Raw genomic sequence first — 110,846 nt, 5'->3', positions numbered from 1 at the left:
GAGGGGGGAGAGAGGAGGGAGAGAGAGAGAGGGGGGAGGAAGGGGAGGGAGGGAGGAGAGAGAGAGGGAGCGAGAGAGCGAGAGGGGGGGGGGGGAGAGAGCGCGGGAGAGAGAGGAGAGAGAGAGAGGGAGGGGGGGCGAGAGAGGAGGAGAGGGGAGCGAGAGAGTGAGGAGAGGAGAGAGAGAGGGCGAGAGAGCGAGAGAGAAGAGAGGGAGGGAGGGGGAGAGAGAGAGAAAGAGAGAGAGAGAGGGAGGGAGGGGAGAGAGAGAGAGAGAGAGAGAGAGAGAAGCCCGTGCACACACAGCAGCGAGCTGGCCCCGAAAGGCTGCAGAGAAGTTTTTGTACTAAAGGAGCCAACCACTGTTAGGAAGCAGGACACACCTCTGAAACACACAGCGTCGTGAAAGCAATGTGCTTGCCAGTGCGGACACAGCGCCAGCGGGCTGTCCCCCAGGGCCCGGGCTGAGAATTGCCAAGCAGCACAGACATGCCTTCCTTGCTCTGGGGGCCTGGCTTCTGAGGACTGCCATGTTGCCAATCCCCTGGCGCCTCCCTCTCCAGCACAGCGGGCCGTGCTGGTGGGGAGAGGGGAAGAGGCACCCACAGGGGGTCACAAAAGCCAGAAAGGAGGAAGAAGAGACGAGCTTGTTCTTCCAGTGCTCTCTTTCCCTTCACCCAGTGACGGATTTCCCCAAGTGAATGCAAGATTTAGTTGGCCAGCCTTTGAAACACTTAACTTGCTGAACTTGCTGGGGTGTGTGAGATCACACAACATAAGAAACAGCCGGGCACTGGTGCAGACGCAGACGCAGACCAGAGCTGAGGGCCCTGGGTCTGCGCTGAGTGTGCTTGGGGAGTCTCCACAGCCTTCTGGGAGTCTCCTCTGTGTCTGTCAAAGGAGGGAGTTGAATCAGGAAATTTCAAGGCCTGGACGTCCTTCCTGTGCTTGAGCCACTAGGGGGCGCTGCCAGTGAAGAAACAAGTAAGAGCAAGTACCGAGACGCCTGCTGCGCTGGTGGCGCCACCTCCTCACAGGTCACAGCCTCACAACCCATAAGACGGTTGCAAAATGTGTTTTTAATACTGAAAACTGGGACTCACTTGAAGCCCATCCATAGTGGATAGTGAATCACGTACCATGGCACACTCTGTAGCTATTAATACAACTGAAGTGGATCTTTAGCTCTCGCATGGAAGGATGTCCAGAATACATTAAGTGAAAAAGGCATAGCCTGCTACAATGGTGACTTTATTTATGTGAACATCCAAAGAGTGAAGAAAAAACACACACAAAAGCAACCCAAGAGTTCTCTGATATTAATAGTATGGAGGGAAAAGGACTTCATAGCGAAGATTGAAAAGCCATAGAAGAATGACAAATTCGACTACATTAAAATAAACACTTACCCTAGCCAGTTTGGATGAGTGAATAGAGCATCTGCCTGCGGACTGAAGGGTCCCAGGTTCAATTCCGTTTAAGGGCACATGCCCAGGTTGCGGGCTCGATCCCCAATAGGGGGCTTGCAGGAGGCGGCCAATCAATGATAGTCTCATCATTTGTTTCTATCTCTTCCTCTCCCTTCCTTCTGAAATCAATAAAAATATATTTAAAATCACTTAAAAAAGCATGCATGGTAGAGACAACACAGCTTAGTAAAACCAAAAGATAAATGAACGGGAAATTTAAAAAATGTTTTCCGATCCTATCATAGACCAAGGGCTGATCTCTCCCTAATTAGCATAGAGACGGAAATCAGTAAGAAGAGTAATAATGGGAAAATGGGCAAAGGATATGACAAGTCACAGAAAAGAAACTATTAGCAGATCTAAGATACATTAAAAGATATTCACCCTAAAAATAAGATAAAAGCAAATTAAAATCATATTAATACTATTTTTCACTTCTCAGATTGCAAAAACCTGGGAATGGTGAGGGACACGGAGAAAGAGACCTTCTCAGAAGGCACTGGTGGGAGTATATTGGTACAGCCGTCTACAGAAAGCAATTTGGAAATGTTTATAAAAGTTACGAATGGGGGTCCCGGAGGGAGGAAGACAGGTTGCGGAATGGTGTCTCCTTCTCTTTGCCCTGCAGCCCACCCCCTGGCCCCCAGCCAGCCTCCAGGGAGAAGCCCTGAGCACCGCCCATCCCCTCCCACAGCTGCGCCGTGGCCGCCAGCAGGCAGAGCTGCACGTGCTGTGAGCAGTCCTCCGTCATATTGGTATGTTGACCTGGGCAAAGTTGCTAGAAATCTTTCCAAAAGCGAATTTGGTTTTGGGCTGATCAAACTGGATGTAAAAACAAGTAATACAGTGATATGGAATTCTCAGCATCTGTTCATCTAACAGAGTTTCCCAAACTTTTGACATATGTGTACCCCTTCTATAATTTTCGTAACGCTGAGTACCCCTCGTACTCATGAGAACGTAGAATTAGGCGCAGCTAAGCACGGTGCAGTGCATATCCCCACCAGACTCCGGTGCAACACGTACCCCCACCAAACTCTTCCCGTACCCCTGGGGGCCCATGTACCTCACTTTGGGAAACACTGGTCTAACACAGACACAGGTAAAGTCACTGGACCTGGGAGACCAAACAGAAATGGGTGAATATGTCCTCCTTTCACAGGGGAGCGGGACAATGGTAATGGGAACAGAGACCACAATTCAAGACTAGATTTGTCCAGGTTTGAAACTGGCATTTAATACCACCTCTTCACCAAGCACGGAAAGAAAAGTGGTGAAGCCAGGGCTTCCCACAGAGGGAATGCCTAAACCCACGTTGTGCCTTGACTTTCTGGTGCTGGACCTGCGATCACGGTGCGTCAGCCTTTGGTTGCGAGGGCTGGCTGTGGGTTCCAGATGACCCTTGCCAGGGCCAAGGCAGAGCTGACAGGACTGGGGACTCCCGCCACACCCTGGTGTCAAGGAGGGGACAGAATTTGGAGTATCAGTTTATTAGAAAGTGTGTGAGGTCTCAGCACTTCAGTAAACCCTGTTTGGACATCATGCACCAATGGCGCTAGCTTTGGCATTGCAGTGAAGTATCCGTTGGATCCCACTGCTGCCATTTCTGCAGAAGTGAACAACTCTAGTCTGATTGGAGTGGGCTCACTCAGACCTGAGCCTGGCGCCCGTCCCCTGCCTGCCCGGCAGGTGGGAAGAGCATCGTGTGGAGGCTTAGTCTAGCTGAAAGAAGCCCCTGGGGATGAATATGAGAAGGTTTGGCCTTCATATACTTCCAGGGTGACCAGCAGGTCCCCCCCCCCCCCCCCCCCCCTGCCGCCCGCTCCAGAAGGCGGTCAGAACAAAGTGATCGGAATAAGAGCTGCACTTCAAACATCTAGGCAGTTGCTTGTTCTCTGGTTTCTGGTGGAATTGGTGATGTACCCAGTTACAATGCGACATTCTGCAGCCACTATGCATCACCTAATGTATTTAACTGCTGAATGCACTACCCACCAATAGACCTTTATGAAAACTAAAAAAAATTACAAATGTATACGCCTTTTGGCCCACAATTTCACTTCAGAAAATGTATTCTACCAATATCCTTCACCATGCACAAATGATGTATCTATAAAATTATTAATTGCAGCACTAGTTCCAAAACATTGGAAATAACCTAAGTGTCCAAACAGGAATGATCACAAAATTATGATACATCTGTATAATGCAATGTTATGTAGCTATAACAACAACAACAAAAACACAATAAACTTTTTTTTCTAATGTGCTGATATAAAAGATTCTTGAACTGGAAAAGTGCAGAATAATATTATAGTATGCCTTCTTTTGTGAAAAGGGAAGGATAAAAATGTTTCTTGTCGCCTATGTTACTTTATTATATACTTAAAAAATTGAAAATTGTGTAAGAAAGCAAGCATTGGTTGTCTGTTGTGGGAAAGAGGTGGAAATGCTGTTTTAAGTTTTTAATTACATATAGTACTTACTCTCGCTCCACATGCTAACTTCTTCTCGACTTTAACTGTCATGCACACAAAATCAACTGACAGGCCACCGACAGGCCATAGCCCACAATTTGAAACCGGAAATGCTCTTCTCCAGTCGCCAGGTTGGAGGTGCCTAGGCTGAGTCGCGGTGAGTGCCTGCCTCAGGCTGGGAGCCTGGCAGGATTCTTCCTGAGCTCTGGCTCTCCTTGTGTGGAACCTAGGTGTGTGCTGCCTGAGCAGATCCCCGTCAATGCACAGTTTATGTGTCCGAATCCTTCCATTCGCAAAGCGATGCTTTGTTTTGGTGGTTCTTGTTCTGTGGTGAGCTCCACATCCATGGAAGTGTGCAGACAGAGGCTGCTGGTGTGGAATAAAGGGAGTCAGCTTTGGAACCATGGTTAGACCAAGTGATCTGCACAATCTTTATTTTTTAAGGTGTTTTTACTATGGTAAAATATATATAGCACAAAACTTGCCAACTTAACCACTGGCCAGTGTACAATTCAGAGGTTTTAATCAAATTCACAATGGCATGCGGCCGCCACTACTATTTCCCAAAGTTTTGATCACCCCAAATAGAAATTCAGTAATCATTAAGCAATAACTCCTCATGACTCCTTCACCACAGCCCCTGGTAACTTCTATTCTATTTTCCTTCTCCACAAATTTGCCTATTCTAGACATTCCATGTAAGTGGAATAATAAAATATCTGTCCTCTTTTAACTGGCTTGTTTCACTTGGCATATTTTCAAGGTTTGTCCATATGTCAAGATGTCATTTTTAATAGATAAATTATTTTCAATTGTATGTTTATCTGTTCTCCTATTGAAGGACACTTGAATAGTTTTCACCTTTTGGTTATTGACAATAAAACTGTTATGAACAGCAAAGTTTTTTTTAAATAAATCTTTATTGTTCATATTATTACAAATGTTCCTTCCCCCCCCCCCCACCATTGCTCTCCTCCACCAGGTTCCCACCCCACCCTCTGCCATTTCCCCACTCCCCATTGTCCTCATCCATAGGTGCACAGTTTATGTTCAGTCTCTTCCCACATCCCCCTCTCCCCTTTTCCCCAAGAATCTTCAGTTCACTCCCCTTCCATACCTCTGATTCTATTATATTCAACAGTTAATGTTGTTCATCAGATTTTTTTTTAATTTCCTTGGTTTTTAGATTCACTTGTTGACAGTTACGTATTTGGTCTTCATAATTTTTATCTTTACTTTCTCTTCTTGAAGAACCCCCTTCAGCAATTCATATAATTCTGGTTTGGTGCTGATGAACTCCTTTAGCTTTTTTTTATTAGTGAAGCTCTTCATCTGGCCTTCAATTCTGAGTGATAGCTTTTCTGGGTAGAGTATTTTTGGCTGTAAGTTCTTGCTATTCATCACCTTGAATATTTCTTGCCATTCCTGTCTGGCCTGCATGGTTTCTGTTGACAAATCAGCTGACAATCATATAGGTGCTCCATTATAGGTAACTACCTTCTTTGCTCTTGCTGCTTTTAATATTCTCTCTTTGTCTTTTGCTCTTGGAATTTTAATTATTATTTGTCTTGGTGTGGTCCTCTTTGGATTCCTTTTGTTTGGAGTTCTGTGCGCTTCCTGGACTTGTAAGTCTAATTCTTTCCCCAGGTGGGGGAAGTTTTCTGTCACTATTTCTTTCAGTATGTTTTCCATATCTTGCTCTCTCTCATCTCCTGGGACCCCCATAATTCTGATGTTGGTTCGCTTGAAGTTGTCCCAGAGGTTTCTTACATTATCTTCAACTTTCTGGATTCTCTTGCCTTCTAGCTTCTGTGGAGGAGTGTCTTCTGGCTCTTTATGTTCCAAATCTTTGACTTGATTCTTGCGATCTTCCATTCTGTTTTTAGGACTCTGTATAATATTTTTTATTTCAGACAATGTATTCTTTATTTCTTGTTGATCCCTTAACATTTCTTGTTGATCCTTTATCATTTCTTGTTGATTCCTTATTAATTCTAGTTGATCTCTCTTCATATCCTCATAGATCTTATCGATCTTTTCTAGGAAATTCTTGAAAAACCCAATAAGTGCAGATTTGAACTCTATATCCAGTCGCTTTTTGTCCTCCATTTCTTTCGTTTGTGATCTATTTCATTGTTGCATTTCGCAGCTACAGATGGAGTGGGGTTTCAGAGTGGAGCCTACAGCTTTGGCTTCCATCAGCCCCGCCCTATGCGGCTCCTGAGTCTCAGGGTCCTTCAGTACTTGCTGCAAGCGCCTCTGAGAGAAAGGTGCCCTCAATTTTCGCCTGCTGCCAAACAGTCTAGGCTCTCCCGCAATGAGCCCGGAACTGGGGTTCAGTTCAGTTGGTAGTGGGATTGGAGGTGGCGTTCAGAGCAGTCTGGAGCCCCTATCTCCTTCCCGCCAGGGCAATTTTGCAGCACAGCCAACCATCCCTTCTCTGTGTGCAATGTGTGCGCCTCCGGGACCTCCTTTTGCTGCTCCCCCAGGGTTCCGCCTTACAGCCCAGCTCCCTCTGTTTGAGCCTGGGTCCCCAGGGTCTGGCCTAGAACTGGGGTTCAGAGCAGTCGGAAGTGTGGCCCAGCACAGTCGGAGCTTTTATCTCCTTCCTGCTAGGGAACGCCAGCCAGGCACTCAGCCTCCCTCCTCTCTGGCTCCGTCCTCTCCGCGCGCCACGTGTCCCCGTACCTTAGGCTTTTCCAGCTCCTCCTCGCTTCCTTCTGGTTTTCTCCTTGCTTCTTGTTGTAGAATTTCCAGTCAGTTGACTTTCCTGAAGTTCTGGGTAATGTCCATTTTATATTTTAGTTGTATTTTATTGAAATTGTTGTTGTGGGGTCGAAACCTGGGTTCAAAATAAGACCACCGGAGGCTGATTAATTAATTTAAAAAAGCAGGCAAGGATTTATTGACTGGCCAGGACAGCCACAAGAGCACCACACGCAGGTGGACTCCAAATGACTGCACCGTTTCGGGGTAGGCAATTCCTTTTAAAGGTTTAAACCGCAAGAATTTTCCTTTTGTTCCTAAATCCTAAAGACTAAATTCTAAAGACTTGGGACAGCCGACAGGGTTGGTTCCCAGTCACATCCTGCTGGACATTGGAATGTGGCCCTATCTTGTGATAGCGATAACACAGAAGCAGAGTTCAGGGGTTAGTCTCTAAAGGTTATCTACAGTTTCTATCCCCGAAGCTACTGAGTCAGTGGGAATCAATCTCCTGTGGTTCTGGTCCCAGGCAAGGGAAAATTGCCTTAGCCTCCAGGTCTTCACCTGGAAGCTGAGGTAAGTACCCAGTGTTTTAATCAGATGCAGGGGCCAGACTTAGCAGGGTTAAAATTCAGACAGAGTTTTTACCAAAGGATGGTTGCCTCTATATTTCATTGTTGTGTGTGGCTGCGGCTAGGTGTTTACCTGGGCAACCATCTTGGATTCTGAACAGCAAAGTTTTAAGATAGCAAAATTAACACAATTCAGGACAAACACATGGTTAGAGTAGTGTCTTCTAGGTTTTTCTAATGTAAAGTTGCTATTTTTCTTTTTCTGTACTTTAATCTATGGAAGTGAGTCACTAAGTCCAGCCTATGAGGGGAGATTGTGGAATTCTTTAATTAATTAAAAACAAACAAGCAAGCTGAGTGTTCCTTGGCCCATCCTTCCCGTTTGTCCTGTGTGTGGCAGCACTGAGGTGTGGGCTGTGAGCCCTCCCTGCACCCCAGCCCTGAGTGGTTTGCTGTAGAGCAGAGGTGCAGTCAACACCCACCAAGCAATGACTGAGGGCACCTCATGGAAGGGCTTTCACAACGGACCCCCCAAGGCCCTGGGCCCCCTTTGGCTCCCACATCCTATGTGAAGACAGCTTGTATTCTTGGGTCTAGGTTTAACTGGGGTACAAGCTGGAAAGATAGTTCTATTAAGAGCAGATTTAGGGAAAGGGGCTAGGGCTTGTATATCTAGTTTAGGGACTATGCAGAAAAAAAGTTGCCAGGCCAGTGTCGCTCAGTGGTGAGCGTCGATGGTTCGATTCCCATTCAGGTCACATGCCAGGATTGTGGGCTTGATCCCCAGTGTGGGATGTGCAGGAGGCAGCCTGTCAATGCTTCTCTCTCATCATTGATGTTTCTATCTCTCTCATTATTAAGCATAACAAACTAGGGAGCAGGGGCTTGCTTGATTCTCCAGGAAGTGAAGTACAGCTTCACCACACTCCCCACGGAACACCTGTCTGTCCTAGCAGATCTCTGGGGAAGGAGTGGAATCATAAAAGAGGAGGTAAACACATGTGCACTAAGAGCCAACATAGCCACCATAGAGGCCTGTCAGACTAGCCTGGGAAAGTGATCTAACTGGATAGGACACAGGACCCCGGAAGATCTAGGAAATGGGTAGGTTAGGGGCCCATCAGAAGCTCCCAAGGCTTAGAAATGTTAACATAAAAACATTCAAACCTGTAAAGAATCTTTGTGAGTTTATGTGAGCCAAACTGTCAACAATTGACAGGAAGTAAAATCACAACGGATTGGGATAGTGCTCTGGAGAATGGCGGGTTACATCTATGTTTATACGTTGAAATCAGAGGAGGGACATAGGGGGGTTATATGAAATCCACTGATGATAGACTAGAGAAATGGGGGAAATAAAAGTGAAGAGACCCCTGAGATTGGATAAAAAGCAAAATGATGGACACATACTTAGGTGGGTACAGGAACAATCTCTCTCTCTAAAAGCCTAAGTGACCATAATGTCCAGTCAACCAAATGACTGGTCAGCTGGTCGCTATGACATGCACCTCCTCAGCCAACCCCCCTCAATCTCTTCCACTAGCTGGCCAACCTCCTGTGGTCCCACCCCAGCCAGCTGCTGGCCCTAATTAGCCCCAATAGCCAGTCAGGCCAAGGGCCCTCACCTGTGCATTAATTCATGCACTGGGCCTCTAGTTAACATGATAATAGTGAAGGAATTTGTGGTATCTGTCCTGGCACCCAGTACATTAGGTTGTGCCCCAAGGGGTCCAGAAAAAGGGAAGTTGTAAGTTACCCAGATATTTCAAGGGTATCCTATATAGTAAAAGCCTAATATGCCAAATGTCTGATCATCTAGTCAGCCATTCAACCAATCAAAGTGTAATATGCTAATGATATGCTACCCTGTTTCCCTGAAAATAAGACAGTGTCTTATATTAATTTTTTTCTCCCAAAGTTGCGCTAGGTCTTATTTTCAGGGGACGTCTTATCTTTCCATGCGCTAGGTCTTATTTTCGGAGGATGTCTTATTTTCGGGGAAACACAGTAAGTTACTCAACTGCTCGATATGACGTGCACTGACCACCAGGGGAAAGACGCTCCAACAGGTAGGTTACCTTGCTGCTGAGGTCTGGCCGATCGGGACTGAGTGAGATGGGCCAGACATGCCTTGGAGCCCTCCTGTGGTCCCTTCCTGGCTGGCCAACCTTCCATGTCCCTCCCCGGCCCCAATTGTGCACGAGTGGGGTCCCTCAGCCTAGCGTGCACTCTCTCACAATCTGGGCTGAGGGACACCACCCCTCCCCACAGAGTGCACACTTTTAGTCACCTGGCCCCTGGTGTTATTATAGACGCAAAAAGACACGTAGGCTCAGTTAAGGTAAAGGTTGACCTTGTCAGTGAAAATACCAGCCTATTCGATGGTTACCTACCTTTGTGGTTACTTCAGGTCTGAGTTAGCAAGACCACCATGCAGGCCTCCCCTGGGTTTGTCAGGTTAGCTGTGGTCCCTTGCATCCACAGGAAGTTGATACATTAGTTTGAAAATGTGCCTGGTCTGTCCCACGCCTGAGATAATATAACTGATTGATCCTCCCTTCCCCCAACTGGTGGGTGGAGTATGAAATACCTGAGTACCTAACAGGTCCCTGAATGGACATATACACTTACTAACCAATCAGCACCTGCTAAATACCATAAACCCTAAGCCCTTGTCCCTAAGTACCTGAATGACTAACTATGTACCTTATATGGACCATACATTAAGCCACCAATCAGCGTGCACTGAGTACCCTAAGCACCAATTCCTTTCAATTCCTCCCCTCAATTCCTTTCCGTTGCTTGCCTCTGCACAGTTGCTGTTCTCCCCTTGTGAGACAGCCCGGCAGGTTTCCCCCTAATAAAGCCTGTAATCCTGGTCTTTCACTAACCTAAGCCTAATAAAGACAGAGCCCCTTTCCTCTCTCTCCCAGTTATTTGCACTCACTATTGGCACATTCTCTTTCCTTAGCAACCATGTGGCCTTAGCAAGCATGCCAATTCTGCAGACTCCAAATGCAAGGTCCAAGCAGGAGCCTGGGTATAGCAGTACAGCAAAGAACAGCACTGTGCTACCTGGACAGGGTCTAAGACTGCTGATGCCAAACCAATGGCACAGGATCTTGGGCACTGGCCTTTGTTTTGGACTGGATGCAGATGAGGCTGGACCTTTCCCAGGGTGGGATAGATGGAGATGAGACATTGGGCACCCAGGGGCAGCCTTCGAATCTTACCACGCCACAATCCCCCCACATCTTATTCCTTGGGACTCTGTGAGAGATCATGATTTCCACTGCCAGCAACCTGTTCCTTGCTGTCATTCAGGAACCTAGGCTCTTTCCATATTGTGGCTCCATCATTTCCTAGGGCCTTAGAATCCACTGCTGGATGCTCTGCATGCCACCAGCTGAGGGAGAAGAAAGACAGTGCAGGATGGCACAGGAGATTTTGATGAGCCTAGCTTGCAAGTGGAACTTATTACTTGCTCTCATGCCATGGCTACCCTTAAATGTGATTGAGGCTGGAATGAAGGTCCCAGCTATGGGTCCAGGAAGAAAAGGAAACTTATGGTGGTGACAAAGAGCATTACAGCCAGTAGTTAAGAAATCCACCTAACGCTTCCCAGAAATGAAACTTTTATCAATGAGCTCCTCACCCTCAACCTCCTCCAAGAGCTACAAAAAATATCATTATCACCATGACAACCAGACCTATCAACATCATTTACTTGGTTTATTGAGTCTGGCACATAATCAAGTTTTGCTTTACCCTCCCGCTAATTCAGCATCCCAGGGCAATAGAATTAGTCACCAGGATATCATTGACCCTGGTCCTGGGGCACAGGTCCCTGTCTATAATTAGTTGCCTAGGTTTAAATGCCAGGGTCCAAAACTGAGATTTATTCACTTGATTGCCCACAGCTCTCCAAAGGGGAGAAAGTAGACCCCTCCTGCTGCCATGGACAAACCTCTGGGGAAGGGGGGTCCTCAGAGGGTTATGATGATAAAGCACAATCATAAATGAGGGGTGGACTGAGATGGCCTCTGTGACCCATCAGGACTTGGGATCCGAGCTCTGCCCAGTCTAACAATGTCTAACCCACAGCTGCTGGTGCAGAGAGGAGGAAGTACTCTGGTGGCCTGATGACACTGTCATGTGGCATGTCAGAATCAAGATCCTCTAGGGAGCACTAGTCCAATAGTCCCTTTCCTGCACCCTCCACACCTTCTGAGCCATGTCTTCCTGTCATCTGAGAAGACCAACTGTGTGGGCATCTCTTCCAGGACAACAGCCCCTTCTGGCCCTTGCTGGCTCCTCTTGCCCTCAGCCTCGACTGCACCCGGACCTGTGAACCCTAGCTGGGTTCTCAGCTGGGGTAATCTTGTCCCGGAGACATTTGGCAGTCTTCAGAGACATTTTGATCGCATTAGTGGCGGAGTGCATCTAGTGGGTGGAGGCCATCCTACACTGCACAGGCAGCTCCTCCCAGCCCCCCAGCAAACAATCATCTAGCTCAAAATTTCAACAGTGCCACGGTTGAGAAGCTTTACGCCACCAGATGGATCATGCCCCGTGATTCTCTGAAGTGTGTACTGTGCACAGCTGTTCCCGGGGATATCCCTCTGCCCTCACACTGGAGACCATGGCAATGAAAGGGAAAGGCCCTCCATACCCTGGGCTGGAGCAAGCAAGATGGAAAAGCACCTTCCTTGCAAATCTTTAAAAATAGGATGTCTCACCGAAACCGGTTTGGCTCAGTGGATAGAGTGTCGGTTTGTGGACTGAAAGGTCCCAGGTTCGATTCTGGTCAAGGGTATGTACCTTGGTTGCGGGCACATCCCCAGTGGGGGATGTGCAGGAGGCAGCTGGTCAATGTTTCTCTTTCATTGATGTTTCTAGCTCTCTATCCCTCTCCTTTCCTCTGTGTGGAAAATCAATAAAAATATATTTTAAAAAAATAGGATGTCTCGTTCATCCTTGGGCAGAGGAAGCAGGGAGGCTGGTTGGTATGAAGGCTGGTGCGGTATATTGAAGCGCAATCAGTACTGGCCTTGGAATCCAATGGACCTTGGTCCAAATATTGCCTCACCACTTTTAGCTGTGTGGCCTAAGCAAGTTCCTTAAACTCTTTGGTTTTAACTTTCCTGCTATGAAGTGAGGATGACACTTTAATTTGTAGGGTTTTGATGAAGGATGAGTGAGATGGCGCATACAAAGAGCCCAGCACATTGAAGGTTCTCATGAAATGCTAGCTCTCTTTGAAACCAAATTTTAAAATCCTCTGAAGAGTAGCTCAGTGACAGAGCTCGATGCTGGCCACTCTGCTATTTTATAGCGTTAATGGATAACTTGTCTGCTGTAGGCTAGAGGGGAAGATAAGAGCCATCAGGAAGCAGGGAAGTTCGATGATGCATTGGTAGAGCTGAAATGAAATGCTCACTGTGCTCTGTTTTAGTTACTATGCCAACACAACACTGGGTTCCATCCTTGGACAGAAATGGAATGAAACATAGAAGTATTTTAGCTCAACTGAGAAATATATATATATATATATTTAATATGCTAATTGTCTGACTGTCCTGGTAATGATGTCACATAACAACACTCAGCTTCCTCTCCCTAGCGACTAGCCTCCTTGCAGTTTCTTCAGCCCAGGAACATGACTTGCTTTATAGCCAGGTGGAAACATTTCACGCTGTAACCAAATGTCTGTGAAGCGTTTTCTGTGCCTCATCTCATTTGATACTCACAGAAGTCCTGGGGTAGGTAGATAGGAGACTCGGTGGAATCCTATTTTCTTTTCATTAGCCAGAAAGCAGATACTTAGAAAGCTTAGAAACTTCACTGAAAAGAAGTAAGAAATGGTGGACCTTGAAAATGACTCAGGTTTTCTCACTGCACAGAATACAGTCGAACACCGCTGCAGTTAATATTTCACCCTTTGTTCTCCCTGCGTGATCTACAATAATAATCTGCTTCCTGTTGATATTTACAGCTGTGTTGCTGACAATTACATGAAAGAGAAGTTGGGGTGCTTCAGTGGGCTGGAAAAAGTTTAGCTATATCAGAAAGCAGGTCTAATAAATCTAGTTTATTCTATATCTATAAAAGTCTGCATGAGTGATACATATAAAGCTCTTGCTGGTGCCAATTGCATACCCGTGTTTCTATTTGTCATTGTTGATCATGAATTTGGTTGACACTTCTATTATAGAAAAAGGGTGAATAGCAATATTAAAATAATTTCCTTTCAATGTGCACGAATCTGTGCACCAGGCCTCCAGTATTTTAAACGTTAGCATAATATTTGCATCTTGTGAGAGAACCATGATTGGTCAATAGGTGTGACAAGGAAGAGCCTGTCCTGACTGCCCTGAGCCCCTCTTTTTATTTTCAGGGTGTGGGGCCCCTCAGAAGTGGACAACCTGAGGCCCCAGGAGAGCTTCCCCCTCTGAGCCCCTCCAGTCCCATGGCAGTCAGGCCAGGCAACTGCAAGAGTTGAGAAAGGCCAGCCACGCAATGCTCAGGCCCTCGTTTCAATGATGGGCCATGCCAGCCACGCTGTGCACACACACTGTCACTGCCATGATGGGCCATACCAGCCACACTGTGCACACACACTGTCACTGCCATGATGGGCAATGCCAGCCACGCTGTGCACACACACTGTCACTGCCATGATGGGCCATGCCAGCCACGCTGTGCACACACTGTCACTGCCATGATGGGCCATGCCAGCCACGCTGTGCGCACACCCTGTCACTGCCATGTTGCGGATGACGGCCATCCAGGGAGGATGTCTCACAAAAGACGGAGTGCCTTCAGGCGGAGGACGGCACTGTCTGCCAGGCCTGGTGGTTAAGGTCAGTGTCTGGTAAGAAAGGTTATGAGATAATGTTGCACATGTCAAGAAGCAGGAGATAAGTCTGTAGGTATTTAAACGTATTTCTATTAGATTTGCTTAAGACAGGCTCTGGATAAAGACATGTATTACATTGTTCTCCTCTATTCAAATATTCTGTCCCACCATTACTTTTTTTTCCCCTCAGCCTGGGCTGTGTGGGTCAGTGGTTGAGCATCAACCTATGAACCAAGAAGTCAGTTTGATACCCCGTCAAGGCACATGCCTGCATGGGTTGGATCCCCAGTAGGAGGCGTGCAGGAGGCAGCTGATCAATGATTCTCATCATTGTTTCTCTCTATCCCTCTCCCTTCCTCTCTCTCTGAAAGTCAACAAAAATATAATTTAAATTAAAAACGTTAACATTTTTCTTTTGCACAAGGGCAATGGCAGATCCGAGAGCACCCAGCCGGTGCTGACCCCCAGGGAGGGCCCTCCGCACACCTGGCTCTCGGCTCTCCTGCCAGCACTTGGCTTCTGTGGCCAGAGGCCTGACATCCGGGCCGCCGCCCACCAAGGCCTCAACTCTGAAGATGATAGCTAGTCCCCACCTCTGCCTGCAGCCCTGTGCCCCACACCCCGTGAAGGGAAGGAACCTGACTGGCCAGCTCAGGACCCCTGCAGGGAGCCGGCGTCTTTAACCCCCACCCCAGCCTCACTTCCAGGGCCTCCCGCCCGCCAGCCCGGCCTCCAGAGACGCACCACTCCGTGCCCCTCCATCAGAGGAGAAACCCCCAGCCCTGCTCCCAGGGACTCCGGGCGGGCGGGGTAGTTGCCGCTGCATTTGGTCTGTGATAGGCTTTCTGGCTCCCAGCTCTCCCGTGTGAGTCAGGACCCCGTCCTGCTGAGAGCTTCCTGGTCCCCGTGAGCCGGGAAGATCTGAGCGCCCTGCAGAAGCAGGAGCCGGGCCTGAGACGGCTGAGGCCGGGGTAAAGAGCAGAGTGCCTGCTGGGCTGCAGGGCTGGGCGTGGGCGTGCCGGGCACGGAGAACAAGGTCCAGCCATCAGTGACGTGGGCCAGAGTGCCGGGCTACTTCCTCCTGGCCCTGCTCTTCCCGCTGTCCCTGCCCATTCTCAGAAGCCCAGCGCAGGGAGCGGAGTCCTGACCAGGTAAGGGAGAGCCGGGGCCTCTGCCTGTGGGATGCCCTGGGCCTGGGCCTCTGCCTGTGGGAGGCCCTGGGCCTGGGCCTCTGCCTGTGGGAGGCCCTGGGCCTGGGCCTCTGCCTGTGGGAGGCCCTGGGCCTCAGCCTCTGCCTGTGGGAGGCCCTGGGCCTCAGCCTCTGCCTGTGGGAGCCCTGGGCCTCTGCCTGTGGGAGGCCCTGGGCCTGGGCCTCTGCCTGTGGGAGCCCTGAGCCTCGGCCTGTGGGATGCCCTGGCCCTGGGCCTCTGCCTGTGGGATGCCCTGGGCTGCACCTCGGCCTGCGGGCTGGGCGGCTGGAAGGAAGAGGTGGCCGGACAGGGCAGTGGGGCCAGGTGTGGGGCAGTACGGGCTCACTGGAGGCAGGTGGGAAGGCCTGTGGAGCAGGGAGCTGACTGGCACCATAAAGGGCAGCCAGAGCCTGGCCCGTGGGCTGAGGGCCAGCTCTCCTGGCCTAGGGGATGGTGGGTGTCGCGGCTGCTCCACCCAGTAGCCTCCGGTGCCGGGCAGGAGCACGCATCTCAGTGCCCCCCCCCCCCCCACACACACACCAATCCATACAATGGTGTCACGGGCGGAGACGGCGACTGTGGAAGCCGAGGGCCCGCAGCAAGCGCAGAGGGTGCCTCTGAGCCCCGGGGTGCCACCTGGACAGTGTGAAGGACCAGGTCAGTCTCCTGGGGGTGGCCTGGGCCGGCGGGAGGCAGGACCCTGCGGCCTGGTCTCCAAGCCTCCTCTGGGAGAGGGGTGACTGAGGGGCCACCACGTGGGCTCCGTGCTGCCTCCCCCGAGTGCCACACAGTCCCCGTGCACAGAGGGGGAACCGAGACACGGCACAGGCTCCGGGCAGGGGGCCCACCCCCAATCTAAAGCGGGTGTTTGTCCCTACAAGCAGCCCCCCACCCCCACCCCCCAGGCTGTGCTCTCTAGCTCTGGGCTTGAATTTGAATTTTATTCTAACCCATCAACCCCTGAACAAAGTTGAGGGTTTTAGTGTGAAGAAACCCAAAGCCCTGTGTGGGCTCTCTCTGCCTGGAGCACCCCTTAACCACCACCCCCCCACACACACACACACACCATGGACCGCTCAGCTGTGCGCACTTCCCCGGGGAGAGTGCCTCCGTGGCCCCAGCACCTGCTGGCTGGCCCAGGCCTCTTTCAGGAGGACACCCCCTCCCCCCGTCTGCCGTGGCCCTGCTGCGTCCTCAGCGCCAGGCCTGTGCGGGAGGACAAACACGTCCGCTGCCCGCTGCCTCCTCGTACCCCCGCTTCTCATGGCTTGCACATCCTCATGCCGTCTCATGCCAGGAGCGGGCGGTGGGGTGCCTGTCGCCGGAAAGCGCTGAGGGGATGTGCTGGAGCTCTGCTCAGTCACATGGACAGGAAGCACCTCCAGGGAGGGGCTGGGCCTCCTCAGGGGTCCCGCCTGCTTCTCCCGCCCCCAGGCTCAGGGAACGGGCACCTGGCAAATGTATGTGGAATGAAGGCCTGGGCCGGTTTGTAGCAGAGGAAACATGGGAATGACATGAGTTTCTAGCCCAGCGCCCTCTCGTCCTCAGCTGGTCACCCAGCAGCAGTGGTTCCTTCGCTGCAGGTGGCCCCGCCCGGGCACAGGCCTTTTGGCATCAGGAAGTCAGAGGAGGAGAGCAAAGGGCCACGCAGCCAGGTGGGGGCAGCCCGGGAAGGAGGCTGTGGGGAAGGTGCAGAGCCAGGGCTGGGGTGGGGGGCGCAGAACCAGGACTGGGGTGGCGGGTGCAGAGCAGGGATGGGGTGGGGGGGTGCAGTCCAGAAGCTCTCAGGGGCAGGATGTGACCCGGCGATCAGGGGAAGGTGATGCCCCATCACACCTCTGCCGCTGCCACTGCCGGCAGCGCAAGTCTCAGCCAGCCCTGGTTACCTGAGCCTCGGGCAGCAGGTGGGGGGCTGATGGGACTGGGGGACTCCAGAGGCAGGCGCGGCAAAGCTGGGCCTGCTTGGGGAAATGCCTGGCCTTGCCACATGCCTGCTGCCCTGGCAGGGCTGAGGGGACTGGGCACCACCATCTTGAAGCTGTGGGTGCCACCATCTCTGAGGGTGTGGCAGCAATTAGCATATTCCCTCCTTATTGGCTGTGGGCGCTGCCATCTTTTGCAATAGTGTGAGGGTCAATTAGCATAATCCCTCTTAATTATAAATGATTATTGACTATACAGGAGGCCAGTGCATGAAATTTGTGCACTAACAGGACTTCCTTCGGCAGGTCTCTGGCACCTGTTGAGTTTGTCTCTTGAATGTGTGGCTTATGGAGGTGGTGTGGTCTGAAGCTGTCCATTGGCTGCGCTGGCTCTGGGGTCTTTTTGGAGGTGAAAGCCAAGGTCAGCCACTGCATGTGTTCTTCCCAGCATGAGTTGCAAAGTAATCTACAGGTGGCGTTACTAGTGCTGGGCTTGGAGGTGCCCAGGAGAGGCGAAGCTATGAACCAAGCCCAGTTGCTGTTGTTGTTAGGCCTGGGACCACATAGCAAGAGGTACAGGGTACTCTGAAGCCAGATGCTGCTTGTTTGAGAGATTTTAGGAAAGTTCAAAGCATGAGCCAAAACAGGCCATTCGAATGGAAAAGCTACTTACTGGAAACAGCATGTGTGGGCCTAAAAGTTGGGTGTGATTGGGTTTTAATGAATTACAGGGCAGGGGTAACAGTGTGAGCTAGGTTAATGGAGACTCTGTGAGGCAAGGGCTCAGCAGAGGAGAACGGCCCCTGCCAGCACTACGGTCTAGGAGAAAGCTGCCCCTACAACTCCTGCCCTGTTGCTAGACAATTCCGTTTCTCTCCCATGTCCTTGTGCCTTTTGAGCTGCTGCTGCAGCACTGGAGCCAGTGAGTTTGAGTAAGTCCATGCCTGGGACTTGAGCAGATTTACAGCCAGCAGGCCGGGCCTTCTCTCCCTGGCACTGGAACCATGCACTGGAGGGCGCGGTGTGGGCTTGGGACCCCTTACTTCTCAGGAGGAATCTCTGCAGCTGAGATATTCCTCCTGATTTTTAATCACCACACTGGTGTGGGCCCAACATGTTCCCTGTCTTATCCCTCCTACCATTCTCACTGTGGTTGTTCTTCATAGTCTCGTTCATAGGACTTGTGTCCAGCTAGATTCAGGTGGTTCTGGATGATGGTTGTTCTGTAGTTAGGTTGTGATTTTGATGTTGTTGTGGGAGGATTTGAGTAACTCATTTAGGTAGCCCACCATCTTGATTAAAAACCTCCCTTTGTGTGAGTTTTGATAGATTGTATCTTTCAGAGAATTCGTTCATTTAATCTCCTATTTGGAGGTATAGAGATGTTCATAATATTCCTTTATTATTCTTTCAGTGGCCAAGTATTCAATAATTCCCCTCTTTATTTCTCATAATTTTCCTTGCTCTGAAAATTTGTAGAACTACTCCAGCTTACTTTGGTTAATATTAGATGGTATATCTTTCTCTGTCTCTACTTTAAAAAAATTTATATATATATAATTGATTTTTTATTTTTTTTTACAGAGAGGAAGAGAGAGAGGGATAGAGAATTAGAAACATCAATGAGAGAGAAACATCGATTAGCTGCCTCTTGCACACCCCATACTGGGGATGTACCCGCAACTAAGGTACATGCCCTTAACTGGAATTGAACCCGGGACCCTTCAGTCCATAGGCCGACGCTCTATCCACCGAGCAACACCAGTTTTGGCTCTGTCTCTACTTTTCATCTATCTGTGTCTTTGTGTCTACAGCTAGGAGGTCAGATCAGTTGTCCAAGGGTTATCCCTTTTTCATTTCTTTCTTTCTTTCTTTCTTTTTTTTTCAAGAATCTAGTGATTTACCATTTACAAATCTTTCCTACATTCCATTTGACCCTCACAACAACCCTGTGAGGTAGACAGCACAGATATTATTCTAACTAACAGATGTGGAAGTAAATTTCAGAGCAGTTAACTGATGTGCCCAAGGTTCAGCAGTCAGTAAGTAATTTGTATTAATATCAGTCTTTGGCCTAAAAACTCAACACCCAGTACTTGCCCTGCCTACTTCACAGGGATAATGAAGATGAAATGAATTCAAGGCTAGAAAAATATTACAAGAGAAAAGTATTATATAATTATACCAGCAAACTATAATTTCCCTCTATATATGGCTTATTCTCCTTCTCATCCCAGCTTGTGAATGAACCCAGAATTTTATATTCCCTCTGTTCTGTGCTCAACTGAGCAACTAAGTAAGGCAGAGGAACAGTGTGGTCCTGCTTAATGTTATATAAGTTACAACAGGGTAACTGCTATTACAGCAAATTGAAAATCAACAAGGAAAGCCAATGTGCAAGTAGCAAGCAAGGCAGCATTATCAAATAGGGCATGAATGCATAGAAGAAAAACGTGGTGTCAGAGTTCAAACTGGCACACACAGTTATCTAAGGCAAAGTTGTGGCAAAGAAGAGTTATTTATTCCATGTTATATAAATGAGCAAAAGATTCATTAGAACCCATGCAAAGCATCTCATGGCACACAGATCTCTCCAGCTGCCTACAGAGAATATAAACAATGTCATCTTCGTTTTAAAGAATGACTGTACCTGTGCTCATATCCCTAACTAACCAAGGAACAGCTCCATGCTAACCTTCCTCAGCTAAAATACAACCAGTACCAGCATTCTTAGTCAGACTAGTAAACAGAATATCTTTTAAGGTAATAAATTAGATAAACTGTGTTTAGATTTTTTTTCAGGATTCACTTTGGATACTCCTGCTTTTAAGACCCAAAGAAGGTTATATTGAGTTTTTATTGGTGATTATAAGAATATGTGTTTATAACAGTTAAAGTGTGATAGGTGAATTTAACACACACACACACACACACACATATATGTTCTATAGCATCTGTTCAGAAAAGATTATATACTATACAAACTATTTCAAGTCTTACAAAACATTTTTCAGTGTCTTTTCAACTGAGAAGAATCCTATTCAGCATGCTTCTCCTCCTGAGGTGGTTCATACTGAGCAAACTTTGCTTTCAGTTTTTTATTTTCTTCTTCAATAGCTTCATATTTCTCTTTCATTTCTGCCAATTCCAGACGAAGCAGCTCTATTTCTGGATTTTCTGGGGTAGCAGCTCCTAAGTGATGCTTTAAAAATCCAAAGCACCATTAGGTTTCTCTGGTTCTTCACATAAGGTACCAATACCCTGATCAGCGTGTCCAGCACCCCTGACTTCCGCAGGTACCTCCGGAGCTGCTCGCCCTTCCAGTGGCAGCTTTATAATAGTCCATAGTCCCTTTTTCATTTCTTACAATAGAGATTTGCAGTCTTATCTTTTTTCTTGGTTAGCCTGACATTATCAGTTTTGACAATGTTTTAAAAGAACCAGATTTTTGTTTCATTGATTTTCTCTATTGATTTTTGTTTTTAATTTCATATGATTTCTGCTCTAATTTTTATTACCTATTATCTTATTCTTGCTTTTAGATTATATTGTTCTTCTTTCTACAGTTTCCTAAGGTTAAAGCTTATTAATTTTAGATTTTTTTATTTTTTAATATATGTATTCAATATTATAAATTTCCCTCTGAACACTGCTTTCACTGCATTGCACAATTTTTGATAGTTTCTATATTTGGTTCTATTTAGTGGAAAATATTTTTAAATGTTTCTTGATATTTATTTGATTCATGTTATTTAGGAACTAGAGGGTAGGTGCATGAATTCATGCATGTCCCAGCTTGCACCCTCTCCAATCCAGGACTGCCAGTTTGGACCCGATCCCAGGACTGCTGGCTCCTAACTGCTTACCTGCGTGCCTGATCGCCCCTAACTGCCTCCCCCCTCCCACCCTCTAGCCTGGCCACCCCCAACTGCCCCCCTCTGCTAGCCTGGTCAGCCCCAACTGCCTGCCCCCTGCAGGCCTGGTTGCCCCCAACTCCCCCCCCCCCCCCCATCACCAGCCTGGTCGCCTCTTATTGCCCAACTCTGCCAGCCTGGTCACCCCAACTGCCCCTCTTGCCAGTCTGGTCACCCTCAACTGCCCCCCTGCTGGCCTAGTCACCCCTCACTGCTCCCCTCTGCCAGCCTGGTCATCCCTCACTGCCCCCCCCATCCCTCCCCCCTGCCAGCCTGGTCACCCCACGCAGCCTGCTGTTTGATCATTTGATTGTTCATCACTAACACCACCACCACCACCACCACCACCCCCCACCCACCCCACCCCCCCACCCCCGGCCGGCCTGGTTGCCCCTTGCAGCCTGCTGTTTGGTTGTTACTGTGAGAACATCCAATTTGCATATTACCCTTTTATTAGACCCTCAGCCCAGCATGCACCTTCTCCAATCTGGGGCCCCTTGAGGGCTGTCCAACTACCTAAATGGGCAGTCAGACATCTTTCTCACAGTCCAGGACTGTTTGCTTCCAACCGCTCAGCTGCCTGCCTGCCTGATTGCCCCTACCCATTCTGCTGCCAGCCTGACCAACACCTAACTGCTCCCCTGCTGGCCTGATTGCCAATAATTTACTTCCCCTGCTGGCCTGTTTGTCCTTAACTGTCCTCCCCTGCAGGCCTGGTTCCCCCTACTGTCCTCCCCTGCAGAGCTGGTCCCCCCCAGTGACCTCCCCTGCAGGCCTGGGTTCCCCCAACTGCCCTCCTCTGTTGACCTTATTGCTCACAATTGCCCTCTCTTGCCAGCCATCTTGTGGTGGCCATCTTGTGTCCACATGGGGGCAGCCATCTTTTGTGTTGGAGTGATGCCAATTTGCATATTACATCTTTATTATATAGGATATTTTTAAAAAATATATTTTTATTGATTTTTAGAGAGGGTGGAAGGGAGAGGAAGAGAAAGATAGAAACATCAATGATGAGAGAGAATCATTGATTGGCTGCCTTCTGCATGCCCCCTTTTGGGGATCAAGCCCCAAATCCAGGCATGTTCCCTGACTGGGAATTGAACCAGTGATCTCTAGGTGCATGGGACGACACTCAACCAAGTGAGTCACACCTGCCAGGCTAGAAATATGTTTATTAATATCCAAATATTTTTCTGTTAGTTTAATACGATTGTGATCTGAGTGCACTCATTGTATGATTTATATTTCTTTAAACTTGTTCAGGTGTATTTATGGCCCAGAATGTGGTTTATATTAGTGAAAACTCACTGTGAATTTGTGAAGATGTATGTTCTGTTGTTTTTGAATAAAGTATTTTACAAACGGCAATTAGTTTCAATTGATTGATGGCACTGTTAAGCTCAGTTGTATCCTTACTGGTTTTTCCTGCTGAATCTGAAGGATTTGCATTAAAGTCTCCAACTAGAATAGTAGATAATCTTTTTCTTCTTGTCATTCTATGAGTTTTGCTTTTATATTTTAAAGCTCTGTTGTTAGGCACATGCATATGAAGTATTGTTATGTGTTCTTTGAGAATTGGTATTATGTAATTCCGCTGTTTATTTCTCACTGGAGGCCTGGTGCACAAATTCATGCACGTGTAGGGTCCCTCGCAGCTGCTGGCCGGGGCCTCCCTTCATTCCATGCCACGCCTGGGTGGTCAGTGCATATTATAGTGAGCCATCAAACTCCAAAAGGAACACTTTCCATATTAGGATTTTATATAAATACCAGGGGCCTGGTGCACAAAGATTCGTGCATGGGGCGGGGTGGGGAAGGGTGTTCCTCAGCCTGACCTGCACCCTCTCCAATCTGGGAGCCCTCAGGGGAGCCCTCTTCAATCCCGAGTTCCTGTCTGACTTTGCAATCTTTTGAGCAAATTGTCCGAGACCCCAACCTAATTTGGATTGTTGCTCACAGAATAATAGAGGCATTTTTTTTCTTTTTCTTTATTGGTGGAGGTTTCCTGAAAGTTTTAGAATATCTTCCCTTGGCTTTTTCCTAAACACTTTGATTTTACTTATGTTTCTCACCTTTGCTTACCTTCCATCCCCCACCCACAACAGTAACTTGCTCTGGGCTCACTTTGCTTTAGTGTCTAGGACAGTGGTTCTCAACCTTTCTAATGCCACAACCTTTAATACAGTTCCTCATGTTGTAGTGACCCCCAACCATAAAATTCTTTTTATTTATTTATTTTTTTCTACATTTTATTTATTTATTTATTTTTATTATTTTTATTTATTTATTTATTTTTACATATTTTATTAATTTTTTTTGCCCCCCTCCCTCCCACACATCCCCTCCCTCCCTAGGGTTTTGTGACCATTGGTTGTACTTATATGCATGTATACAAGTCCTTCGGTTGATCTATTATCTCCTCCAGATCTTCCTCCCCTCCCCACTGTTATTTGACAGTCTGCCTGTTGCTTTACTTTCTCTATATCTGTCTCTTGGTTCATCAGTTTATAATTTTCTTTATTATCCATAAATGAGTGAGGTCATGTGGTGTTTCTCTTTCATTGACTGGCTTATTTCACTCAGCATGATGTTCTCCAATTCCATCCAGGTTGCTGCAAATGATGAGAATTCCTTCTTTTTTTATGGCAGCATAGTATTCCATTGTGTAGATGTACCATTGTTTTTGGATCCAATCATCTGCTGACGGGCACCTAGGCTGTTTCCAAATTCTGGCTATTGTAGATTGTGCTGCTATGAACATAGGGGTGCATATATCCTTTCTGATTGGTGTTTCTATCAATAGTTTCTTGGGATATAATCATAGGAGTGGGATTACTGGGTCAAATGGGAGTTTCATTTTCAGTTTTTTGAGGAAACTCCACACTGTTCTCCACAGTGGTTGTATCAGTCTGCATTCCCACCAGCAGTGCATGAGGGTTCCTTTTTCTCCACAACCTCGCCAACACTTGTTGTTTGTTGATTTGTTGATGTTGGCCATTCTGACAGGTGTGAGATGGTACCGCATTGTTGTTTTGATTTGCACCTCTCGGACAATTAGTGACTTTGAGCATGTTTTCATGTGCCTTTTGGCCTTCCTTCTGTCTTCTTTTGAAAATATTCTATTTAGGTCCATTGCCCATTTTTTTAATTGGATCATTCATCTTCCTTTTATTTATTTGTATAAGCAGTCTGTAAATGTTGGAGATTAAACCTTTATCAGTGGTATTATTTGCAAATATGTTCTCCCACACCATGGGCTTTCTTGTTGTTTTGTTGATGGTTGCTTTTGCTGTAAAAAAGCTTTTTATTTTGAAGTAGTCCCATTTGTTTATTTTCTCTTTAGCTTCCATTGTCCTAGGGGCAGTATCGGTGAAGAAGTTCTTTTGGCATACGTCTGAGATTTTGCTGCCTGTGGATGCTTCTAGTATTTTTATGGTTTCCCGTCTGATGTTTAAGTCCTGTATCCATTTTGAGTTTATTTTTGTGAATGGTGTAAGTTGGTGATCTAGTTTCATTCTTTTGCATGTGTCTGTCCAATTTTCCCAACACCATTTATTGAAGAAACTGTCTTGACTCCATTGTATATTCGTGCCTCCTTTGTCGAATATTAATTGAGCATAGTGATTTGGGTTGATATCTGGGTTCTCGATTCTATTCCATTGATCTATATGTCTGTTCTTGTGCCAGTACCAGGCTGTTTTGAGAACAGTGGCTTTGTAATATAGTTTGAAGTCTGGTATTGAGATCCCTCCTACTTTACCCTTCTTTCTCAGGATTGCTGTGGCTATTTGGGGTGTTTTATTGTTCCAAATGAACTTTTGGAGAGTTCTTTCTAGGTCAGTGAAATATGTCGTTGGTATTTTAATGGGGAGTGCATTGAACCTATAGATTGCTTTAGGAAGTATGGACATTTTGATGATGTTGATTCTACCAATCCATGAACATGGTACGTTTTTCCATCTCCTTACATCTTCCTCTATCTCTTTTTTCAGTGTCGTGTAGTTTTCCGCAAATAGATCCTTTATTTCCTTTGTTAAATTTATTCCTAGGTATCTTAATTTTTTTGGTGCAATGGTAAATGGAATTGCTTTTTTAGCCTCTGTTTCTGTAGTTTCACTGTTGGTGTATAGAAATGCCATGGATTTCTTGGCATTAATTTTGTATCCTGCTACATTGCCAAATTCATTTATTAAGTCAATTAGTTTTTTAATGGAGTCTTTTGGGTTTTTTATGTACAATATCATGTCATCTGCAAATAAAGATAACTTTACTTCTTCTTTTCCAATTTGGATGCCTTTTATTTCCTCCTCTTGTCTAATTGCAATGGCTAGTACTTCCAGTACTATGTCAAACAGGAGTGGCGAGAGTGGGCATCCCTGCCTTGTTCCTGTTCTTAGAGGGAATGGTTTTAGTTTTTGTCCATTGAGTATAATGTTGGCTGTGGGTTTATCATATATTGCTTTTATTATGTTGAGGTATGATCCTTGTACTCCCACCTTGTTAAGAGTTTTTATCAGGAAAGGGTGTTGGATTTTATCAAATGCTTTTTCTGCATCAATTGATATGACTATATGATTTTTATCTTTCAGTTTGTTTATGTGATGTATCACATTTATTGATTTGCAGATATTCTACCATCCTTGCATTCCTGGAATAAATCCTACTTGGTCATGGTGTATGATCTTTGTGATGCTCTGCTGGAGCCAATTTGCTAGAATTTTGTTGAGGATTTTGGCATCTATGTTCACGAGGGATATTGGCCTGTAATTCTCTTTCATTGAGTTGTCTTTATCTGGTTTTGGTATTAGGGTGATGCTGGCTTCATAGAAGGAGTTTGGAAGTGTTCCTTCCTCTTGGATTTTTTGGAATAGTCTGAGGAGGATAGGTTTTAGTTCTTCCTTGAATGTTTGGTAAAACTCTCCTGTGAAGCCATCTAGCCCTGGGCTTTTGTTTGCTGGAAGCTTTTGGATGACTGTTTCAATTTTCTTCCCACGTCACTGGTCTATTGAGATTTTTAGATTCTTCCTGATTGAGTTTTGGCAGTTTGTATTTTTCTAGGAATATGTCCATTTCCTCCAGGTTGTTCAGTTTGTTGGAATAGAGTTGTTCGTAGTATTTTGTAACAATCCGTTGTATTTCAGTGGGGTCTGTTGTTATTTCACCTCTTTCGTTTCTGATTTTGTTTATTTGGGTCCTCTCTCTTTGTTTCTTGGTTAGCCTGGCTAGAGGTCCATCTATCTTTTTTATCCTTTCAAAGAACCAGCTCTTGGTTTTGTTGATCTTATGTATTGTTTCTTTGGTCTCTATGTCGTTTATCTGTGCTCTGATTTTTGTTATTTCCTTCCTTCTGCTTACACTGGGCTTTTTTTGTTGCTCTTTTTCTAACTCTTTAAGTTGTAGAGTTAGATCATCTGTTACCATTTTTTCTAGTTTTTTTGCAATAGGCTTGTAAGGATATGAACTTCCCTCTCAAAACTGCTTTTGCTGTGTCCAATAGATTTTGGATTGTTGTGTTTTCATTGTCATTTGTTTCCAGGATGTTTTTAATTTCTTCCTTGATTTCTCTGGTAACCCAGTCCTTGTTTAATAGCATGTTGTTTAGTCTCCATGTGTTTGATTTCTTTGGATTATTTTTATTGTAGTTAATTTCCAGTTTTATGCCACTATGATCTGAGAAGATGCTTGATATGATTTCAATCTTCTTGAATTTGAAAAGACTTTGCCTATGTCCCAAAATGTGGTCTATCTTTGAGAATGTCCCATGTGCACTTAGAAGAATGTATATTCTGTGGCTTTGGGGTAGAATGTTCTGAAGATGTCAATTAATTCCATCTGTTCTAGTGAGTCGTTTAGGATTGATATTTCTTTGCTGATTTTTTGTTTAGATGATTTGTCGAAGGGTGACAGTGGAGTAGTAAAATCTCCTACTATGATTGTATTGCTATTAATCACTCCCTTAATGTCCTCCATCAGTTTTTTGGGTGTTTTTTTTTTTTTAATGTATTTGGGTGCTCCTGTATTGGGTGCATATATATTTACCAGGGTTATTTCTTCTTGTTGGATTGTTCCCTTTAGTATTATGAAGTGGCCTTCATTATCTCTTGTTATGTCCTTCACTCTGAGATCTAATTTGTCAGATATAAGTATTGCTACCCCAGCTTTTTTTTTCATTTCCATTTGCCTGGAAAACTTTTTTCCATCCCTTCACCCTCATTCTGTGTGCATCTTTTTTTCTGAGGTGGGTTTCTTGTAGACAACAGATGTATGGGTCTTGTTTTCTTATCCAGTCTGACCCCTTATGTCTTTTGATTGGAGCATTTAATCCATTTACATTTAAGGTTATTATTGATAGGTACTCATTTGACGCCATTTTTATTCTATACCGGTGTTCCTTCTTCACTTCCTATTTCTTTATTTTTACAGTAGACCCTTTAGCATTTCTTGCATTGCTGGTTTGGTGGAGATAAATTCCTTCAGTCTTTTTTTGTCTGTGAAGCTCCTGATTTCCCCTTCAATTTTGATTGATAGCCTTGCTGGGTACAGTATTCTTGGATTCAGACCCTTCCTTTGCATGACTTTGTATATTTCATCCCATTCCCTTCTGGCCTAATATGTTTCTGTTGAGAAATCAGTTGCTAGTCTGATGGGGGTTCCTTTGTATGTAACTTTCTGTCTCTCTCTGGCTGCTTTTAAGATTCTTACTTTGCCATTGTTGTTTGCCACTTTAATTATAATGTGCCTTGGCGTCTGTCTTCTGGGATTCATTTTGCTTGAGACTCTGTGAGCATCTTGGATTTGTGTGGGTTTTTTCTTCTCTATCTCAGGAAAGTTTTCTGTCATTATTTCTTGAAATACTTTTCCATATCTACCTCAGTTTCCTTTCCTTCTGGAACTCCTATTATTCGAATATTATTTTGTTTTGTATTGTCCCAAAGCTCCCGTAGGCTCTCCTCCTGCTTTTTAATCTTTTTTTCTAAAAGCTGCTCTAATTGGGTATTTTTTTCCATCTTGTCTTCTAGCTCACTGATGCGGTCCTCCACTTCATCTAGTCTACTCTTGATGCTTTCTATTGAGTTTTTCATGGTAGCGATGTAATTTTTCATTTCTTCTTGGTTCTTCTTCAATTCCTCATGGCTCTTCTTAACTTCCTCATGGTTCTTCCTCATTTCTTCTTGGTTATTGTCAAATTTCTCTTCCATTCTTTTTAGCCAACCTATGATCATTATTCTGAACTCTTGCTCTGGTAGGCTGCTTGCCTCTGACTTGTTTACTTTCTTTTCTGGTGATGCCTGCTTTTCTTTCGTGTGCGGGCTATTTTTTTGTCTTCCCATGGTATCTCTTTTCAGGATGTCTGGTTATGTGGTGTTCCTTCTCTTGCGTTGATTTAAAGGTGCAAAATACAACACTGTTTTCTTTGAATTTCCTACAAACACCTTGGCTGCTGACAGACAAGATCCCAGGATACCCCGAGCTCCCAGGAATGCGGGACCCCGGCTCCCTCGAGCTCCCTCGCCGCCGCCACCACAGCCACCGCCAGCGGAAACAGGGGGCGGGGCCTTCCTTTTTTTTTTTTTTTTTTAAACATTAAGAATAAAGCTCTAATATTAAAACAATTGCAAATGATGCCAATGCAGAACTAAACTACATACATGTTATCATTTTCAAAACTTGAATGTCAAGAGCAAAACTCTGGCTATTAAATAATAACAAAACAATGCCAATGCAAAAACAACAAAATCAAAACTATGGACATGTTAACATTTGTAGCTACTGAATGAAAGAAGTCTCTTTTGCTGCTGGTGTATATTTACTCAGAGTCCTTGGACTTGACTGCCCAAGACTTTGCAGAAGACTGGCAGCTTATAGATGCCAGCATGAGCAGGAGCAAGGTTGAAGAAGTGGCTTCCACTTCTTGCTTTTCCACAACCTGCTGCACTTCAGTCATTAACTTCTTCAGATGACTCCATATTGGCACCTAAGGCCCTTGTGTAGCTTTCAGTTTTCTTCTTCTTCCCCTTTGCTGTCATCGGGCAACTCTCAGTTCTTTTGAGTGAAGGGACACAGGAGCTTCTCTGGGTCCATTGTGGTGACAAACGTAATGCTCTGGCACCTGAATTGGTTGCATTGATCTTTCTCTTATTGCCTCTTTTACCCCACAGTGGTCACCAGAATGTGGGGGCCTGATGCAGTGGGGGCCAAACATGGCGGGGATCTCCCTTTTCCATGTCCAGTGCCGAAAGAGAGATGGACAAACCAGTTCTAAGTGGAGATGGCCAGGGATTGAGAAATAATATAAATAAAGAAAGAAGATGCAGAAATAAATTTAAAGCTGGAAGCTGAGTGGGACACCATCCTGGCTGCAATGATGACGACCCATAAAATTATTTTTGTTGCTACTTCAAAACTGTAATTTTGCTACTGTCAATGAATTGTAATGTAAATATCTGTGTTTTCCAATGGTCTTAGGCTCCACACGTAGAGAACTACTAGCAGGGTCCCTAAGACCATTGGAAAACACAGATATTTACATTACAATTCATTAACAGTAGCAAAATTACAGTTATGAAGTAGCAATGAAAATAATTTTATGGTTGGGGGGTCACCACAAATGAGGAACTGTATTAAAGGGTTGTGGCATTAGGAAGGTTGAGAACCACTGGTCTAGGAGATCCATATGCCACCAGAACTACGATTCCCAGCATTCCTGGTGCTCCCTGTGCTCTGGGCTTCTGCTTCCAGTCCTGGGGATGCCACCAGAAGTACTATTCCCAGAATTCCTGGTGCTCCTCAAGCTCTTGGTTTTCCCTTTTTGCTCTGTCTCCATCCCATGACCTCTTACTCTGCCAAGTCCTCCAAGCCACCAGCTCTCCCTCTCTTCTCTCTGTCTGGCAGCTTGAGAAGCCAAGTTCCCTCAAGCCACTCCACTCTCCACCAGGTCTCCCACTCTGCTCTCTACCAGGCAGCTTGGTGGGGGGGAGGGGGAGCATGGCTTCCTCGGCAACCAAAGGAGCCACGCTCCCTCCACCCGCCCCCCCCCCCCCCAAGCCACCAGCTCTCCTGCTCTGCTCTCGGCCCAGCATCTGTGTATACAAATTAACCCACCATATTTGTTGGGTTAATTTACATACTCACTCCTGATTGGTTGGTGGTCACAGAGGTACAGTCAATTTACATGTTTCTCTTTTATTATATATGATAATTTCCCTTGCTCTGAAAATTTGTGGAGCTACTCCAGCTTTCTTTTGGTTAGTATTAAATAGTTTATATGGTATATCTTTCTCTGTCTCTACTTTTAATCTGTGTTTTTATATCTAAAGTGGGTTCCTTATAGATAATGTATAGTTGGGACCTTCAAGTTTGTTTTTTAAAACATATTTTAAAAATTGATTTTGGAGAACAAGAGAGGGAGAGAGAGATAGAAAGATCAATGATGAGAGAGAATCACTGATTGGATGCCTTCTGCATGACCCCCAACTGGGGATCGAGCCCAAAACCCAGGCATATGCCCTGACCAGGAATAGAATTATGACTTCCAGGTTCATAGGTTAATGCTCAAGCACTGAGGCATGCTGGGCAAGCAACCTTCAAGTTTTTAAGAGAAAATATTCAGTTCCTAGCAATCATTTAATATGAGGATAATAGGAAGACCCAAGTGTTTTCTTCAACAATTGATAGTTTCATTTGTTGACATTAAGAATGCAGGGAAGCCCTAGCAGGTTTGACTCAGTGGATAGAGTATTGGCCTGCGGACCAAAGGGTCCTGGGCTCGATTCCAGGCAAGGGCACCCACCTTGGTTGCAGGATCCTCAAGCCTTGGCCCTTGTCGGAGCTCATGTAGGAAGCAACCGATCGATGTGTTTCTCTCACATTGATGTTTCTGTCTTTCCCTCTTTCTTCCACTATCTCTAAAATCAATGGAAAGATATCCTTGGGTGAGGATTAACAACAACAACAAAAAGAATGCAGGGAAGGAGCATGTTCGGGGTGGAGGAGATGAGTTGCTGTGTCCTGTTGGGTTTGATAGCCTGTGGCACATCTGCTGGAGCTGGTGCTTTGACGCTGGCAATGGGCCTGGCAAAAGGTGGGGATGCAAAATGGGACTGGCAGGATGACAGAGAATAGAATGTGAACCACCAGATTAGTGAGAACTTCTCAGTTTGATGACAGAATCCAAATAGCATAGTTCAAATAATCGAAGTCCAAAAAGCAGACACAGGGTTTCTGTCTTTTGTCTCCTTCTCTCGCTTCCGGCCAACTTTATTCTCTCAAACCAGCTATTTTCAGAAAGATGGGACCATAGCCCCTGGCATGACATTTTATGACTTTCAGACTTAGGAAAACCAACCCCCAATTCAGAACATGACAGGGAAAACCTATGATTGGTCCTTGTTTGGGTCTTATGCCCTCTCTGGGGTACCATAATCATGGTCACCATTAGGAAAACAGTGTAGAAAAGGGAAGGAGAATATTCCCAAAAGGAAACAGAGGAAAGCATGCCAGACAAAAAAGAAAAAAAACAAAAACAATTTAGCATATCCCTCCTTCACCAAGAGATCAAGGGGAGGAAAAGGCCTTAGGACAGGATTGAAGGGTCCCCACAGGCAAAAGGAAGGCAGGGAAATGAAGTCATGTAGAAGCCAAGGGGATGTGGTGAGGAAAGAGTGCATGGCGAGCAAAAGCAAGTGAAGCTATTGGACGTGGACAACATTGGCCCGGGAGGGTCAGTGTCATGTTTATGGGTACAGGCATGTGACCCAGGGCTGGGAAGACAAGAGGGGTGAGATAGCGGAGGCAGCTTGATGGGGCAATGTTTTCTTTTTCCCCCTCTCCTTTTTATTGAGTCTATTGGGGTGACACTGGTTAACAAATTTACATGGGTTTCAGATACACAATTTCACAATATATCATCTGTACACTGTGTGTGTCCATCACCATTTATCCGCCAGTACCCTCATCCATCTCCCCCTACCCATTTCCAGCAGTCACCACACTGTTGTCTGTGTCCATGAGTTCTTTCTCTTTTATTCTTCTTTTTGTTCAATCCCCCCCAAAACAGCCACTCCATACATTCCCACAGCTGTCAGCCTGCACTCTATCTGAGTCTGTCTCTATTTTGCTTGCTAGTTCATACTGTTCATTAGATTCCACATATGAGTGAAATCATATGGTACTTGGCTTATTTCACTTTGCATAATGTTCTCCTGGTCCATCCATGCTGTCACAAAGGGTAAAATTCCCACCTTTTTAATGGTCGCCTAGTAATCCATTGTGTAAATGTACCTTAGCTGTTTTATTCACTCATCTACTGATAGACATGGGCTGCTTCCAAATATTAGCTATTGTAAATATCAGTGCAATGAACACAGGGGTGCACACATTCTTTTAAATTAGAGTTTTGGGGTGTTTTTTTAAAAAATAAATTCCCATAAATGGAATCATTGGGTCATAAGATGTTTCATTTTAATTTTTTTGAGGATGTTGCTTTCCACAGTGGCTACATTCCCACCAACAGCACGTGAAGGTTCCCCTTTCTCCACATCCTCATCAACACTTGTTTATTGATTTATTGATGGTAGCCATTCTGACAGGTGTGGTTTTAATTTGCATCTCTTTAATGGTTAGTGATGTTGAGCATCTTTCATATGTCTACCGACCATCAGTTTGTCTTCTTTGGAGAAGTATCTATTCAGGTCCTTTGCCCATTTTTTAAGTTGGGTTTTTTTTTCTTTTTTTTTTCTTGGTGTTGAGCTGTATAAGTCTTTATAAGTTTTGGATATTAACCTCTATTAGATGTATCTTTGGTAAATATGTTATCCCATCATTTTGTTGATGGTTTCCTTTTTAGTTTGATGTAGTCCCATAGTTTATTTGTTTGTTTGTTTTTCTATTTTTTTTCCCTTGATAAGTCTGGCTAAATGCTTGTAAATCTTGCTTATCTTTATAAAGAACCAACTGTTAATCTTTAGTATTTTTTTAGGCTCTATTTTGTTTATTTATGTTCTATCTTTATTATTTCCTCCTTTCGGGTCATTTTGGATTCTGTTGTAAAGTCATATTTTATTTATTTATTTATTTAGATTTTTCTTGTTTCTTGAAGTAGGCTTGTAATGCTGTAAATTTTCCTATCAGAATTGCTTTCCTTATGTCCCATAGATTTGGGGTTGTTATGTTCTCATTTTCATTTATTTCAAAATATCTTTAGATTTATTCTCTGATCTCATGGTTCAGTAAAATGATATTTAGTCTTTGTGTGTTTTTTTCTTTTCTTTGTGATTTCTAGTTTCACAGCATTAGGGACAGAGAAGATGCTTGGTATGATTTAAACCTTCTTGAATTAATTGAGACTTGTTTTGTGTCCTAATATGTGGTCTATCCTAGAAAATGTTCCATGTGCACCTGAGAAGAATGTATATTCTGCTGCTTTAGAGTGAAATGCTCTGAAGATATCAATGGAGCATCTGATCTAATGTGTCATTTAAGGCTGCCATCTCCTTGTGGTTTTATCTGGAAGATCTATCCATTAATGTCAATTGGGTGTTAAAATTCTCTTGTTTGATTGCTCCCTTTATCATTATGTAGTATCCTTCTTTGTCTCTTACTATAGTCTTTGATTTTAAGTATGCTTTGTCTGATATAACTATTACTACCCCAGCTTTTTTCCCTTTTCCATTTGCATGAAATGTCTTTTTCCATCTCTTTACTTTCAGTCTATGTGTATCTTTAGTTCTGAAGTGGGTCTTTTGTAGACAGCATATATATGGGTCTTGTTTTCTTAACCATTCAGCTACCATATGATTTTTTATTGGAACATTTAAGCCATGTACATTTAAAGTGATTAACAATGGAACGTATTTATTGCCATTTATTCATCTTCTTCTAGCAGGCTCTTTAACATTTCTTACAATACTGGTTTGGTGGTAACAAACTCCTTTAACTTTTTTTTGGTCTGGGAAGCTCTTTATTTCTCCTTTTTTAAATGATAGCCTTACTGAGTAAAGTAGTTTAGGTCCTTGCTTTTTATCACTTTGATTGTTTCGTGTCAATCCCTTCTGGCATGAAATGTTTCTGTGGAAAAATCAGCTGACAGTCTTATGGGCACTCCCTTGTTGGTAACTAACTGCCCTTTTCTTGCAGCTTTTAAGATTCTCTCTTAGTCTTTAATCTTTGCCATTTTCATTATGATGTGTCTTGGTGTGGGCTTCTTTGGGTTGATCTTGTTTGGGACTATCCACGCTTCCTGGACTTGTGTGTCTTTTTTCTTCACCAAGTTAGGAACGTTTTCAGTCATTATTTCTTCAAATAGGTTCTTAATTTCTTGCTCTCCCTTTTCTCCTTCTGGTACCCCTATGATGTGGATATTGTTATGTTTCATGTTGTCCCAAAGGTTCCTTGAACTATTCATATAATTTTTTTCTCTTTTTACTACTCTCATTGAGGGTTTTCCCCCTACCTTGTCTTTCAAATTACCAATTTGATCTTCTGCTTCATCAAACCTACTGTTTATTTCTTCTAGTGTATTCTTCAGATATTGTATTAATTTCTGACAGGTCCTTTTTTATAATATCTCTGTCCATTTTAAGCTTTTAAGCATCCTTTTAACCATTAATTTGAACTTTATATCTGATAAATTGCTTTCCTTCATTTCATTTAGCTCTTTTTCTGGAGAATTCTATTGATCTTTAGTTTGGGGCCTGTTTCTTTGTCTCCCCATTTTGGCTGTCTCTTTGTGTTTGTCCTGTGTATTAGGGAGATCTGCTATGACTCCCAGTTATGGTAGAGTGGCCTTGTGTAAGAGGTGTCCTGTGGGACCCAGTGGCATAGTCTCCTTAATCTCCTGAGCTGGGTGCTCTCAGAATGTCCTTTTTGTGGGTCATGTGAGCCCTCCCGTTAAAATTGAGTCTTGATTGCTATTGCCCATTAGTGCATGGGACTGACCCTCAAGTGGCTGATTGTGAGGTTTAACCCCCCAGCATGGCAGGCAAGGTGCCGTGCAAGTGCTGACCACGCGGTGCAGAACCTGTCTCTGCAGGGCTGTGCTTGCTGAGATCTCCCTGTGGATGTGCTGCTCGGAAAGTTTGTTGGGTCCTGCTCTGTTAGTGTCCGAAGCTGGCCACGGGGTGTGTTGGTTTGGGGCTCATGGGAGGGACTCTGATGCAGGCCAATGTCAGATGCCGCCATGGCTGACCCTGGGCACCTGTGTGGAGGTTTCAGTGATCCACAGTGTGTGGTGCCTCTTCTGGTTCTAGGCGCACACAAGAAGGACCCAGCTATGCACCAAGGCTGACTTTTACCAGAACCGGGCCCAGGGTTGTTCGGCAAAAGACGCAAAGCACCCAGAGATCTGGCTCTACATGCCTCCACCTGCTGGCTGCCTGTTAGGCTATAATTGAAAGAGGCCCTGGCTGAGCTTCTCAGCAGGGTGTAAGGTCTGCAGGGTGAGATGAGAGAAACTCCAAAGGGTGTGGCTATTGCTTCCCCTACTGATGCCCTATCAGGGGTCCTCAAACTTTTTAAAGTGGGGGCCAGATCACGGTCCCTCAGAGAGCTGGAGGGCCGGACTATATGAACTACTAATTCCTACTGTAACACCTCGGCTGCGCTCACTGCCCAAAAAACCTGGCGGGCCGGATCAGACTCCTCTGCGGGCCGCATGGGGCCCGCGAGATGGAGTGCTCTGTCCGAGAAGGATGGTGTCTCTGGTGGAGGGGATGACTCATCACATGGATATTAGTGGCTGACACTTCAGCTGTCCCCCCAGAGCCACAACCCCAGACCCTTCTTCTGGAATTCTCTTCCACTCTGCCCTGCCGTTGCCAAAGCCCAGGGTGAGTGGCTATGAATGGAATTTTGTGCGTTGGCCCTTTAAGGGAAGGCCTGTGTCTCTGTCCATCTCCACCTGGCAGACAGGAACCTGCTTCTTTTCCCAGCTGGAGGTCCTGTGGCTGCTTCCTCCTGGCTCACACACAAGTGGCTGGGGGCCACTGTGGGTCTCGGCCTCACCTTCTCAGGGGGACGCCCCTCAGCTGAGCTACTCCTCCAAAACCTCAGCCACTGCCTGTGGGAGCCTGGCCAGCCCCGGTCATGTCTCTGCCCTTCCTACCTGTGCGCCCAGAACCAGAAAAGGCAGCACAAACTGTGGATCACTGAAACCTCCACACAGGTGCCCAGGGGCATGTCTCTGCCCTTCCTTCCTGATGTGACTTCTGTAAAGTCTTGGTTATAAGGCTCCTCTTCAGCTAGTCTTCAGTTGGTTATTGAGGTTGATTTTTACATAATTTAGTTGTAATTCCAGTTTGATCCTGGGAGGGGGTTAGTGTAGCTTCTACTTATGCTGCCTTAGGTCTTGGGCAACTTTTTTAAGCAGCTCAGCTATGGGGCAAAAACATGAGGAGGGCAGTACCTGGAAGGTGTCAATGAGGCAAGAAAACTCATTGTAGTTTACCTCTCTGCAGGGAGAAATGTCTAGAAGAGTGAGGGTGAATGAAGGCGTGAGACCTGGATTAGCTTTTTATTGCTGCATCACAAATCACTCCAAAGTGCTGCAGCTTAAAGTACAAGTATTTACTATCTCACGCAGCTTCTGTGGGCCACACAGCTAAGGGCAGCTTAGCTGTCATTCTGGGCGGGGCCCCTCCTGAGGTTTGTGGTAGTTTGTGTGGGTGGCCATCACCAAGGTCATAGGCGAGGGCACTCAGACCCCCACCCTCCCAACCAGGCCCCCGACACCCCAACCAGGCCCCTGACCCCCCCAACCAGGCACCCAACCAGGCCCCGGCCCCAAGACCCCCCATCCAGGCCCCTGGCTAGGCCCCAGGACCCCAACCAGGCTCCGGGCCCCTAGCCCTCCCAACCAGGCCCCCAACCAGGCCCCCAAGCCCCTCAACCAGGCCCCAGGCCCCCGACCAGGCATCCTGTGGCCAAAGAGCACTGGGCGCTACAGGCAGTTGGGGCCGAGCACTGACCCTGCCTTCTGTCTACAGGCCCCGAGCTGCTGTCCAGGATGTCGGCCTTCAGGCTGGTAAGCATGCCGCCCGCTCCCTCTGCGGCGGGGGTGGAGCCAATCCCTGCGGGACAGAAGAGAGGCTGCTGGCCCGGGGACACCAGGGAGGCTGAGTCTGAGAAACAGGCCAGCTGGCCTCAGCAGACCTGGGCTCAGTAATCCTCTCTGACGTGGGACCCGGGCTCAGTAATCCTCACTGACGTGGGACCCGGGCTCAGTAATCCTCTCTGACGTGGGGCCCGGGCTCAGTAATTCTCTCTGATGTGGGACCCGGGCTCAGTAATTCTCTCTGACGTGGGACCCGGGCTCAGTAATCCTCACTGACGTGGGACCCGGGCTCAGTAATTCTCTCTGACGTGGGGCCCGGGCTCAGTAATCCTCTCTGACTTGGGGACCCGGGCTCAGTAATCAGATTATTTTCCTTTGTCTTTGTTTCCTGGTGTGTTTTCAATCTGTAGGTTCAAGGCTTTGATTTCTGGAAAGTTGTCTTAAATTATATCTTTAAATAATCTTTTTCTTTTTCTAGTTTTCTTCTTGAGGAACTCCAATTACTTGTATTTTTGCTGTCTCCCATAGCTATTCTTTTCTTCCTGATCCTAATCTTTTAAAACTTCTATGTCATTTTGCTCGCTTTTCTTCTTCCTGTTGTTAACCTAAAAGTAGAAGACCACAGCGAGAGGTCAATAGGAATGGCTCCTCAGGAAGCACTGACGCGGACAGAAGCCAAACAGTGCTCTGACGCAGAGACCAAGGCCAGGGTGCTTATGAGAGGGGAACAATTACATCCACAGAAGGAAGTTCTGTTGGTGCGGATTAATTGGTATATTTAATTACACTTATGCTTATTTCCATCTGATTCCATCATTCCCGTTGACTCTTCTTGCTTCATTTTAGTTCTGTGCTTAGTCCACATGGAGTGTAGGTGTGAGGCGTGGGTCCAGGAGGGGTGTGGTGGGGGGGCTCCGCTGTGTAGGAAGCTCTCCCTCCATCCAGCTGCCTTGGCGCCTGTGGCACAGCAGTGCCATGTGGGGGCGCTACTTTTGGATCCTGTTTTGAGTCTCTCCCTCCACTAACACTACAACGGCCTTGATTGCCGATCTAGATTATAAGCCATGACACCAGAGAGTGAGCCTTCCTAATGTATTCTCATGTTCTAAAGCATTTGGGTATTCAGGGTCCTTTCTGTGTCTACCCAGATACCTGCTGGGTCAGGAATGTGGGCACCTTCTCTGTGTTGAGTCTCCCAATATGGCTCCTCACGTATGTAGGTCTTCCATCATTTCCTTTATCAGCATTTTCTCTCTCATCACACATTTCTGGTACAAGGTCTCCATAATTTATAGCGAAGTATTCATTTTCTTTTGACTTTGTTAACCCAAAAACAAAAGGCCAAAGTGAGACCAACAACAGTTACTTGAGATTTAAAAATAGCTATTTGGAGTACTGGAAGTACTAGCCATTGCAATTAGACAAGAGGAGGAAATAAAAGGCATCCAAATTGGAAAAGAAGAAGTAAAGTTATCCTTATTTGCAGATGACATGATATTTGTACATAAAAAAACCAAAAGACTCCATTTAAAAAACTAATTGACTTAACAAATGAATTTGGCAATGTAGCAGGATACAAAATTAACGCCAAGAAATTCATGTCATTTCTATACACCAACAGTGAAACTACAGACACAGAGACTAAAAAAGCAATTCCATTTACCATCGCACCAAAAAAATTAAGATACCTAGGAATAAATTTAACTAAGAAAGTAAAGGACCTATATGCGGAAAACTACACGACACTGAAAAAAGAGATAGAGGAAGATGTAAAGAGATGGAAAAACATACCATGTTCATGGATTGGTAGAATCAACATCATCAAAATGTCCATACTTCCTAAAGCAATCTATAGGTTCAATGCACTCTCCATTAAAATACCAACGGCATATTTCACTGACCTAGAAAGAACTCTCCAAAAGTTCATTTGGAACAATAAAACACCCTGAATAGCCACAGCAATCCTGAGAAAGAAGAGTAAAGTAGGAGGGATCTCAATACCAGACTTAAAACTGTATTTCAAAGCCACTGATCTTAGAACAGCCTGGCACTGGCACAAGAACAGACATATAGATCAATGGAATAGAATTGAGAACCCAGATATCAACCCAAATCGCTATGCTCAATTAATATTTGACAAAGGAGGCACGAATATACAATGGAGTCAAGACAGTTTCTTCAATAAATGGTGTTGGGAAAATTGGACAGACACATGCAAAAGAATGAAACTAGATCACCAACTTACACCATTCACAAAAATAAACTCAAAATGGATACAGGACTTGAACAGAAGACTGGAAACCATAAAAATACTAGAGGCATCCACAGGCAGCAAAATCTCAGACGTATGCCAAAAGAACTTCTTCACTGATACTGCCCCTAGGGCAATGGAAGCTAAAGAGAAAATAAACAAATGGGACTACTTCAAAATAAAAAGCTTTTTTACAGCAAAACAAACCATCAACAAAACAACAAGAAAGCCCACGGTGTGGGAGAACGTATTTGCAAATAATACCACTGATAAACGTTTAATCTCCAACATCTACAGACAGTTTATACAACTAAATAAAAGGAAGATGAATGATCCAATTAAGAAATGGGCAATGGACCTAAATAGAATATTTTCAAAAGAAGACAGAAGGAAGGCCAAAAGGCACATGAAAACATGCTCAAAGTCACTAATTATACGAGAGATGCAAATCAAAACAACAATGCGGTACCATCTCACACCTGTCAGAATGGCCAACATCAACAAATCAACAAACGACAAGTGTTGGCGAGGTTGTGGAGAAAAAGGAACCCTCGTGCACTGCTGATGGGAATGCAGACTGGTGCAACCACTGTGGAGAACAGTGTGGAGTTTCCTCAAAACTCTGAAAATGGAACTCCCATTTGACCCAGTAATCCCACTCCTAGGAATATATCCCAAGAAACTAGAAACACCAATCAGAAAGGATATTTGCACCCCTATGTTCATAGCAGCACAATCTACAATAGCCAGAATTTGGAAACAGCCTAGGTGCCCGTCAGCAGATGATTGGATCCAAAAACAATGGTACATCTACACAATGGAATACTATGCTGCCATAAAAAAGAAGGAATTCTCATCATTTGCAGCAACCTGGATAGAATTGGAGAACATCATGCTGAGTGAAATAAGCCAGTCAATGAAAGAGAAACACCACATGACCTCACTCATTTATGGATAATAAAGATCATTATAAACTGATGAACCAAAAGATAAATATAGAGACAGTAAAGCAACAAGCAGACTGTCAAATTACAGCAGGTATGGTAGGGAGATCTGGGGGAGATAATAGATCAACCGAAGGACTTGTATGCATGCATATAAGTACAACCAATGGACATAAAACTCTGGGGAGGGAGGGTATGGATGGGAGGGCGGGAGGGGGGCAAAAAAAATCAATAATATATATATATATATTTTTTTTAATAATAAAAAATAAAAATAGCTATTTGGTAAGCACATATGCAGGCAGGAGCTTAAGCAGCGTCTGATGGGAGCCCGAGGCCAGGGCTCGGGAGGAGGGACGGCTCCTGCCCAGGCGCAGCTTCCTCTGGTGCAGACGCGCTGACACAGGGCCGGTCAGACAGCGTGCTGGGTGTCTGGCCTGGTGCTCAGGACACTGCTCTCTGGGAATCCCTGCACACAGTGCTTCCCGAGGCCAGGCCGCTGGGCCCGCCTGCAGGTTTCTGTGCCTGCTTCCACACCCCGAGGCTGGAAGTCAGATGTGTAAGGCTGCTCCCGGGGACGGCAGCTCCCGGGATGGCAGCTCCCCCAGGATGACTGCTCCCTCAGGATGGCAGCTCCCGGGATGGCAGCTCCTGGGATGGCAGCTCCCCAGGATGGCAGCTCCCCAGGATGGCAGCTCCCCAGGATGGCAGCTCCCAGGATGGCAGCTCCCCCAGGATGGCAGCTCCCCGGGATGGCAGCTCCCCCAGGATGACTGCTCCCCAGGATGGCAGCTCCCGGGATGGCAGCTCCCCCAGGATGGCAGCTCCCCGGGATGGCAGCTCCCCCAGGATGACTGCTCCCTCAGGATGGCAGCTCCCGGGATGGCAGCTCCCGGGATGGCAGCTCCCGGGACGGCAGCTCCCCAGGATGGCAGCTCCCCAGGATGGCAGCTCCCAGGATGGCAGCTCCCCCAGGATGGCAGCTCCCCGGGATGGCAGCTCCCCCAGGATGACTGCTCCCCAGGATGGCAGCTCCCGGGATGGCAGCTCCCGGGATGGCAGCTCCCAGGATGGCAGCTCCCGGGATGGCAGCTCCCGGGATGGCAGCTCCCCAGGATGGCAGCTCCCCTGGGGTGGCAGCTCCCGGGACGGCAGCTCCCCAGGATGACTGCTCCCTCAGGATGACTGCTCCCTCAGGATGACTGCTCCCCCAGGATGACTGCTCCCCCAGGATGACTGCTCCCCGGGATGGCAGCTCCCGGGATGGCAGCTCCCGGGATGGCAGCTCCCGGGACGGCAGCTCCCCCAGGATGGCAGCTCCCTAGGGTGCTGGTCTGTCCCCCTGTGTTGTTTCCAGCTTTGCTGTCCTTTCTGACGCGTATTTACTTCTTTTCCTCCACTTCTGTCTGAGCTCTGCCAGCCAGAGCTTCATCCTTTATGTTGTCTCACCAGCTCATTGTCTGCTTCTGGTCTGTACCTCAGTATGGTTTTGGAAATCAAAATGAAATACTTGGTCACAGCTCCCACGGCTGTCTGTCGGTCTGTCTGTTTTCCCGGTGTGGTCCCCTGCTCTGTCCCTCCTTGTAGATCTCAGCCACCAGCCAGCACGCCTCTGCTGGTCCCTCCGCATTACTCTTCTCTGGCTGGGGTAAGCTTGGGGGCCCGGAGGTTTGTGCCCGCCAGCAGAGACCTAGTGAGGTGCTAGTGGTCACTTCTCCCAGCCAATGGGCTTGGCACTTCCGGCTGTTCCCAGGCCAAGGCTGCGTCCTGCCAATCCCGCTTGTCCTTCTCTTAGCACCAGGCTGGCCAGGGACACTTCTGCAGCACTTCCTGTCACCATCCTGGCAAGAGTGACCAGGAAGGGAGGGGGGCGGAGGAGGGGAGGATGGAAGAGGGAGGAGGGGAAAGGAGGAGGGAGAAGGGAGAAGGGAGGAGGAGAGGAGAGGAGGGAAGAGGGAGGAAAAGGGGAAGAGAAGGAGGGAGGAGGGGAGGTGGGAGGAGGAGGATGGAAGAAGAGAAGAGGGGAAGAGAAGGAGGGAGGAGAATGGAAGAAGAGGAGAGGGGAAGAGAAGGAAGGAGGAGGGAGGAGGGAGGAGGAGGATGGAAGAAGAGGAGAGGGGAAGAGAAGGAAGGAGGAGGGAGGAGGAAAGGAGGGAGGAGGGAAGAGGAGGATGGAGAAAGGGGAGAGGAGAAGAGAAGGAAGGAGGAGGGAGGAGGAAAGGAGGGAGGAGGGAAGAGGAGGATGGAGGAAGAGAAGAGGGGAAGAGAAGGAGGGAGGAGGGAGGAGGGAGGAGGCGCCAGGGAAGTCCTGAGCACAAGGGAAGGTGGAGCAGGGGTCCAGCGCAGTGCTCTCTCCTCTAGGGAGACCATGTGTGGCTGCTCCCCAGCTCTGCCGACAAAACCAGCGTTGCCATCGGGGGCATCGTCAAAGAGCTCAAGCCTGGCCGGACCCTGGTGGAAGACGACGAGGGCAAGGTCAGTGTGCCGCGCCTCCTCTCCTGGGCGCTTCCCCAGGAGGCAGTTTGTCCCAGCGAGGCCTGGCGGCCTGCGGGAGCCCCGCCTCGCACGGAGAGTGGGCGGTAGGGGTGCTGAGCTGGAAAGATGGGGAGCCGAATCCGCAGCCTCCGTGGGGCGGGGGCGGGAGCCTGGCTCCGGGTAGCAGGTCCTAGACGCTAGTCTGTGGCCCTGCTACGGGAGCCCGTCTGGTGTTAACAGCCATCTCTGTTTGCAAATGAGGTTATGAAGTGGAAAACACTTTTACTTGCATACTGTTATTCCAGCCATCTGTGAGGCTCCCGCTGAGCCTGCCCGCCCCAATCACAGCTTCCCTGGCCCTGGTCTGAGACTCAGCCCTAGCCAGCTGCCCGCTGCCTGCTGCCCCTGCCACTGCCCCTGTCCCCCTGCCCCCTCCCCCTGCCCGCTGCCTGCTGCCCTCTGCCCCTGCCCCGCTGCCCCCTGCCACTGCCCCTGTCCCCCTGCCCCCTGCCCGCTGCCCCCTGCCCGCTGCCCCCTGCCCCCTGCCCCTGCCTCCCTGCCCCCTGCCCTCTGCCCCCTGCCCCTTGTCCCAGCCCCGGACTCCAACCAGCCTGACCTGGTGTGGTGCCAGGTGTTTCGTGGCCTGAACCGCAGGCCGCGGGCGGGAGCGGGTCCCTGAGCACAGGCCGCGGGCGGAGCGGGGCGCCGTGACCTGCTGGGACGGTGGACGGCCGTGGCGGAGGGACCTCAGGTAGTCTGCCCTCCTTCCAGGAACACTGGGTCCAAGCAGAGGACCTCGGCTCCCTCAGTCCCATGCACCCCAACTCGGCGCAGGGCGTGGACGACATGATCCACCTGGGGGACCTGAACGAGGCGGGCATGGTGCACAACCTCCTGACCCGCTACCGGCAGCACCAGATCTACGTGAGTCCGGGCGCCCGGGGCCGGCAGCCCTGCGCACAGCCGGCCACCCGGCCCTCCCCATGCGCACGGCCGCTCTGCGGGCGCAGGCAGGCAGCCCTGCCAGGCCCTCCTGCTGTGCAGACAGGCCAGCGGTCAGCGTGGCTTCCGCCCGGCGTCTGTCACACCGGGAGGGTGTGCACGATGCGCCCTTTCCCGGTCTGGCTTGGACAGAGGTCGGCGGCGGGCAGGGACGGTCCTGATCCTGGCCTGGCCCGGGAGACGCGGCTCAGTCCGCTCTCTGGGGCGCCCGAAGGGGTGGGTGAGCAAAGACCAGAGGGGGTCCTGGGAGGGGCTCTTGAGGCCTCCCCGCTCCGCCCTCCCAATCTGCATGGGAGCTCCTGTCTGGGAGGGGGTGGGGGTGGGGAGACTACCCTCTCTCTGGCTGTCAGGCCTCACAGGCGGCCAGCAGGGCCTCTGAGACGGGACGGTCCTGTGACTTGTGCAGGAGGCTGCCCTGTCCACCGCGGGGGCAGGTGGGGCTATGGGGTTGCACATGAGCCCGCGGTCCCTCCCGGGTCCCAGGGGGATCAGAGGCCGGCACTGTGACCCGCCTCCCGAGGCCCAGCCCAGCTTCCTCCAGCTTCTCAGGCCACAGCGGCCGCCTCGCTCAGCCCCGGCCAGCGCCCTCGGAGCTCACACTGCGGACCCGCCTCCTCGGAGGACGGCCAGTGCTGAGGGTCCTGTGGCCTGGCCAGAATCAGCGCCCCCCAGCGGCGGCGCCGAGCACAGAGACAGCTCCTGCTCTGCCCCCAGACCTACATAGGCTCCATCCTGGTGGCCGTGAACCCCTTCCAGGAGCTGCCCCTCTACACCCGGGAGCAGGTGCAGCTGTACCACGGCCGCCAGGCGGCCGAGCTGCCCCCGCACGTCTTCGCCGTGGCCAGCGGCTGCTACTTGGACATGCAGAGGAACCGGAGGGACCAGTGCTGCGTCATCAGGTGGGCGGCCTTCCGTCCCACAGGCAGGCCAGCCGCCTCTGCCCGGAGGGAGCCTCCTCTCTGAGCTCCCACACAGCCCGGCTCCGGCTCCGGGCTCCGGCTCCGGCTCCGGCTCCGGGCTCCGGCTCCGGCTCCGGCTCCGGGCTCCGGCTCCGGCTCCGGCTCCGGGCTCCGGGCTCCGGGCCAGCTGCAAACACTCCCCACAGCCCAGGACCCCCAGCACCCAGCCCCGCCGGCCCTCTGCCCTGAAAGGTGCCCCCTCCCCCTCCCCCACCCCTTTCTCCTTCCCTCCCCCCTCCCTCCCTTTCTCCCTTTCTCCCTCCCTCCTCCCTTCCTCCCTCCCTTCCTCTTTCTCTCCCTCCCCCCTCCTCCCTCCCTCCCTCCCTCCTTCCCTTTCTCCCTTTCTCCCTCCCTCCTCCCTTCCTTCCTCCTGAACCTGCTCTTCCAGAGCATCTGCTTGCCTGGACTGTCCCCACCGCAGTGACTAGTTCCGAGATGGGAGGGGGGTGCCGAGAGGGGGGAGGGGGAGGGCTCATGGAGAAATGGAGCGTTGGGCTGTGGTCAAACAGGTGAGTCTCACTAAAAACAACACAACCTACGGGAGGACAGACAGCAGCCCCAGGGGCAGCCCTCTGGCACTGGGCCCAGCGGGAGGTGTCCCCTCCTGCCAGGACCTGACCTCATTGCCCCCTGGTGCCAGGTGAGGGGACAGCAAGGGGGGGGAGCTTGGATCCAAGAGTACTAGTGCCTGGGGCCGCAAGTCCGCAGACCCTCACTCACGCAGGCCCGCATCTCAGGCGGGGCAGCTAGGCACGGCAGGCCCGCACGCGGGAGGCCCGCACGCAATCCGCCCCGCACCCAAACGCAGGGCCCGCACGCACGCACCGCCCCGCACGCACGGCAGGCCCGCACGCCACGCCCGCACGCACGCAGTCCCTCACGCAGGCCTCCACGCACGCAGGCCCCGCACGCACTCAATAGCCCGCACGCAACATCGCCCTCACGCACGCAGGCCCGCACGCAGGCCCGCACGCACGCAGCCCGCACGCAGGCGCCAGCAGGCACGCAGCACCCGTCGCTCAGCATGCCCGCACGCACGCACGTCCCGCACGCACGGCCGGCCCGCACGGAGGCCCGCAGCACCGCAAGCCCGCACGCACTGAGGCCCGCACGCACGCAGTCCCGCACGCCCGCAATCCCGCACGGCACGCCCTGCACGCACGCACGCCGCACGCACGCAGGCCCGCACGCACGCAGGCAGGCCCGCAAACGCACGCAGTGCCTGGCACGCACCAGCCCGCTACTGCACGCAGGCCCGCACGCACGAAGGCCGCACTCACGCAGGCCCGCACGCAGCCAAGCCCGCACGCACGCAGGCCGCACGGCACGCCGGCCCGCACGTCACTGCAGGCCGGCACGCCGGCCCGCACGCAGCAAGCCCCGTCACGCACTCAAGGCCCGCACGCACGCAAGCCCGCACGCACTGCCGGCCGCTCACGCAGGCAGGCCCGCCACGCACGCAGGCCCGCACGCACGCAGGCAGGCCCGCACGCACTCAGGCCTCGCACGCACGCAAGCCCGCACCACGCAAGCCCGCACGCAGCCAGCCGCACGCACGCCCGCACGCAGCGGCCCTCACGCACGCAGGGCCCGCCCCGACTCAGGCCTGCACGCACGCAGGCCCGCACGCACGCAAGCCCGCACGCACGCAGGCCCGCACGCACGCAGGCCCGCACGCATGCAAGGCCCGCACTCACGCCAGGCCCGCACGCACTGCAGGCCCGCCACGCACGCAGGCCCGCACGCACGCAGTCACGCACTCACGCATGCAGGCCCGCACGCACGCAGGCCCGCACGCACGCAAGCCCGCACTGCACGCAATGCCCGCACGCACGCACGCCCGCACCGCACGCAGTCCCCTACGCAGGCAGGCCCGTCACGCACGCAGTGCCCGGCACTGACGCAGTCAGGCCCGCACGCACGCAGGCCGGCACGCACGCCATAGCCCGCACGCCACGCATGCCCGCACGCACTCATTGCCCTCACGCACGCAGTCCCGCACTCACTGCAAGCGCGCACGCACGCAGTCCCGCACGCACGCATGCCCTCACGCAGGCATTAGCCCTCACGCACGCAGGCACGCACGCACTGCAGGCCCGCACTCACGCATGGCCTGCACGCACTGAGGCCCGCACTCACGCATGCCTGCACGCACTGCAGGCCCCGCACGCACTGCATTCCCGCACTCACGCTCAGTCCCGCACTCACGCAGTCCCGCACTGCACGCAGGCCCTGCACGCGCAGGCCCGCACGCAGGCCCTCACGCACGCAGGCCCGCACGCCCGCCCGCACGCATGCCCGCCCGCACGCAGGCCTGGTCCCGCCCGCACGCACGCAGGCCCGCAGCACGCACGGCCCGCACCGCACGCATGCCCGCACGGTCCCGCACTCACGCAAGCCCTCACTCACGGAGCCCGCACGCACTCATTCCCGCACGCACTCAATCCCTCACGCACGCTCACGTCACTCATGTCCGCGCAGCACGCAGGCCCGCACGCACGCATGCCCGCACGCACTGCATGCCCGCACGCACGCAATCCCTCACTGCACGCAATCCCTCACGCACTCAGGCCCTCACTCACGCTTGGCCCTCACTCACGCATAGCTCGCACTCTACTCATGTCCCTCACTCACTGCATCCCGCACTCACTCCATTCCCTCACTCACGCATTCCCCACTCCCACTCCATTCCCTCACTGATTCCCTCACTCACTCAATTCCTCACTCACTGATTCCCTCACTCACTCATTCCCTCACTCACTCAATCCCTCACTCACTCAATCCCTCACTCACTCATTCCCTCACTCACTCATTCCCTCACTCACTCATTCCCTCACTCACTCATTCCCTCACTCACTCATTCCCTCACTCACTCCCTCACTCACTCACTCCCTCACTCACTCATTCCCTCACTCACTCATTCCCTCACTCACTCATTCCCTCACTCACTCCCTCACTCACTCATTCCCTCACTGATTCCCTCACTCACTCATTCCCTCACTCACTCATTCCCTCACTCACTCATTCCCTCACTCACTCATTCCCTCACTCACTCATTCCCTCACTCACTCATTCCCTCACTCATTCATTCCCTCACTACTCATTCACTCACTCATCAGAGGTGCTGCTGTGCTCCACCTATGCCTCCCATCCTAAGGTGGAGAGCCCACAGTCCTGTCTCGAGGAGCATCCATGTTGGAGAAGGGAGACATTCAGGGGACAATAAGTAGCAGTGTTCCCAGCCGGTCCTGGGAGCCTTGAGGTGAAGCATGCAGGGAAGAGAGAGTCGGCCGTGCCTGGTGGAGGGCTGGCCATCCAGCCCCCAGTGGAGGAGAGGCCGTGGCAGCACAGGCCCCGAGCTTCATGCAGCAGCAGCTCTGTCAGGCGGTCATGCCCCTGCCCCTGCCCCTGTCCTACAGCCAGAGAGGGCTAGAGGCCCTCCCAGGGACAGACAGCGACAGGCAGGGACTGAGACCCAGGCCTCGGAAGAGAAGAGGGCGGGTGATGCCCCTTCTCCCAGGGAGAGGGCTCTGTTCCGGGAGCTGGTGCCCTGTGCCCAGCAAGGCCTGGCCCTGAGCAGCTGCCGGGGCCAGCCAGGAGCGGGTGGGTCGTAGGCTTCCCGGGAAAGGTTTCCCAGCGGAGTCAGGTGACGCGAGGAGCGGGGACAAGGAGGGCTTCGCAGAGAGGAAGCAGCAGGAGCGCCAGCTGGGCCCTCGCTCTCAGACGGGGCCTTTGGGGAAGGCTGGGGATCAGCCTGTCCTGCGCTGCCTGGTGGCCCGCCCACCCCTGAGGCCCCTGGAGTGAGGAGATGCACACTGTGGGGGAGAGGGAAGGGAAGATGGTGCTGTCTGGGAGAGCTGGGTCCTGTGTCCTGAGGCTTTTATCTCTCTTGCAGGCGGGAATCTTGGGGGGGGGGGGGGAACACAGGGGAGGTCTTAATAGAAACCCATCAATTTCCAGGTGGGCGCCAGGGCAGGGGCTCCTCAGGCATCACAGCTGGCCTCTGCCACTCACCTGGCTTTGCTGCTTTCCTGCATCTGGAGCTGAGCTGCCACCGAGGGGCTTCTGTCTGCTGTGCATGGGCCTGCGGGTTGTTCAGCTCTGCCTCAGTGTCCTTGTCCCACTCACTGCCCTGGCTCCCTGCCCAGCTCCCTCTGACCCTCTCAGGCTTTGCCGCCCTGCCCCTAGCCTGGTGACCGGCGTGGCTGCCTGCAGGCTACAGCCTCGCTTTCACAACAGGGCCCGTGCCTGCGGAGAGGGTGGAACACTGGACCCGTGCCTGCGGAGAGGGTGGAACACTGGACCTCCCACCCTCTGCGTGACACTGAGCCAGCCAGTCCGACTGCTGCTGCCCCTGCCCTGCCCTGCCCTGCCCTGCCTGCCCTGCCCTGCCCTGCCCTGCCGGGCCTGTCCTGCCCTGCCCTGCCCTGTCCCTGCCCTGCCCTGTCCCTGCCCTGCCCTGCCCTGCCCTGCCCTGTCCCTGCCCTGCCCTGCCCTGCCCTGTCCCTGCCCTGCCCTGCCCTGCCCTATCCTGCCCCTACCCCTGCCCCTGACCTGTCCCTGCCCTGCCCTGCCCTGCCCTGCCCTGCCCTGTCCCTGCCCCTGCCCTGCCCTGCCCTGCCCTGCCCTGCCCCTGCCCTGCCCTTCCCTGCCCTGTCCTGCCCTGCCCTGCCCTGCCCCTCCCCCTCCCCCTGCCCCTGCCCTGTCTCTGCCCCTGCCCTGCTCTGTCCCTGTCCCTGTCCCTGCCCTGCCCCTACCCCTCCCCCTGTCCTGCCCTGTCCTGCCCCTGCCCTGCCCCTGCCCTGCCCTGTCCCTGCCCCTGCCCTGCCCTGTCCCTGCCCCTGCCCCTGCCCTGCCCTGTCCCTGCCCCTGCCCTGCCCTGTCCTGCCCCTGCCCTGCTCTGTCCCTGTCCCTGTCCCTGCCCTGCCCTGCCCTGCCCCTGCCCTGCTCTGTCCCTGTCCCTGCCCCTGCCCTGCCCCTGCCCTGCCCTGTCCTGCCCTGTCCCTGCCCTGCCCTGTCCCTGTCCTGCCCCTGTCCTGTCCCTGCCCCCGCCCTGCCCTGCCCTGCCCCTCCCCCTCCCCCTGCCCCTGCCCTGTCTCTGCCCCTGCCCTGCTCTGTCCCTGTCCCTGTCCCTGCCCTGCCCCTACCCCTCCCCCTGTCCTGCCCTGTCCTGCCCCTGCCCTGCCCCTGCCCCTGCCCTGTCCTGCCCCTGCCCTGCCCCTGCCCTGCCCTGTCCCTGTCCCTGCCCTGCCCTGTCCCTGCCCCTGCCCTGCCCTGTCCCTGCCCCTGCCCCTGCCCTGCCCTGCCCTGCCCTGTCCCTGCCCCTGCCCTGCTCTGTCCCTGTCCCTGTCCCTGCCCTGCCCTGCCCTGCCCCTGCCCTGCTCTGTCCCTGTCCCTGTCCCTGCCCTGTCCCTGCCCTGCCCCTGCCCTGCCCCTGCCCTGCCCCTGCCCTGTCCCTGCCCCTGCCCCTGCCCTGCCCCTGCCCTGCCCTGCCCCTGCCCCTCCCCCTGCCCTGCTCCTGCATCAGAGGCAGGGGCTCCGTCTGATTTGGCTGGGGCTCTGGGAGCTGGCTGACTTCACTGGCATAGCAAAACTTTTTAAAAATTAACATTTTCAGATTAAACAGTATTTGTCTGGGATTCACTTCAAAATAGTGCAAGAGGGGAAACAAAATGGGCCAAGAGTTGAAGCCGGAAACGGGATCGTGGGAGTTCATCGTGCAAACTGTCCCGTCCAGGCCCTGGGCCGCTGACAGGGCAGGCCTGCCTGAGCCCGGGGCAGCACTGCGCCAGGGCCCGCTGTGTTAGCAGACACTGCGCTCTGCTGCCTCCGTCTGTAGTGCCCGACAGTGTCCGTGCAGAGTAATCACACAGCAGTAACGTCTAAGCCTCAGCAATAGCAGTAATATTCATCATTACAAATGTGAGTGTTTGCCATGTGCCAGACACTGCATATTTTCTTTCTTTTTTTTTCTTTTTTAAATACTTTATTATTTTTTTTTACAGAGAGGAAGGGAGAGGGATAGAGAGTTAGAAACATCGGTGAGAGAGAAACATAGATCAGCCGCCTCCTGCACGCCCCCTTCTGGGGATGTGCCTGCAACCAAGGACACAATATATTTTCTAACTTAATTACATGTCCTAAGTAATTTTAAAAACTTTTTCATTTCTCACCACCATGAAACTAATATATATTCTCTATGAAAAGTTTAGAAAAATTCAGGAAAATATTCTCAGGGGGAAAATTGCTGTGCCTGTGACCCTGGACCACATGGGGCGCATGTGGGCCTCGCCTGGGGAGAGGTGTCTGCTCAGACCGGCCCAGGAAGCAGGCCTGTGTGTGTGTGTGGGGGGGGGGGGGGGGGCCTGCAGAGAGTTGAGGGGCGGAAAATCTCCTTTTCTATCTACTAAGCCCCTCTCCGTCTGCAGTGGCGAGTCCGGGGCTGGGAAGACGGAGACCACCAAGCTCATCCTGCAGTTTCTGGCCACAGTCAGCGGCCAGCATTCCTGGATCGAGCAGCAGGTGCTGGAGGCCAACCCCATCCTGGAGGGTGAGCAGGTGCCCCCGCCCCCCCCCGCCTCCCTGTAGGAAGAGCTTCGGCCAGGGGCCTGGGAAGGACAGAGGGGCACCCACTTTCAGCGACTTCTGAGGACTCCCCAGGACACGAAAGGTTGGGGTGGGAGTGTGGGGCCTCGAGGAAGCACGAAGCAGAGCTGATGTCCATGAAGCTTCGACTCAGCGTGCTCTCCACAGATCAAACACGTCCTCTTTCAAAAGGGGTCCAAGATGAAATGAGCTTGGGCCATGCTGGGGATTGGGTTCCGGCCCTCGGAAGCGGTCGCCAGTGGGGCTAGGCCTGCAGAGGCTCCGGGAGGGCAGGAGCAGGGCCGGGACCCGCCTCCCGACCGGTGCTGCAGGACCCTTGGGCCAGCAAAGGGCAGGACTGGGCAGGATGGACTCTGCAGTGCAGGCCTGAGGGCTGGCCCACCCCATGGAGCTCTGCATCAATGCCAGAGTCCTGCCGGGCCCTCCCTCCGCCTCTGGTGGGATAGCTGTGAGCGGGCGACCTCAGCCAAGGCTGTCAGCCACGGGCCAAGAGGTGCCCTTTTTCTTTGTCATTGAGGTGTGGTTTGCATACAGTAGAGATTCACCTTTTTGACGTACAGTTTTGAGTTTTGACAAACTCATACAAGTCATACAACCCTCATCAGCCCCACACTTCCCTTTGTAGTTAGCTCTCTTCCCAGCCCCGGCCCCTGGCAACCACTGATCTGTGCTTTTCCCCTGCAGTTTTATCTTTTCCACAGGTCATGCGATTAAAATCATACAGCTTGCAGCCTTTGGGTCTGGTTGCTTTCGTTGGCATAATTATTGGCTTTCTCGTGTTGTTGCATTACGGGTTATGCCTCTTGCTCCTTTGCATGGCGCTGCCACAGCTTGCTCAAGCCAAGGGCCTCTGGGCTGTGCGTAGTTGTTAGTGATTACTAATAAAGCCCCCGCCAGTAGCTGCACACAGGCTTTTGTGTAAGCACGTGTTTTTCGCTCCAATAAGCAGGTGTAAAATTGTGGGTGGTAAATGAGCACTCTGGCTTTGTCAGGAACTGCCCACGGCCGGTCGGCATGGGGGCCAGCGCCTCCCGCGCTCTCACGCACGCCAGTGTGCCAGCTGCCGCCGCTTTCCTCCTGCTCTCCTGCTCACTTCCCATCCGCGGCTCTCTGGTGACGTGTCTGTTCAGAGTTTGGCCTATTTTGTGACTTAGTTAACTCCTTGTTTATGATTTTGTAAGAGTTAGTTACGTTTCTGGATACCAGTTTATTATAAGATAGGTGTTCTGCAAATAAGCCACTCCCTCCTCTTCCCCCACCCCCTCCCCATCTGTGGTTTGTCCTTTCATTCTCTTAACCCTGTTTTTGTAGGGTAGACGTTTTAGATTTTGATAAGGTGTAACTTACCATTTTTTTCTTTTATTGATTATGCTTTTGGTGTTATATCTAGGAAATCTGTGCCTAGCTGAGATTTTCTTTTATGTTTTTTTTAATATGTGTAATTCTGAGTTTTACACTCAGGTATATGATCCATTTTATGTTAATTTTTTCTGGGGTGAAAGGTACAAGTTGAATCTTTCTTTCTTTCTTTTTTAATAAATCTTTATTATTCATATTATTACAAATGTTCCTCATTTTTTATCCCCCCTCCATTGCTGCCATCCACCAGGTTCCCACCCCACCCTCTGCCCTTTCCCCAGCCCCCATTGTCCTCATCCATAGGTGCACAGTTTAATGTTCAGTCTCTTCCCGCACCCCCACTCCCCTTTGCCCCGAGAATCGTCAGTCCACTCCCCTTCCATACCTCTGATTCTATTATATTCACCAGTTAATATTGTTCATCAGGTTTTTTAATTTCCTTGGTTTTTAGATTCACTTGTTAATAGTTACATATTTGTTGATCATAATTTTTATCTATATCTTCTTCCTCTTCCTAAAGAACCCCCTTCAGCAATTCATATAATTCTGGTTTGGTGCTGATGAACTCCTTTAGCTTTTTTTTTATTTGTGAAGCTCTTTATCTGGCCTTTGATTCTGAGTGATAGCTTTGCTGGGTAGAGTATTTTTGGCTGTAGGTTCTTGCTATTCATCACCTTGAATATTTCTTGCCATTCCTGTCTGGCCTGCATGGTTTCTATTGAGAAATCAGCTGACAATCCTATGGGTGCTCCTTTATAGGTAACTACCTTCTTTACTCTTGCTGCTTTTAATATTCTCTCTTTGTCTTTTGCTCTTGGAATTTTAATTATTATTTGTCTTGGTGTGGTCCTCTTTGGATTCCTTTTGTTTGGGGTTCTGTGTGCTTCCTGAACTTGTAAGTCTACTTCTTTCCCCAGGTGGGGGAAGTTTTCTGTCACTATTTCTTCCATTATTCTTTCAGTATCTTGCTCTCTCTCATCTCCTGGGACCCCCATAATTCTGATGTTGGTTCACTTGAAGTTGTCCCAGAGGTTTCTTACATTATCTTCAACTTTCTGGATTCTCTTATCTTCTTGCTTCTGTGAAGGAGTGTCCTCTGGCTCTTTGTGTTCCAAATCTTTGACTTGATTCTTGTGATCTTCCATTCTGTTTTTAGGACTCTGTATAATATTTTTTTTATTTCAGAAAATGTATTCTTTATTTTAGTTGCTCCCTTTTCATATCCTCATAGGTCTTATTTATTTTATTGGCCTTTTCTAGGAATTTCTTGAAAAACCGTATAAGCATGGTTTTGAACTCTATATCTAGTCACTTCTTTTCTTCCATTTCTTTTGTTTGTGATCTGTTTCCTTGTCTCGGCATTTTCATAGCTTCCCTGAGTTGGTAGGGTGGCTTTGTGTGCTAAGATGTCCTATATGGTTCAGTGAGTCAGCCTCCCAGTTACCTGAGGTGGACAGTCTTGGTGTCGCCCTTTGTGGGCTGTGTGCGCAGTCTTGTTGTTAAGCCTTGCTTGTTGTTGGTATCACTGGGAAGCGTTGACATCCAAGCCAATTGGCTATGAGGATCAGAAGTGTCTCAGTTAGGAGGGTTTCTGTATTCTGCTTGGATGGGGCAGAGTCTTGGGGTGGTGCAACCAAGCTTTGGTGAATCCCACAAGATTGGTTGCAGGCACACACACCTCTTTGGTACAGGCTCAGAGAAGCTTTGGATTCCTGTCTGTTTCTCCCTAAGAGAGTCCTATTCACGGCAAACGAGAAAGCTAGACACTGAAAAGGCTTCTGTGCTCCGCTTGGATGAGGCAGAGTCTATGGTGGTGCAGACAAGCTTTATTCAGCCCCTCCCTATGAGGGTCTGTTTCTGAGTCCCGAAGTAATGGCCACTGGCTTCACACACCTCTGAGAGATCCCTGCCCACTGCCTGACAGTCTGGCCTCTCCCTGTCTGGGGCCGTCTGTCAGCGCAATAGGGTGGTTCTGTTTTCCTGCCAAAAACAAGAAAGCTAGCCACGCATTAGCTGTCCTCCCTCTCCGTGCGCAGTGACTAAGCCAGCAGCGTACTCGGCCCGCCCTCTCTGCAAGCAAGCCAGCAGCAAACTGTGGCTGCCTTTTCGTGCACAGTTCTCCGCACCTTCACAGTTCCTGAGGTTCAGCGCGCCTTCTCTCTCCTTCCCAGATGGTAGAGCCTCCTCTCAGCCAGCCGTCTGGCGCTTCAGGGTGATGTTTCCCCTGTTTTCCAGTTCTAAATTCAAATTTGTTGTGGTAGGCTGCATTCAGGTGTCTACCCTATGCCACCATCTTGGTTTCTCCCTCTTTCTCTTTAAAAAAAATATATTTTATTGATTATTTACAGAGAGGAAGGGAGAGGGATAGAGAGTTAGAAAAGTCGATGAGAGAGAAACATCAATCATCTGCTTCCTACACACCCCCTACTGGGGATGTGCCCGCAACCAAGGTACATGCCCTTGACTGGAATCAAACCTGGGACCCTTCAATCCGCAGGCCGATGCTCTATCCACTGAGCCAAACCGGTTAGGACTCTTTCTCTTTTCTTTCCTTTCTCTCCCTCCCTTAGTTCTTTCCTTCTTTCCCTATGGCTAGCCAATCATTTCAGCTCCATTTGTTGACAAGACCATTCTTTCTCCATTGAATTGCTTTTGCACTTTTATCTAAAATCAATTGATCATTCACTGGGTCTATTTCTGGATTCTTTTTTTTTTTTTAATCTTTTTTTAAAAAAATTCTTTATTGTTGAGAGTATTACAAATGTCCCTCAGTTTTTTTTCTCCATTGCCCCCCTCCACCTGCCCTGCCCCAGGCCTTCACCACCCTATCGCCTGTGTCCATAGGTAATGCCTATATGCATATAAATCTTTGGTTAATCACTTCCCAAAACTGCCCCCCCTTCCTTCTGACATTTGTCAGTCTGTTCCATATTCCCATGCCTCTGATTCTATTTTATCCACCAGTTTATTCTGTTAATTAGACTCTTTGTTCATTTATTTTTTTTAGATTCAATTGTTGATAGATATGTATTTATTGGCATTTTATTGTTCATATTTGTTTATCTTTTCTTCTCCTTCTCTTTCTCTTTCTCCTTCTCCTTCTCCTTCTCCTTCTCCTTCCTCTTCTTAAAGAATAACCTTCGACATTTCATATAATACTGGTTTGGTGGTGATGAACTCCTTCAGCTTTTTCTGATCTGTGAAGCTCTTTATCTGCCCTTCAATTCTGAATGATAGCTTTGCTAGGTACAGTAATCTTGGTGGTAGGTCCTTGTTATTCATCACTTTGAATATTTCTTGCCACTCCCTTCTAGCCTGCATAGTTTCTGTTGAGAAATCAGGTGACAATCATATGAGTGCTCTCTTGTAGATAACTGTAAGATTCTTGCTGCTTGTAAGATTCTCTCTTTGTCTTTAACCCTTGGCATTTTAATTACAATGTGTCTTGGTATGGGCCTCTTTGGGTTCCTACTATTTGGGATTCTCTGTGCTCCCTGTATTCATAAGTCTATTTCTTTCACCAGATAGGGTAAGTTTTCTGTCATTATTTTTTCAAATAGGTTCTCAATATATTGCTCTCTCTTATCTTCTTCTGGCACCCCCATAATGCAAATGTTGGTATGCTTGAATTTGTCCCAGAGGCTTCTTACACTATTTTCATATTTTTTAATTCTTTTTTTCTTTTTGCTCTTCTGATTGGGTGTTTTTGCTTCCTTATAGTCCAAATTATTGATTTGATTCTCAGACTCCTCTACTCCACTGTTGAATCCCTGTATATTCTTCTTTTTTTTTTTAAATATGTTTTATTGATTTTTTTACAGAGAGGAAGGGAGAGAGATAGAGAGCTAGAAACGTCAATGAGAGAGAAACATCAACCAGCTGCCTCTTGCACACCCCCTACTGGGGATGTGCCCGCAACCAATGTGCATACCCTTGACCGGAATCAAACCTGGGACCTTTCAGTCCGCAGACCGACACTCTACCACTGAGCCAAACCGGCTTCGGCTATATTCTTCTTTTTAAAAATATATTTTTATTGATTTCAGAGAGGGAAGAAGAGGGAGAGAGAGTTAGAAACATCAATGATGAAGAGAATCACCAATTGGCTGCCTTTTGCATGCCCCCTACTGGGGATGGAGCCCACAACCTGGGCATGTGGCCTTGACAGGAAGCAAACCCTGTCTGAAGGCTGACACTCTATCCACTGAGCCAAACCAGCTCGGGCTAAATTATTCTCTATTTCAGTTAGTGTATGCTTAATTTCTGACTGGTCCTTTTTCATGTCTTTGACATTCTCACTAAGACCCTTAAAAGTGTCGTGAAGAACCTTGAGTAACTTTATTATCATGTTTTGAACTCTATATCCGGTAGTTTCTTTCATTTGTGACATGTTTTTTGGTGTGTTTTTGTTTTTGTTCTTGTCTCCGCATTTTGGCTGTTTCCTGTGTTTGTTTCTGTGTATTCGATAGGGCTGCTATGTCTCCTGGAATTGGCAGAGTAGCCTTGTGTAGTAGGTGTCCTGTAGGGCCCCGTGACTCAGCCTCCCCAGTCACCTGGGCTGGGCACTCTAGGTGCACCCATGTGGGCTGTGTGCACAGTCTTGTAGTTGAGCCTTGATAGCTGTTGGCATCTCTGGGAGGAGCTGACCTCCGGGCCAATTCCGCTGTGTCTACAGGGGAAGATCTGTTGCCCAGGAGACAGACTATGGAGCAGGACTTGCTCCAGTGGGGCTTTATTGCTCAGTGAGTCTGCCCCTTGAGTGTGTTGCGTGTGGGTGTGTAGAGCTGTAATTTGCTGTGGTCTGAAGCTGTCCACCAGGTGCACTGGCTCTGGGGCCTCCAGGGAGGGGCAGAGTCAGCCACTGACTGAGGCCACCTGGCAGGAGCTACAGAGGGATCTGAAGATGACTGCTCTTTGCTATTTGTATTGGGTTTGGAGGTTCCTAGGTGAGGCCCAGTTGTGAAGCAATACAGGTTGGTGCTAGTGCTGGGTCTTGGGTCTTTTATTTATAGGTTTGGAGCACATTGTCATCAGTTGCAGCTTGTCTGAGATATTTTATGAAAGTCTGAAGCCTGAGCCAGGACAGGCCATTCATATGGGAAAACTGCTGCAAACAGGTTGGGTGGGGCTGCAAATTGGATGGGGCAGGATCTCAGGGAATCCTTAGGGCAGAGCAAACAGGGTGCTCCAGGCTGATGGAGACTCAGATATGGCTGCCAGTCAATCCTGCAACAGGAAAGGCCCCAGCACAGGACAATGACCCCTGCAAGCACCCCCTCTGGGAGAAAGCCACCCGAGTTCCTTCTCCAGTGGCAGACCATCCAGTTCCTCCCATATGCGTCTGGGTCCCCCAAAATCCCCACTGCTGGGGCTCAGAGGAAGCAAGTCAGAGTAAGCCTGGCGTTCAAGGCTCTGTGCTAATCCCATTTACTTGTGAGTGCTTTATGTCTCCCACTGCCTTTCTCCTGGATCCTGTGCTCCGGCCAACTCGCACACTCTGCAAGCACACTCCACGCTTTCTGGCCTCCAGATCTGCACTGCACTTTGCCTTCCTCTGAGCATGGTCTACTTAGTTTTCAACTCTGGGCCCGCCACCTCCTCTGAGAAGCCCTCCCAGATGACCCTGCTAAAAAGTTTGTTTTCTCCTCTCTGCTCCCACCACGGGCACCATCCTCTGGCCTTAGCCTTTGGAAACGCCAAGACAATCCGAAATGACAACTCAAGCCGCTTCGGGAAGTACATTGACATCTACTTCAACCCCAGTGGGATCATCGAAAGTGCACGCATCGAGCAGTTTCTCCTGGAGAAGTCCCGGGTCTGCAGGCAGGTGAGGGCAATCTCCATTTGCCCCAAAGGGGGATTCAGGATTTGGAAGGCTCCCAGGAGGCCTTCCATCACTCTCTCCCCAGGAACCTTTTCAGTGCCCCCAAAGGTCTTAGTTGCTGTCCCAGAACCCTGGTCCTACCCTAAGATGGGCCAAGGATCCCTGGAATCCTATATAATAAAGAGCTAATGTGCTAATTAGACTGGTTGGTGGAACGGCCTTCCAGAACCACCAGTGGGCAGGGGTGGGCCGCAAGGGCCTACTCTTGCACGAATTTGTGCGTCGGGCCTTCAGTTGAATAATAATGGCCCTTGCCCAGTATTCAAAGACAAGAAATGCAGGATTTTGTTCTGAATTTTTCATCCATATAATGTTCTCATTCGTTGGCACCCCTTCTCCTCACCTTTACTGGACTTCATGCTGAGGCGAGGAGGGCACGCCCTGGCCCAGGACTTCAGGGAGGGTGCCCTGAGGGCTTTGGGGCAGTGCCTGAGGGATGGTTCGGGCACCTGGGCTGAGGGCGCGGCCTGCAGGCCCTGTGCCTCAGTGCGGCGCCCGCGGGCTGAGAGGCCATGGAGCAGCCGCCGCTGGCCCACGGCTCCGAGGCGCTGCCGCTTCAGGCACCACTTCCCCCAGGCCCCGCAGGAGCGGAACTTCCACATCTTCTACTGCATGCTCCTGGGCATGCGCCCCGAGGAGAGGGCACTGCTGCAGCTGGGCTCGCCCGCAGAGTACCGCTACCTGACCTCGGTGAGCCCCACCCCTCTTTGCTCCCCCCACCCCACCCTCCTCCTCTTTGCTTCCCCCCCTCCTTGCTCTGACCCTGCCCCACCCCACTCTCCTGGCTCCATCCCCCTCCCCTGCACCCCGCCTGCCCCTACAGCCCCAGAGGAGGAAGAAGGAGGGCTTCAGGCTGAGCTCCGTCCTCCACAGCTTCCTGAGGGCCCCCCCATCGCACCCCCATCGCACCCCCATCGCCCCCCATCGCACTCCCATCGCACCCCCATCGCACCCCCATCGCCCCCCATCGCCCCCCATCGCCCCCCATCGCACCCCCATCGCACCCCATCGCCCCCCATCGCACCCCCATCGCACCCCCCATCGCACCCCATCGCCCCCCATCGCACCCCCCCATCGCACCCCCATCGCACTCCCATCGCCCCATTGCACCCCCATCGCACCCCCCCTCGCACCCCCATCGCCCCCCATCGCCCCCCCATCGCACCCCCATCGCACCCCCATCGCACCCCCATCGCACCCCCATCGCACCCCCATCGCACTCCCATCGCCCCATTGCACCCCCATCGCACCCCCATCGCACCCCCATCGCACCCCCATCGCACCCTCATCGCACCCTCATCGCACCCCCATCGCCCCATCGCACTCCCATCGCACCCCCATCGCACCCCCATCGCACCCCCTCGCACCCCCATCGCACCCCCATCGCACCCCCATCGCACCCCCATCGCACTCCCATCGCACCCCCATCGCACCCCCATCGCACTCCCATCGCACCCCCATCGCACCCCCATCGCACCCCCATCGCCCCATCGCACTCCCATCGCACCCCCATCGCACCCCCATCGCACCCCCATCGCACTCCCATCGCACTCTCATCGCACCCCCATCGCACCCCCATCGCCCCATCGCACCCCCATCGCACTCCCATCGCACTCCCATCGCACCCTCATCGCACCCCCATCGCACCCCCATCGCCCCATCGCACCCCCATCGCACCCCCATCGCACCCCCATCGCACCCCCATCGCCCCATCGCACTCCCATCGCACCCCCATCGCACCCCCATCGCACCCCCATCGCACTCCCATCGCACTCTCATCGCACCCCCATCGCACCCCCATCGCCCCATCGCACCCCCATCGCACCCCCATCGCACCCCCATCGCCCCATCGCACCCCCATCGCCCCATCACACCCCCATCGCACCCCCATCGCACCCCCATCGCACCCCCATCGCCCCCCATCGCACTCTCATCGCACCCCCATCGCACTCCCATCGCACCCCCATCGCACCCCCATCGCACTCCACATCGTGAGCCCTGGAGAGCCAGCAGCCTGCTTGCACTTTTTGGGCGGCGTCCATCTCCCACGTCCTCTCCCGGGCAACCCCTCAGGCACTGCCTGGCCTTCAGCTCTTGCCTGGGCCTTGGCAGGACCCTGGGCCCCTCCATACCTAGTGTATCACCCCCCCACACACACACACACACACACACACATGCCACCCTGCTCTCTGCAGGCGTGAGGCCTGCCCAGTCACTCACCCTGCAGACCTCCCCCAGGCCAGTGGCATGTTTGCAAGTCCCTCCCCCTTCACCACTAGTCCTCCCCGCCCTTGTGGCCCTGGCTCCTGCCCAGCCAGCTGCTCTCCCGGAGCCCCTTGGAGCTCCGCCCGTGGGGCAGCCAGAGCCCCTCCTGGGGACTTGCCTCACTCGCCAGCGCTCGGCACCGCCTGCCCTGCTCTTGGCACCTGTGAGGCAGCCATGCCTCCTGCCCGCCGCCTCTGGCACAGCACAGGCAGGGCAGTGGCACAGAGCCTGGCACACAGAGCCTGGCACCGGTCGGTTAAGTGGCCACAGGGTGTCCCCAGGGAGGGTGCTCAGGAGTCGCTGTGGGTGGCAAGGCGAGGCTGGAGCAGGGCCTCGGCCTTGCTGTCCGTCTCGTCCTGCCTCCGGAGGGACCTGCCGTGGCCGCTGAGGCTGAGGCTGAGGCCTCCGGCTTCGCCCTGTTGGCCCTGCACGAGGAAGGGTGTGGGGCTAAGAAGCTGATGCCGTTCCGCAGGGGAGCTGCACCTCCTGCGAGGGCCTGGCCGACGCCAAGGACTACGCCCACGTGCGCTCCGCGCTCAAGATCCTCATGTTCTCCGACTCCGAGCACTGGGCCCTCAGCAAGCTGCTGGCGGCCATCCTCCACCTGGGGAACGTGGAGTTCACGGGTACCGGCCCTCAGGCGCCGGGCAGAGGGGTGCAGGGGAGGGACAAAGACCCTCTCCAGGCTCTCCCCCCAGGGCCCGCCAGGAGCTAAGGGCCGGTGACTCATCCCTCCTTCATGGGCCCCTCTGCCCCGTCTGTCCCACGGCCCCGCCCTGCCCACCGCCTCTCCCCAAACCCCACTTCTCCATCCTTCCTGAGGAGCAGAGCAGGGCCAGGGAGCACCCGGAGGCGGGCCTGGGCCCCGCCTCACCCGCACTCAGGGTGCTCTGCCACTCAGCGCCACCCTCTCCGCAGCCGCCTTCTTCGAGAACCTGGATTCCTCCGATGTGAGGGAGACGCCCGCCTTCCCCGCCGTGGCCACATTCCTGGAGGTAGCCTGCCTGGTGTCTGCCGGCTCCCAGGGCCAGCTGACACCCGACCCTGATCCCCATCACCCTTCCCGGCTCTCAGTGAGCCCCGCACCTTCTGCCGCAGCCTGGGAGGAGCCGAGGGAGCCGTGTGAGCTAACCCAGCCACCAGCAGAGAGTGGCTCGCTCTCCATCCACACCATGCTCCCCCGCAGGACCGGACCCTTCCTGGGTCTTCCCCAGCTCCCATCAATGCGCCTCCCCCAGCCTCTCCCAGGCTGCTGCTCTGGAAAGGGGGTGCTCACACCTTTAGCCTCCGCAGACGCTGAGAAACGGAGCCTCACCGGCAGGGAATGCCGCCCCCCTTGGCTGTTCTGATGGGAAATAATAGAATCAGAAGAAGAGAAAAAAGAAGGGAAGGGAGGGCAGGAGGGAGGGAGGGAGGGAGGGAGGAGGGCTGGTCAGCTGAGCTCAGGGCCCAGCTGGTGCACCCGAATGCTCTGACCCCAGCGCTCAGACTGACCCTCGGCCGCCCTCCCAGGATGCGACCCTGGTCCCCCTGGCCTGGCCCTCATCACAGGCATGGCCCTCCCTCAGGCCTGGGGCCCACGTGTTGGTCATGAGAGGGACTGGCCTGGCACAGCAGGTCAGGACCCGGAGCAGCCCTGCCCGTCAGCTGCCCCTCCTTGCAGGTGCCACAGCAGGCGCTCCGGGATTGTCTGCTCAAGCACACCATCGCCATCCGCGGGGAGCTGGTGGCCAGGCCGCTGAGCGCCCCGCAGGCTGCCGACCGCAGGGACGCCCTGGCCAAGGTGCGGAGTGTGGGAGGGGTGGGCGGGGCGTGTGTGCTGGCAGCCCTGGCTCTGCCTCCCCGCCTCCCTGGGCTGGGCTCTCGCCTGTAAGCGGGATGACGCCCTCAGCGGGTCCGAGGGCAGCCTTCCTCCTGGGCCCACAGCCCACAGTGCGCCACGTCTCCTCAGGGCATCTACGGGCACCTCTTCCTGTGGATAGTCAAGAAGATCAACGCTGCGATTTTCACGCCCCCCGCTCAGGACCCCAGGCCTGTGCGCAGGGCCATCGGCCTCCTGGACATATTTGGCTTTGAAAACTTCCAGAACAATAGGTATGAAGTCTCCGTCCGCCTGCTCTAGGAAGCAGAAGAGCCCGGCTCCTCACGGCCAGGCCCGGGGTAGCCTGTCCTCCCCTGGGCTCCCACTCCCAAGGCCGGGCAGGGTGAGCCCGGGCAGGCTTCCTGCAGGGATCTGCTCTGTGCCTGCCCAGGGCACCACAGCACATCCACAGGAGGCACAGAGTGAGAGCACCCAAGAACGGGAAGCTGACACCCCCCTGGGCCATCTGCTCTCTCACGAATCAGAGTGAATTATCAGGCTAGGACTAGGGTTAGTGTTAGTGTTAGGGCTAGGGCTAGGGCTAGGGCTAGGGTTAGTGTTAGTGTTAGGGCTAGGGCTAGGGCTAGGGTTAGTGTTAGGGTTAGGGTTAGGGCTAGGGCCAGGGCCAGGCTAGGGTTAGGGTTAGGGCTAGAGCTAGGGCTAGGGCTTGGGCTAGGGTTAGTTTTAGGGTTAGGATTAGGGCTAGGTTTAGGGTTAGAGCTAAGGCTAAGGTTAAGATGGGTTAGGGTTATGATTAGGGTTATGGTTAGAGTTATGGCTAGGGTTAGGGTTAGGTTTAGGGCTAGGGCTAGGTTTGGGGTTAAGGCTAGGGCTAGGACTAAGGTTAGTGTTAGGTTTAGGGCTAGGGTTAGGGTTAGGGTGAAGGTTAGGGCTAGGGCTAGGGTTAAGGTTAAGTTTAGGGTTAGGGCTAGGGCTTGGTTTAGGGTTAGGGTTAGCGCTAGGGTTAGGGTTAGGGTTAGAGTTGTTATAGGGTTATGGTTAGGTTTATGGCTAGGTTTAGTGTTAGGGTTAGGGCTAGAGCTAGTGTTAGGGTTAGGTTTAGGGGTAGGGTTAGGGCTAGACGTAGGGCGAGGGTTAGGGCTAGGCCTTGGTCTTTGGTTAGAGTTAGATTTAGGATTAGGGTTAGGTTTAGGGTTAGGCTAGTACCGTGTTTCCCCGAAAATAAGACCTAGTGCATGGAAAAATAAGACATCCCCTGATAATAAGACCTAGCGCAACTTTGGGAGAAAAAATTAATATAAGACACTGTCTTATTTTCGGACAAACAGGGTAGTAGGGCGAGGGTTAGGGCTAGGCTTAGAGATTAGGTTATCGTTTAAAGTTAGGGTTAGGTGTACTTTTAGGGCTAGGGCTAAGGCTGGGGTTTGGGTGAATAGATTGTCAATGACATTGACTGGCCTGCATGTTCAGGGTCCCTATCGTGCTGGGTAAGGGGAAGGTGGTGCCATGCCTGGTGGTTTAGTTGGGCAGCAGAAAGCCAGGGCTGCCACCTCTGGCCAGTGTCCCAGCAACCCTGAATGGAGGCTGAAGAAGAGCCGGGAGGCAGATGGGAAGCGTGCCCCGGTGGTGAGCGATGAGGGCAGGGGTAAGGGGAGGCTGGGACAGCTGGCGGCAGGCGGTCAGTGAGGAGAGAGTGCTGGAGCGAGCGGGAAGCGCCTGTGTGCAGTCTAGTGGCTTCTCAGGGGAGCCTAGCTGCCGCGGGCCTGGCATGGCTCCGGATGGCTCCCGCAGTGGGCCTCGGCTGTGAGAGCCCGGGGCTGGCCCCGCCCGTCTCCACGGGAGCTGAGGGCCCCACGGTGAGCATTCCCCGTGCGAGCCAGGCTCTGCAGGCGGGCGGCACACGGGAGAGCTGGCAGCACCACCCGGTGCGGGAGCTCCGGGGCACTGACAGCTGGGAGGTGGCCAGGCCCTTGGTTGCTGTGCTCAGGGGGACAGTGGCTGCCAAGCACGGGAAACCTCGGGAGCATTAGTGGGTGGGGTCAGGCCGTTGATGCCAGGAGCCCTCTGGGAGGGGCCAGGGGGCTGTGACAGGGCTGCAGTCACTCACTAGGGCCCCCCAAGTGTCCACAGAGCCCGCTGAGCAAGGAGTGGGGCGTGGGGCACATGCCCACCTGTGCCCTCACCCCTCTGGCCAGTCCAGGAATGAGGAGGCTTCACACTGACTGTCAGCCATCCTGACGCAGGAAGGCTGCCTGCGCCAGATGCCATTGGCCGGGCAGGAGGCGGGAGAGGAGCGGCCGCTGCTGTGTGAGGGCTCAGGCGGGATGGGGAGGCAGCCCGTGGAAAGCAGAGCGGCCGGCCGGCACCACGCTGGGGCAGAGGCAGGCTTCCCGCTGTGTCCCTGGGTCCTGCCTGGGGTGGGGCGAGCTGGGGCCTGCCGGTCAGAAGCTCCCTCCATAGCGAGCCCAAAAGGGCCGAGGAGCCAGGGGGACCGTGGGGTGTGTCACTGGGAAGCAGGGAAGAGTCAGGGCACTTGCAGGGCAGAGCGTGCCCAGCTGGATTGGAATGGGGAAGAGGTGGGCGGAGGGGTCAGCATGACTCCTGATTGCTGACTGCCCGGGGCAGGCAGGGGGTGGGGGGAGCACTCCGCTGGATGCAGAGGAGCCCAGCAGCCACTCCTGAGCGCAGAGGCTCCTCTCAGGCCAAGGCCCTTGCCGTGGGCTGGGCTGTTACACCGGCTCCCAGGACCATTCCCTGTGGGTAGGCAGGCCTGGCACAGAGCCCTACAGGTTGGTAAGGAGCCAGGGCAGGGTGGATGGCGTGCCTTCAGAGCGCTCCTTCCCGTTCCACATGTGTCAAACACAAGGCCCGCGGGCCAAATCCGTCCCGCCAGGCCTTGCAATGTGGCCCGCACCGCGCTGTCATCACTGCACTCCGCTGCGTTTCCATCACAATGACAGTTTATGACTGTTCAGTAAACCATTCGGCCCGCGATTTAGGCTGGATTTTAGATTTTGGCCCCTTCTCTGATTGAGTTCGACACCCCTACGTTAGTCTGTTGGCCAGGAGGCGGGGGTGAGATGGCCGGCGGGCGGAGAGGGGAGCATGCTCCTGGCGGCAGGCCCTCGCCCATGCCCTCGCCCCGCCCGCCCGCCCCAGCTTCGAGCAGCTCTGCATCAACCTGGCCAACGAGCACCTGCAGCAGTTCTTCGTGCGGCACGTGTTCAGCCTGGAGCAGGAGGAGTACCGCGCCGAGGGTGTCGCCTGGGACTTCGTGGGCTACACCGACAACCGGCCCACCCTGGACCTGCTGGCCCTGAGGCCCATGAGCGTCCTCTCCCTACTGGACGAGGAGAGCCGCCTCCCGCAGGTGCGCCCTGAGCCCGCCCCCGAGACCCCATCGTCTCCGCCCGGATGTGCCCCCCCCCCGCCGCCCCCGGCTCATTCGCTCTGAGGCTGCTGGAGCCTCAGCTCTTCTCCCAGCCAGACCTGCTCTCCCTCGAGGCCAGCTCGCACCCTGCCCGCTCCCCGCAGAATGGCAGGCGTCTGTCACGGCCTCTTGGGCACCTGCAGCAAGGCTGCCGCAGGAGAGGAGGGGCCCGTTCTCTGCCCGGGAGCCTGCCTGGCCCTGGGGAGAGCCTCTCAGGCGCAGCCAGTAGGAGCCCTTCATCCGGAGAAGGGAAGCCAGCTGGGCGCTCACCCCGCGCCGTGCTCGGGCCCGTGGGGGCCCTGAGCTCGGTGGGCCCCCGCCCACAGGTGCCTGTGCTCTCCCAGGGCACGGATGCCACCATGCTGGAAAAGCTGAAGAGTGTCCATGCCAACAACAAGGCCTTCCTGCAGCCCAGGAACATCCACGACGCCAGGTTCGGCATTGCCCACTTCGCGGGAGACGTGTACTACCAGGCCGAAGGTAGGCACCACTGGGCTCGCAATGGCAAGAGGGAGCTGAGCAGGCCAGCCATGCTTTTTTGTTTGTAATATTCTAATGAGTCACCCCCCCCCCTTTTTTTTTAGTTTAAATATACTTTCACTGATTTCAGACAGGAAGGGAGAGAGATATATTATATATAGAAATATCCATGATGAGAGAATCATTTACTGGCTGCCTCCTGCACGCCTCAATGGCGATTATCCCACAAGCCCAGGCCTGTGCCCTGACCAGGAACAGAGCTGTGACCTTTGGTTCACAGGTAGATGCTCAGCCACTGAGCCACGCAGGCCGGGCATCAGTCACCAGTTTTAAGCACACAACTCAATGGATTTTTAGTAAGTTCACCCAGAGTTGTATAACTGCTGCCACAATTTAAACCATTTCATCATGCCAACCAGAAACCTCCCATCCACATTTCCTCTGCATTACACACACACACACACACACACACACACACACACACACACACCCCAGCAGCCGCTCAGTCCCTTTGCCTCTGCTCTGGCTGGCGGCCGGCGGGCGTGGCCTGCGCCTCTGAGACTGAAGTGCCCGTCTCCTGGCCTCATGGTGTCATGGAATCCTCTGCCTGCATTTTAATTGGGTTGTCCTTTTACTGTCAAGTTGTAAGAGATTTTGTGTATTCTGAATATAAGTACCTTATCAGATATATAATTTGTAAATATTTAATTCAATGGGTTATCTTTTCACTTTCTTAATAGTGTTCTTTTGAAGCACAAAAATGTTAATTTTGATGAAGTCCAACTTACCTATTTTTTATTGATTGATTTTAGAGAAAGAGGAAGTGAGGGAGGAGAGAGAGAGAGATTTCGCGGTTATGCACTCACTGGTTGGCTCTGGCACATGCCCTCACAACCTTGGTGTGTGGGGATGACACGCTGACCATGGTGTGTGGGGATGACTGAGCTGCCTTGTCAGGCTGCCCATCTTCTGTTGTTGCTTTGGTTTCATGACTTAGAAACTCTTGTCCAACCCAAGCCTCAGCCCTGTGTTTCCTTCTGAGAGGCTCTTACCTGGGCTTCAGAGCCCAACCTCGCTGTGGCTGCGGGAGGACTCAGCGTGGTTTTGGTTGCGAAAGCAGCCTGGCTGGGCCTCCCGGGAGCCGAGCAGAGGGAGCAGTGGCCCCACGGAGGACAGGGACGTGTTGGGGTGACCGGGGAGGGTGCGGGGAGCGGGCGCCGGGGCCTGTCGTGGTGCTGGGTGGAGACCAGGTGCCAGGCGGACGCAGAGGAGGGAGCAGGCTGCCTGGCGGATGGGAGGAGAGAGGGGAGCGGGAGGAGGCCGCAGGGGCCCTGGCGAGAGCTGAGCTGGGCGCCCTCCGCAGGCTTCCTGGAGAAGAACCGGGATGTGCTGAGTGCAGACATCCTCACGCTGGTGCACGCCTCCCAGAACGCCTTCCTGAGGGACATCTTCCGGCTGGAGCCCACCGACATCCAGCTGGGCCGCGGGACCCTCCGCCTGGGGCGGGCGCGGGGCCAGGTCCTCAAGGTGGGCCCCGCTCCCCCTCCCCCTCCCCCTCCCCTCCCCCTTTCTCTTTCTCCCCTCCCCCTCCCCCTCTCCCCTCCCCCTCCTCCTCCCCTCACCCTTTCTCTTTCCCCTCCCCCCTCCCCCCTCTCCCCTCCCCCTCCTCCTCCTCCCCTCCCCCTTTCTCTTTCCCCTCCCCCTCCCCCCTCTACCCTCCCCCTTCCCCGTTCCCTCCCCCCTTTCTCTTTTCCCTCCCCCCTCTCCACCTCCCTCTCCCCCTCCCCCTTCCCCTTTCTCTTTCCCCTCCCCCCTCCCCCCTCTCCCCTCCCCCTTCCCCTTTTCCCTCCCCCTTTCTCTTTCCCCTCCCCCCTCCCCCCTCTCCCCTCCCCCTTTCCCGTTCCCCTCCCCTGTTTTTCTTTCCCCTCCCCCCTCTCCCCATCCCCCCTCCCCTTTCCCCTCCACTTCCATCCCCTCCCTCCCCTCCCTCTCCCATCCCCCCTGCCCCTTTCCCCTGCCCCTCCCTCCCCTCCCTCTCCCTCCCTCTCCCCATCCCCCTGCCCCTTCCCCTCCCCCTTCCACTTTCCCTCCCCCTTTCTCTTTCCCCTCCCCCCTCTCCCCCTCCCCCTCCCCTCTTTCTCTTTCCCCTCCCCCATCTTCCCATCCCCCCTGCCCCTTTCCCCTCCCCCTCCCTCCCCTCCCTCTCCTCCCTCTCCCCCTCCCCTCCCTCTCCCTCCCCCTCCCCATCCCCCCTGCCCCTTTCCCCTCCCCCTCCCTCCCCACCCTCTCCCTCCCTCTCTCCCTCCCCTCCCTCTCCCTCCCTCTCCCCATCCCCCCTGCCCCTTTCCCCTCCCCCTCCCTCCCCTGCTCCCTTTCTCCCCTCCCTCCTCCCCTCTCTGCCTAGGCCTTGGCCTTCCAGCTCTCAGCCACGTGGGAGGGACAGCCCACGAGTGCCTGCCTCCAAGCGCGGGTGGGCTTGCTCAGGCCCTGGTGCTTGTGTGACTGCTGCTGCGTGTGTCATCAGCATGTGTGTTCCGAGTGGTGGGGGCCAGGGCAGAGTGCTCGGACAGCTGGGGGCCAGGGTGGAGTGCTCGGACAGCTGGGGGCCAGGGCGGAGTGCTGGGACAGCTGGAGGTCAGGGCGATGTGCTCGGACAGCTGGGGGACAGGGCAGAGTGCTGGGACAGCTGGGGGCCAGGCGGAGTGCTGGGACAGCTGGGGGCCAGGGCGGTGTGCTCAGACAGCTGGGGGCCAGGGCGATGTGCTGGGACAGCTGGGGGCCAGGGCGGTGTGCTCAGACAGCTGGGGGCCAGGGCGATGTGCTGGGACAGCTGGGGGCCAGGGTGGAGTGCTGGGACAGCTGGAGGTCAGGGCGATGTGCTCGGACAGCTGGGGGACAGGGCGGAGTGCTGGGACAGCTGGGGGCCAGGCAATGTGCTGGGACAGCTGGGGGCCAGGGCGATGTGCTCGGACAGCTGGGGGCCAGGTGGAGTGCTGGGACAGCTGGGGGTCAGGGTGATGTGCTGGGACAGCTGGGGGCCAGGCGGAGTGCTGGGACAGCTGGGGGGCAGGGCGGTGTGCTCCTCCCGCTGCTGGCTGCTAGCTCACTGCTTCAGGCTGGTGACGGGCACAGCCTGGGCTCCTCGGTGTGGGGCCTGCACTGCACGTGGCTGTGGCCTGAGGCTTGGGAGCCCTGGCAGGGTGGTGAAGGCCAAGGACACTGGTGTGGCCAGTGCCGACTGGGGCGTGCAGAGAGGGCCTGTCTGCTCTCTGGCTCCTCAGCTGGCTCAGCCTCCTGGGGGCCGGGGTGGACCTCACCAAAGCCTCCAGGACTTTTCTGGAGCAGCCCTGGCTCTGCTGGAGGCAGGAGAAGGCTGATGGGTGGGCAGAGGCGGAGGAAGCAAACCGCCTTCCAACGACCCTAGGCTGCCCTGGGCACTTGGGCTCTGCCTTCCCCTGAAAAGCTGCCCTGACCCCCAGCCGTCCGAGCACTCCGCCCTGGCCCCCAGCTGTCCCAGCACTCCGCCCTGGCCCCCAGCTGTCCGAGCACACCGCCTGGCCCCCAGCTGTCCCAGCACATCACCCTGACCCCCAGCTGTCCCAGCACTCCGCCCTGACCCCCAGCTGTCCGAGCACTCCGCCCTGACCCCCAGCTGTCCCAGCACTCCGCCCTGACCCCCAGCTGTCCCAGCACTCCGCCCTGACCCCCAGCTGCCCCAGCACCCCCCCTGGCCCCCAGCTGTCCCAGCACATCACCCTGACCCCCAGCTGTCCCAGCACATCACCCTGGCCCCCAGCTGTCCCAGCACACCGCCCTGACCCCCAGCCGTCCGAGCACTCCGCCCTGACCCCCAGCTGTCCCAGCACATCGCCCTGACCCCCAGCTGTCCCAGCACTCCGCCCTGACCCCCAGCTGTCCGAGCACTCCGCCCTGACCCCCAGCTGTCCGAGCACTCCGCCCTGACCCCCAGCTGTCCCAGCACTCCGCCCTGGCCCCCAGCTGTCCCAGCACTCCGCCCTGACCCCCAGCTGTCTGAGCACATCGCCCTGACCCCCAGCTGTCCCAGCACTCCGCCCTGGCCCCCAGCTGTCCCAGCACACCGCCTGACCCCCAGCTGTCCCAGCACTCCGCCCTGGCCCCCAGCTGTCCCAGCACTCCGCCCTGACCCCCAGCTGTCTGAGCACATCGCCCTGACCCCCAGCTGTCCCAGCACATCGCCTGGCCCCCAGCTGTCCCAGCACTCCGCCTGGCCCCCAGCTGTCCCAGCACTCCGCCTGGCCCCCAGCTGTCCCAGCACATCACCCTGGCCCCCAGCTGTCCCAGCACTCCGCCCTGACCCCCAGCTGTCCGAGCACACCGCCTGGCCCCCAGCTGTCCCAGCACATCGCCCTGGCCCCCAGCTGTCTGAGCACTCCGCCCTGGCCCCCAGCTGTCCCAGCACTCCGCCTGGCCCCCAGCTGTCCCAGCACTCCGCCTGGCCCCCAGCTGGCCAGAGCAGGGCCTGGGTGTTTCGGGGAGCAGGTGGCTGTGGAGGAAACGCATACAGTTTAGAAACCAGGACAAAAGGGAAATGCCCCCACTGTGACTAAAGCTCGGGGACTGCCTGCCCCCCTCAGAGGGTCTGGAGTGAAGACCTCTGACTCCAGACCTGGCCGTCTGGCCGCACACCCCTGTGCTCAGGTGCGTTTGACCGTGGGAAGGTTTGAAGAAGGAGCATTGCCCAAGACAAACAGTGCTCATGGCAGGGGGCTCCTTGCCTCCGTAAGTTAATACATATATTTTAGAACAATTCACATTCGCTATAATGCATGCAATCGTAGCATAACCATTTTCTACTATATAAAACCTGGTCAAAACTGGGAAATGTAGGAGGGGAGGCAAAAAGTGAGCATCCCAGCTCTGACATCCTCTTCTCACCCCGCCTCATCATCCCGGGCAGTGCACCCTAGACCGGAGGCAGGTGCCCACCTTCCTCCCTCCCTCCGGGTCCTCATTCCCCAGCGGGGGCCCTTGGGGACCTGTGATGGACGGTGGCCTCGGCCACGTCCAGGCCGGACCCTGGGCCAGCAGCGCCCCAGGCCCTGCGCCCAGCCCGACTCAGACCCTGTGCTCTGCCCACAGTCTGCAGACGCCGGCCGGCAGCCTGCCACCTTGGCAGGCCAGTTCAAGCAGTCGCTGGACCAGCTGATGAAAATCCTGAGCGGCTGCCAGCCCTCCTTCATCCGCTGCATCAAACCCAACGAGCACAAGAAGCCGCTGGTAACGAGGGAGGCTGGCCGGGGAGGCAGCGGCTCCGCCTGACAGCCCAGGGTTCTGTGCCCCCCACCGGCTGTCACCCACCCCACTGTTCAGACGGACCCCGGCGAGGGGCCAGCCGCTCCGTCAGCGCCCGGCATGGGATGGGCTGCGAGGTGGCCCTGCCGCTTGCCCGCTGGCACTGGGCCCGGGCTCCCTCGGCAGGCGCCTGTCCAGGGGAGTGAGCCGCCCGCCTGCCTGCCCGCGGGCGGGACGCACTGCCCTCCGCACAGCCCTGGGCTGGGCCTCGAGGCTGCGGCCCGTGTGGCCTTGCTTCTCACTTCCGCGAGGGGCTGGTGTAGAGAACCGGACATGGGGGGGGGCTAGCCCCAGAGGACTTTCCGCGTGGCCCTGGCCCACAGGCAGTTGCCTCTGGGAACTGCCTGCTGGTGGGCTCCCCAGATTGGAGGGGGTGCCCCAGCGCCCAGAGACTCCTGGGGGCTGGAAGGTCGTGTGTGTTGGGGGGTGAGCGGGCCACCCCTGCAGGGAGAGCCAGCGGCTCTGAGGAGGAGCTGGACTGGGCCGCAGGCCGCATCCCTGGGGGCTCTGTTGAGGGCGCTTAAATGGGGCGAATGCAAACAGCTCATCCTGGGGTCAGCACCGCTTGTTACCCACTTTGTCTCCGGAGACCTGCAGGGACTTTCCCGGATCTCCCCAGTATTCTCTCCTTGGGGGGGGCAAGGCCGCCTTGGGGCCCGGGAGGCCGCCCTCAGCCCCCTCTGGCCTCCGCCCGCAGCTCCTGGACCGCGAGCTGTGCCTGCGGCAGCTGCGCTACTCGGGCGCCCTGGAGACCGTGCGTGTCCGCCGGGCGGGCCTCCCCATCCGGTACACCTTCGCGCAGTTCGCGGGGCGCTTCGGGGTCCTGCTGCCCAGCGCCTCCCGCCAGCAGGTGTGTGGGCCCCGCCTGTGGGCTCCCCTCCCCGCCTCCTGGGCATGAGGGGGCGCCCCCCCATGCCCCCTAAAAGCCAGCTCTCCCGAGGGGGCATGAGGGGGGCCTGTGGGGGGCATGAGGGGACATGAAGGGGGTCTGTGGGGAGGCGGTGGGGCCACGCAGGCTGGGGCAGGAGCCCCGGCTGCTCCTCCTCTGGAGCCCAGGCTGCACGCCTGATGCTCGGGCGCCTGATGGCAGATGCTGGCCTGGCCCACAGCCTGAGGGGCCCTGCTCGCCCCCCCACCTCCCAACCCCCCTCCCTGGTTCTCCTGCAGCTTCGGGACAAGTGTCGACAGATGACGCTGAGCATCGCTGACAGGTGGCTGGGGACGGACACAGACTGGAAAGTAGGAAAGACCAAAATTTTCCTGAAGGTGAGCCCCTGTGAGAGTCCTGGCCTCCGAGCTCCTGGCCCCCTGCCCTGTGCCCCCCCCACAGGCCCCCAGACTCCCAGGGCCCCCGGCTCCTAGGCACCCAGGAACCCAGGGCCCCAGGAACCCAGACACCCAGACACCCAGACAACCAGACAACCAGGCACCCAGGCCCCCAGGCACCCAGACACCCAGGCCCCCAGGCCCCCAGACACCCAGACAACCAGGCACCCAGGCCCCCAGGCACCCAGACACCCAGGCCCCCAGGCCCCCAGGCACCCAGACACCCAGGCCCCCAGGCCCCCAGACACCCAGACAACCAGGCACTCAGGCCCCTAGGCACCCAGACACCCAGGCCCCCAGGCCCCCAGGCACCCAGGGCCCCAGGCCCCCAGGAACCCAGACACCCAGACACCCAGACAACCAGGCCCCCAGGCCCCCAGGCACCCAGACACCCAGGCCCCCAGGCCCCCAGGCACCCAGGCACCCAGGCTCCCAGACAACGAGGCCCCCAGGCACCCAGGCACCCAGACACCCAGGCCCCCAGGCCCCCAGGCACCCAGACACCCAGGCCCCCAGGCCCCCAGGCCCCCAGTCACCCAGGCTCCCAGACACTCAGGCCCCCAGGCACCCAGGCACCCAGGCTCCCAGACAACGAGGCCCCCAGGCACCCAGGCTCCCAGACACCCAGGCTCCCAGGCATCCAGGCCCCCAGGCACCCAGACACCCAGACAACCAGGCCCCCAGGCACCCAGGCACCCAGACACCCAGGCCCCCAGGCCCCCAGGCTCCCAGGCCCCCAGGCCCCCAGGCCCCCAGACTCTCAGGCTCCCAGGCGGGCAGGCACTGCCGGGCTTGGCCGGAGAGGAGGGTAACGGCAGGCGGGTGGCAGGGGGGCAGGAGTGCCTTCCCGCCATTTTCCTTCCTCTGGCTGCTCCTCGAAGCCATAGCCGAGGTCTGTCCCCGGTGCCACCAGGCACACGGAGGCTCCGGCTGCTGGACCTGAGGCTGGCGCCGCCGAAGGCCGCTGCCCTCTGCTCTACACACAGTCCTGCACGGGGTCCGGGCACCGGCACAGGGTCCGGGCCGCTGCGAAGGAGGGCCGCCCCAGGGCTGACACACTGAGAGCCGCTCCAAGGCCAAAGGGACCGTTTCCCACGGAGACTGGCAGGAGCCGAATGCAGTTGACTGCACAGTTCACACAAATTTGGGGAAATAAACCAACTTCCGGGAAGTGTTGGCCCCTCCTGGCTCTCCAGAGCAGACGCGAAATCGGCTGATTGCGCTAACGAGCGAGAGGGGGAGCGGGAAGGCCGTGGCTGGGGCCACGGAGTCAGAGTGGAGCCCTCCCCCTGCGTGGCCTCGGGGAGCACAGCACCACGCCTGCCAGCCTGGCCCGGGCCGGCCGGCCGAGGGCGGGCGGCGGCTCATGAGTCCGTCCGTTGCAGGAGCACCAGGACGCCCTGCTGGAGGTGCAGAGGAGCCGGGCCCTGGAGAACGCGGCGGTCAGCATCCAGCGAGTCCTGCGGGGCTACAGGCACAGGTGCGCCTCTCCCGCACACCCCGCCCCGGTGCCCCAAGACCGAGCCCCCAACCAGGGGCGCTGTTCCTGCCCGCCCCCGGGGCAGGGAGGACCAGACCCCGCGGCGCCTCTGCCCGGTCACCGCCGGCCTGCAGGGACCAGAGAAGACGAAGGCATTATCTGGATGCTAGTCTGTGGGCCATGTTTGGTGGGTGGGTGGAGGGGAATCTACTACATAAGCAAGAGTCAAATGAAGTGTCAGCTCGGGTCTCAGCCATATTTGGATGTTCTCCTTCAGCTGTCTCAGGGAATTTGTGAGTTTGGGTTTGTGAGGTGGTTGGTTTGGGAGGTAAAAAAAGAAAAAAAGCCTCTTTGACTCGGTCCGGGTGAGTCAGAAGGTAGCCCTGAAGTCCAGCTCAGGTTCAGTAAGCAGAGCGCTGTCGCCTTTCTCCCCTCACCGTGTCCGGCAGCCCCCAGGCCACAGGTCTGGTCTCTGTACTCGCTGTCTTTATCACCAACCGCAGAAAGAACTCGGAACCCAGACACGATGCTCAAACATCCATTTACATTTAAACTAATTGTTGGTGAATATGCATTTATTGCCATTTTAGTTTTATAGTTTTATTTTTTTTCCTTCTTCAAAAAGAAGACGCTTTAACATTTCATGTAATCCTGGTTTGGTGGTGATGAACTCCTTTAGCTTTTTCTTGCCTCAGAAGCCCTTTATCATTCAATTCTAAATGACAGCTTTGCAAGGTAAAGCAATCTTGGTTGTAGTTCTTTTCTTTTCATCATTTAGAATATTTTTTGGCAATTCTTTCTAGCCTACAAAGCTTCTGTTGAGAAATCAGCTGACAGTCTATGGGAGCACCCTTGTAGGTAACTAGCTGCTACTTTTAAGATTCTTTCTGTCTTTAACTTCTGCATTTTAATTATGATGTGTCTTGGTGTGGGCCTGTTGGGTTCATCTTGTTTGATACTCTCTGCACTGTCTTTTTTCTTCACCAAGTTAGTGAGGTTTTCCATCATATCTTTCAAATAGGTTTTCAATTTCTTCCTCTCTCTCTCTTCTTCCTGCACCCCAGGATGTAAATGTTGGTACACTTAAAGTTGTTTCAAAGCTCCTTAGTCTAGCCTGAAATTTTTGGATTCTTTTTTCTTTTTAAGTATATTTTTATTGATTTCAGAGAGGAAGGGAGAGGAAAAGACAGATAGAAACATCAATGAGGAGAGAGAATCATTGATTGGCTGAAGCCTGCAACCCGGGCATGTCCCTGACCCAACCATGACCTCCTGGCTCACAAGTGGATGCTGACTTTTTTTATTTTTGTTGTTCTGATTAGGTGTTTTCTGCTTCTTTATCTTCCAAATTACTGATTTGATTCTCTAATTTGTCTATTCTACGATTGATTCTTTATGCATTCTTTATTTTAGTTATTATGCTCTTCTTTTCTGGCTGGCTCTTTTTTATGTTTTCAGTCTCTTTATGGAAGTTCTCATTAGTTCCTCTCCTTTTCCCCTACACTCATTGAGCAGCCTTATAACCAGTGTTTTGAACTCCACATCTGATAGCTTGCTTGCCTCCATTTTGTTTAAGTGTTTTCTGGAGTTTTGCTCTGTTCTTTCATTTGGAACATGTTTCTTTGCCTCCTCAGTCTGGCAGCCTCCCACGTTTGTTCTATGGATTAGGTAGAGCTGCTGTGTCTCCTGGGCTTGGTAGAGTGGCTTGTGGGGCAGCCTTCGTGGCCACTCACACTGGGCACTGCAGGTGCACACCTCTTGTTTGCACCCATCGTTACATTTGAGCCTTGGATGCTGTTGGCACACTAAGGGAGGTATTTACTCCCAGGCTGATTGGCTGCCAGGGCTGGCCACACCACAACAGAGGATTGGCTGTGCGGGGCTGACCTCATAGACAGTACTCACGTTAGCAGGGCTCTGATGACACCGAGTCTGTCTTAGAAGTATGTCACTCATAGCCCTCGCTGCTTTGCCTCAGTGGATAGAGCATCAGCGTGCGGACTAAAGGTTCTGGTTAAGGTTGTGGGCTCGATCCCCAGTAAGGAGCATGCAGGAAGTAGCCGATCAATGACTCTCTCTCTCATCGTTGATGTTTCTCTCTCTTTCCCTCTCCCTTCCTCTCTGAAATAAAGAAGAGAAAAAAATTTTAAAAAATATGTGTGTCACTCTTGGAGGAGATTGGGTGAGGCTCTGGAGAAGTTGTCTTCTGGGTGAGCTGGTTCTGGGGCCTCCCAGGAAATGCAATTCCAGCTGCCTGTACCCTGCCTGGGCCGCCCGGCAGGAGCTACAAAGCAATCTGCAGGTGGCTGTTACTTGTGCTGGGCTTGGCGATGCCAAGGAAAGGCCAAGCTATACGAGGCTCTCTGATCCTTGCTCCCTCTCCTCCTCTCCTCTGGTATGCCCATAATTCTGTTTTCCTAGATCTGACTATGGTCTGCTTTGATGTGGGTTTACTTGCATTTATCCTACTTGGAATTTGCTCAGTTTCTTGAATCTGTAGGTTTATATCTATTGCTAAGTTTATGAGTTTTTAGCTCTTATTTCTTCTAGGACTTTTTACCAAAACCTCTTTCTTTTTTCCTTCCGGGACTCCAACAACACAAATATTAGGTCTTTTGTTGCAATTCCACTGGTGCCTAATGCTCTGTTCCTTCTCTTCCAGTCAATTTCCTGTTTTTCAGGATGTATAATTTCTACTGCTATGTCTTCAAGCTCACTTGATTCTTTCCTCTCTCTTTCCATTGTGTGCTGCGGTTCTTTTTTATTCACTGTGATATTTTCAACTCTAAAATGTCAATTTGGTTCTACTTTATTTCTCCTATTTCTTTACCGAGACTTTCTATTTTATCATTAGTTTCAAGTGAGCATTGTTGGGAGATTTTTTATAATGGCTAATACCTCTGTCATCTCCATGTTGGCTTCTGTTGATGGTCTTTTCTCATTCAAGTTGATGTTTCCCTGGGTTGGGGCATTTTGCGTATTGTGTTATAAGAATTATATGCCTTGTTTAATTATACATTTTAGCTATCTTCCTCTGACACCATTCTGGCAGGGGTGGGTGGCGTGTTTACTGCTAATAGAGTGAGATCCTCCTGTGACTGCTGCTGGCTGGGGTGGCGTCCGAGCTGCCCACGGGCGTCCGCTGGCACCACTCCTGCCCCAGTGCGGCCTCCACTGACCCAGCTGAGGGAGATGGAGCCTGCTTCGCCGCTGGGCTTCTCTGACACCACTCCCGCATGAAGGGAGAGGGACCCGGCTGCCGCCAAGTGCTGGTGGGATCCGGTCCCCCGGTGGTTTTCACTGACACTGTGGGGGGTGGTCATCATGGCACATAAGGATGGTTCCTACTCAGCCTTCTCGGACGTGCCCTGGAGAGGGTGGGGGTCTGGGCTCCCACGGGCACTCCGTGCGGCACCCAGCTGTTTCTGAGGTGCTTCGCCGGAGTGGGCTGGCTGTGACTGGGGGTGGGGCGGGGGCAGGAGAGCGGGGCCTGGGAGGTTCCCTCAGCTTGGTCCGCCGCCGAGGAGCCGCCCGTGGCACTGGGGCTGCTTGCTGGCCGGAGCCTGGCTTAGTGAGCAGGGAGGGCAGCATCGGGCCAGGAGTAAAGCACCGGCCGCGCGTTGTGGCCCCTCATCGATCCTGGGTGTGGGGTGGGATGTTCTGGATTATTCTATTGTAAAAGGTGGCCTGCCCTTACCAGCATGGAAGTTACGGGCAGTGGGCCCAAGACCTGACCTGTCTCTTGGCTCTCAGGAGAGAAGTGCTGTACAGTTTCTTAGACGTCCGTTCACAAACAGTGTTACCCTCCGGCTCACAGTGTCTGACTGTGCCCCTCTCACCGCATCTCCTTCCAGGCAGGAGTTCCTGCGGCAGCGAAGGGCTGCCGTGAGCATGCAGGCCGCCTGGAGAGGCCGCCGCGCCCGCCAGGCCTTCACGCTGGTAGGAGAGCTCGGGGCCTGCGGCGGGGGCTGGGGGGGGGGGGGGGGGGGGGGGGGGGGCAGCCAGGGACAGGCTGCTCGTCTGAGGTGAGGCGAGGCAGGAAGGCCCCTCGCAGGTCTGCCACGGCGCTGCCTGCGAACCAGGGCAACTTGACCTTGTTGGGCCTCACCGGGCTTCTTGCCTTTGTCATGTGATTGTGGTTGGGACACGCAGTGGTCACAGCAAAAGTGACCTCAGGCTGTCCACGTTATGCCTCACGAAGGTGTAAAGGCGGCTGACAGGACACACAGGCTGCAGCCCACTGCGTCAGTGCATCCTTCTCCACCATAAGCCAGTGCGAGGCAGAGGGTTAGGACTGTCCGGGGGCGGAGGGTTAGGGCTGTCCGGGGGCGGAGGGTTAGGACTGTCCGGAGGGTTAGGACTGTCCGGAGGGTTAGGACTGTCCGGGGGCGGAGGGTTAGGACTGTCCGGAGGGTTAGGACTGTCCGGGGGCGGAGGGTTAGGACTGTCCGGAGGGTTAGGACTGTCCGGGGGCGGAGGGTTAGGGCTGTCCGGAGGGTTAGGACTGTCCGGAGGGTTAGGACTGTCCGGGGGCGGAGGGTTAGGGCTGTCCGGGGGCGGAGGGTTAGGACTGTCCGGAGGGTTAGGACTGTCCGGGGGCGGAGGATTAGGGCTGTCCGGAGGGTTAGGACTGTCCGGGGGCGGAGGGTTAGGACTGTCCGGAGGGTTAGGACTGTCCCGGGGCGGAGGGTTAGGACTGTCCGGAGGGTTAGGACTGTCCGGAGGGTTAGGACTGTCCCGGGGCGGAGGGTTAGGACTGTCCGGGGGCGGAGGGTTAGGACTGTCCGGGGGCGGAGGGTTAGGACTGTCCGGGGGCGGAGGGTTAGGACTGTCCGGGGGCGGAGGGTTAGGACTGTCCGGGGGCGGAGGGTTAGGACTGTCCGGAGGGTTAGGGCTGTCTGGGGGCGAAGGGTTAGGACTGTCCGGAGGGTTAGGACTGTCCGGAGGGTTAGGACTGTCCGGGGGCGGAGGGTTAGGACTGTCCGGGGGCGGAGGGTTAGGACTGTCCGGAGGGTTAGGACTGTCCGGAGGGTTAGGACTGTCCGGGGGCGGAGGGTTAGGACTGTCTGGGGGCGGAGGGTTAGGACTGTCCGGGGGCGGAGGGTTAGGGCTGTCCGGGGGCGGAGGGTTAGGACTGTCCGGAGGGTTAGGACTGTCCGGAGGGTTAGGACTGTCGGGGGGCGGAGGGTTAGGACTGTCCGGGGGCGGAGGGTTAGGACTGTCCGGGGGCGGAGGGTTAGGACTGTCCGGAGGCGGAGGGTTAGGACTGTCCGGGGGCGGAGGGTTAGGGCTGTCCGGGGGCGGAGGGTTAGGACTGTCCGGAGGGTTAGGACTGTCCGGAGGGTTAGGACTGTCGGGGGGCGGAGGGTTAGGACTGTCTGGGGGCGGAGGGTTAGGGCTGTCCGGGGGCGGAGGGTTAGGACTGTCCGTAGCACGGGTCCCGTAGGGAGGAGCTGGAGTGGCCCTCAGCTGAAGCCCGTCCCAGGCCAGCCCTCTGCGGGGCTTGGGAGACCAGGGAGCCTCCTCTGCACTCAGGGCCGCTGTGGCCGATTGTGATGGCAGCACACAGGTGTTCACAGCTCGGCACCTCTTCCCGTTTCAAAGTCGCCGCGGGGTCAGGGGAGAAGGCGTGGTGGCGGTCAGTGGTCGGTGCGAAAGGCGCGGCCTCTGGGACTCCATCCCCGCTGAGGTCCACGTGGTGCTCCATCACCGCCGCCCGAGACACCGTCCGCCCTTCACGCGCCCACAAGCACCGCTTTGCCCTTCGCACGCCAGGCTCTGTCCTCGGCTACAAGCGCTAAGCCGCTTGGGCGGGCCCAGCAGGAGCAGGGAGCTGCTGTGAGGCCGGGGGAGGCCCTCGGGGGACGGCCATCGCAGGCAGCCCGCCTCCGGCCGGCCCTGAAAGTGGCACCTCTCTTGCGCCTCAGATCCTCTTGGGGTTCGAGCGCCTGCAGGCCATGGCCCGAAGCCACCTGCTGAGCAGGCAGTTCCAGGCCGCACGGCGCAGGGTGGTGCAGCTGCAGGCGCGCTGCCGGGGCTACCTCGTGCGCCAGCAGGTCCAGGCCCGGAGGAGGGCGGTGGTGGTCATCCAGGCACACGCCAGGGGCATGGCTGCCCGGCGGAACTTTCGGCAGCAGACAGCCAAGGTAGGTGTGCACTGCCTCTGGGCCCGGGGCGGGGTGGTGGGGCCACAGGCAGGAGGAGTGAGCAGCAGGGTGAGCCCACACCAGTCAGTCCTGCCCCTCCTTGTTCAGAGGTACTGCAGCCGGCCCTCGTGCCTTCCTCCTCCCCCTTCCCCGGTCGGGGCTCCCGGTCGGGGCGCCCGGTCAGGACGCCCGGTCTGGGCTCCCGGTCGGGACGCCCGGTCAGGACGCCCGGTCTGGGCTCCCCGTCAGGACGCCCGGTCAGGGCTCCCGGTCAGGACGCCCGGTCGGGACGCCCGGTCGGGGCTCCCGGTCGGGGCTCCCGGTCGGGACGCCCGGTCGGGACGCCCGGTCGGGGCTCCCGGTCGGGGCTCCCGGTCAGGACGCCCGGTCGGGGCTCCCGGTCAGGACGCCCGGTCAGGGCTCCCGGTCAGGGCTCCCGGTCAGGGCTCCCAGGTCAGGCAGCAGGACAGGCTTCTGCTAGAACCTGGAGGCGGAGCCCGGGTCCCCTGGGCTGTGGGGGGTCTTCCCAGCAGGGCTTGGCCGTCAGAGGCGCAGTGAGCTGGGGAGGCCCCAGCTCCTGGTCATGGGCCATGGCAGGCCAGCCCGGGGCCGAGGAGTGCCAAGAGGAGCTTTGAGTGTCTGGGCAGGAGAGGCAGGGAGGGGCAGGATTGCCTGAGCCCATTTGCCCCAGCGGGCACCTGAGACCAAGCCTCCACAGCTGGGCACTGGAAAGAAGGGGGCTACGGGGGACTGGGCGCCAGGGCGGGACGGCATCGCCTCGGTGGCTCTCCGCCTGCTTCGCCCAGCAGGCACCCCGCCCGCCTGGCAGCGAGGGGTGCTCTGAATAGAGGGCCAGGCAGGCGTGGGCCTCGGTGTGAAGCAAGGTTCCGAGGCCCTGTGTTCGAGGTGGTGCCGTGGGGAGGTGGGGGGCAGGACGACAGCCTCTGTCTCTGGCCTTGACTCTGCTGGGGCAGGAAGAGCCAGGCTGGCAGATGGCTAGTCGCTGGCTGTTGAAATCTGGGATTTTAGAGGAAAACCACGGTTTGGATAGATGATGGCGGAGCAGGGCCTGGGCTTCTAAGGCGCTTGCCCAGCGGCTGTGCTGACCGCCGGCCTCACACAGGGGCTGCCGGCCACCCCCGCCCCCCAGCAGCCGCGCCCCCGGGCTCCAGCCGCCAGGAAGCGCAAGTCCATCTACGACACCGTCACCGACACCCAGATGGTGGAGCAAGTGTTCGGCTTCCTCCCGTCCATGATCGGGGGGCAGGAGGGCCAGGCCCCTGCCCGCTTCGAGGTGAGGGGGCTGTCCTTCCAGGTCAGGCGGGCCCCGAGGGCAGGCCTGTCGGCCTCTGGCTCACCAAGAGGCACTCCGCGGGGAGCGGGCGGCGCGGGCGGGGCGTGCCCTGGTCCTGGGTGGACGTGCAGAGAAGGGGAGGACGGGGCTGTGGGTCTCACACTCCCAGGTGAGCAGGCTCCTACCTGCCGGGCCTCACTGGCCAGGGCCTTTCGTAGGCACTCTGCGGCTCCGAGGCTGGCCGGCCCGGCCGGGCTGCGCTCTGCATTGGCCGGCCCTGAGGCTGGACCAGGGCTGGAGGAGGAGCGTGCCTGAGGGCAGTGTGCGGGACTGGAGCACGCGCACCCATGGCCCAGACACCCCCTCCTGCCTGTCCCCCACCAGCCCCGCACACGCGCACAGTGCAGGCACACGCCTCTGAGGGCCGGCGGGCCGGGGTGGCAGTGTCTGGAGCAGCGGGCGCCAGCCTTCCGGACCTCAGCACCCGCGTGTCCGCTGTCTAGAGCCGGGTCTGCAGGCCGGGCGCGAGGGCTTGGGGGCTGAGCTCCCATGAGGCCCGTGCCTCCCGGGGCAGGCCGGGGCCACTGGGGGCGGCCTCAGACACAGCGCCTGCTCTCCTCCCGGCCCAGGACCTGGAGACGGAGCCGCGGAGGCTGCCCGAGGTGGACCTGGACGCGGTGCCCGAGGTGGAGGGGCCGGAGGACGAGGCGGACGGCCTGGCCGAGTACAGCTTCCCCAAGTTCGCCGCCACCTACTTCCAGAGGTCCGCCAGCCACACGCACCTGCGGAGGCCCCTGCGGCACCCTCTGCTCTACCACGAGGACGACGACGCCTGCTCCGTACGGCCTCTGGTTTCAGCTCTCAGGCTCCCCCTGTGCCCCCGCCGTGCCCCCCCGCCCCATCCTCCCCCCCATCCTCCTCCCCCCGTCCTCCTCCCCCTATCCTCCCCCCCGCCCATCCTCCTCCCCCCGTCCTCCTCCCCCCCCCCGCCCATCCTCCTCCCCCTATCCTCCCCCCAGCCTGTCCTCCTCCCCCCATCTTCCCCCCCCATCCTCCTCCCCCCGTCCTCCTCCCCTATCCTCCCCCCATCCTCCTCCCCCCGTCCTCCTCCCCCCCTGCCCGTCCTCCTCCCCCTATCCTCCCCCCATCCTCCTCCCCCCGTCCTCCTCCCCCCCGCCCATCCTCCTCCCCCCTCCTCCCCCCTATCCTCCTCCCCCCGTCCTCCTCCCCCCCGCCTGTCCTCCTCCCCCCATCCTCCCCCCTATCCTCCTCCCCCCGTCCTCCTCCCCCCCGCCTGTCCTCCTCCCCCCATCCTCCCCCCTATCCTCCTCCCCCCGTCCTCCTCCCCCCACCGGTCCTCCTCCCTCCCCCACCCGTCCTCCTCCCCCTATCCTCCCCCCCCGTCCTCCTCCCCCCTATCCTCCCCCCCACCTGTCCTCCCCCCCCCGCCCGTCCTCCTCCCCCCCCGTCCTCCTCCCCCCTATCCTCCCCCCCGCCCATCCTCCCCCCCGTCCTCCTCCCCCCTATCCTCCCCCCGCCCATCCTCCTCCCCCCTATCCTCCCCCCGCCCATCCTCCTCCCCCCTATCCTCCCCCCCCCCCCGCCCATCCTCCTCGCCCCCGCCCCACACTGCGTCAGAGCCTCAGAGGCAGGTCCGGGCGGTCCCAGCAGCCTGTCCCCCGCAGGCCGCGCTGGCTGTGTGGAGCGTCATCCTGAGGTTCATGGGCGACCTCCCGGAGCCCGTGCTGTTCGCCCGGACGCGGCCGGCCCCGGACGCCGGGGGCAGGGAGGGCAGCGCCCCGGCTGCACAGCGCGGAGCCCAGGTACGCGGGCAGGGTGGTGGCAGGGACGGCAGGCGCCCTCCAGCCTGAGGCCCACGGCTCACCGCGGCCCCTGAGCCAGTGAGCCCGCCCCAGCTCAGGCCCTTCCGTCAGTGACCACGGTCCCCGGAACAGGACCCACACTGACCGCGTTGACGGCGGCCTCGGCCACACAGGAAGAGCTGAGTGGGCAGTGAGCGCCTCTGACGGCAGGGGCCCGGGACCTGGGGTCAGGAGGCCGCCTCGCCTGGTTTGGTGACGTCACCTCGGAGGAGCCACCCAGCCCGGCCGAGGGAACCTCCCAGCAGCCGAGCTGCCCGGGGGCAGGTCCCGGCACAGACGCCCGCAGGGAGCTCCCGGGGACCTTAAGCCTGGGCGCCATGGCGAGGGCCTGGGGCACATGGAGGTTGCCCACGTGTGGGCTGTGCAGTGTCCCGTGACCTGGCCCCGAAGCCGCCCGGGGCAGACCCTTACCTCACCCCGCCCCTGAGGACCGGGCTCCCCCCTGAGGACAGGGCTCCCCCTGAGGACCGGGCAGGGCTCCCCCGGAGGACCGGGCTCCCCCTGAGGACCGGGCTCCCCCTGAGGACCGGGCAGGGCTCCCCCTGAGGACCGGGCAGGGCTCCCCCTGAGGACCGGGCTCCCCCTGAGGACCGGGCTCCCCCTGAGGACCGGGCAGGGCTCCCCCTGAGGACCGGGCAGGGCTCCCCCTGAGGACCGGGCAGGGCTCCCCCTGAGGACCAGGCTCCCCCTGAGGACCGGGCAGGGCTCCCCCTGAGGACCGGGCAGGGCTCCCCCCTGAGGACCGGGCTCCCCCTGAGGACCGGGTAGGGCTCCCCCTGAGGACCGGGCAGGGGTCCCCCTGAGGACCGGGCTCCCCCTGAGGACCGGGCAGGGCTCCCCCTGAGGACCGGGCTCCCCCTGAGGACCGGGCTCCCCCTGAGGACCGGGCAGGGCTCCCCCTGAGGACCGGGCAGGGCTCCCCCTGAGGACCGGGCTCCCCCTGAGGACCGGGCAGGGCTCCCCCTGAGGACCGGGCTCCCCCTGAGGACCGGGCTCCCCCTGAGGACCGGGCAGGGCTCCCCCCTGAGGACCGGGCAGGGCTCCCCCCTGAGGACCGGGCTCCCCCTGAGGACCGGGCTCCCCCTGAGGACCGGGCAGGGCTCCCCCTGAGGACCGGGCTCCCCCTGAGGACCGGGCTCCCCCTGAGGACCGGGCTCCCCCTGAGGACCGGGCTCCCCCTGAGGACCGGGCAGGCCTGTGCAAGTCTCCCTGCAGCCGGGTTGTGTGGCTAGGCCGCCCCCTCTCCAGGCGTCACCGGCTGTGCAGCTGCTTCCCAGAAGCCCCCCACCCCATCCCCACCTGCCCGCCCCTATGGCTGTTGGCAGGAGCCTGGGTTCCTTGCCCTGCTGGCTCGCCAAGCGGGTGCTGCCACCCAGGGCTTCCTCCCGGGGAGTGACGCGAGAGGGAGCCAGCGGCAGCCGGGCGCCTGGTCCTGGGTCACACCCCGGGGCAGGGCGGCAGGAAGCAGGAGGCCCTGGGCCCCCGGGGGCTGGCGCCCTGGGCGGCCTGGGCAGGGCTTCCCGCTCAGACCTCACGTTTTCACTCACTGAATGGACTTCGCACTCCTGTCAAGAATCGGTGTGCAAACGGGAGGGTTTATTCCTGTCTCTGTGCTGCGGGTCCTGCGGGTCCTACGGCCAGTGTCCCCGGCCGTCTGTGGGCTGCAGGCACACACTGCCTGCCCCTCGTCCAGGATGGATTCCGCTATTCTAGGTGCCTCGCCTGTCCGTACACATTTCCGAAACTCTTGCCCACACCCACAAACATTCCCTGGCTGGTGTTTCGATAGGAGTTTTGTTGCGAATCTGTTTGAGGAGAACTGGCATCTCTGCCCTGCAGAGCCTTGAATCTTTTCCGGTTCCGTTCACGAGGGTTTTGTAGTTTTCAGCACATATGCCCTACACATGTTTTATATTTGCACATAAGGGTTTTTTAGAGATTATAAGTAATTATATATATTTATATATAAACAGTACGCTCGATTTTTTCAGACTTCAATTCAATTTATATATAAAGAAAAATATATATTAAAATATGAACAATAAAATGGCAATAAATACATATCTATCAACAATTATATTTAAAAGTCAAAATAAATGAACAAGGAATCTAATGAACAAAATAAACTGATAAATACAATAGAACCAGAGGCTGGAAACACGGAACAGATGATGAATCTCAGAGGGAAGGGGAGGAGGGGCGGGAAGAGAGAACCAGAGAGCTTATACTCATATAGGCACTCCTGTGGACACAGACATAGGTGGCGAGAGCCTGTGGCAGGGTGGGAACTGGGTGGGGGGACAGTAGGGGGAGAAGGGGACATCTGTAATACTCTCAATAACAAAGATATTTTTAAAAGAAAATAAATAAATAAAAATGCTTTTAACCAAGATTTGCTTATAATTAAACTAGAGGCCTGGTGCACAGATTTGTGCACCAGTGGGGTCTCTCAGCCTGGCCTTAGGAGATCAAGCAGAAGCCGGCAGTCGACATCCCCAGAGGGTCCCAAATTACAAGAGGGCTCAGGGCAGGCTGAGGGACCCCACCAGTGCACAGAGTATGCACATAAGATCTTCAGTTAATCTCTCCCTACCCTCCCCCTTTTCCTCTGAGATTCAGAAGTCTGTTCCATGTTTCCATGCCTATGCACTGAGTGTCTGCCCTCTGGTGGTCAGTTCACATCATAGCTACTGGTCAGACACTTAGCATATTAGTCTTTTATATATATAGGTTAACAGATTGGGTTTGGGGTTTGTTTGTTTTGTTTTTTGTGTGTGTGTGCGTGTGTGTGTGTGTGTGTGTGTTTGTTTTTGTGTGGGTTGCTGTTGTTTTTTGGTTATTTTTAACTAATTTTAATGAGTAGGTCATATATTGGAAAAAACACTGCAGAATTTTGCCGACATGAACAAATGTTACATATCTACAGCTAAAGTCTACTTACTTAAATCCAGGAGTCATTGCTCTTAAACAGTGTTCAGAACGATCAGCAGGTGAGCACAGGGCACATGCTCAGTAGCTGGTTCTGTTGTCTGTGGCATGACTTCTGCAGCAGTTTAACTCGTGTTGGCCCACCCCAGCCATGTGCTTCTGCATTACCAGATCTATTCAGTATGAATTTAAAATGACAGTAAAACATATAGAAAACTTTTCTGTGAAAATAAACTTTTCATACATAATTATAATTACACAGATGTGTCTATATAAGTAAAAACAGGTAAACTAATTTGTCAATTTTTTAATATATGCATTTGGAAAACCTACTTTATTATGTAACATACTTTCAACTTTAATGGACACACCCTCCTCACTTGACTTAGTCAATTACATAGAGGTTTTACTACACACACACACACACACTGAGTGGCCAGATGAGCATAATAATCTGGCCACTCAGTGTGTGTGTGTGTGTGTGTGCGTGTGTGTATATATATATATATATTGCTACAGATGATAGATATGGATGACATAGAGATAGAGATAGAGATATTTAAAGGAGAGAAAGAAACATTGTTTGCCTCCTGCACGTGCCCCAATTGGGGATCGAACCTGCAACCTGGTATATGACCTGACCAAGAATCAAACCCAACACCTTTTTATTAACAGAAGGATGCTCCAACCAATCGAGCCATTTGCTAGCAGCCAGGGCTAACTGACACCATATTTTTAAGTTTGGCATTGGCATGTTCATTGCTAGGATAGAAAACTATAATTTATCTGTGAATTGACTTTGTATCTTGCAACATTGCTGAAACTTGCTTATTTTTTTAAAATATATTTTTTATTGGTTCAGAGAGGAAGGGAGAGGGAGAGCTAGAAGCATCAATGATGGAGCGAGTCACTGATGGGCTGCCCCCTGCACCTCTCCCCAACTGGGGACTGAGCCCGCATACCGTGCCTGTGTCCTGACTTCCAGGTTCATGGGTTGACGCTAACTACCAAGCCATACTTGCCGGCTGAACTTGCTTACTTTTTATAGACTTCTTGGAGTTTTCCATGTAGACAGCCATGTCATCTGCACGAGGGACAGCTGGTGTGGCACATTCTATCTCTGTGGCAAAGCCGCTTCCCCACCAGAAGCCGGTGCCCCGCCCGGGATGGCTGGCCGGCCCGCCCCGGCCTCGCTGCGCCTCCTTGTGGCAGCGGCTTCTCCAGGCGCCTCCAGCCCCCGTGTGACCTCTGCCGAGGAGAAGCAGGTCCTAATGGCCCCAGCAGGCCCCCCGCGATGGCAGAGCGCGTCCAGTTCACTCCCCCAGTGTTCATGGAGGATGAGCACGGCCTGGCGTCCGGGGCTGGCCGTCGGGGCTGGCCGACTGGGCCTGGCCGTCGGGGCTGGCTGTCCGGGCCTCCCTGTCCGGGCCTGGCCATCCGGGCCTGGCCATCCGGGGCTGGCCGTCCGGGGCTGGCCGTCGGGGCTGGCCGTCCGGGGCTGGCCGTCCGGGGCTGGCCGTCGGGGCTGGCCGTCCGGGCCTCCCTGTCCGGGCCTGGCCATCCGGGCCTGGCCATCCGGGGCTGGCCGTCCGGGGCTGGCCGTCCGGGGCTGGCCGTCGGGGCTGGCCGTCGGGGCTGGCCGTCCGGGGCTGGCCGTCCGGGCCTCCCTGTCCGGGCCTGGCCGTCCGGGGCTGGCCGTCCGGGGCTGGCCGTCGGGGCTGGCCGTCCGGGCCTCCCTGTCCGGGGCTGGCCGTCGGGGCTGGCCGTCGGGGCTGGCCGTCCGGGCCTCCCTGTCCGGGGCTGGCCGTCGGGGCTGGCCGTCCGGGCCTCCCTGTCCGGGGCTGGCCGTCGGGGCTGGCCGTCCGGGCCTCCCTGTCCGGGCCTCCCTGTCCGGGGCTGGCCGTCCGGGCCTCCCTGTCCGGGCCTCCCTGTCCGGGCCTGGCCGTCGGGGCTGGGCTCTCCTGCGTCGGTTCGAGCTCTGAGCCGTAGGGTCCTGACCCTCGGGGCTCAGGCCAGGCCTGGCCGGCGTGCCCCAGGAGAGGCCCTGGACACGTGGCAGTGCACCGCTCGCGAGACGCTCGCCCCCGGCGGCTGCCGGTCCGCGCTGCCGGGCTCAGTCGCTTCCCTCTGCCCTCCGCAGAGGCCGGGCCTCGGGGGCAGGACCGCGGACATCTCCTCCACGACGCTGAGGCGCTCCGCCCCGGTCACGGGCCAGGTGAGGCGGCGCCCGCTCCGCACCCGGGCCCAGCCCGGCTCCCCAGCCCCGGCCTCCCGGCAGCGGGAGAGGCCAGGTCCTGATGCCGACGCGACTTGCAGGTGGCGAGCCGGCTGAACACTGGAGAGGAGGCCTTGGAGTCTGAGGGCTCCCCCTCCGACAGACCCCTGTCCAACCTGGAGAAGGTGCACTTCATCGTGAGCCACGGCCTCCTGCAGCCCGGCCTCCGGTCAGTCCCCCTCACCTGGCCCCTCCGACACCGCCCCTGCCTCAGCCACAGCCTCAGCCACAGCCACAGCCACACCCACAGCCACAGCCTCAGCCTCAGCCTCAGCCACAGCCACAGCCACAGCCACAGCCACAGCCACACCCACACCCACAGCCACACCCCGACACCCACAGCCACACCCACACCCACAGCCTCAGCCACAGCCCCAGCCACAGCCTCAGCCACAGCCTCAGCCACAGCCTCGGCCACGGCCACGGCCACGGCCACAGCCACAGCCACAGCCACAGCCTCAGCCACAGCCACAGCCACACCCACAGCCACACCCACAGCCACAGCCACAGCCACAGCCACAGCCTCAGCCACAGCCACACCCATAGCCTCAGCCACACCCACAGCCACACCCACAGCCCCCTGCCTCCGCCCGACCCGGCTCAGCTCGGCTCGGCAGACCGCAGCCCTGAACTAGCTCCGAGGAGCCTGGGAAGCCTGAGGCGCTGCCTGTACCTCCCCCAGTTGTTCATTGGCAGCTCTCCTATCCTCCCGCCGCTGCCCCCCCCAGAGGCAGACAGACACGGGCGCCCCAGTGCAGCTCTGGCTGCGGCTCCTCTGAGCTGGCTCCTGTGGGGTCTCAGGTGCCCATGCGCCGGGCGGAGCGGGAGCTGGGACGCGGGCAGCCCTCCCGAGGCCCTGCCCGCCGGGACGGCTGCTGAGGCCGGGGCAGAGGGCGGGCCTGCCCTGAGAGCGGCTCCTCTGCCGGCTGGCTCTGTTTGGTGCCATCAGGCTGGCAGCCTGAAGTTGGCATAACAGGAACATGTGCCCCCAGAAACGGGCCAACGCGGAGTCAGGCGCCCGGGCGTGGCTGTTACCCACCAGCCGGGGGGCCGGCAGCAGGAGGGGCACTTAGCAGGACGGAGGCTGGTCAGTGGGGAGGACAGGAGAGAGGCCTGAGGCTGGGGACGCGGCCGAGGGAGGGCGGAGGGCGGAGGGCGGCAGGTGCCTGCACTCCAGGGGCGCCATGCTGTGAAGCTGGGGAGAGGAGAGGTCCCTCACGCAGAGTCTGGGCTGCTGAGCCGGGCTGTGGCTGGAGACCCGGGCCCTCCCTGCCCCACAAGAGGGCCAGTGGTGCAGCCGGGAGCAGGCGAGCGGCTGGAGGCCCCTTGGCCATGGCCACACTGAGGGGCGCAGCAGGGGCTGTGCACCCTTCTCCCAGCAAGCCTGCAGCCTGCGTCTGTCTTTCAGGGACGAGATTTACTGCCAGATCTGCAAGCAGCTGTCAGAGAACCCGAAAACCAGCAGCCTGGCCCGCGGCTGGATCCTGCTCAGCCTCTGTCTGGGCTGCTTCCCGCCCTCCGAGAGGCTCATGAAGGTGGGCTGGACCAGGGCAGGGGGGAGGGGATGGGGGGGACCAGGGCAGGAGGGAGGGGATGGGGGGGACCAGGGCAGGGGGGAGGGGATGGGGGGACCAGGGCAGGGGGGAGGGGATAGGGGGGACCAGGGCAGGGGGGAGGGGATGGGGGGGGACCAGGGCAGGGGGGAGGGGATGGGGGGGACCAGGGCAGGGGGGAGGAGATGGGGGGGACCAGGGCAGGGGGAAGGGGATGGGGGGACCAGGGCAGGGAGGAGGGGATGGGGGGACCAGGGCAGGGGGGGAGGGGATGGGGGGACCAGGGCAGGGGGGGGGGGGATGGGGGGACCAGGGCAGGGGGAAGGGGATGGGGGGACCAGGGCAGGGAGGAGGGGATGGGGGGACCAGGGCAGGGGGGGAGGGGATGGGGGGACCAGGGCAGGGCAGGGGAGAGGGGTGGGACTAGGGCAGGGAGGGACGGGCGGACCAGGATGGGGCAGGGTGGAGGGGATGGGGGGACCAGGGCAGGGGGGAGGGGATGGGGGGGACCAGGGCAGGGGGGAGGAGATGGGGGGGACCAGGGCAGGGGGAAGGGGATGGGGGGACCAGGACAGGGAGGAGGGGATGGGGGGACCAGGGCAGGGGGGAGGGGTGGGACTAGGGCAGGGAGGGACGGGGGGACCAGGATGGGGCAGGAAGGAGGGGATGGGGGGACCAGGGCAGGGGGGAGGGGTGGGACTAGGGCAGGGAGGGACGGGGGGACCAGGATGGGGCAGGGTGGAGGGGATAGGGAGGACCAGGGCAGCGGGGGTGGAGGGGTGGGACCAGGGCAGGGGGGAGGGGAGGACTAGGGTAGGGGTGGGGGTGGCGGGGGCAGGGTACATGGGAGGATGTTTTGGCCCTGGGCTGGTGCAGTCCAGAATCCTGGGTTCTGGCCCTGTTCTTCTGCTTCTGCTGGCCAGGATGGTCAGGGCCAGGCTGCTCCGGGCCCGTTTCCCCTTATGTAAGAGAGGTCTGCAGTTCACTTGTTCTGCCCCAGGTGGCCCCTCTGAGGGGCGGGAGCGGGTAGAGGCCAGAGGAAGGCCCGGAGGAGCGGGCAGCGTGTCCGGGCCGCGAACGGAGGCCGAGGCGCCGGCGGCCGCACCGGCGTGCTGTGGAGGAGAGGCGAGTCCAGAGGCCCCGGACGGGCGTGTCAGCCGTGGTCACGGAACCGCCAGCTGCCCGCCCGTCCGCCGACACAGCAAACTCCCAGCTGCACGCCTCCCGGCGCCTCCGAAAGCTTTTCGGCGCACTTTACGAGCGCGTCTGAACGTCAGCTCTTGTGTGTCTCTGTCCTCACAAGCGTCTCCCACGTTACCGCTCGCCCTGAGGGCAGCTTTGCTGCCGCCACGCGCCGTCCGAGAGCGGTTAGCATGTGGGGGACATTGGGGCCACCGTCCCATTGCCTGTCGCATAAACACCCCGGGTGGCTCCGCCGGCCGGGCCATCCTGAGCGCCGAGAGGTCGCCGGTTCAGGTCGCAGGTGCCATCCCCAGTCAGGGCACCGCGGAAGGAAACTGATCTCTCTCTCTCTCCCTCTCTCCCCCTTCCTCTCCGTACGATGCCTTTAGGAGAGGTCTGAATTATTGGGTCAAAGAGTGTGCACATTTTAAAATTATGTACTATTTAAAACATTGACAACTTGATCCCAAGAAATGTCCAATTTGTATTCCTTCTCATCTACATATGTAAAAGCCGAAGTGACCATTGCAACCAAACAGACGATAGAACAGGCTGCATGGGGCGAGCAGGCTGGCAGGAGGGTCAGTGAGGGGTGACCGAATCACTGAGCAGCAGGCTGTGTGGGGCTACCAGGCCCGCGGGGGGTGGGAGGGCAGTTGGGGGCAGTCAGGGGCAATCAGGCAGGCAGACAGGTGAGCAGTTATGAGCCAGTAGTCTCAGATTGTGAGAGGGACATCTTAGGCCCCAGGATCGGGCCTAAACCAGCAGTTGGACATTCCCAGAGGGGTCCCATATTGGAGAGGGTTCAGGCTGGGCTGAATTTCATGCACTGGCCCTCTAGGGTTATCAACGCTGAGTATTATCATTTTAAAATTTATAATTTCCCCAGCTTTATTGAGATACTAGGGGCCCAGTGCACAAAATTTGTGTGTGTGTGTGTGTGTGTGTGTGTGTGTGTGGAGGGGGGTGGTATCCTTCAGCCCAGCTTGCACCCTCTCCAATCCAGGACCCCTCAAGAGATGTCCAACTACCCATTTAGGCCCGATCCCAGTAGGGCCGTCGGACATCCCTCTCACAATTCAGGAATGCTGGCTCCCAACTGCTTGCCTGCTGGCCTGCCTGATTGCCCCTAACCGCTTCTGCCTGCCAGCCTGATCACCCCCTAACCACTCCCCTGCCAGCCTGATTGATCCTAACTGCTCCCCTGCCAGCCTGTTTGCCCCAACTTCCCTCCTCTGCCAGCCTGTTTGCCCCTAACTGCCCTGCAGGTTTGATCACCCCCAACTGCCCTCCCCTTCAGGCCTGGTCCCCTAACCCAACTACCCTCCCCTTCAGGCCTGGGTGCCCCCCCCCCCCAGCTGCCCTCCCCTGCAAGCCCAGTCATCCCCAATTTCCTCTGCCAGCCTGGTCACCCCTAACTGCCCTCCCGTGCAGGCTTGATTGCCCCAACTACCTTTCCTTGCAGGCCTGATCCCTCCCAACTGCCCTCCCCTGCTGGCCATCTTGTGGTGGCCATCTTGTGTCCACATGGGGGCAGCCATCTTGTGTTGGAGTGATGGTCAATCTGCATGTTATTCTTTTATCAGATAGGGTAATTGGCATGGCAACAGGAGTCCAGGGTGTGCAGTGAGTGCTTTATGTCGGCGGATACTGCACGGCCACATGGAAAGCCCACACACCCTCGCCTCGCAGATGGGAATGATTGCGACTCTAGAATCCATCTGGGCGGGAGGTAGAAGTGACCTGCCCTTTGCCCTCTGCACCCACAGTACCTGCTGAACTTCATTGGTGAAGGGCCAGCCGGCTACGGGCCCTTCTGTGCCGAGCGCCTGAGACGCACCTACACCAACGGGGTTCGCACAGAGCCCCCCACTTGGCTGGAGCTGCAGGTACGGGCCTGCTGGAGTGGGAGATGGTCAGGGTGGGATGGTGTCAGACCCTGCGCTCTTCTAGCCCAGGTCTGGGGGTGCCTTCTTGGGTCCTGCCAGCGGGAAGCATGTCCTTGGCCTCTTCCACCCACTTGGGGAGCTTCTGAGCCACGACCCCTGTGAGCTCCGCCAGGCTGGGCCCGTGTCAGGCCCGTCCGTGGGGCCTGCCAGTGAGCACTGGCGAGGGGGTGGCTGCTGGAGGCAGCGGGCGCTGTCAGCCTGGGCGCGGGCCGCACCGTGAGGGCCGAGATCTCACAGGGCCCCGAGATCTCGCACCCGCGTCCGGTGGTCCTGTCCCGCCCTCCTTCCTCGCGGCTGCTCGCCCGAGCCCTGGGCTGCGCGTGTGCTGTGGTGCTGTCCGGTGCCCGCGCCCTGTGGTGCGCACGCAGGGGGAATATGGCTCCCAGGTGTCAGCAGTTCCAGAGTCTGGGGCGGGGAACTGCCCGGGCTCTTCTGAGCCTCTGATTCTCAGCCACTCGGCCCCAGAGCTCAGGGCTGCCCCGAGGACAGCAGGGGCTGCCTGCCCCCTCCGCGGCCATAGGGCGGCAGCAGCCCTTCCGGCCGAGCTCTGGGCGAGCGGGCGCGGAGCTGCCGGGCCCAGGGACTGCCTCGCCTTCCAGGCTGTCAAGTCCAGGAAGCACATCCCGGTGCACGTGGTGCTGCCGACGGGGGAGAGCCTGACCGTCACCGTGGACTCGGCCTCCACCTCGCAGGAGGTCTGCCTGCACATCGCCCGCCAGCAGGGCCTCCGCGACCCCCTGGGCTTTTCCCTCCAGGTCGCTGTGTACGACAAGGTGCGCAGCCCGCCCCGCCCGCCGCCTGCCGCTGCTCTCCTCCATGGCCAGCACGTGTGCAAGACACACGCACACACGTCCGCAGATCTCAGTCACATTGCACACTCACACGCACATTCTTATACACATACGCACACACAAATGCACGCACTCACACACATACACATATACACTGAGTGGCCAGATTATTATGATCTCTGTACGCATCATAATCTGGCCACTCAGTGTGTGTGTGTGTGTGTGTGTGTGTGTGTGTGTGTAAAATATATATATTTTTAAGACCTGGGCATGAATTTGTGCATGAGTGTGGTCCGACCAAGGTGCGTGACATGGGCAGTTGGCTGGTCTGCCTGCTGGTCGAACTTTTGGTCGAGGGGGCAATTGCATATTAGTCTCTTATTATATTGGATATACACTGAGTGGCCAGGTTATTATGTGTTCAGAGATCATAATAATCTAGCCACTCAGAGTATACTCACACATACACACATACATACTCACACACAGACACATACATTCACATGCACACATCCTTTCATACACTTACACACATCCACCCACAGATATACACATACACACACTCTGTCATGCACACTCACACACATGCATACACATTTTCTCAAACACTCACACACGTACATACACACACACATACCCACATGCACACATTCTCCCACACAAACTCACAAAAAGGCCTCATCCCCAGGCACCCGTCCTCCTGGCCCACGCTCTGCTGCTCCCCCCCTCCCGGGGAGGCCCGTGCCCTCGGCCCAGCCCCTCCGGACCCCCATCCTCACCCACCCAGGTGCCCGGGCTCAGCCTCCCTCACGCCAGCCAGGGAGCTCAGGGCACCACGCGCGGTGAGCCGGCCCGGCCCTGCCTCCCGGGCCGTGGGAGAGGAGGGCGCAGACGCCGACCCGGGGTGGGAGCCGCGGGCGCTGAGCGCAGGTGCCCGCGCCTGACCGCGCCCGCCCCTCAGTTCTGGTCGCTGGGCAGCGGGCGAGACCACGTGATGGACGCGGTGGGCCAGTGCGAGCAGCTGGCGCGGGAGCGGGGCGAGAGCGAGCGCCAGGCGCCCTGGCGCCTCTACTTCCGGAAGGAGTTCTTCAGCCCCTGGCACGACCCCAGCGAGGACGCCGTCAGCACCGAGCTCATCTACCGCCAAGTCCTGCACGGCGTCTGGTCCGGCGAGTACAGCTTCGAGAGGGTGAGCCCCGGGGCGGTCCCGCCGGGCCTGGCTCCGGCCTCCTCCCGCCACTGCGCCTCCGCCCGCTGCAGCCCGGCCCGCCGGCCTCGCTGAGGCGGCCGTTGGCGGGAGGCAGGCCTGGCTGAGCGCCCTGCCTCCTCGGGCAGCCTGCCCAGACTCTCGGGCCCTCACCCAGGAGGGCAGAGGGCCCGGCTTCCTGGGAAGGAGGCACCGGAGGGCGGAGAGGCGGAGCCGGCGCGCCCCCTCCCGGGCCAGGAGGATGGGGCAGTGGGCAGGGAGCAGGGTGCCTGGAGCTAGGACTGAGTCTGGGTCTGCAGACCCACTCCGAGGCCTCGCAGGAGCCCCCGCCCCCGGGGCCCTGGCCGCCTGTGACCGGGAGCCTGGTGAGACAGGCCAGCGCACCTTGCGGGGACATCAGGGTTCCACCCAGGCCTCTGCCCTCGGGGCTCCCTGAGGGCTGAGAGGAGCACCCTGGTCCCCGAGGGCACGGGGGTGCACCCTGGGTGGGAGGGGCACGTTCTGCCAGAGGAGGACGGGCCTGGCGGTGCTCCTGCTCCCGGCTGGCCCGAGGGCTGGCCTGGCCCTCACGTGTGTCTCGCTCGCCGGCAGGAGGAAGAGCTGGTGGAGCTGCTGGCCCGGCACTGCTGCGCAGAGCTGGGCGCCGCGGCGCGGAGGGAGGCCGTGCAGGGGCTGCTGCCCAGCTGCGTGCCCCCGAAGCTGTACCGGACCAAGCCCCCAGAGCAGTGGGCCGGCCTGGTCACCGCCGCCCTGGCCCAGGTCAGCCTGCGCTGGCTCTCCCGGGGCTGGGCGGGGGCTGGGGCTTGCCAGGGAGCACAGCTCTGCGGCCTCAGGTCTACCAGGCCCCTTCCATCAGCGCTGGTCACAGGCCGGTCCGCGCCCCGCCTCCTTTTGAGTTTTGGGTTCATTGAACGGCTGGGTGTGCGCATTAACGAATCCTAACTCACTTCTCTGGTGCCTGGTGGCGAGCGGCTCCCTTTTCACTGTCAAACACACGCGGTCACTGGTCAGGCTGGGGCCCTGGGGAGGCGCCGAGGTGTGGCCCAGGCCAGGCTCCCACCGGCGCCCGCTCTGCCCCCCAGCAGCGAGCGGGTGCCCGCCCCTTTCAAAGCAGGGACGAGAGACGCTGTACTCAAACAGGAAAGGGAGTTCGGTGCGCACAGCAGCGGGAGGGAGGACGGGTGGGGGCACAGCAGGAGGGGGCCGAGCTGGAGTGCGCCCCCAAACACGCGGAGGGAGGACAGGCGCCGAGGACACCGGGGACGCTTAGACCACCAGCCAGAGCAAGGCTCGCCCCAGGCAGGGGCACCAGCCGCGGCACTGCAGGCTCCCAGCCTCCAGCGGCTCCCACCCGTCCGCCCAGAAAGCAAAGCCGCCTCCCTCTTCCGCAGGGCGGGAGGCCCTGGGGCGGGAGGCCGGGCGGGCCCGTGGGCGGCCTCCGCCCGGCCTCCCACCACGCGTGCTGGCGGACCGGTGCTGAGCCGAGGGTGGTGCCTCCGTGTCTGAGCAGGTGCCGCACACCCAGAGGCAGGCCGTGCGGGAGCAGGTGGTGGGCGCCGCCCGCCTGCAGTGGCCGCTGCTCTTCTCCCGGCTCTTCGAGGTCACCCCCTGCTCAGGTGCGGGAGAGGGGCGGGCGGGCGGGCCGGGCGGGCAGCCGGGGCCCTGCGGCCTCACACCCGTCTCCCGGCCAGGCCCTCGGCTGCCCAGGACTCAGCTGATCTTGGCCGTGAACTGGAAGGGGCTGTCCCTCCTGGACCAGCGGGAGCGGGCGCTGCTGGAGCTGTCCTTCCCCGAGATCATGAGTCTGGTCGCCCACAGGTGGGTGCGCCGGCCTGTCCCGCTCGGAGCTCAGTCCTGGGGCGGCGGGGAGGCGGCCCCGCCCGGGAGCCCGCGGGTGCGGGTGAGAACCGCCGTGGACCGCGAGAGCGCACTGACCCCCGCCTGGCCTCCAACTGCCGCGGCTGCGCGCCCTCAGCCCCCCTCAGGCCCAGGCGCCTGGAAGTCCTCCGGGAAGGGCAGGCCACCCCCCTTGGGGTGCACTCCTCACAGCTCCCTCCCTCCCGGCCGGGCAGGCGAGCGCGGGGCTGGTGCGTGCCAGCTCACCGAGCGCCCAGCGGCCGAGGGCAGGCCTCAGCCCCCCGCTCTCCGTGCTCCGGCCCGGAGAATGCCTCCCCTGGGGCCCCCGGAAGCTGTTACCGGCAGCTCCGGGCACACACTGGCCACCGCGTCCCGAGCTGGCCACGCTGGGCACCTCCACGTGCGAGGTCCTCACGGCGCGCGGCCTGCCCACGAGGGCACGGGCGAGGGGCCGGGAGCTCGCCGAGCTGGCGCACGGCCTCCCCGCGGCTCCGGCGGTGCCTGCCCCTGAGCCCTCGCGCAGGCTGGCACCACCGCTGCCCTGGGCCCGGGGCCTGCCTCACCTCGTTTGCCCACCCCACGGCGGTGCCCTGCCGGCCCAGACTGGCCCTCTGGCTCCGCACCTGTAACCGGTGTGAGGGCCGGGGCAGAGGCCTCAGGTCACGGTGCTCGCCCCCAGGGAGGCCCGGGGCGGCCAGCGGCTGCTGCTCTGCACGCTGCGTGAGGAGGAGTATGAGTTCCTGTCGCCCAGCGGCGTGGCCATCGCCGAGCTGGTGGCCGTGCTTCTGGAGGGCCTGCGTGCGCGGTCCGTGTTCGCCATGGCGCTGCAGGACCAGAAGGCCACAGGTGCCGGCGAGGGCGCGCGGAGAGGGGGAGGGGCCCGCCCTGCCTCCCAGAGAGGGCTAAGGCCGCTCTGCAGGGAACAGGCCCTGGCCTGACCCGGCGCACCCAGCAGCTGCTGTCTGCCCGCTCGCGGCCGGAGCAGAGGCGGCCATGCAGGGTCGACCAGGGCGGCTCCAGGCAGCTCCCGGGAGGCGCAGGCGTGGCTGGGAGGCGGGGAGAACCTGCACCCAGTCGTCCCACCCCTCCCGGGGAAGGGCTGTAAGTCACTGCGGACGAGGGTCACACAGCCCCAGGCTGGCTGGCGAGGCCAGCGGGCATCTCCCCCTTGTCCATGCGCCCCTGCCATGCCGGCCGCGGCTCCTGGCCTGTCAGGGCCCGCGGGGAGTCCCGTCAGCGAGCCGGCCTCAGCTCTGCCCAGGCTCATCGCGCAGGGTCCCGCACAGCGCGGCCAGCAGCTTTCTCCTCTGGCCCGCGCAGGCGACGCCGCCCTCCTGCCCTGCGCGAAGGGCGATCTGCTGGTCCTGACGAAGAGCGCGGGGCTGCTGGCGGCCGGGGACTGGGTCCCGGGCCAGAACGACAGGACGGGCAGGACAGGGCTGGTGCTGGCCGCCCACCTCTACACCATCCCCACGCTCACCAAGCCGTCAGCACAGCTGCTGGTAACTGCCCAACGGGGTGCCCAGGGGTCTCAGCTCGGCCTCCTCCCACCACATGGCAGCGGGGCCGCCTGGCACCGGTCCGCCGTGAGGCTGGCGGCATCGGCGCCGTGCCCAAGACGGTGCCGGGACCACAGGCTCCGTGAGTGGGCACCCTCCACCCTCCACCCCCCACCACGGGTGTGTCCTGGGAACAAACCCCCCCCCCCCCAGCCACAGCCTCACTGAAGCCCTGACCCAGGGGCCAAGCCTCCCTGCCTGCAGAGCCACCCCCTCCCACCCTCGCCTGCACTCCCAGCTGAGCACACAGGGCCCTCCCCCCACCCCCACCCCGGACTCTGCCGGAGGCGCCTGGGAGAGGCCTCCTGGAGGGCGGCAGGGAGGAGAGAGGCCGAGGAGAGGCGCCCGGAGGGAGCTGGTGGCCGAGCCCCGAGAGGGAGGCAGAGGGAGGTGCCGGTGCCGCCAGCCCCGTGGGCCTGCCCCCCAGCCGCGGGAGGGCCTGTGGGCGCGGCCCCGGGCGCCCACGCCTGTGCCCCGCAGAGCCTGCTGGCCATGTCCCCGGAGAAGCGGAAGCTGGCCGCCCAGGCGAGGCCGCCCGCAGAGGCTCCCCCCGAGGAGCAGGCGCCCGAGAAGCTGTACACCCTGGAGGAGTTCTCCTACTCGTTCTTCAGGTGCCCACCCCAGCCCTCAGAGCCTCCCCATGCAGGCACCGCGCTGGGCTCCCTCCCCGCAGGTGCAGGCGGGCGGGCCGGAGGGCGGAGGCAGAGGCTCACCGCTCTGTCCGCCGGCCAGGGCCCCGGAGAAGGAGCCGGCCAGCAGAGCCGTGGCCAGCCTGGCCCGCGCCCGGGGCCGCCTGTGGGCGCACAGCCCGGAGCCCCTGCGGCAGCCGCTGCTCCGGCGCGTCCACGCCACCGCGGAGCTGCGGGACGCCGCGTGCCAGAGCTTCATCGATATCCTTCGGGCGGCGGGCGCGGGCGCGGGCGCGGGCGCGGGCGCGGGCGCGGGCGCGGGCGCGGCGCGGGCGCGGGCGGCGGGCGGGCGCGGGCGCGGGCGGCGGGCGGCGGGCGGCGGGCGCGGGCGCGGGCGCGGGCGGCGGGCGCGGGCGCGGGCGGCGGGCGCGGGCGCGGGCGGCGGGCGCTGGGCACGGGCGGCGGGCGCGGGCGGCGGGCGCGGGCGCGGGCGGCGGGCGGCGCGGGCGGCGGGCGGCGGGCGCGGGCGCGGGCGGCGGGCGCGGGCGCGGGCGGCGGGCGCGGGCGCGGGCGGCGGGCGTGGGCACGGGCGCGGGCGCGGGCGGCGGGCGTGGGCACGGGCGCGGGCGGGCCTGCCAGCAGCTATCCTCCCTGACGCCACACGCATCCTCCGGTACATGGGCGACTACCCGACCAGGCAGGCCTGGGCCTCCCTGGAGCTCACCGACCAGATCTTCGCGGGGGCCCTGCAGGAGGCCGCCCTGCAGGACGAGGTCTACTGCCAGATCCTGAAGCAGCTGACGCACAACACCAGGAGGTGCGCGGGCTCCGTCCTCACCGCCCGGCTGTGCCCGCTGCGGGAGGGGGGCAGCCACACACCCCGCCAGGCACTCCGAGCAGCCACAGCCGCTGGCACGCGTCCGGCCTGCGGACTTCCTGGGGCGGTCACCTTCGGGCGCCCCTGGCCTCTAACCACGAGAAGGGCCAGCAGCAGCTCGGCCGGCCGGGGGGGAGGCCTGGGCGGCGGGGCGGGGGCCGGGCGGCCGGCCCCGCAGTCCAGCGGGCTCTTTTGCCGCAGGCACAGCGAGGAGCGGGGCTGGCAGCTGCTGTGGCTCTGCACCGGCCTCTTCCCGCCCGGCAAGGCGCTGCTGCCGCACGTGCACAAGTTCCTGGACGCCCGGAGGGCGCGGCCCCTGGCCCCCGACTGCAGCCGCCGCGTGCAGCGGGCCCTGAGGTGAGCGGGCGCCGGGGGAAGGAGCCGCGGAGGGCGCAGCCTGGCCACCAGCTCGCCCACGGCTGCCTTCCAGGCAGGAGGGCCCTGCCTCCGGCCGCGGGTGACCGGCACCCCAAGCCACCCCTCCGCTTGGTCAGAGCAGCCTGTTGCCTCCTACCCAGCCGCCGGACAGCCTGGTCCGGCTCTGCCTGAGCCGTGCCCTGGGCCGGGAGGGCGGACAGGCCCTCAGAGCCGGTCACAGGGAGGCGCCTCCGCCCTTGCGGGCAGGGAGTGCAGAGGGAGCGGACGGGGCGCGGGAGGACGGCGCGCAGCGTGCCTGCTGTTCCAGGACCGGCCCCCGGAAGCAGCCCCCCCACCAGGTGGAGGTGGAGGCGGCCGAGCAGAACATCTCCCGCATCTGCCACAAGGTCTTCCTCCCCAACAACACCACCCAGGTGAGCCCCCCACCTCCCAGGTGAGCCCCCCACCGAGGTGAGCCCCCCCATACCACCCAGGTGAGCCCCCCACCGAGGTGAGCCCCCCATACCACCCAGGTGAGCCCCCCCACCTCCCAGGTGAGCCCCCCACCACCCAGGTGAGCCCCCCCACCGAGGTGAGCCCCCCCATACCACCCTGGTGAGCCCCTCCACCCAGGTGAGCCCCCCACCCAGGTGAGCCCCCACCCAGGTGAGCCCCCCACCCAGGTGAGCCCCCCCATACCACCCAGGTGAGCCCCCCACCTCCCAGGTGAACCCCCCCACCCAGGTGAGCCCCCCCACCTCCCAGGTGAGCCCCCCCACCTCCCAGGTGAGCCCCCCACCACCAGGTGAGCCCCCCCACTCCCAGGTGAGCCCCCCCCACCTCCCAGGTGAACCCCCTCACCTCTCAGGTGAGCCCCCCCACCTCCAGGTGAGCCCCCCCACCTCTCAAGTGAGCCCCCCACCTCCCAGGTGAACTCCCCCACCTCTCAGGTGAGCCCCCCACCTCCCAGGTGAACCCCCCCACCTCTCAAGTGAGCCCCCCACCTCCCAGGTGAACCCCCCCACCTCTCAGGTGAGCCCCCCACCTCCCAGGTGAGCCCGCCAGAGCAGGGCCCTGCTCACCCAAGGAGTGGGGACCCCAGAAGCTGTCCGCCCAGGGCACTGGCGCCCTCACCATGAACAGTGCACCCGGGGGCTCTGGGCCAGGCCAGGAGGGGCTGCTGGGGAGTGTGAAGCCGGCTCCAGAGGCAGCGGGCACAGGGCAGCGGGCACAGGGCAGTGGGCACAGTGGGCACAGGGCAGCGGGCACAGGGGGCACAGGGCAGCGGGCTCAGGGCAGGAGGCACAGGGCAGCGGGCTCAGAGCAGGAGGCACAGGGCAGCGGGCACAGGGAAGGGGGCACAGGGCAGCGGGCTCAGAGCAGGGGGCACAGGGCAGCGGGCACAGGGCAGTGGGCACAGTGGGCACAGGGCAGCGGGCACAGGGGGCACAGGGCAGCGGGCTCAGGGCAGGAGGCACAGGGCAGCGGGCTCAGGGCAGGAGGCACAGGGCAGCGGGCACAAGGAAGGGGGCACAGGGCAGCGGGCACAGGGAAGGGGGCACAGGGCAGAGGCCCAGGCAGCGGGCACAGGGCAGTGGGCACAGGGCAGAGGCCCAGGCAGCGGGCACAGGGCAGAGGCACAGGGCAGAGGCACAGGCAGTGGGCACAGGGCAGTGGGCACAGGGCAGAGGCACAGGGCAGTGGGCACAGAGCAGTGGGACAGGGCAGTGGCACAGGGCAGAGGCACAGGAGTGGCACGGGCAGTGGGCACAGGGCAGTGGGACAGGGCAGAGGCAAGGGGCAGTGGGCACAGGCAATGGGGACAGGCAGAGGCCACCAGGGCAGTGGGACAGGGCAGAGGCAAGGCGAGCACAGGCAGTGGGCACAGGGCAGTGGGCACAGGGCAGAGGCACAGGGCAGAGGCACAGGGCAGGGGGCACAGGGCAGAGGCACAGGGCAGTGGGCACAGGGCAGTGGGCACAGGGCAGAGGCACAGGGCAGTGGGCACAGGGCAGTGGGCACAGGGCAGAGGCCAGGCAGTGGGCACAGGGCAGTGGGCACAGGGCAGAGGCAGTGGGCACAGGGCAGAGGCACAGGGCAGAGGCACAGGGCAGGGGGCACAGGGCAGAGGCCCAGGGCAGGGGGCACAGGGCAGAGGCCCAGGGCAGAGGCACAGGGCAGAGGCACCGGCAGGGGGCCAGGGCAGAGGCAGCAGGGTCAGAGGCACAGGCAGTGGCACAGGGCAGGGGGCCCAGGGCAGTGGGCACAGGGCAGAGGCCCAGGGCAGAGGCACAGGGCAGAGGCACAGGGCAGGGGGGCACAGGGCAGAGGCACAGGCAGTGGCACAGGGCAGAGGCACAGGGCAGAGGCACAGGCATGGCACAGGCAGAGGCACAGGCAGTGGGCACAGGGCAGAGACCCAGGCAGCGGGCAACAGGGCAGAGGCCCAGGGCAGAGGCACAAGGGCAAGAGGCACAGGCAGTGGGCACAGGGCAGAGGCACAGGGCAGTGGGCACAGGGCAGAGGCACAGGCAGTGGGCACAGGGCAGAGGCACAGGCAGCGGCACAGGCAGTGGGCACAGGGCAGAGGCCCAGGCAGCGGGCACAGGGCAGAGGCCCAGGGCAGAGGCACAGGGCAGTGGGCACAGGGCAGAGGCACATGGCAGTGGGCACAGGGCAGAGGGCCCAGGGCAGTCACAGGCAGAGCACAGGCAGGGGGCCCAGGGCAGAGCACAGGCAGTGGGCACAGGGCAGTGGGCACAGGGCAGGGGGCACAGGGCAGAGGCACAGGGCAGTGGGCACAGGGCAGTGGGCACAGGGCAGTGGGCACAGGGCAGAGGCACAGGCAGTGGGCACAGGGCAGTGGGCACAGGGCAGGGGGCACCAGCCAAGGCAGAGCACAGGGCAGTGGGCACAGGGCAGTGGGCACAGGGCCAGAGGCACAGGGCAAGGCACAGGGCAGTGGGCACAGGGCAGGGGGCACAGGGCAGTGGGCACAGGGCAGAGGCACAGGGCAGAGGCACAGGGGCAGAGGCACAGGCAGTGGGCACAGGGCAGAGGCACAGGGCAGAGGCACAGGGCAGGGGGCACAGGGCAGAGGCCCCAGGGCAGTGGACACAGGGCGAGAGGCCCAGGGCAGAGGGCACAGGGCAGAGGCACAGGGCATGGGGCCACAGGGCAGAGGCACAGGGCAGAGGCACAGGGCAGGGGCACAGGAGCAGAGGCCCAGGGCGTGGGCACAGGGCAGAGGCCAGGGCAGAGGCACAGGTCAGAGGCACAGGGCAGGGGGCAAACAGGGCAGAGCACACAGGGCAAGTGGGCCACAAGGGCCAGAGGCACAGGGCAGAGGCACAGGCAGCGGGACAGGCAGAGGCACGGCAGCGGGCACAGGGCAGAGGCCCAGCAGCGGGCACAGGAGAGGCCCAGGGCAGAGTCCACAGGGCAGAGCACAGGCAGTGGGCACATGGCAGAGCACAGGGCAGTGGGCATCAGGGCAGAGGCACGGCAAGTGGGCACAGGGCCAGAGGCACAGGGCAGCGCACAGGCAGTGGGCACAGGGCAGAGGCCCAGTCAGCGGGCAACAGGGCAAGAGCCAAGGGCAGAGGCAACAGGCAGTGGGCACAGGGCAGAGGCACGGGCAGTGGGCACAGGCAGAGGCCCAGGGCAGGGCCGGGCAGAAGGCACAGGGCAGGGGGGCACAGGGCAGAGGCACAGGGCAGTGGGCACAGGGCAGTGGGGCACAGGGCAGGGGCACAGGGCAGAGGCACAGGGCAAGTGGGCACAGGGCAGTGGGCACCGGGCAGTGGGCACAGGGCAGAGGCACCAGGGCAAGTGGGGCACAGGGCAAGTGGACACAGGGCAGGAGGGGCACAGGGCAGTGGGGGCACAGGGCAGCGGGCACAGGGCAGGGGGCACAGGGCGAGGCAACAGCAGGGCAGTGGGCACAGGGCAGTGGGCAACAGGCAGAGGCACAGGGGCAGAGGCCACAGGCCAGAGGCACAGGGCAGTGGGCACAGGGCAGCGGGCACAGGGCAGAGGCACAGGGCAGGGGGCACAGGGCAGAGGCACAGGCAGTGGCACAGGGCAGTGGGCACAGGCAGTGGGCACAGGGCAGAGGCAGGGGGCACAGGGCAGAGGCACAGGGCAGAGGCACAGGGCAGTGGGCACAGGGCAGAGGCACAGGGCAGTGGGCACAGGGCAGAGGCACAGGGCAGTGGGCACAGGGCAGAGGCACAGGGCAGAGGCACAGGGCAGTGGGCACAGGGCAGAGGCACAGGGCAGTGGGCAAGGGCAAGAGGCCCAGGGCAGTGGGCACAGGGCAGAGGCACAGGGCAGATGAGGCACAGGCGAGGGCACAGGGCAGAGGCACAGCAGTGGCAGAGGCACAGGGCAGAGGGCACAGGGCAGTGGATGGGCACAGGGCAGTGGGCACAGGGCAGTGGGCGCAGGGCAGTGGGCACAGGGCAGTGGGCACAGGGCAGAGGCACAGGGCAGTGGGCACAGGGCAGAGGCACAGGGCAGAGGCACAGGCAGTGGGCACAGGGCAGAGGCACAGGGCAGAGGCACAGGGCAGAAGGCCAGGGCAGCAGCACAGGCCGGCGTGCAGCCCTGATGCTGGGGCAGCCCCTGCGAAGGCCCACAGTGCCTCTGGGCTCCGAAGGCGGGTTCGGAGGCTGCCCTCTGCGGCCAGGAGTGCAGTCGTCCGCCTGTGCCTCCGGCCCGTAGTCTGGAAGCAGGCCGTGGGGGCCTGTGCTGAGCGGCCGCTCTCCCCAGATGCTGGAGGTGAGCGCCCACACCCGGGTGCGGGATGTGTGTGCGGACGTGGCCGCCAGGCTGCAGCTGGCCTCTTGGGAGGGCTGCAGCCTCTTCATCAAGATCGCAGACAAGGTACTGAGGGGGGGCGGGGGCCGGGGGGTCTCACAGCCCACATGCCTGCCCCAGGAGGGCCCTTCCCTGAACAGCGCGCCCCCCAGGTCATCAGCCAGAAGGAGGGAGACTTCTTCTTCGACTCGCTGCGCCAGGTGGCGGACTGGGTGAAGAGGAGCAAGCCCCAGAAGGAAGGTGGGCCCCGAGGGCGGGCCGGGCAGGCAGGGGTGCGGGCCGGGGCTGGACGGGAGGCCCAGGCGGGGTCCGGGAGCAGCTGGCGGGCGGCAGGGCGGGTGGCGGCGCAGGCCGGCAGGCTGTGCTCACTGCGGCCCCCAGGGGCCCCGCTGACGCTCCCCTACCAGGTGTACTTCATGCGCAAACTGTGGCTGGGCGTGGCCCCCGGGAAGGATGTGCGCGCGGACACCGTGCTCCACTACCACCAGGTGCGAGGCTCCGGGCCCGCCCCGCCCACCCCGCTGAGGGCCCTGCTGGCTGCCCGTCCGCACCCACAGGCCTTCCACCGGGTCCACACAGGACACCGCGCCACCCGCTGCCCTGCAGGAACCTCTGCTTCCTGCTGCTCGGCCCCGGCGGGGGCAGCCCTGCCACCTGCCGCCGGGGGAGGGGGGGCACAGGAGGGGGCACAGCGGGTGCAGGGGGGCACAGCAGGGGGGCGCAGGGAGGAGGCACAGGAGGGGCACAGGGGGTGCGCAGGGGGGCACAGGAGGGGGGCGCAGGGAGGAGGCACAGGAGGGGGCACAGGGGGTGCAGGGGGGCACAGCAGGGGGACGCAGGGAGGAGGCACAGGAGGGGCACAGGGGGCGCAGGGGGGCACAGGAGGGGGGCGCAGGGAGGAGGCACAGGAGGGGGCACAGGGGGCACAGGAAGGGGGCGCAGGTAGGAGCACAGGAGGGGGCACAGGGGGCACAGGAGGGGGGCGCAGGGAGGAGGCGCAGGGGGCAGCAGCCTGAGGCCCGTGTCCCTCGCCCAGGAGCTGCCCAAGTACCTGCGTGGGTTCCACAAGTGCCCGCGGGAGGACGCGGTGCAGCTGGCGAGCCTCATCTACAAGGCCCAGTTCGGCGGCGACCAGGCCCAGCTGGCGAGCATCCCCAAGGTCCTGGGGGAGCTGGTGCCCGAGAACCTCACGCGCCTGATGTCCCCGGAGGAATGGAGAAAGGTGCCTCCAGGGCTGGGCTGGTGGGCTGGGTCTGAGTGCACCCGCCCTGCGCCCACCCCCGGGCTGAGCCCTCCGGCCTGGCCTCACCGCCCCTCCCCGCAGAGCATCCTCCTGGCCTGCGAGCAGCACCGCGACAAGACGCCGGAGGAGGCCAAGGTGGCCTTCCTGCGGGGGATCAGCCGCTGGCCCACCTTCGGGTCCGCCTTCTTCGAGGTGAAGGTAGTCTCGCCCGCCCGTGCCCTGTGCTTGCACGCGGTCCCGCCCCCCAGCCGGCAGCCTGAGCTCCCAGACCGCAGCTGGCCGAAGCTGGGCCCAGCTGGAGGGCGGTGCGGGGCGCAGTCCGCCCTCCGGCTGTGACCGCCGCTCTCCCCCCAGCAACCTCGGAGCCCTCCTACCCCGACATCGTGCTCGTGGCCATCAACCGGCACGGCGTCCCTGCTCATCCACCCCAAGACCAAGGTACGGAGCTGGGCGGGGCCGGGGCGGGGCTGGGGCGGGGCCGGGCGGGTGTGGGGGCCGGGGCGGGCCGGGCGGGGCCGGGGCTGGGGGCCGGGCGGGGCCGGGCCGGGCGAGAGAGTGGGGCCAGGGCGGGGCGGGGCCTGGGGCCGGGCCCGGGGCGGGGAGTCCGGGCAGGGGGGGGGGGGGGGGTCCGGGGCGGGTCCGGGCGGGGGCGTGGCGGGGTGTGGGGGCCGGGGACGGGCCGGGCGGGCCGGGTGGGGCCGGGGCGGGGGGGGGGGGGGGGGGGGGTGTCCGGGGCGGGGGTGGGGCGGGTGGGGCCGGGGCGGCCGGGTGGGCCGGGGGGGCGGGGCGGGCGGGTGGGGCCGGGGCGGGCCCGGGTGGTGGCGGGGCCAGGGCGGGGTGGGGGCGGGGCCTGGCGGGTGTGGGGGGCGGGCGGGCGGGTGGCGGGCCGGGCGGGGTGTGGGGGGGCCGGGGCGGGCCGGGGCGGGGCCGGCGGGGTGGTGAGGGGCCGGGGCGGGCCGGGGCGGGCCGGGCGGGGTGTAGGGGCCGGGGCGGGCCGGGCGGGCCGGGGCGGGTGTGGGGGGCCGGGGCGGGGCCGGGCCGGGGCCGGGCGGGTGTGGGGGCCGGGCGGGCCGGGGCGGGGCCGGGGCGGGGCGGGGTGTGGGAGGGTCCGGCGGGCCGGGCCGGGGGGGGGGGGGGGCGGGGGTGGGGTGTGGAGGCGGGGCGGGGCGGCCGGGCCGGGGGGCGGGGCGGGGGCGAGGGCGGGGCGGTGGCGGGGCGGGCCGGGCGGGGTGTGGGGGCCGGGCGGGCCGGGGCAGGGCCGGGCGAGGTCTGGTGGCGGGCCGGGGCGGGCCCGGGCGGGGTGGGTGGGGTCGAGGGCGGCCCGGGCGGGCCGGGCGGGGGCGAGGGGCGGGGCGCAAGGCGTGGGGTCTGGGTGGCGGGGCCGGGGCGGTGGCGGGGTGTGTGGCGGGGACAGGGCCGGGGCGGCGGCAGGGCGCGGGGCGAGGCGGGGTGAGGGGGCGGGCCGGGGCGGGCCGGGCCGGGTGTGGGGGTGTAGATGGAGTCCGGGCGGGCCGGGGCTGGCGCGGGCACGTGGGATGTGGTGGGGGCGGGGCGTGGCGGGGCAGGGGCCGGGGCGTTTCGGGTCGTTGTGGGGGTCCGTGGGGCGGGGGCCGGGGCGGCGGTGTGGGGGCCGGGCGCGGGCCGGGCGGGGTGTGGCGGGCTGGGGTCGGGCCGGGTGGCTGGGGCGGTTTGGGTGGGGTGGGGGGGCGGGCCGGGCCGGGGCGGGGCCCTCGCCGGCCGCCCGCCCGGGCCGCCGCCCTCAGCGCCCCTGTGCCCCAGGAGCGTGCTCGCCACCTACCCGTTTCACCAAGATCGCCAGCTGGAGCAGCGGCAGCACCTACTTCCCACATGGTGCTGGGCACAGCCTGGGCCGCGGCGGCCGCCTGCTGTGCGAGACCTCGCTGGTGAGTAGAGGCTCCGCCCCGCGGCGGGCGGCCGGGCGCCGGCTGGCCGCGCCCCCTGGACCCACAGCCTCCGCCCCCCCCTGCCAGGGCTACAAGATTGACGAACCTGCCTGACCTCCTACGTGCAGCAGCTCATGAGCAACGTGGCAAGCAGCGAGGCCCGGCATCCGGCCCGGCCAGGCCTAGCGCGGGGGCGGCCACCCCTCCCCAAGCCGGGTCCCTGCATGCCACCCTCTCCCAACTCACTGCCCCTCCCACCCCCACCCCCCGCCCTCACCCCCCCCCGCCCCTCACCCCCCCCCGCCCCCCCCAACCCCCACCAGCCCTCCCCCATCGAACCCCCATCCATCCTCTCACTACCACCCCCCCCACCGTCCTCACAAACACACCCCACCACCCCTCACCACCCCCACCGTCCTCAACACCCCCACCACCCTAACCCCACCCCCACCACCCCACAGCACCCCACCGCCCCACACTCCCACCCCCCACCGCCCGCCAACCCCACCCCCCACACTGTCCTCACGCTCACCCACACCGTCCGCACTCCCATCCCACCGGCCCTAACCCCCCCACCGCCCTCACCCCCACCACCCCCACTGTCTCTGTCACCTACCCCCACCGTCCGCCTCCCCCCACCGTCCCACCCCCCACCGCCCCCTCCACCCCCCTACCGCCCTTCCCCCCCCAACCTCCACCATCCTCCCACCCCACCCCCCACCATCATCACCCACCCACACACCGTCCTCACCCCACCCCCCAACCCTCCTAACACCCACACCAAAAAAGGAAGCCACCCACCCCCCCACCGTCCCTCACTCCACACCGCCCTCAACACCCTCAACTCCTACTCCACCCCAACACCATCCCCTACACCACCGTCCTACCCCCCCACCGTCCTCACCCCCCCCCCCACACCAGCCCGAATGCACTCCAGCGGGACCTCCCGGTGCGGACCACGGGCCAAAGGAGAGCCCAGGACGGGCGGGCGTCAGGCCTGAGGCCAGTGGATGATGGGGGCGGAGAGGCCCAAGCACTTCCAATAAAGCTTCCTGAGCAGTGGTGTGTCCGCGAGAGGAGAGGAGGGGCCAGAGGGCAGGGGCCTGGGGCTCTGGCCACGAAGGGCCCCTTCCAGAAAAAGCCAAAGCACTGTGACAGCTCCACCTCAGACCCTTTGCTGGCGTGCGCTCCCTCCCTCCCTCCCTCCCTCCCTCCCTCCCTCGCGGCCTCCAGGGAGAGCCCTCCCCCCCCCCCTTCCCCTGCTGGGAGGAGGGCCGGGCAGGAGGCCACAACCGCCACCACCGCCTGTGTCCGGGCGGGGGCTGCAGTGAGCTGGGAGCCTGGGGCCAAGGGGAGCGCTGGGCGGGGGGGCAGGGAAGCGGGCCTGAGGCGCAGGGATCGCTGGCGCGGCTCCTCCGGCCTTCCTTCCGATGGCCCGGGGTGGACGGGTCTGCCAGGCGGGCGGCAGGGCCCGCCTGGGCCAGTGCTGGGCACAGGCCTGTCACGCTCACCCAGCTCTGCGGACGGGGAGAGGACCCCGGGGAGGGGAGCCCCGGGAGCGCTGGCAGGGACATGGAGGGTGCTGACGGGGGGGGGGGGGGGGGGGAGATGGAGGGTG

At 57.8% G+C, this 110,846-nt stretch overlaps 1 protein-coding gene and 1 pseudogene across 1 annotated transcript; both read left to right on the top strand.

Moving 5' to 3' along the window:
* The first annotated feature begins 2,560 nt into the window (after positions 1-2,560).
* Positions 2,561-3,190, top strand: LOC118720382 (annotated as a pseudogene).
* A 33,901-nt stretch (positions 3,191-37,091) lies between these two features.
* On the top strand, positions 37,092-109,475 carry MYO7B (myosin VIIB; the record flags this gene model as incomplete). Its single annotated transcript, XM_045582479.1, is given in 47 exon segments — positions 37,092-37,126; positions 42,713-42,826; positions 43,598-43,750; positions 44,543-44,727; positions 51,216-51,337; positions 58,437-58,579; positions 59,213-59,326; positions 61,374-61,527; positions 61,820-61,896; positions 62,565-62,684; positions 62,853-62,995; positions 65,883-66,093; positions 66,498-66,633; positions 67,997-68,160; positions 71,755-71,892; positions 72,665-72,817; positions 73,135-73,233; positions 74,679-74,773; positions 78,628-78,712; positions 80,701-80,919; positions 82,043-82,213; positions 82,843-83,052; positions 83,899-84,036; positions 89,341-89,468; positions 90,708-90,834; positions 93,804-93,923; positions 94,583-94,756; positions 95,736-95,963; positions 96,573-96,740; positions 97,492-97,597; positions 97,673-97,799; positions 98,518-98,684; positions 99,159-99,340; positions 99,878-100,008; positions 100,130-100,287; positions 100,690-100,843; positions 101,105-101,260; positions 101,589-101,694; positions 106,034-106,147; positions 106,234-106,321; positions 106,463-106,569; positions 107,118-107,303; positions 107,406-107,538; positions 107,679-107,762; positions 109,104-109,228; positions 109,316-109,333; positions 109,336-109,475. Coding segments are annotated over 47 exon segments (6,389 nt in total), but the record flags the coding sequence as incomplete, so codon positions are not given.
* Positions 109,476-110,846: the final 1,371 nt, after the last annotated feature.

The sequence above is a fragment of the Pipistrellus kuhlii genome, unplaced genomic scaffold (genome assembly GCF_014108245.1).
Source record: "Pipistrellus kuhlii isolate mPipKuh1 unplaced genomic scaffold, mPipKuh1.p scaffold_m20_p_168, whole genome shotgun sequence".
Lineage (NCBI taxonomy): Eukaryota > Metazoa > Chordata > Mammalia > Chiroptera > Vespertilionidae > Pipistrellus > Pipistrellus kuhlii.
The sequence above is the reverse complement of the archived record's forward strand: the minus strand, read 5'-3'. Positions and strand labels throughout refer to the sequence as shown.